This window comes from Garra rufa, chromosome 6, assembly GCF_049309525.1.
Source record: "Garra rufa chromosome 6, GarRuf1.0, whole genome shotgun sequence".
In the NCBI taxonomy this organism is placed as follows: Eukaryota; Metazoa; Chordata; class Actinopteri; order Cypriniformes; family Cyprinidae; genus Garra; species Garra rufa.
In genome coordinates this window covers 39,605,681-39,744,905 of record NC_133366.1, presented here as the reverse complement: position 1 = coordinate 39,744,905, position 139,225 = coordinate 39,605,681, and the positions used below count along the sequence as shown (strand labels likewise).

The window sequence follows — 139,225 nt, the reverse complement described above, 5'->3', positions numbered from 1 at the left end:
TAAAGAACACCAATTGGCTGTATAAACAAAATGTTAGCTTTAGTGTCAGGCACATATACAATATATGCTCCTTGTGGTCAAAGAGTCTTGTCATATTGATTGAAGAATGGAAGAAGAATATTGACCAGCTAAACTGCAGCGATGCTCATTGAGGCAACTGTGAATATCAAATGACTACTGTTGTGGTTTTGGACAGGCTTATAGACTTAATGCATTCTGGAATGTTTTAAATGTTTTGTAATGCAGTTATGATTGGACATGAGTTATGACAGCTGCCTTTATTAATGGAAACATCTTTTTCTATCTAATCTTGATCACTCTTTCTGCTTCACTAATATATAATTCTCCACTCATTTTTTAAAAGTATTTATCATTTTCTGCTCAGTCTACCTTTATTAATTTCATTCTGTCTGTTTTCTGTTTTACTGAACTCTTTCTCTTGACTTCTCAGCCTCACATTTTCTCTTTTTTCTTTCGCCTTCTGTTTTTGCTTTCTTCCCAACACCAATAAGCTTAATGCGATTTAAAGTGCTCTGTAACCCAGTTAATCAGATTCATCGTTTTGATTAGACACTCAGTTTAGCATCTTAACATTTTGTAATCTCCTTGTTTTTCTGCATAATTTTCAGATTGACTCTGTAGCTGTCCGCATTAGAATTCTCACAAATGCGTTAAACATGCATTTCCCGTCATGTCTGTCTATGGCATGTAATTGCCCTCTAAAAGATACCATCAGATTTTGGCGTTTGTTTATTAAATAAGCAAACTTATGCATCACAAGACATTAAGATGTCCAACAGATTGTGAAATTGTATTCTGGAAGAGATGCTGTGAATTAGTGTACACTACAGTATACATCAGGAATGATCAACACTGGCCACTATTTAGCTCCTGCCCAAATCAAAGACACCTTACAGTATATTACGAGTAATCCAGTTGACTTTGATTAGATTTTTTAGAGACTTTAAGGATTGGACTATACTTAGCCTAACCTGCAGGAACAGAGCTGCCCATCACTAATGGACTAATGGAATGACCTTTTGCTTCATTGTAACCTATGTGAGCAAAAATTCACTGTACTCTGTGGCCAAAAAACAAGCACAACAGATGCAAAATGAGAAGCTAAGCATAGCATCAGACCAACTGCAACAATAAGTTATTTTAAACAGTGGTGGGGTCTTGACTAAATGTGAACATGCATTAATTCATCTCGCTCACAAAAACAGATTCAGTATTCATCATCAAAATGAATTAAAACAGTGATATTCAAACTCAGAATATGATGCAAACCTGCAATAATTAAATGTTAAATCACACAAATAACCCATTTTATTAACCAATGTCTTTGGTGCTGACCTTTGATGACTAGTTCAACCATACTAATAAGCAAAAATGACTTCAGATTGTCATGATCTGGGCTGTGGGGCCCCCCTCAGCCACCTGGGGTCGCTGTTTTCCCTTCCCTGCACTGCACTTCCCTGAGTGTTCACCTGTCATGATTATGTCACCTGTGATTCCCAGCTGTTCACAATCACTATTGTCTTTATAATCTCCACACTTCCACTTCCCTGGTGCTTCTGCATTATCTTTATGTTTCGTGTCACCAGCTCTGTGTGTATCCTGCTCTTGCTCAGTTCTTGTCGTGTGTGCCGTGTTGGCCTTTGTTTTGTTTGTTTATTTGTGTTTAATTGTTATTAAATATATACTTACCCTGCTTTTGGACCCAGACCTTTATATTTATGTGACAGAATGCAGAAGCCACAAATGGGTCCAGCAGGGAGGAATATTTTTTTTGAGGAGGCGGCGTTCCCCCGCCTGGGGGCAGCGACCACCCGCTCTGTTCCCGACACGGCGGGGATGTCGTTCGAGGCGGCGTCGGCCAAGAGGTTCGAGTTCCTCTACACCTGTTTGGCGCAGATGGACGCCTGTAGGGCCGAGGCTGCGCAGATGCGCCCCTACTTTGTGGCGGGGGCGGAGACGCTCTTCCGCGGGAGAGCGGTGGCGTCCGCTGCCTTGATCCCCGAAGCAGCAGCGACTATCTCCGTGCCTGACGCGGCGGCGGTGTCCGCTATCTCCGTGCCTAACGCGGCGGTGTCCGCTATCTCCGTGCCTAACGCGGCGGCGTCCGCTATCTCCGTGCCTGACGCGGCGGCGTCCGCTATCTCCGTGCCTGACGCGGCGGCGTCCGCTATCTCCGTGCTTAACGCGGCGGCGTCCGCTATCTCCGTGTCTAACGCGGCGACGTCCGCTATCTCCGTGCCTAACGCGGCGGCGTCCGCTGAGGCTCCGCTGGCGGCGAGGCCAGCTCGCGTGACTCCGTTGCACGGGCCTGGCCCGCCGTCCCTCCCCCTGATTTGCCTTCCCCCGTTCTTCCACCCTCCAGACTCGTGGAACGTCTGGGAGCCGTTCCGTGGGGAGGGGGTAGTGTCATGATCTGGGCTGTGGGGCCCCCCTCAGCCACCTGGGGTCGCTGTTTTCCCTTCCCTGCACTGCACTTCCCTGAGTGTTCACCTGTCATGATTATGTCACCTGTTATTCCCAGCTGTTCACAATCACTATTGTCTTTATAATCTCCACACTTCCACTTCCCTGGTGCTTCTGCATTATCTTTATGTTTCCTGTTTCGTGTCACCAGCTCTGTGTGTATCCTGCTCTTGCTCAGTTCTTGTCGTGTGTGCCGTGTTGGCCTTTGTTTTGTTTGTTTATTTGTGTTTAATTGTTATTAAATATATACTTACCCTGCTTTTGGACTCAGACCTTTATATTTACGTGACACAGATAAACTAACATTTGTGCTTCACTGGTGACCGCATGATTTTACTTTTCTTTCAGCCTGAGGCTTATTTAACTTTATAGTGTGAAAGGCCTTTTACATTATCTAAAAATATAACTTTTAATATTAAAAATAAACATGCAAGCCCTTACCAGATTTAAAAAGTAATGCGAAAGTAACGCAACGCTGTCACGGTGCATGCGGGAATGAGCAACATGACGACAGAGTAAAATACAAAGTCTTTAATAAATCCTTAGACAGGGAAACAAGGAGACTGCAATACACGAGGAACCGTAGGATGAAACATGATGTAACGATGTTGCCGGACAAGGAACTCAAACAAACTTATAAAGGGTGGCTAATTAACTAAGACAGGTGAAGGGGATTATGCAAACGAGCAGGAAAACCAAATATGGGTATGGGAGAAACCCAACAATAGGGGGAGACAAAGGGAAAAAACAAAACATTCCATCCAAAGGGGGGAAGCAATAGGAAAACATGAACAAACAGTCCATAAACCTGACAAACGCATTACTTTCCATAAAAAGTAACTAAGTAATTAGTTATTTTCTTTAGGTAGTAACAGATAATTCAACACTGATTTGAAGACATTTTAAAATGTTGTTTGTTAAGATGGCTAAAAACCATTAATACAATCACTAGTAATATGATTTAATTATTTATTAATTTTGACAATTGGTGGGTGTTACCAATTTGACGTGGCGTCATTGTGAGGTGACAAACAGGTGAAAGCATTAGTTCACTCCTGAATTTCCTGATAATTTACTTACCCCCATGTCATCCAAAATGTTCATGTCTTTCTTTCTTCAGTCGAAAAGAAATAAAGGTTTTTGAGAAAAACGTTCCAGGATTTTTTTCCATAGTGGACTTCAATGGGGATCAGTGGATTGAAGGTTCAAAATGCAGTTTCAAAGGACTCTACATGATCACAGAAGAGGAATGGGTCTTGTTTAGCAAAATTTTCTAAAAAAAAAAAAAAAAATTCTGTACTTTTTAACCACAAATGCTCATCTTGCAGTGATGCTTGGCTACGATTTCATGCAGTCGTAATCGTGTTGGAAAGGTCACGCGTGGTTAGTTCTTCATCTGTGTTTTTCAGTTCAAAAAGGTAGGGTAGAGCATAAAAGTCCATCTCATTTTCTCTCTCAGCTTCAAAATCATTCTTTGCATGTCCGCTTTGTAAACACTGAGTCAGTACTTCTGCCTAGGTCACATGTGACCTTTCCAGTGTGACTATGTAATGCGTGAAACCGGGCTAGTGCAAGACGAGCATTTGTGTGTAGCATTACATTAATTTTGCTATACTTTCGCATTACTTTTTAAATCTGGGAAGGTCTTGCTTGTTTGTTTTTAATATAAAAAGTTTTATTCTAGTTCTATTTTTAGCAAATGTAAAAGGCCTTTCACAAAAAAAAAAAAGTGAAATGAATAAGCCTCAGGCTGAAAGAAAAGTAAATGTATATACATTCAATTTTTTTTTAAATAACTATTCATTTCACTAGATAAGACCCTTATTCCTCGGCTGGGATCATGTAGAGAGCTGCACTGAAACTGCAATTTGGACTTTTAACCCATTGATCCCCATTGAAGTCCACTATATGGAGAAAAATCCTGGAATGTTTTCTTCAAAAACCTTAATTTCTTTTCCTCTGAAGAAAGAAAGACACTGTCCTCTATTTATCTGTCCTTTATCTAATTTCATATCTTTCCAGAAAGCAGTTTTGTGGGCTGCCATAGACTAAAAGCACACGAAGAACAGCGCTAACAGATACAATAGGTGCCTATGCAACAAAAAACTAAATCCATTAGAACAGCTAATGAAACTTTCTTATGTAGTTTAGTCATATGGATTTAGAGCAACATGAGAGTGAATAAAATGACAGAATTTTTACATTTGACTGACCTATCCCTTTATGTCAGGCTCATGTCAGTTTAGGGTATGCACTTATACAATATTAAAATGGACAAAGATAAAATGGTTTACAACAGCAAAGTACTCTCAGTGTATAGGCATACAGCAACACTTAAAAACCACCACAAAACCAACCCCACCACACACCGATTGTACTGTTATGGATTGAAGACCCTAATGGTCACTTGGTCGGCAGATGAGGTTGTCTGCAGGATCAGCAAAAATCTAGTGGACAAACTTCATTAGGTTGGCATCTTAGTCCATTAGACTACTCTCGATTTCAGTCTGCGTTGTTCTAAAAGGCCTTTTTAATACTGATAAATCTTATTCTGGAATGGTGCGCAGTTATCCTACACAACCAATGAATGGCAGTAAAGTATTTGAGCTATCTATCTATCTACACAACCATTGCATAGCAGTAAAGCATTTGAGGTCAGTACTGAAAACAAGAACACAATATTAGGACTCTGTTTCTCTTTAAAATGGCAAAGTGATCGTATGTCCATAAAAGAAGCAATGAGTCACTTCTGAAAAGAAAGACCAGTGAGTCAGCATCTCTATCTCTCTCACAAACAGCCTGCAGATGATGAGTAAGGACCTATCAGTATCAAAAACCTGCTCTGATTCATGAATAATTGATCAAACACAAGGTAGCTACACCGACACAACATACATGCCCCCTGCATAACAAACACATGCCTACAGATCCTAATGAAGTTTTTTCACAATAAAGTGAAAAAACAAAACCACTTGAAGCCTTGAAAGACCAAGATGTCCACCGAGTTTTTTATAATTGTGTTAGAAGAAAAACAATATCAGAAACAGTGTATTGGATGCCTGTTTTCTGTGGGTCATACACAAACACATAAGATGATTCTGATGCAGCAGACAGCACGTCATCATTGAAGACCTGCAACATTTTCAACTCTATTGATTAACGTGTGCATGAGAGGGCAGGCAGAGCAATAAGTTTTAAATTCATGTCAGTAGTCCTTGGCAACACAGAAATGACTAAATGCTGAATTGCAGCAAGAGACGTGACACTGTCCAAAATCCTCCACTTAAGATAATGAATACTGCAAATCGTCCTCCTAACAAGGGCAGTTCTAATGCAAACTCTCTTTGGATTTCTCGTAAGCACGTGTCAGCTGGACTGAGTGATGTCCAGTACCTGTGTACCAAAAACCTTTGATCAAAACAACCTTGATATTGGCAGCTGGGAAACATAGGCAATGTGCGACAGAGTATGGCAAGCCACTTTAACATTATCATCATCTCAATTTTTTTTGTCTTTGAATTCTAAAATCTGTAGAGCAGATATCACTTATTCACTTATGTATTACAAAGTATGTATTACAATTCTTCCTGCCACCTATTCCACCTAGTTAACTAGATAGTGTATTAGACACTTGTATGTATTCCAGTTGTCACTAGAAACATTTTACACCTAATCCCATTGAAGATTTATTTGAACTATGAAATATCAATTTTGATTAGTCATATAAAAAGTGATTACAGTTGGTGATATAATGGTGGTTTCCCGCTGCATGGTATGGCTCGCTTTTTGGGGGGGTTTCCACTGTGTACAGTACCTGGTACTTTTTTTTAGTGATGTGTAAACACTGCAGATCACTGATTGGTCAGAGAGAATCGTTACTACTGGCATCATTGGATTTGTGGCACAAGACACCAAACCAGATTTAAAGGGGTCATGACATGGATTATTTAAATATTTTATTATGTGTCTTGAGGTTTACTTATAATGGTAATACAGTTTTAGCAAAAAAAAAAAAAAATAAAAATAAATAAATAAATATATCAAAAAAAAATTATTATTTTCAACCCTCATTCTGACTCTTTGTCTAAAATGACCTGTTTTAAGAGGCTTGATCTTTCTGATACCTGTACAAAGACACAAACAAGCTGTTTAAACCAAATACATCAAAGCTAACATTCTTTCACTCCATTTGTCATATTAACAACAGACTCAAGCACGTGAACCATGTCAGAAAGAGAATGCGCATCTGTATACTAGGGCTGTGCAATTAATCGAAATTCGGTTTCGATTTCGATTTCTGCTTCAAACGATCATGAAAATGCAGTAATCGAGATGAAACGATTATTGCGCCCCACTCCGCCCCCTTACCAGTGGTGCGCTTTCGCTCCTCCATAAACGCCTAATTTCACACGCAAATCAGCAAAATCATGTAACGTTACTTTCATAAAACAGGACGTGCTTGATTTATTCATGTTTCTTTGATGTTGTGTTTTAAATAGCGCATAAGAAAACTTGTTCCGTGTATGCACTCAGAGACGGAGCATATCACCGACATGTAAAGTTTTCTTTTAGTTCAGGGTGCGCCTAAACGGTCAAATACACGCAAAAATATATCAAAAAGAGGCGCTTGGTGATTATTCATGTAAACTCTTGTCAGTTATGTCTTAAATGATCATAAACAGTTGAGAATGAAAATACGTGTGTAACAGTACAATGGGTCCGTGTGGTCCAAGCGGCAACACATAATATTCCTTCTGCCGTCTCTGTGCTTAATATGAATAAAACGTAAAAATACAAAGAGAAACATCACTCACTGCTCTTGAATGAAGGACGTTTTTAGTTTTAATAAGAAACAAAGCATGTTTAACTATTACAGTGAAGTTTATTTTACATTCAAATAATTACATTCAATTTCTGTAGTATTGTTAGACTACTTTAGACTTGCATAAAAGTATTCAGTATTTTTAAAGCACTGTTTTTTTTTTGTATCTTTTTTGCTGTACTGCTATCTTTAAATTAATCACTATGTAAAGTTTTGGAGCCTGTCATAATCGTTTAAATAATCGTGATTACAATATTGACCAAAATAATCGTGATTATGATTTTTGCCAAAATCGAGCAGCCCTACTGTATACTGTATCCAGTGTAGACAAGATAGCTGCAGCGATTGTAATTTCTAACATGACTCGACACTGGCATTTAGCATAATCAAGTGTTAAGTGTGGGCGGGGCCTATGGTGAAAAGATGACTAGTTTGTTGATGTCTTTCTCTGGAGGCAAAATGCAAATGTTTGTTCCTGGGTGACATCATCTTTCACCTCAGATCCAAATGAGCCATTTTTGGAGCTTAATTAAATAAATGTTTTGTTGATTATAAGGAGAACATTTTAGGCTATGAAACTCGCAGGATGTTTTAATGATACAAAGACCTCATATATGCCAAAGACAAAGGCAAATTACATTTTTCATTACATGATCCCTTTAAATAGTCAGCAACAGCCAACACAGTATCATTTGTTCGCATGACTTTATTAAATGACTTGTTTAAGACGACCATTCACACAACTTGAAATAGGAAATGGCTGTATCGTGGTCAGTAGACAAGGTGGCGGCGCAACTATAACCATAGATATATATACCTAGATGCCTCATTAGTGACTGTTTCTATGGGCCTTTATACGTAAGTCGTCTGCCATTTTGCTGCGGTCCACTTGACGTCATTCACCCATAGATCTATGTAAATCACCATAGTAATCACTGAATATTCAAAATGCCACAGTCCTGAACAGCCGTTGGTCTGCGAACCTACAGTATGGTGAATGACATCAAGTGGACCGTTCCAAAATGGCGGACGCATCTACGTGCTTGGAGCGGTCCAATGGGGTATCTAGGTATACATATCTATGACTATAACGATCAGTCTACAATCGCACCCACTAAACTGCAGTGGAAAAGCAAACTGAGCCAAAGTAAAGCAAGCCGAGTTGTGCCGAGCCGAATTGTAGACGCAGTGAAAAAATGCCATGAGCAGAACTATTAAGTGTGATGTATGGATAATAAATACAAGCAAAACTAAAACTAGTAACTAATGAAAGTTCCTGCTTGTTCTGCAGTGAATACTTATCAGTAAAAATGCAAAAACGAATAGCTACAAAAATAGATGCTACACATTGAAGGCATAAATGTTAACATGGCTTGCCATAGAGAGTGAACTGAGAGAGAGAAAGAGAGAGAGAGCGAGCGAGAGAAAGAGAGAGAGACATGAAGACAGTCAGTTGTGGATCAGTCATACTAATGTACCGACGCACGAACACAGACAGGCGGAATGGGTCACGTTTGGTTTTTACGCACAGTTCTACTTTTATTCGCTGTACCTGGAGGTAAGAACATATTCAATTACTGTATTCATTTTCATTTGTTTATATGTATATATTAAATATGTTGTATTTTTCACCCAATTATGTTAGCTACGCAATCCATATGTGTACTGTTAATTATGAGCGGATGATTAGGCTAATATCCAGAGAATTATCCAATTGTTTTGACGACAGATGCAGATGATGACCGTTAAGAGTTAGGTATTTGTCCATCTGTACTCTCTAAGTATGTCTATTCCATAATTACAGTTACGCGCTGTCAATCAAATACTTGATTTATTACGCCTATCTATACATTTACAGAGCTAGATAGCTATTGATTAATTTGAGTTATTAGAGGTAGTAAGAAAACACACCGCGCGAATCTCATGTGTTGAGTACAATGTCAATAATTAATTAGCGTGTAATTAGAGTCGCTTCAAATAAATCCAGTGGAGGACGAGCAGACAGCTACCTAATAAAGCTACTGTCAATTTAACGACCACAGTAACTATCAGAATACATTACTAACAGTTACAGGCTGTCACAAACTGTTCTTAACTAACGGGCGGTTTGTTGTTACCTGTCGGAGATTATCTGATAGATTGTACAGTAGCTGCAAGCAACAGATGCCGTCCGAGAAGAAAATGGTTCATGTGTAACATTTTATAGGTGAGAACGCGAGTTGTTTCAACTTTTGTAACTAGCAAGCGTGTTTGTGCTGTTACAAGTTTACTAGTTAAAAATAATTTGTAAATTATTTTAATTCAACATAATAAACATATGAGACAGGAAATACTTAAAAACAACAACAACAACAAAACATCCCATTATCACGATTAATGGGATGTTTGTCAGGTGTGATAATGGTTTTGTCATATTTTCTGACCAGCAATAACAGAAATTGTCATTCGGACACTTTGTAAACAGTAATGGAAATGTGTTTTAAAGTACTACTCAAAACATATCTATGAAACATTTATAATTACCTTAAATCCTTAAAATGCCGTGAATGTTATAAGTGTTTGTCAGTTCTACCAGAAAGACTCGGGAGAATTTATACTATACCGATTACATTTATGTAGAAGCTCAGCAAGCAATCCGGTTCTTTGGCGTAGGCCCCGTTCGTAACTCGCATTCCGAGGGTACGGAAACAGCGAGTCCCGCCTGAAGACGAAGGCGGGGGCGCCGCTAACCCCCCCGCGGAGTCAGGAAAGGGGCCAACTGGTGATGGTGAGGATTGAGGAAGACAATCTGAGGTCTTCGTGAAGAAGGTGATAGCCTGATTGATGGATGTGGTAATAGAGGGATGACCCAGCTTGGTAGAATAGAGGAGTTGGAGGAGAGATTCCATCTTGGTGGAGGTGGGGAGGATGGAGGTGCTGGAGCAACAGCATCTGCGAACTCAGACATGGTAAGCGCTACCCCTTAAAGCTACAGTAATGATATGATTGGAAGATGAGGAGGTAATTAGTGACGCGAACGATTGAGTCTTCCTGCCAGAACTTGCGCTAGCTTCATTTCTACCAGAAAGACTCGGGAGAATTTATACTATACCGATTACATTTATGTAGAAGCTCAGCAAGCAATCCGGTTCTTTGGCGTAGGCCCCGTTCGTAACTCGCATTCCGAGGGTACGGAAACAGCGAGTCCCGCCTGAAGACGAAGGCGGGGGCGCCGCTAACCCCCAAAAATAGGTGGACTTAAGGATCCACCAGAACGGGGCCCACCCCCAAAGGACGGTTTTAAAATTACCTTACGGTCGTGAATCCTGGGGTTCCTGGCTTAGATGGAGAAAGAAAGAGAAACAAATTAGATTTAGATGAGTGCCATTCATGGTTAACTTAAATGAACCACTAGCTGTTTTTTTTTTTTTTTTTTTAAAAATGAACATATGCTCCTGGTATCCTTGATTGCGACGTGAAACAGGGCCATCCTTTGATAGAACGCATGGACCCCGCCCGGGCATCTTTTGATAGAACACATGGGCCACAGGCCATCTTTTGATAGAACGCTTGGGCCACAGGCCATCTTTTGATAGAACACGTGGGCCACAGGCCATCTTTTGATAGAACACATGGGCCACAGGCCATCTTTTGATAGAACGCTTGGGCCACAGGCCATCTTTTGATAGAACGCATGGGCCACAGGCCATCTTTTGATAGAACACATGGGCCACAGGCCATCTTTTGATAGAACGCTTGGGCCACAGGCCATCTTTTGATAGAACACATGGGCCACAGGCCATCTTTTGATAGAACACATGGGCCACAGGCCATCTTTTGATAGAACACATGGGCCACAGGCCATCTTTTGATAGAACGCTTGGGCCACAGGCCATCTTTTGATAGAACACATGGGCCACAGGCCATCTTTTGATAGAACACATGGGCCACAGGCCATCTTTTGATAGAACACATGGGCCACAGGCCATCTTTTGATAGAACGCATGATTGAATACACAGCCCTCTTTTGGTAGAACGCATGATTGAATACGCAGGCCGTCTTTTGTTAGAACGCATGAATAAATACACAGGCCGTCTTTGGATAGAACGCATGATTGAATACACAGGCCATCTTTTGGTAGAACGCATGAATAAATACACAGGCCAGCTTTGGATAGAACGCATGATTGAATACACAGGCCATCTTTTGGTAGAACGCATGAATAAATACACAGGCCAGCTTTGGATAGAACGCATGATTGAATACACAGGCCGTCTTCTGATAGAACGCATGGGCCACGGGCCGTCTTGATAGCTTTGGTATTTATAATTACGATAGCGCATGAAGGCAGCATAAGCTGCAGCCACTTGAACCTATAGCGTGTACAGCTGTTTGACAGACGTATAACCCGCAGGCCATCTTGCTTTAGTAGCTAGCCATGCAATTCGTGAAAGTGCCAACCGCTTTGGCAAAACACCACCACCAGTAGAAAAAAATAGGATTTACCTAGATCGAAGCTGGAGAGCTTGCTGGGCTTCGAGGATGGAGGTACGGGAGCGATGGCATCGGTGAGCACCGCGGGTTCGTGTCGGCGCTCGGCCGCTCGGCTCTCTCCGGCTCGGATTGGCGCGTGTAGCGCGAGCGCGCTGGCGATTAGAGCCTCATGCCGCCGCTTGAGCAGCTCGAGCTCACAGATTCACCAGACTGGGCTCTAGCCGCTGCTTCTGTCTACCGCCGCCAGCGAGACGACGGTACATTGTTACGACTCCTGCACCGCAAACACATCCGCAGAGGAGGAGAACCGCACGGTTCGCGTTAAACTATGCCGACAGTCGTTTTTAATGAAGTAACCATGGTGTCCGTGATAAATCCTGTCAGTTTGAGAGAGTTAACAGCTCCGCTCCTTGCAACTGCGGCTGGAATCCAGTTTCACGGCTGTGTGCTGGAGCAACAGCATCTGCGAACTCAGACATGGTAAGCGCTACCCCTTAAAGCTACAGTAATGATATGATTGGAAGATGAGGAGGTAATTAGTGACGCGAACGATTGAGTCTTCCTGCCAGAACTTGCGCTAGCTTCATTTCTACGCTGGTTTTATGGTGTGTAGGCTATTTAGGTGTATGTGTAAAAGTCGCGCCAGTGATTGAACGTTCTAATCTAGCGGGAAAGCTCGGGACCGTTAGGTAAATGGGATCTAGTCTTCGGCTGTCCTGAAAAATTGCCACTAATGCACCCCGTACAAACACTTACTTAACTTGATTCACTTGCTTCGTAACGTTTGATTCATCATCACGGTGAAGTAACAGATTAGTCATAGTGCGGTTAATGGGAGAAGGTAGCACTAACTGTTTAAATTATGAACGCATAATAAAAAAGGAAACAATGTCTGTATGATTATTTCAAAATCTGTAAAGGTCATGTTCAACCCCTAATAAATTAAATTGAATTAAATAGAATTATAAAATTAAATATTTTTGCTTGCCTAAAAGCATATTTTAAACACATACAGTACACACACATATACAGTTGAGGTCAAAAGTTTACATGCACCTTGCAAAATCTAATTATTTTACCAAAATAAGAGGGATCATACAAATGCATGTTATTTTGTATTTAGTACTGACCTGAATAATATATTTCACATAAAAGAAGCTTATATAGTTCAAGAGAAAATAATAGTTACATTTATAAAAATGACTTTACATACAATGAGTTTACATACACTTGATTCTTAATATTGTGTTGTTACCTGAATGATCCACAGCTGTGTTTTTTTGTGTAGTGATAGTTGTTCATGAGTCTCTTGTTTGTCCTGAACAGTTAAACTGCCCATTATTCTGCAGAAAAATCCTTCAGGTCCCACAAATTTTTCAGCATTTTTGTATTTGAACCCTTTCCAACAATGACCATATGATTTTGAGATTCATCTTTTCACACTGAGGACAACTGAGGGACCCATATGCAACTATTACAGGAGGTACAAACTGATGCTCCAGAAGGAAAAACGATGCATTAAGAGCCAGGGTGTAAACTTTTGAACAGTATGAAGATTTTTTTTTATTTTGCCTAAATATCATATTTGTTTAATTTAGTACTGCCCTTCAGAGGATACAAAAGAAACTTACATGTTTCCCAGAAGACTAAATAAGTTAAATTTATGCTGATCTTCAAATTCAAAAAGTTGTGTTTCCATCTGAAGTATCAGTAAGCATTTGAACCTTCTGTAATAGTTGCATCCCTCAGTTGTCCTCAGTGTGAAAAAAATGGATCTCAAAATCATACAGTCATTGTTGGAAAGGGTTCAAATACACAAAAATGCTGAAAAACCAAACTGTGGGACCTGGAGGTTTTTTCTAAAGAACAGTGGGCAGTTTAACTGTTCAGGACAAACGAGGGACTCATGAACAAATACCACAAAAAAACAAAAAAAAAAAAACAAAGCTGTTGATCATTCAGGTAACACAGTATTAAGAATCAAGCAGGTCATTTTTACTTTGTTTACATACTATGGGATCCAGGAGTTTTTTTTATTCTGCTTGTCATAATTAAAAGGTTCAGATTAGAGTATTGCCTTGATAACATCAGCTGCAGGTTATACGCTTTTAAAGATTTATTTGTTGTTGATTAGCCCTGACTTGCACAGAACTGATTTGTGTGTGTTTGTATTCCAGGATGGTTTAAACCTGTTATCACTCCCAATGCCACTCATCTGGTGATACCAAAAGGTGGACAACTGGAGCTCAGTTGTCATGATGATGCAGAGGCGAGCAAGGTGCGATGGATGCGGGAAAAAGGTCGGAAAATTGAAGGAGGGAAAGAGGAAGATGGAGCCAGTATCATCCTCCTCACCTCCACACAGGTACAGCATATGGGCCGGTACATCTGTGAAAACACACAAACACAAGAGAAGAGCTCCATCTACATCTATGTGAAAGGTGGGTTTGAATGTGCATGTTTACACAATTCTCTTTGATTTGAGAGAGTTTGTTTGTCTTTCGCCCTCAGTTCCCACACTTCACTCCTAAACGAATATTAGAAATTGAATAGGTTTTTTGTTAAAGAACAAATGCTTGTCCTTAAGCTGTTTGCTCAAACCACACCTTAGTGTGGATCTGGTTTAATTTCTTTTATTTGTATTATTGTGAACTGTCATTGAATGATACAGGTATTTAAACAGCCGAATTGTTTGATAAACCTTTTGCACACTCTATTTCCTCATACGCAAATCCTTCCAGTGTTTAATGTGACACCCCTTGTCTTACAATCACACTTTTTTTCCTTTCCTTCCTTGTTCTCCTTTGATTTGCATGTCTTTTGTTCCCCGTTCTCGTCAGTCTCCATGTTTTCTGCCTAAAATGTCTCTTTTCTGGCAGATTTGGAGAACCCTTTTGTGCGCACTATGGTGGACGGCCTTTTGGTGAGGGAAGGAGAGGATGGGACTATTTCTTGTTTAGTAACAGATCCAGCCGTCAAAAACCTCTCCCTTCTGACCTGTACTGGTTCTGGTCTACCTGCTGGACTCACCTACATTGCACACCCTCAGAAAGGGATCACCATCAAAAATGTCTCCAGAGCTTTTGAGGGCTGCTACGTTTGTGCAGGAGAGATGGATGAAAAACCTGTGAAATCAAACCCATATAGCTTGAGTGTGCGGCCAGGTGTGTATGTGTTAGAACAGTTCTTAAAGGAACAGTTCACCTCATGTTGTTCCAAACCCGTAGGACATTTGTTCATCTTCAGAACACAAATTAAGACATTTTTGATGATATCTGAGAGCTTTCTGACCCTGCTTAAACAGCAACACAACTACTATGTTTAAGGCCTATAAATGTAGTCAGGACATTGTCAAAATACTCCATGTGACATCAGTGGTTCAACCTTAATTTTATGAAGCTATTTGAATACTTTTTGTGTACAAAGAAATAAAAAATAATGACTTTATTCAACAATCGTTTGTCTTCCATGTCAGTCATAAGAGTACAATGATGCAAGACTGACAATAAAGAGAGGAAATTGTTGAAAAAAGTCAATATTTTTGTTTTCTTTGCACACTAAAAATGTAGCTTCATAAAATCTCAGTTGAACCACTAATGTCACATGGACCCTATGCAGGGTCAGAAAGCTCTTGGATTTCATAAAAAATACCTTCATTTGTGTTCCGAAGATGAACAAAGGTCTTACAGGTTTGGAACAACATGAGGGTAAGTAATTAATCACAGAATTTTCTTATTTGGATGAACTAGCCCTTTAAAAGATATAGTATATCATTATCATATTATGGCTTACATACATATATACAGTATATAAATCAATAATTATTTGCCTGTATGCTTTAATGTGCCTATATGCTGTTTGTAATAGTCCCAGAGACAGTGCCAGTGATCAGCCTTACCCGAATCGAAAATGTGCTTCTGATCCAGGGTGAGGAGTTTTTGCTCAACTGCAGCACCATTAACATCAACCATGATATCCGGCTGAGCTGGAGTATGCCTTCTGAAGCGGTTAGATCAACACGCCTGTTGTATAATCTTAGATTACTTTCTGTGAGCACAGTATCTAACCTGGACTGTTATTGTCAATCATGATTTAGATGGCAAACCAGAGCCGTAAATCAAACATCCTGCCCGGTTCCCGAGAATATCAGCACTCAATAGGACTTCACATCGCATCTGTGACGATGGATGACGCAGGACTCTATCGATGTATTGCGAGGAATGAGAAAGGTGTCTCTATGGCAACTGTCAGTTTGGAGGTTTACGGTAAGAAATTTGAAATGAAGCTGTATCAACCTGTCATTTTCAAATATTATTGACTTCAACCAGAGAGAGTAAGGAGAGCCAGATGGGCCACTTGTAGAAAAATGAATGGGATAAATTGCAACACTTTATGTCATTAATTACTCACCCTCATGTCGGTCCAAACACGTAAGACCATCTTTCATCTTCAGAACACAAATTAAGTTATTTTTAATGAAATCCGAGAGCTTTCTGATCTCAGCTAATTTGCTAATTCAGCTAATTTGTGTTCCAAAGATGAACGAAGGTCTTACAAGATTGGAACGACATTAGGGTTAGTAATTAATGGCAGAATTTTAATTTATGGGTGCACTATCCCTTTAATATGGCGATTGTTTAAATGCAAGTCCTGCCATAGATGCATTGATTTTGTTTTAACCTTTCATTGTTACATGTATGTGTGGCAGAGCATGGTTTCATTAACCTCACGGAGAGAGAGGACAGTGTGATGGAGGTGAAAGAGGGAGAAAGTATGACCCTCAGCGTGGAGATGTCTTCATACCCCACACCCACTGATGTCTACTGGATTTATAACAACCAACAGCTCAAAAACACATCCGAACACGTCATTACACTGCATAATCAGCAGTACAGGTATACACATCTGAACATACACACACAACAATCAATTTTGTGTTAACTTTAACATTGTTTTAAAATGTAAAAATCAAAAGCAGTAATATTGTGAAATATTCTTACTATTTAAAATAACTGCTTTATATTTGAATATATTTTAAAATGTAATTTATTCCTGTGATCAAAACTAAATTTTCAGCATAATTTCTCCACTCTTCAGTGTCACATGATCCTTCAGAAATCATTCTAATATGCTGATTTGTTTTTTCAAGAAATATTTTTTATTATATTTTTTATCAGTATTTTAAACAGTTGAGTAGATTCTTTGATGAATAGAAAGAAAATAAAAAAATAATCATTTATCTGAATTGAAAAGCTTTTGTAACATTATACTCTATACCAGGGGTTTTCAAACCTGTCCTGGAGCCTCCCCTGCCCTGCACATTTTGCTTGTCTCTCTCATCTAATACACCTGATTCAAATCATCAGCTCATTAGTAGAGACTGCAAGACCTGAATTGGGTGTGCCTAATAAGGGAGACATACAAAATGTGCAGGGCAGGGGAGGCTCCAGGACAGGTTTGAAAACCCCTGCTCTATACCATTCAAAAGCTTAGAGTCAGTATTTTTTGGGGGGAAAGAAATGATAAATGATAAATGATAAAGACATGTATACTGTTACAGAAGATTTCTATTTCAGATAATCATTTTACAGCAATATTAACAACTATTTTGTTTAAAACTATTTGGAACTATTTCTATGTACATTTATAAAAGGTTACACTTTAATTTAAGGTGACATTTTAATTATATAAATAAGTACTGAGTCATTTTAATTGTACTTGCTGTAGGGTTAAGGTTAGGGTTAGTTACTTGGAGTTATGCATAATTGAATGTTATTAAATAGTAAGTACTTAAAATAAAGTATTACCTAATACACTTTCCCCTTGCTATGTATTAAAACTATGTATGTTCATTAGGTGTGTTTTCTAACACTGAGACGGAGTATCATTTCTCTGTATGCTGCAGGTACATCAGTGAATTAAGGCTGGTTCGAGTTCATGGATCAGAGGGCGGGATCTATACTTTCTCAGCCAATCACACATATGCATCTGTCAATAAGTCATTCACCGTCCATGTTATATGTGAGTTCAGAAAAAACAGGACTTAACTGAAATAAACTTTATACAATGCATTTGATACAGTCTTTATATAAATACAGTACATTTCTCATTTAGGCAAACCAGTGATAGTTTCCCAGGAGGGGCCGGTTGATGGACAGGTGCGGTGTGTTGCTTCAGGATATCCTGTCCCAAAAATATCTTGGTATTACTGCGAGCTGCCACATACACGGTATGACTCACAGACTAATGTAAGCCACTCACACAACTGTACAATAGCGAACATCTCTAACTTACACTATACAAGTTCCAGAGTAAACAAACTATTACATAGTCATGATCTCATGAGACTCCACAAAGCCATTTAAGTTAAAAACTGTTTCTTAGATGATTAGATGATAGTTTGTCATATTCTTTTGGCTCTAAATACCTTTTATAACCTCTGACAGGTGTTCCCACCTGTTGAATGCAACACAGGCAGATGAAGAGTTTGCTGTGGTAACAGTATCAGGGGCAGAATTTGGACGAAGTGAGGTGGAGAGTCGACTTAATGTCAGCAAAGGAAAATTTCACACTCTTGAGTGTGTGGCAACAACCCAAGGCGAGCAGGCCTACACCCTATTTTCCATCAGCGGTGAGACTCCTTCAAACACACTCATGTTTAGCTTGCTAGCTTAATGAGGGCATTAGACCTTAGATTTCTATTCACAAATACAGCAGTAAACACCAATTATCAGGGTTCTAAAACATAATATGCCATATAATACAATACAGTTGTACAGCATTGTAGGCCAAGGCCATAACCATGCACTGAATCTTTTGGCGTAAACCAGTTTTTTAATAAATCTGAAATAAAAACAAACAAATAGAATGGTGAAGGGTTACAGCCCTGTTGTAACAAGTAAGCCCAGAAAGAAGATTTTTACAGACTTTATCCAAACCCTAATGCTGCTTTCAGCTCCTTTGGGACACTGCTGTTTACAAGTTCAGAAGTCATAATTACTATGTGATGTGTTTTCGAACGATTTTAGTTGGACAAAATGGAAGCAATTTCATGTTTACTTTTCTTTTTTCATTTAGTGATAAGACAGGAAGCTTTTTTCCCACTAATGCAACAAAATGAAAAGCAAAGAATGTGCATTAGGTCCATAATAGATGCTTTATCTTGGCATTTTATTGTGACAGTGAATGATGGGAAATGTAGTTTTGTCACACTTCTTTGACCTCAAAGAAAGAAAGAAACAATTTTACGATACATTAAAGGGGTCATGACAGATTTTTAAAGTATTTTACAGTATTTAGTATTACAGTATGTTCAAATAAATATGTGGAAAAATTATTATTTTCAACCCTCATTCTGACCCTGTTTTAAAGGACAGGTCCTTTAAAGCTTGTCAGAAATCGGCTACTGTTATGATTGGCTAACGTAATTGCACAGGAAACAGTATTAACGCCCCCTTGCTATAGCATGTGAGTGTTTTAACAACATGATAAAAAAACGGCCATTTCGCGACAAAGCATTATGAAACCATTTCCTTACAGTTTGTGATGCAGCTGCTGTCAGATGTAGTACTGCTTCATCTTTCAACAAATGTTTCTTTGTGAACTCTCCATCACACTTCATTTACAAAACAAAATCCTCCAAAGAATCCTCAGACCATTATAAATAAACTATCCACTTGTACATTATTCTGCGATCCTTCTGATATATGTACATTAATGCGAATGAGCCTTTAAACCAAACCATGTTCTTTCATTCCATTTGTCCTATTGATGACAGACTCAAGCACGTGGACTGTGTCAGAAAGCGAACACACTGATCTGTATACTGTATTCAGTGTAGACAAGATAGCGACAGTGATTGTAATTTCTATTTGCTTTTGACGTGACACAACACTTCCATTCAGCGTAATCAAGTGTCAACCGTTAAGCAACTGAATGCCAGTGGGCGGGACCTATGGTGAGAAGATGACTATTTGTTGATGTCTTGCTGTGGAGGCAGTGTTTATGGGTTTTTACATATATGCATTTTTATTGATGATAAGGACATTTTAAGTTATGAAACTTGCAGGATGTATTAAGCATACAAAGACCTCTTCTCTGTCAAAAGATCAATGGGAAATTTGTTTTTTTTTTTATGTCATGACTCCTTTAAATTGATCAAAAATGACAGTAGACATTTTTATATCATATATTTTTTTTAAATAAAAACAACACACCTGAGACTGACACAACTGTTTTCATTATTAATAATAACAAAATTGTTTTTTTGAGCATCAAGTGACACTGAAGACTGGAGTAATGGCTGTTGTAATGAGTGCACATTATTACTGTTTTTAGTATAATTAGGCAGGGTTAAGCATAGGAGATTTCTTTTAAAATGGTACAAAATATGTTACAGTCAACATTTAAAATTAATCTTTATTTACATCATTTATGAATCTGTTTTGTCTAATTTAATCTAGCTTCAATTAGCTAAATTAACTTTAATATAGTTTAGCTGATTAGCTCATAGCTAATTATTAGCTAATATCTCCAGACATGCCAAAACAACTTTTTTTTCTGTTAAGGTGGGCCATTCGTGTCTTACCATGTTATTGAGAGCAGTAGATAAACACAAACCTGTTCACACCCAAACACACACACACACACACACACACACACACACACACACACACACACACACACACACACACACACACACACACACACACACACACACACACACAGAGAGAGCTGGTAACAGATAATCCCTGAATGTTCTCAGACACACACTGAGCTTGTTGACAGATACAAGGGATTATTATTTTGTGCAGCGTGTGCACGTTAGGTTTTGATACTGATGCTAAGCTTATAAAATCCTTTGAACAACAGATTTAAAACACTCACATACACCTCTAGCCTTATTAATATGGCGCAGAGTTAAGAAGTATTACACTTTAACTGTTTTAAACAGATGTGGTGTTTATATATTTTTGAGTGTGTGTATATTGATTGGTGTGTGGGTATGTGTTTCTCTCCCTAGAGAGAACAGTGCCTCATAAACTCTTCACACCTCTGTTGTCTGGTGTCGTGTCCACTAGTGTTCTGCTCAGCTTCTTTTTGGTGGTTCTGCTCTACAAATACATGCAGGTACTAAGTCACAACACTCACACTGCACACTATGAAGTAGCGTACAATTGTTAGCAATAAATTCTGTTTTTATTTCTTTCACTTGTATTTTCTGCCGTAGAAACCCAAATATGAGATCCATTGGAAGGTGATCGACAGTTTTGATGGCAACAATTACACCTATATAGACCCAACCCAGCTGCCTTATGACCCCAAATGGGAGTTTCCACGGGAGAGACTGCGTTTTGGTAAGGACATACACACAAAAATCTAAATCTTTACTGGTAAATAACCATGTCTCTGGGCCAAAAGCAGCTGCAAAAATTGCAAAATAATTACTATTATTTTGAAACTGATGTAGTGAATGGTGCTTTGTGAAAATAATAGCTGCAAACCGGCTTGTCACATAATTCCAAAACCTTACTACATTTAATACATACAGTGGGTAAAATAAGTATTGAACATGTCATCATTTTTCTCAGTAAATATATTTCTAAAGGTGCTGCTGACATGAAATTTTCACCAGATGTCGGTAACAACTCAAGTAATCGATACATACAAAGAAAACAAACAAATAAGTTTAGAAATTAAGTTAGGTGTAATAAAATGGAATGACACAGGGAAAAAGTATTGAACATGCTTACTGAAATGTATTTAATACTTCATACATTAGCCTTTGTTGGTAATGACAGCTTCAAGATGCCTCCTGTATGGAGAAAGTAGTCGCATGCATTGCTCAGGTGTGAATATTGCGAGGAGCACCTGGTTGTAGCCGGTTTATGGTAATGTTTTGCAACAATAATGTTGCAAAGGTATAAAGAGAGCTCTTTGATTTTACCCATCATGAGATATTTCTTGTGTGACACCTTGGTAATGAGACGCCAGGCCATCAGTTGCAACTGAAACAGCTAATATTAATTTCCAATGACAAGAGGTAAGATTGCTTACTAATTACTGATAGATTTCAGCTGGTGTCTTGGCTTTCCATGCTTTTTTGCACCTCCCTTTCTTCATGTGTTCTGTACTTTTACCCTGTGTCATTCCATTTTATCACACATAACTTATTTTCTGAACTTATTTGCTTGGTTTTCTTTGGATGTATCGATTACTCAGGTTGTTACCGACATCTGGTGAAAAATGTTTCAGCAGCATTTTTAGAAAAGGAAAAATGGTGATGTGTTCAATACTTATGTTACACATTTTATATAGTACAGAATTCTTTTTTTTTTAAGAAATTATTACTTTTATTCAGCAAGGATGTATTAAATTAATCAAAATTGATAGTAAAGACTAGATTAATAAATTTATAAGATTTATAATGTTACAAAAGATTTCAATTTCCAATAAATCCTTTTTTGAACATTTTATTCATCAAAGAATTCTGTATTCAATTTCTTGTTTCCTCAAAAATATTAAACGGCACAACCGTTTTCAACTCTAATAATAATAATACATGTTTCTTGAGCAGCAAATAGGCATATTGCTGAAAATTTAGTTTTGCCATCACAGAAACAAATAGCATTTTAAAACAATAAAATAGAAACCAGTTATTTTAAATTAATCATATTCCACAATATTACTGTTTTACCGTATATGTGATCAAAAAATGCGTCTTGGCAAGCAGGACATTTAAGACATTTGAAAAATCTTAACTTTTGAATGGTAAAGTATGTACAACAATTAAAAATCCAAATAATCATATAAAATTATCATTTCATAGATTGCTTATTAAAATGGTATGAATTTGAATTTGAAAATGGTAAATAAGAGCTAAATGTTTGTTATCTGTCATGATAAAGGTAAAATCCTCGGCTCTGGAGCATTTGGTAAAGTGGTGGCAGCTACAGCATATGGACTTTGCTCAGCTGACACTGTCACTACTGTTGCTGTAAAAATGCTAAAACGTAAGTATTTATATATACCTGCATGTACAGTTGAAAAAACAGGTCAAAAGTTTACATCCCCCTTTCAGAAGATGTTTACATATAGTCCACAAGAGAAAATAAAAGTTTAATTTATAAAAATGACCCCTGTCAAAAGTTTACACCCCCTTGATTCTTAATACCTGTGTTCTTATCTGAATGATCCACAGCTGTGTTTTTTTGTTTAGTGATGGTTGTTCATGAGTCCCTTGTTTGTCCTGAACAGTTAAACTGCCTGAAACTATGGATGGAATGCTCACTAATGCTCCAGAAAGAAAAACCAGGGGGAGAAAACTTTTTGAATTTGAGGATCAGTGTAAATTTAACTTAATTTGTCTTCTTGGAAGCAAGAATCTTCTGTCTCTAGGGCAGTACAAAATGAAAAAATATGATATTTAGGCAAAATAAGAAAAATGTACACATCCCCATTCTGTTCAAATGTTTTCAGCCCCCGGCTTTTAATACATCATTTTTTTTTTTCTTCTGGAGTGTTAGTGAGAATTTGAACCTTCTGTAATAGTTGCATATGAGTGCCTCAAGATGGATCTCAAAATCATACAGTCTTTGTTGGAAAGGACTCAAATACACAAAGGATGCATGAGAATGCAGTTTAACTGTTCAGGACAAAGAAGGGATTTACCAAACCAAACCAAAAAAAACAAAAAAAAAACAGCCGTGGGTCATTCAGGTAAGAACACAGTATTAAGAATCAAGAAAATGTTAACTTTTTAATAGGGTGATTTTTATAAATTCAACTATTATTTTTCTTGTGGACTATATGTAAACATCTTTTATGTGAAATATATTATTTAAGTCAGTACTATATAAACAATAACATGCATTTTGTACTATCCCTCTTATTTTGGTAAAATAATTAACATTTTGCAGATTCTGAAAGGTGGATGTAAACCTTCAACCTCAGCTGTACGCTTTAAAAGTTGGGTTTGATGTTGCTTTCATACGGTATGTTTTTAATCTAACAGATTTAATCTAACAAATCAATGTGTATGTCTGTGGATTTTTCCCAAAGCGAGTGCTCACTCCACTGAGAAGGAGGCTCTAATGTCAGAGTTAAAAGTGCTGAGCTACATTGGCAATCATATAAACATTGTGAATTTACTTGGCGCCTGTACAGTAGGAGGTACGTGAATAATACTGAATCATACTGAATTAAACATACTTATGAGCTTATTATTAAATGTCATTTTTGAGAGAATTACCCCTTGAAGATTATTGTGACATTTTCCAACAGGCCCCACTCTGGTGATCACAGAATACTGTTGTTATGGTGACCTTTTGAATTTCCTAAGAAGAAAGCGGGATGCATTTTTCAGTTCCAAAACAGGCGATGGATATTACAAAAATCTGCTCAGCCAAACACAGCCTTCAAGGTAAATACGTGTGTGAGAAATGTGGTGCTGAGATGTATAGATGTCCATTGTTGGGCTGTCGTAATGTAATATGCCTTCTATTATATGCATGTACACACAGAGAGGGCACTGATAATGGATACATGCCCATGAGGTCGTATCAGAAGAGATCGAATCAGACAGGTAGGTGCATCTCAAAAGAACAAAAGCAAAATACAACCAACTTCACTACCAACATTTATTATTTGACATTTTTCAATCTGTATTCTCTCTCAGAATGGTGCGATGATAAAGATGATCTCTCTTTGGATACTGAGGATTTACTCAGCTTCTCATATCAAGTGGCTAAAGGCATGGACTTCCTTACATCCAAAAATGTAAGTGTGTATTAGATTTATACACCTCTCAAGTTTCAGAGTAGGTTGAACATGCAGACCTTGTAATGTTATACTTTCCTGATTCTCATACAGAATTAACACAGTAGTGAATATGTACTTCATAATATGTTTTTTGACTAATAAATTGCTTTTATCTGTATTGCACTGTATTTTTAGTGTATCCACAGAGATCTGGCTGCCAGGAATGTATTACTGACTCAGGGTCGGGTAGCGAAGATTTGTGATTTCGGTTTGGCACGTGACATCACTAGAGATTCCAACTACGTCCTGAGAGGAAATGTAAGGAAGTGCTGTAAATACTTTACCACACTCACACCTACTGCCAAGTTCTATATAAATATCCAACACATCCATGAGCCATGAAATTTCTGTCATTAATTACTCACCCTCATGTCATAAGACCTTCGTTTATCTTTAGAACACAAGATAAATTTGATGAAATCTGAGAGGCCTTGTGACCCTGCATAGACAGCAATGCAATGCTCATGGCCCAGAAAGGTAGTAAGGACATTGTTAAAATAGTCCATGTGACATCAGTGGCCGAACCGTAATGTTATGAAGCTAGAAAAATACTTTTCGTGTGCAAAGAAAACAAAAATAGCGGCTTTATTCAACAATTTCTTGCCTGCTATGTCAATCTTCGAAGCCTGTTTATGAGAGTACCAGTGATGCGCGGGTCAATGTATAAACAACCCAAACCCGACCGACGTTTTCAACTAAGCCGCCCGCAACTCGGACCGCAAAAAAAAGAAGAAGAAAATATTGTACCCGACCCGCTTCCTGACCTGCATTTTTAATATTTGCGACTGACACCAGCGATTATATGCGGCTATATGCGGTGGAGATGTGTTCACTGTCAAACATCATTCGGCATTAATTGGGTAATTTTGTCAAAAGAAATGTTCTTGATTACAAGAAAAATACAGATTGTTCTTGTTGTGATTTATTTTGCTTTCCTTTATACAGATTTAAATAGTTTCGTTTTCAAAGTACTCTAAATTATGTCAGTGATTCTCCGATGTTATATGATCAAGAATTATTTTATTTCGATCTACAGTGTAATAAAAGTTAAGAAAAAGATTAGCCTATAGCCCTAAATATATATAGACTACAAGCTAATTCCTTTTTTCTTAACTTTTAACTTCTAAAAATTATCAAGAATATTAAATATACTTAATAGGCTAGGTTAACAAATTTTCATATACAAACATAACGAATGCACTTCAGAACAAAGTTTTCATAAATAAATTCAGAAATCACGAATATGACAAAATAATATTATTTTATATATATTAATTGTATAGCTATAATAGTTGTATCAAATGAATAAGGAAATTATAGTGCCTTGAATTTATTAAGTAATGTTTAATTTCGTTCATTTCGCTCTCTGGAAATGTAAAGAAAAAAATACAGTTTTTACTTGGATTTCGTTTTATATCCCTGGTTTTAAACAAGCATATACATGAGATAATTTATATATTATTGCTTGAATAAACGTTTACAAATAGTGCTATAAATTTTATAATTAAGGAAATTAAACAGACCTAGGCATTTGAAAAGACAGTGAAATGTGTCTAATAAAGACAAAAAGAAAGAGAAGCATTGGACATAATCAAAATATTCGAGACATTTATTAGGAATACCATTTTCTTAACAATTAAGATGCTGCATGTGTTTATCCAGTCTAATCGAAGTGTGCGTCCCAACAAAAATCCCACCCCCTCTCAGAAAATACATAAAGCTGACATTACTGAGCTATATGCGTTCAAATGTAGCCTATTAAAATGGTACAATGGCATTGCTCAGTTCAACGTGTTGGGAAATCGGGCATTTTGTCCCACGTCAGCATTTATTCAACAGTTAATAACGCTCAACATTCAAAAGGTAAATATTATTGAGCCAATAAAGTGTAGGTCTATGTATTTCATAGAAAATTGTGTCTAGTACTATATAAATTACAAAGGTTTAATTGGCGTCTTTATTTCAAACGACCCGACCGACCGCAACCCGAATATCATTAAAAATATTTTTGGATGACTCGTAACTGCGGGTAACCGCGGGTGACCGCAGGCACCCGCTCATTTTGGATCAACCCACGCATCACTGGAGAGTACCATAGGTTCTATGTCAGAATGCTGTGAGTGTGCGATGAAAACTGACAGGATGAATAAAGTTATTTTTGTTTTCTTTGCACACAAAAAGTGAACGTGTCAGTTGTGTTGCTGTGTATGCAGGGTCAGAAAGCTCTCGGATTTCATCAAAAATGTTGTAATTTGTGTGAAGATGAATGAAGGTCTTCTGGGTTTGAAATGACATGAGGGTGAGTAATTACAGAATTTTCATTTTTGGGTGAACTATCCCTTTAAAGCATTGTTTAGTATCATGGATATTGTGTTTTCTGTCTAGGCACGCTTACCGGTGAAATGGATGTCCCCAGAAAGCCTGTTTGCTTGCGTGTACACTTTTGAGAGCGACGTCTGGTCCTACGGCATCTTATTGTGGGAGATCTTCTCTCTGGGTCTGTATGAGCCAGTATCAGGCATATTAAATATCACATGTACCCAGAATACATTTCAGCACCTGTAAGTGACTCATTATGAGTCTCATTATGAGAGGTGAAAATTTGCCTGCAGGTAACACGCCGTATCCAGGTATTCCAGTTGGATCCACATTCTATAAGATGATACAAGATGGATACAGAATGAGTGAGCCTGAATTTGCCCCAAGTGAAGTGTAAGAGAATTTTACCTGAGTATAAACAGCTAGTGTTCAGTCTTTTATGTTTATGGCAGGCACACTACCATTTAAACGTTTGGGGTTAGTAAGAAATTTCTCACAATTCTGGCTTTTTTCTTAATATAAACGGAATTGTAAAGATAAAAAGTCGCAACTACTTTTTTCATGTTATTCAGTTGCAGAAGAAAGTCAGAATTACAGTGCCTTGCAAAGGTGTCAAGTAACGAAGTACAAATACTTCGTTACCTTACTTAAGTAGAAATTTTGAGTATCTATACTTTACTGGAGTAATTATTTTTCAGACGACTTTTTACTTCTACTCCTTACATTTTCACGCAATTATCTGTACTTTCTACTCCTTACATTTTAAAAATAGACTCGTTACTCCTATTTCTTTTCGGCTAGTTTTCATTCATGTCATCGTTCAAAAAAAAAAAAAACTATCCAGATAAATTGCGCCATCCACATAGAGTGAATTTGGTTGTGGTTGGATGAGAAGTATAAACATATACCATTCCGACACCCTATTGGTTTGTACATGATCCATCACACCTGCACGTGACATGACACAAATCACGTCACACTCCTGGCCATCGGGATGAACCGGGACATTCCCGGTGGGCCGGTGGAGTAGTGGGCCGATCGCCGAAGAGAGGCAGACCTCCCGCACATTATGCGCTATTTTAAATGACATTCGAAACTGCAAATAGTCCAAAAGTGTGACGTGGCGGAATCAGTCACCCGCACAGCGCGATGCAAAGTGATAAATAGCGCTAGTTCAAGTTGCTTGACGCATTTAGATTTAACACAGAATTGTGTTTGGCAGTTTTGTGATATGAGAACATCAGAACAGGTTCTGTAGGTTCTGCTGGGCTGCTGAAAACAGCTGCATGAGGAGGTAAAGTGATAAACGTCAATACATAATTACTGTCATTTTTTTATTAAAAATTTCATAGTTTATTATTATGAAGTATTAAAAAAAACATAACCATTGTAATTTATTCTTGTGACGACATCTTACTAATACTAGTCAGTTAATATCTGGATTTTAAGCAATAATTTCTTTCTTTTTAAATATTAAGTTGTAATTCATTTTAATTGGAGTAAAATGTTAATTCAGTAAGAGCCTGATTAAAGATAAATATCAGTGCCTTATATAAATGAGGTGTTTACTATACATATTAAAGTTCTTAAAGGGACAGTTCACCCAAAAATAAAAATTTTCATTATTTACTCAACATCATGTAATTTCAATCCTGTATGAACTTCTTTCTTCTGTGGAACATAAAGGAAGATACTTTGAGAAATTCAAAAATTGTGTCTATAGAGTAGAAATCAAGGGTAAACAAATATGTTTGGTTACATTCTACAAAATATCTTTTGTGTTCTACAAAAGTAAGTAATTTTTACAGAATTTCTTAGCAATAAAAGTCCTGCATTCTAGCTCAAAATCAATGCTTTACTGCATGCATTTTTATATGACAAAAATGCATTATTAATTTTATTAATTATTAATAAAAGTCGCATTTGAATTCAGTATCTAACATTATTTGATTCTGTCCTGTTTTATTCATTCATTTATTTACTTTAAATAAAGGCCCTGCACTCCAGCAAGGATTTAGCCAGTGTTCGGGTCATTACTCAAAAAAGATGATTTCTTACAAGTTATTATTTCTCGACTACTTGCTTATTTATCAAACGGGTGCTTTCTCTTCATCCTCTGCAAATGAAGCTATAGTAGGTAGTTTGATAGAACGACGTTTGAATAAATAATAGTTTGCGATTGACAACGCGATTGACAATGTTGCGATAACAATACTTATAGGCAGCAACTAATCATCATATCTTCCGCTCCATGAAACACGTTAATGCTCAGTAGCATTTAATGTAATGTAATTTCATTTAATGTAGCCTATTTGCATTGTAATAAAATGCGTTTATTTTCGATGGGCAAATATGCAGCTAAAACAAGTAGCCTAGTGCATTCCAAATTTTTCAACATTAACATTTTAATATAACATAGTCACTATGGCCTTTAGAAATGTTTTTTGGGGAGGTGGGGTAGTGCACAATAGGCCCCTGTGGTGCGGCCTAAGCTTTGGTCCTTAATGGCATTTTTTCCCCTTACATTACTTTTACTTTTTTACTTTAAGTAGTTTTGAAACCAGTACTTTTATACTTTTACTTGAGTAAAAAGCTTGAGTTGATACTTCAACTTCTACAAAAGTCTTTTTAAATCTTAGTATCTATACTTCTACTTGAGTAATGAATGTGAATACTTTTGACACCACTGGTGCCTTGCGAAAGTACTCACATCCCTTCTTTTTTCACACTTTATGTTGCTGCCTTATGTTAAACTGCTTTAAAAGATTTTTTTCCACTTCAATCTACATTCCACACACCATAATGACAATACAAAAACAGAATTGCCACACTATCATAAAATAAAAAACTGAAATAAGAACATAAGTATTCATACCCTTAACTTAGTACTTAGCTGAAGCTCCTTTACAGACTCAAGTCTTTGGGTATGATGTATCAAGCTTTGCACATCTGCATTTGGCAGTTATCTGCCATTCTTCACCTCACCTCTTCACCTCTCAAGCTCCATCAGGTTAGATGGGGGCAGACGTTTTCAGATTTCTCCAGAAATGTTTGATTGGGTTCAAGCCGAGGCTCTGGCTGGGCCACTCAAGGACATTCACAAAGTTGTCTTTTAGCCACTCTTGCTGTGTGCTTAGGGTCATTGCCCTGTTGGAAGATGAACCTTCTGCCTAGTATGAGGTTTTGAATGCTCTGGACTAGGTTTTAATTAAGGCTATTTTTAAATTTTGGTGCATTGAGCTTTTCTTCTACTCTGATGAGTCCTTCGGTCCTTGCTGTTGAAAAACTGTCCCACAGCATGAGGCTGCTACCAGCACACTTTACTTTTGGGATGGTACTCTGCAGGAATGAGCAGTGCCTGCTTTCCTTCAAACATTATGCTTGATTCCAAATGTGTTTTTATGTCTTCACTGAGGAGAAGACTGAGTTTGGCCACACACCACCAGTGTGATATTTTGTCCTTCTGTATATTTCTCCTATCTCCACATATGATCATGGAGCTCAAATAGAAAGTTCTACAAGCAATATGAATGCTCCTGAGCTAAATTTCAACTGTCTCAGATAAGAGTATGAATACTTATGCAATGGAATCATTTAAGTTTTTTATTTTTAATACATTTGCAAAGATGTTAAAAAAATGTTTTTTTTTTTTGCTTTGCCATTATAGTGTATGGAGTGTAGATTGATGTGAGAAAAAAAGTAATTTCAACATAAAATGTGAAAAAATTAAGGGGTATGAATACTTTCGCAAGGCACTGTACCTTTTAGATTTTTTGTGCCAAATTTTTTGTACAAAGCTCAATTTTCAGCAGCCATTACTCCAGTGTTCAGTGTCACATGATACTTCAGAAATCATTCTAATATGCTGATTTGATTTTTGTAACAAATCTGATGCACATGCCAAACAAAGCATTTGTGTGTTTGTTAACAGTTATGAGGTAATGAGATGGTGTTGGAGCGCTGACCCTCTGAAGAGACCAACCTTCAAGAAACTGGTGGAAAGGACTGAACTCCTGCTGTCGGAAACCACCAAACATGTAAGTTTTGACTCAGCTCACCTCAAAATTGCATTGCATTGAACCAGTTCCTTTGGTTACTTTAAGTTTACAATTGTGTCTTGCAGGATTACTTGAATCTCAGCACTAGTGGAAGCTGTGACGCATTTGTTCCTCCAGGCCTGCAGAGGGCACAAAGGCTGAGTTCTGTGGGCAGCTCGACAGCCTCAACTCAACCCCTGCTGCAGGCAACAAATGATGTTTTTCTGGAACATCAGAGCATATAAACAACATCTCGTTCTTTGTTTTGCCTCAAAATCACCTCAATAGGTTTGACCTAAAAGCCTTATCCTCCAGTTAAGTTCTCTAGGTTTAATTGTGGCATTTAAGGGCATATGCTCTCTGTTTGGCTCAATGCAACTCCATTAGCCTTGTCTTCCATTATATTTCAAATTACTCAAGACACAGCACGTCCAGCCATGCAACTGTTAATGTATTTTTCTAAATGTAGCTGGGCTCCATTTTATGGTATTGATCTACAGTATTTTGAGTGCATGAGCAGCAACCGTGGCTAGGCAAGCATTTAGATATAGAACCTAATGTTACCTCATCAGATAAATGACCAGCTCTACTGATGACATCATTGTGTAGTGACTCTGTGATGATGTCGTGTTGTGTATTTTTTTGTCCTTGACCGGGTAAACAACTGCAAGTATGTCTTAACTGAACAGTAAGGAAGGTCAGTGGTAAAGATACTGAACCCAAGGTGAGTCCTGTTTAATGTGTCACTTTCTGAAGCATTTAATACCAACCAGTGGAGGCTCTCGTTCATGCATTTGTACTGTTTTCAGCATGTGATATGCTTATAATGCATTATTCTATCTCTGAGATCCCCATCTCAACTTCAGGTTGTACTTGCTGGTATACTATCATATTTATTAACAATGAAAAGTTTACATTTTTTTTTTGGTTGGACTTTGGAATTGAAAAATTGAGTTGTTGAAAATGTATATATAAAAAAAGTTGTTGCTGTGTAAAACTGAGATAATCATATTTGGATTGTACATTGTTTCTTTTAATAACTGACCAGGTTCCATTCTTCAAAAGTGGCAACATTAGCTAGAATAAGACATTTTTGTTCTCGAAGCATGCTTAAAATATTATAAACACATCAGATATCTGCTTCCTGTGAATTAACAAGCTAATTAAAATCCCAAAGTTATGCAAATGCAAAGTTATTCCAAAATGAATCCAGCTAACGAAACCACATTCGAAGGATGGAATGTTGGTCTCAAAAAGACTGAAATGTTTTTGAATGTTGACTGTGACAAATAACTTCTATGAGATTTGACTCTGTAAATATCTGAGTATCAGCTATTTTTTCAACTTTTAGAGTGTTATGTCAGAAGAAAAAGGCCAGTAGAGAATGATGTAACTGTTTTTATACAGAATAAATTAAAAGTGTAGAGGATGTATTGTATAAATTGTGTATTTTTGAAATTACCAAAATAATTAAGTTAATGGCATATATTTGATGTTAAATTACATTGTTTGTTTCAATATCCTGCTTCTAATTTGTATCATCTGAACTAGCTTAACCTTGGTTTGTCTGACCAACAACATACAACAGCGTTTTAGTGCCATGTTAAAAAAATGTAAAAAAAATAAAAAATAATAATAATAATCTAAGATTTCGAGATTAAAGCAGAAAAATTAAAATTATGAGAATAAAGTCAAAATTACAAGAATTAATTTGTAGCAATTACGAGATTAAAGTTATAATATTTTGAGAGTATTCTAGCCTATTGCAAATAGCCCAAACTGGGAGCACCAGGAGATATACCAAAGTCTCAGCATTTAAAATCTGTCAGTATTACAGCAAAATACAAACAGTATGTCTAATGCAATAATGTGTTTTTCACACTCTTTAATGTGGTGTAATAGATTGCTGTATTCGACATTTGTTTCATTAAATTAGGCGATACTGTTTTTTTCTTCATTTTTTCCTGATGTTCCTTTACATTTATGTTGTGCTATAAAATTTAAGTAAAGAGGAAAAACACATTTATTATTTGTACTATTATTTGTGATAGAACTGACAGAATTTGAAAGCTGAGCTGTGTTAATTTAGAAGCAAAAAAGCACAAAATTATTGCAATTACTGGGTGGCTGGCGCTCTACAAATAATGAATGGAAGACGTTAAGTATTATTCCCAATCATTTGAAATAAAGATGAAAATCACATTTATAATTTGTATTTCATGATAAAACTGACAGATTTTGAAAGCTGGTATTAAAAGTACCAAAAGCACAAAGCTTATTGCTATTATTAGGTGGCTGGCACACTACAAATAGGCCTAATGAATGCAATCAAAGACGTGAAAATATTGTTTCCCAGCATACTGTCCCTGCTAGTATAACACATGGTATGACTTCTACTAATAATCCCACATATATTCAAATAAATTCTGGTGGCCTGGCAACTTCTCCCGGTGCTCCCAATCTGGGCCATTTGCATGCACAGGCTATACTCTTAAAATATCAGAACTTTAATTGCTACGATTTAATTCTCTAAAATTTTCTATTTTATTTTCCTAATTTTAGATTTTATTTTTTAACATGGCACTCAAATGCAATCGTACAACCGGTGTGTTTGCTATCCACCTTTTTCCTGAGTAACCAATGATGCCATGACGCAACTGCCATGATGCACTCTAACTTCCGTTTGGGTGCTCCCGTGTTCCAGTCTCCATAGAAATTAATGTTAGAATTGGGAAAATAAGAGAGACTGAATTAATTAAACTGAAACCTTTTCAATACTGTGTGGTTAAAATATTGTGTGCTGTTTTCATTTTGTCGACAAAATCCTGCGAGCTTCGCCCCATTCGGGAGCTCTCATCTGTTTTCAAAGCAGCTAACTGTGGGTCGCTTCATGTTTTCTACCCAATCATTAAATTATCACAGGTGAGTTACTGCAAAAAGACGGTCACTGCGACACTTAAAAGTGATAAAACTATGGTGTCGTGCTTTTTAAAACCATTTTCATAGATTTAATGTTATATTGGCTCGGAAAAAAATGTTAAATTGACTAGAAACACCAGAGACTGGAAATGTAAAGCATCGTTGCAGTCGGACGAAACTTCCGCGTTCAGGAAAAAAAGGTGGATAGTTATTTTTTAAATTCCATTTAGTACTGCAATTAGCAATATGCGCCATCCATAAAATAACATAAAATAAAATAAAATGCAAATCTTGAAGTAGACATTTTAGTAGAGAATGTGAATAACATTGTTTGCTTTATTTCAAGAATGAATATTGTGGAGGGAAAATTAACGTTTTTTGGTAAACAGACAAAGGACAGTTCTTACAAATTCACACTGAAGGTAATATGACTGCAAGCAATTATTTGTGGTAACATAGTTTTGTACTGAAGCGCACAGCAATTCAGTATGAACAAAATTAACACATTTTATGGTTAAACACCATAGGACTTTAACTTCTTTGAAGACTCATTTTATTACTACTCAACTGATTTTCATCAGGCCAAACACTGAACAAATGTCTGGGGCTACAACCAAATAACCATCATATTCAAAAAGTGCACAATCTTTTGGTTGTATACAAAAAATGAAACAAAATAAAAAAAGGATACAGAAGGTTGAAACGTTCAGGAACAATTAAAGTCCAAATCAGTTCTTTCTTCAACCTGTCATTAGCTTTCTTTGGGGAAGGGGTACATTAAGTAATTTTTGATTGTACACACTATGAGAAACATTGGTTCCAACAGTAACAGCTACCACAAATGAGGGTTTCAGTGCACAATAAAATCTTGTGAAACTCACAACACAACACTATGAAAGAGAACTGGACAGTTAAGGGAAGTTGGGCATCTACTTTATGGGCATATCCACTTTTGGAATTCCAAAAGTCAATGTCAAAATCTATTCAGTTTCCATATACCTTCTATCTTTAACTCTTCTTTTAACAGTGCTACCGGTCTACACACAGCAATACTGCTTAACACGGAAGTCTTTTGCCATATGAAAATAAAATTGCTTTGAATACTTCTTGTATAAAACCATTTCTGAGGTATATAGCCAACAAGCCAACGGGGAAACATCTAGAATGCGGAGATACTGCAACGCAAGAACTGATTGGTCATCACTGGGGTTAATACACACTGTATTAACCAACACAGCGATATTGGAAGAGTCACAAACGGTTATTGATATAATAGTCTGCACTTAAAATTCCCTTTCTTTCTCTCTCTCCCTCTCTCTCTCTCAGACACACACACACTCACTCACACATACAGACACACACAAACAGTTAATAGGAAGATCACTCTTAAATTTAAGACTCTATAGCTGCATGATAACCCTGCTCTGGTTTGAATTACATCTTTGGGAAAAAAAAATAAATAAATAGGAAGAGACATAATCATTCTTTTCCTGAAAATGGGATTTAAAGGAACAGTTTACCCAAAAATGAAAATTACCCCATGATTTAGTCACCCTCAGGCCATCCTAGGTCTGTTTGTCTTTATTTTTTCAGGTGAGTGCATTCGGAGTTATATTAAAAAATGTCCTGGCTCTTCCAAACTTTGTAAAGTCAGTGAATGGTGGTTGAGATTTTGAAACACAAAAAAGTGCATCCATCAATCATAAAAAAAGTAAAGGCCATATGAAGCAAAACAATGCATCTGTGTAAGAAGAATATCCATATTTAAAACTTTATTAACTAGGGTAAACTCTGGTGAGAATATGCTAGTCTCGCGAGAACAAACTTTTGTTTACAGCAAAGGAAAACCTCTTGGCTTATATCAAAATCCTACATTTTTCTTTACAAATCCCTGTTTTGTACTTTTAATTCATGACTTCAGAAAGCCTTTCTTACTCCCCCGGAGACGTGTAGAGTATTTTTATGATGGATGGATGCACTTCCTTGTGCTTCAAAATTTCGTCAACCATTCACTGCCATTACAATGCTTGGAAGAGCCAGGATATTCTTTTATATAACTCTGATTGTATTCGTCTGAAAGAAGAAAGTCATATACACCTAGGATGGTTTGAAGGTGAGAAAATCATGGGATCATCTTTATTTTTGGGTGAACTATCCCTTTAAAAGCTCCACGGTATTCCTCAGTCACACGTATAGAAATGCTGTGCCCTGGATGTGGCTTCTTGCATAGCTCGCAAAACCATGAGGGAGAACAAAGCAGTTATGAATGAGGATTTGAAAGCTTATTTATGGCGTGTCATTCTCATCTGACAAACGTATTGTTCACACATACGCAAACTTAAAGACCATTAGGTCACAATTACTAGAAGGATGGACTATTTTAGTGTGTATGAACACAATAAGTGCTATTTAAGTCAGGGGGAAAGGTGCACAAAAACTTTTTAGTGGACTACTATGACTCAGCTAAAAAGCAAATTAACATTCAACAAAAACATGGAAGTAGAGTTTTGCTTGTTTTTTTTTTTTTTTTTTTAACAAAGTAGCTCAATTTTGGCACTTAAAAGCTATCAAATTTGATTCTTCTGGACCAAATGTTTGTGATAATTAGAAATAAACATAAACTGGATTTTTTTAAATAAGTCAGAGACAAGGGGGAATAATAATTCCCAAAAAATAAAAAACAAAAATAAAACCTAACTATATGTGAAAAGACCATTGTCAGGGAAGGGTTAAAAGTAGAAAGCATCACTATATGCATAATATAAAAACATTAAAATTAACACGATACTAAAAATGAAAATCATAAAACTGGAATTACAAATGAAAGTTTACACTTTTCATGCAGCATATAAAATATTCAGTATCTTGCTTTGTTCCTTTACGGTTGTGTATTTACACGGTATGTTACACGAGAATGTACAGACAAACTCAGTTCTTTGGGCTGTTTACAGTGAAACACTGAGAACAGGGTTTTCTGTTTGGCAAAGACCATGCAAAGGCTAGCAATCCTACGCTTTCTGTTGTTGAAATAAATAATGAGTTTGGCAACCACCTGTTGGTTTGGGGGAAACACTCTGCATGGTTGCCTTAGTGTCCATCTGGGGGTGTTATGTTCCACACAGCTGCCATGTTGAGAGAGTTCCTTGTCTTAAAATCTTCTAAGGTGCTTCCAGGAAGAAACGTTTTAGCATAGAGCTTTCAAATGATATACAGCACCAGTAAACTCCAAGAAGAGACTATGTTAGATGGCTCCTCCATCTGATTGGTTGTTGCGTTGTGTTACTGAGACTGCGCACTAGTGCTGTCAGTCTGATGAGAAGGGGTTGTTTTCTGCTGTTTTTGAGTCTGTGGTTTCAGTTGCTGTTGCTGCTGTTGTTGTTGTTGTTGCTGTTGTTGTGATGGAGGAAATGTACCTTGTTGCTGAATAGGAAAAGCCTGCAGGATCAGTTGTGTAGGCTGGTTACCATGAATAAGGCGTGTGCTCTGATAAATACATAGCAGAAAATTAGATACAAGACATACACAGTCCTTGTAAAGCAAATGTTAAAAAGCAGCTCATATAGGTTTTCGAAAGATATCTTTTTTGCAGTTTGTAACATTGCTATCCTTCAGTGTAAACAGTCTGCAAAGTTAAGCAAAAAAGTGCATTATGCATAAAGCTACCGTCTCTCTCTCAAAAAAAAAGAAGTCAACTCAGAATGTCACAATTGGTACCATCTATTTGCATTAGTTTATGTCTAGCTGGTTACTTTAATGCATTTGTTAGCAAATTTGTTCAGCCGACAGAAATCTTGCCGCGCTACAGAGCGCCACTCACATAGTTTTCAATTAAATTACATTATATTTGTTCCAAATCATCATTAAATGTACATTATGACTTCATCCTAGGCTGGAAGACTGTGTACTGTGCATTTTTCAGCGACATGTTTTTTTTTATGCCTGTAATAAAGTCTGTATGCATTATATAGAGAGCTATAATATAGATTGCACTTCCGTTTTGGTCTGTTATGTCAAGTCCCGATGTTCAAACTCATTGAAGCCACATCGTTCATTCTTGTGGTCAAATTTTGTCTGTTTGGTAAATATATAAACTGTTTTAGACCACTGCTTGAATTGAACACATCTGGGGCCTCATGTATCAACGCTGCGTACGCACGAAAACTTTGCGTACGCCAGACTTCACGCTCACGTTTGGATTTACTAACGATGAAATTAACGTGAGAATGTGCGTTGATCCACGCCAACTCCATGTCTGGTGTACGTGTATTTTTTGTGCGTGTGTTTGTTTTATTTCCCTTGGCGACTCTTAGAGGCAATTATTTTAAATTGCACACTACAAAGTATCGCACCAACACATGTGGAAAACATTGCTATTAATTTATAATTGATAAAATGGGTTAATTGAGACAATATTTTTCTACCAATTATGTGATTTAGAACATATAAAAGCATTTGCAAATGTATACATCCCTTAGTCTATGGCAATGGCAGTGTTGGCCTTATTGGAGGACATTGTCAATGGCCAAATCCAAAGGGAACGCGTTTTTAGGGATCACAGTGATTTTCTGGCCCACGATGATGACTGGCTTATAAGCTGTTTCAGATTTCCAAGAGCTATCCTCTTGGAGCTCTTTGCTGAGTTGGGTCCAAATTTGGAGACAGCGAGGAGCCACGCATTACCCGTTCCCTTACAGGTGCTGATAACGCTTGGTTTCCTGGCAAATTGTTCTTTCCAAAGGGAACTGGCAGATCGCTTGGGGTTAAGCCAGTCGTCTTTGAGCCGTGCAATGCCAGCTTTATGGGACGGGATCATCCGCATGTCTAGCAGGTATATAAGATTTCCATACCATGCAGTTGACCAGCCAAACAAAGCGCAATTTGCAGCGATCACCGGTTATCCTAATGTAAGCGCAAGCGATCGACTGCACGGACATTGCTATAAAGGCGCCATCTGAAGAACAATTTGGATACGTGAATCGGAAACAGCTAAGTTTTACTTTATTTTATTTTATTGAGCGTAATTATTTAACTGCATATCAGGAGACCGCGGTTATCCATTAAAGACGTGGCTGTTAACCCCCCTCAACAACCCACAAACTGACCAAGAGCGCAGATACAATGCCCATTCTCGCACTTGTAGAGCGGGCGATTGGGCAGCTGAAATGCCGGTGGCACCAGAGCCGTGCACAGACCTTTTGAGGGGCATGTGCTGAAACTGAAAAAAGGGCACCCACCCCCCCAACCCCTCCACCACCAAAAAAAATAACACACAATAATATTCTTATTTGATATTTAATTAGTATTAATAACTTTTATACAGATAATATACATATAGAGGTTATGTAAATATCTTATGTGTGTATATATATATATATATATATATATATATATATATATCTTATGTAAACTAATTCAAACAACACTGCGATCCACTGGGATGTCCCTCTCAATGGCTATATAGGCTATATAATATGATGAAATGTTAATAAATTACATCATGTAATTTACAAGCATCAGCAAATTCAGCAGATAACCATAAAATCAAAATAGAAATTTCTTATAAAATATTTTACCTAGCTGACAAGGATCACTCGGTTGCTTTGTGTCAAACTAAATCACATTATGTCAACATCACACCGTGTGGTGAGGCATTATATGAACCTTTATAGACATAGGCCTACTATTGTTTATTTCATAAAGACAACGTTGCACTTATTCAAACAAGATATTTTACCGTTACAAGACAACGATGTTCATCTGCTTGCGCTCTATGACTCTGACTGATGCGCTGAAACGTAGGCTAAGTCGCCGCTGTTCTCCACCTGCACCTTTACATCGGACCATTTCTTTTTTAATTCGTTCACAGTGCGATGTTCAAACCCCACTGCGTTAACCGCGTCAGCTAAACTCTCCCACTTTATTTTATTTTTTATTTTTTATTTTTTTTACAAACTTGCAAATAACAGTTTTTCTCCGGTCTACCGGTGAGGAGCACCTTCAAATCACATTCTGTTAAGTTTCTCTTGCTTGCTTTTTCGTTTGGTTTTGCCAAAGTGGAGTCATTACCATATTAATACGGGGGAGGAGGCAGGGAGGGGTTTTGCGCTCGTGCATGTGCGCTCAATTTCACGTTAATTCAGATGTACAAAGAGATATGCGTGGAATTCCGCGTACGCAGTGTTTCATACATCTGATTTTTTTACTGCGTACGCACATTTACAGCTTTGTCCGTACGCAATGTTTTAGGATTAATTCAACGCAAGTCTTTGTACATGAGGCCCCTGGTGTTTTAGTTTGCATTCAGTATCTACTTTAAAAACTATTGATGGAGTTATCAGCCAGTGTTGTCCAACCTAGCTATCAGTATCGGTTAAAACTACTATCGGTCGACATTTTCTATTTTAATACATTTTAAAGTGTTTCTGTGATGGCAAATCATATTTTCATCAGTTATTACTTCATCTTTCAGAAATCATTCTAATTTGCTGATTTGGTGCTCATATAAATGTATATTAAAAATAAACAAGTACAACGTTAAATTATTTGTTTGCATAATTTATATACACAAAAAACAAACAAACAACTTTGCAATTTTATTAGAAATAAAAAACTGAAAAGATCCCGTTGCATAAGTATTCACACCCTTTTCTGGGACACTCGAAATTTAGCTCAGGAGCATTCATATTGCTTCTAGATGTTACTACACATCGAGTAGAGTTAAACTGTGGCAAATTCATTTGAATGAGTATGATTTAGAAAGGCACACACCTCTCAGAAAAGGTCTAACAGCTGAAAATGCATATCAGAGCAAAAACCAAGTCCTGAGGTCAAGATAACTGCCTGTAGAGCTCAGTGACAGACTTGCGTTAAGGCAATGGTCTAGGGCAGTGTTTTTCAACCTTTTTTGAGCCAAGGTACATTTTTTAACTGAAAAAAAATCACAAGGCACACCAACAATCGAAACTGTAAAAAAAATGTAACTCTGTAGCCTATATTAACAATATACAGCCATTCTTATCGAAGTGTCTTGAACAGGAATCAAATAAACACAAATAAAAAAGTATTTTATGATCTTTCATATTCAGGGCTCAAAATTAACTTTTTTACTTGGTAGCACTCAAAAAGTTAGGCGCACCAAAAAAAATTTAGGAGCACCCACTGAATATTAAGGAGCACCACAACTGCCAATTGAGCAGATCAGCCAGCACTCATCCTGGCATTTCTTTTTAGTAATGCACCAAACTTAATTCTTCATGGCTGATTCTGATTGCTGATGCTTTACAAGCAAATGGGCTGACTCTAGATTCTAAAAGGCTTTTTAACAAATATTTATTTTAAACCTTAAGCAAGGGACAAAAATATATTAAAATATGAGTACATGAACAAGATGTTTATTTTCTCTATTATAGGTAGAGCCATTTAAATTAGAGGCAACCACTGCATTTTTAAACAATCTATGGTAGAAAAAAAACAAAAAATAAACTACACAATTCTTTATTAATCCTATTAAGTGCAAACAATAAATGCAGCCATTATCAAAGTAGGCTACTCTCTCAATTTCAAAGTGCAAATAGGGACCAATTTTTTTCAAGCACAGAGCTATTGACAAATACACAACCTATGAACCTATTATAACTCACATATACTAATAACAGCCTAGATATGTTATGTAGCCTAATTTGCGTACATTGGGGAGTCGCTCTCTAAACCCGATGTATCAAAATTGCCTTTGAATGCGCGTGCGTGTTTTGCTTTCGGTTTCGTTTTGACGATCGCACGAAACTCTCGGCGGTGCTGAGCATGCATTAACGCATTAATTTAACAAAATAATTTGAAAGTTAGGGACCACAAACGGGATTTCGAAAAGTCTGATGTGAATGTATGCCTTGTACATTATATACTGAGGCAGAGGCGCCAGAATTGCATCTGAGAGAATGTGCACGATACTATATTTCTTCATAAGCATATTGTGAAGAGATTTTAATGGTCCACAATCAAAAATCACAATCAAGTCACATCACACACCCTTAATTGCAATGCAGTTTGCGCAAATCCGAAACGGAGGTTGAGAGAGAGAGAGAGAGAGAGAGAGAGAGAGAGAGAGAGAGAGAGAGAGAGAAACATTGAGCAAAAAAAAACGTTCGGTTTCAGCGGAGCGGAGCGCAGTGTCAGTGACGGAGTGATTGACAGCTAATATCTCAAATCTGAATTTAAGATAAGAATTAAAAGATTACGTTTAATTGGTTATGTAATATTGAAGAGAGAACAGAGAGGCTGTCACTGCATCAGCTCACAGCAGTCTGTGAAATAGTTAGGCTAGCGAAAGTTTTGTAAAGAAATGGAAACAAGTCGCACCACAACAATTTCTCGCACTCGCACAAATGCTCCCAAATATATTTAGAGGTCGCGCAGATTAAATTTTGTGAGCATATGCGACCAAAATGGTCGCAATTTCAAGCCCTGATATTCCTTCTTCTGTCAAATAAAAAGTGCAATTAACAATATATAGTCATTCTTATCAAAGTGTCTTGAATAGGAATCAAACAAACACAATGAAAACAGTCTTTTTTGATGTTTCATATTTCTACCTACTCAGTGTGAAACCTGGGCCTGTTTAGGTGATATTGAATAATTTCCCACGGCACACCTGACGATCTCTCACGGCACACTAGTGTACCGCGGCACAGTGGTTGAAAAACACTGGTCTAGGGAAGAGTTCAGAAAAAAATCTGCTGCATTGAAGGTTCACAGACGCATTATCCATAATGGAAGATGATTGGAACAACTAGAAAATGTCTGCCAGCCCCCATCCAAGCTGACAGATCTTACGAGGTGAAAAGGTGAGGCAAAGAATGGCAGATAATTGCCAAATGCAGATGTGCAAAGCTCGTCACATCATACCCAAAAAGACTTGAGGCTGTAAAGGTGCTTCAACTATGTACTGAGTTAAGGGTATGAATACTTATGCCATGTACTTATTTCAGTGTTTTATTTTTAATACATTTGTAAAATTTGCAAATCTGGTTTTTGCTTTGTCATTATTATGGTGTATGGAGTGTAAATTGATTTAAAAACTAATTTAAAGCAGTTTAACATAATGCTGCAACAAAATGTGAAAAAAATGAAGGGGTATGAATACTTTTGCAAGGCACTGTAACATATTTTTGAGATTAATAGACTCAAATTGAAACTATGTGCATGCTTTGTTACCTGTAAAAACGGTTGCTGCTGTTTTGATGGTTGCGGTGTCGCCCCCTGCTGTTGATTTGTTTGTAATGTAGCAGCTTGAGCCTGTTGTTCTGCAGATGCTGTTGGCTGAGTCTGCAGTGCTATGGTTTGTGTCTGACCTTGTTGCTGTGCAAACGGGCTATAAGCTGTCACCACCTGACCCATAAACATTGTTGTGGGTACCATGACAGCACCACATGCCATTGGAGTCGTCACAATCTTAGTGACCAACTGCTGCCCGGCAGGAAACCTGAGAGTGACAATTATAAGAGAGTGATAATTCCGTAATTAATTAAATCCTACTAATCATTTTTTTGTAGAAGGTGCCATGGGAAAGACAGATGAGGAAAAAGACAAGTACCTATTGATTGTATTGCCCTGATTGATTTTTGGTGCTAGACTTGTGGGTATCTGCACCACATTGGCATTGGCAGGCTGGCTCATCATAATGGTATTATACACAGGAGCATGCTGCGAAAAAGAATGAGAGGGAGAGAAAGAAAGAGACAAAAAAATGATGTCATCCATTTAGGTGATGTCACCATGTGAAGTGGAGAACAAGAGATCATGTCATTGTTAATGAGCTATTTTTAAAGCTACTTTTAGGCAATACACAACTAAAGGTTCTGGTTATCACAGTGAATTCTGTAGTGTTAAAGGGGTCATCGGATGCAAAATTCACTTTTACATGTTGTTTGAACATTAAAATGTGTTGGCAGTTTGTGTACACAACCACCCTACAATGCTAAAAATCCACCCAGTGGTATTTTTTTTATCTTCAAAAGTAATATCCCCTTTTTAAAATCAGGTCATTCTCAGCTTCTTAAATCCACTCTCATGATAGTTGATTGACATGAGTGCCTTATCTTAGACCCGCCCTCACCGAGCTGAAACAGTCTGACTCCGATCGCCATTGTGTCGACTCAGGTGCAGGGGAAGACAAGAATGTCTTCGACTGAGCGATTGAGGTATTCTATTGTTGGATGTAATAATAAACGTAGAAGTCATCATTTACTCCCGACATCTGAGCCGTTGAAGATGCATTATCGCTACTTTCGTTTTTGAAAGGAAAGCACCTATGTTCATGTGAATCATTCGTGATACAGCTTCAACCACAGCAGAAGTGAGTATAAGGGTTTGTTATGCATCTTTGCAAATGACCTTTCTTATTAATGTGCTAGTTAGCAATTTTCACAGCTAAACACGGCCTCCGATGACCCCTTTAACAACTGTCAATTAAGCTTTTCTAGATCTAACTAGTAATTGTCAGAGCAAATATTCACAACCCTAACTGCAAAATGACAAAGTCACCTGCGTAACAGAAGAGCCTTGTACATTCTGCTGCAGGGAACGAGGAGCCTGTTGCTGTGGAAGTGCTTGTTGCTGTGGAACAGTCCCACTCTGTGCAGTACTTGTCACATTTTGGCCCTGTATAGTTACGACCCCAGTTTGTGCTCCAACCCCTAAAATATTAGTCTGTGCTCCTCCAACTTGTGGCAATTGTACGGTCAGTCCACCACCTGACTGCTGCAGTATCATCTGAAATACACCATTTTGATCACATACTTTGCTTTCATGACAACAAAGTTGTCAATACCAATATTCACATAGTTACGTGTGTACCTGAGTGCCCTGTCCCTGCACCCTTTGGAGCTGCTCATGAATCTGTCTCAGTTCCTCCTGCTGTTTCTGAATGTTAGCTTCGATCATGCGTGTCCTCTGCTCCAATTGCTCCTTCAGATGCTGCATTGCATTCAACTGCGCAGAGAACTACATTCAGAAAGTACAGAAAAATAAATATTATGGTGCCATTGAGAAAACATAAAACAAAAAGATGATTCTTACCAAGGCATTAGGTTGAACCTGCTGTGGTTGGGGTTGTTGTTGGCTGATTTGGACTGGAGATTCGGTCTGATTGGTGTTTTGAGAACTCATGGACTATCAAAACAAGACCACAGTAATTACTCAGCTGAGGCACAAGCATAAGTTAGGAGTGCTTTATAAGATACTTAAAGTCATAGTTCACTCCCCCCCCCAAAAAATCTGTCACGCTCATATCTTCTCTTCCTTGTCAGTCTTTGATGCTTGTTCACGAGAGTACCATGACGAATGTGGGTCAAAAAGCTTTTGGATTTCATCAAAAATACCTTAATTTGTGTTCAGAAGATGAACAAAGCTCTTAAAGGTTTTGAATGACATGAGGGTGGGTAATTAATGACAATTTTCATTTTTGGGTGAACTAACCCTTTAAAGGCAACTGTTGACATTGACGAATATACATGTCTCACCTGGGTGCTGACTGAGGAACGACGTTGGGATGCCATGTCAACAGTGGCGGGCCGGGGTGGAGTGCTCACGTCCATCTGTAGCTTAGACGGAGTTGCTGAAGAAACAGATACAAGAGTTTTAAATGGGCACAAAATCAGGAGAAATACAACAGAAGAGAACACTTTTCGTTCTCTTTTTTATGCTTACAGGTGCAGGTATTGTCAGAGACGGCGGTGTGCGAAGACTTGCGAGAGCTCCTTGAGGAGGTGGAGGGTGTGCGACTGTTACTGAAACGCTCCAGAACCTCCTTCAGTCTGGAGGAGTTTAATTGTGATTCAGAGTCAGAAATCTGAGACTGCTGAAAAGAGAGAGGGAGAAAAATTAAGAAATATCCATAGTGTAGCTGTTGATCAATGTCTTTTGTTTTGCAATGAATGGTATACAGAGAGCAATTGTGACATTTTATTTAATAATTATGTTTTTTTATATTTATGCATATTATACAGTCAAACCAAAAATTAATCAGAAACTAGATTTTTTTTTTTTTTACTAGCGGGGGCACTATAGCTCATTTATGTAAGTGAGGATAGCAAAATTATAGCAAAAGTAAACTGTGACATATTATACTTACATAAAATTTATACAGTGGACTACCAGAAAAATGTATAAAAATTTGGGACCAAAATTTTAATTTGACCTGACCATGTTTATTTTATTTTTTTATTTTTTTTATACATACCTTTCTATCAAATTTATCTGACATTATCAAGATGAATTTGTTCTGGTACAATTTAACTCGAGTCCTTCTTCTAAACTATAGCTAACAAACTGTGATAATATGAGAAATTTGGAAGGTGTCTGGTTTGACTGTAATTTATTTGTGATTATCCACATAAATTTGTTCTGACACAGTTTAACACTTGAATTCTTGTCATATTTTATTACCATTTTCAAGACTATAGCAAATAAACTGTGATAATGTGAGAAATGTTGAAGGTATCTGAATAAATTTTGGTTTGACTGTAATTCATTTGTGATTATCAAGATACATTTGTTCTGACAGTTTAACTCTTGAGTTCTCGTCGTATTTTATTACCATTTTCAAAACTACAGCAAATAAACTGTGATAATGTGAGAAATGTTTAAGGTGACTAAATAAATTTTGTTTTGACTAATTTATGAATATCAAGATAAATTTGTTCTGTCACAGTTAGAATAAACTTTGGTTTGACTGTATATTGTGACGAGTGTCTGAGGGCTCATCAGCGTCGCCCTGGCAACAAACAATCTGCACCTGCACGTCCTCATCACGGCAGATCGGCCACCGCTGCTTCCCAATCAACAGCCGGCTTTATAAGCCGGCACTCCACTCAGCCAAGCAGAGTTGGATCTCATGCTGGAAAGAAACGGCTCTAACCTGTGTTCTCTTCTCTTTAGAAAGCAGCGAGTGACCGATCTCCCTCACTGGAGCACCCCCCCGGCCACCCACTTTCAAGGATCCGAAGAGCACCTCACAGACAAGCTGCACCAGCCTCACGCCACGTTTCACCTTCACTTTTCAAAGTATTTTGGCAATAAATCCACCCTCCGGGGTTGTTCACTCAGCTTTCCTTGTCGTGTGATTCTTCACCCGTGACAATATACACATACATGCATATAAAATAATTAAACTACTTTATAAATAATATTTGTTTTCTCTCAATAGATATTATTATTATTATTATTAGAACAGTTGTTGCTTAATCTTTTTGTGTGAAGCGTGATTCATTTTTTTGAAATGGAAATCTTTAGTAAATGTCTTACTGACATTTTTGATTCATTTAATACATTCTTGCCGAATAAAAGTATTAATTTTCCTTCTAAAAACAAATCTTACTGACTCCAGTCAGTAAGTATATGATAAAGATGTTTTTATAATATAAATTTAATTTACCGCAAATGAGACACATGAATCAGTCAATCATTCAGTCATAGTTAACCACCAAAACTGATAACCTCACAATGATAAATGGACATTTTCACAACTGTAGTGCATAAACTTAAATCAGAGACTCTCTTAGATAAGCCATTTAACAGCATGTTCACAAAACCACATTAAAGGACTATTTCTGAGAGGTTAGCATCTCACCTTGTCTCCGGGCAGCTCAGGGGGAGATTCCTCTATACCCATTTCTCTCCTCCGCTCTGCCCGCACCTCAGCATAACTACAGAAATAAAGACATAAGTAACAATCCTGGTTTGTGTAGTCATCTGTGTATATCTGCATACCTCACAACTGTGTGCGTGCACACAATAAACTCTGGTCGTGAGTTCCACTGGTGATAGGTGATGTAGTAATTAGTCTGAAGCCAAATCCACTGCTGCCCTTTAGTTAAAAAACGATAATAGCACGATTTCCCTTTTCCAAACTGCATTACTGCAACAGACAGAGAATAAAAGACACATATGAAGAATATGGCGCCAAATGAAAGTTTCCAATACATGTTTGTTTTAAACTCACAATGTTCATGGCACTTGGCTAGTGAATGCAAGTCGTCTACATGATAATAGTCATAGCCTGACGTTCCCAACACCTCAAAGGGCATATAGCCAATGATAGGTGGTGCTCTGTAACATAAGAACACACAGACATCTCATTGAAGGAAGGAAAAACTGGACTTTACAAACATGAACAAAGTGATACTGTGACTAAGTGTAAAAACCTGTGATCTAATAAGAGGAACTTCCACTCCAGACTGTGTCGAGACGTGAATTCTTCGTTGGGCTCCTCAACCGTGCACATCTCCTGCACACAATCAATAACAACAAACGAGTCAATACTAGAATATTTATGCTAGTAATGCTTTGTTTTTATGCATGCCTATGGTTTCTGCTTTTAGGGAGAGTATTTGTAATGGAGATCTATTTTTGCTCTGGATTTTCTGATTGATTATCAGCATACTTTGATGAACTGGGGTTTGGCGAGCCTCACAGTCGCAATAAAACACACTTTATCATCGAAGGCTGGCTGCAACGAGTGCTGCAAAATTCCCTCAAGGCCATTTCGGGTTGCAAGAGGCACTGGGAGAGCATTCAAAGTGGAGATTTGTGTTAAAAGACAAAGGCAGTCTATACATAGACATATTAACAAATGCAGTTAACTTATGGTTGAGTATTCAGTCAGTTTAAATCAAGAGGAAAAATAAACACTCACTGTTGATAAGTGACTTAAAGTTGCCAATAAACTTGACATATTCATACACATGCGGTTTCTTGGGATCCACAGAACCTCTGAGCATGTGACAACAAAACTCCATCTGGTTCTTGGCTAAGACAAACAAACAACAAAGAAAAAAAAACATTAGGTGCGTTATTACAAATTAAAATCTACATAACTGAAAATATGCTGAGGAAGCAGACATTGGCACAAAGTAATATTTTACCATCTCAGTGGGAAGCAGGACAATTAAGTGATGAAGCTTTCACTCTAATAACGATATTCGCAATATATCGTCTATATATCTATATATCATTGATTTGCTCAAAAATAACTTAAAGGGTGATTTTTTTCCAATTAAATGAACCATAATTTCAACCAAACAGCAATTGCTGGCAAGTAGGATTTAAATAATTAAATTAAAGTAAAATACAAAATAAGTACAAAGTAAAAACCTACATAAATATACATAAACACAAGGAAGAATGTTTTTAAATATTTTTTTAATATACACCAATAAGTTAATTAACTAAAACTGAAATGTTTTCAAATTGAAAATATTTTTCATGATACAAATATATGAAAGACTTTAACTAATTTAATTAGAAATGTTATCTTTCCAACTAGCTGAAAAAAGCTAAATTGAACAACTGAAATTACTAAAACTAAATGTAAAATAATTAAAACAAATACAAATAAAGAAAAATACAATTGACAAAAAAACATAAAATTACTAAAACTTAAAGTACCAAAAAAGTATATTAAAAATATGAACGCGAAAACTGAAACAAATGATACAGTGACACAAATTATAAAACAGCAATATTTCTAAATACATACACACACAAAAGGTCTACCTTTCTACACTTAAAAAAAATACATACCTTTTTTTATATATATAGATGAGAAAGCTCTTATACATTCAAGTCAAGAAAGGATCACACAACTAGTCTAAGACAATTTAGCAACCAAATAAACAATTGATAGCCTAATAAAGAGTGTAATACTTACAATGTTGCTTAGTTTTCTTCATCAATAATTTGTATATTGCCCAGCCCTATTGAGCAGGGAAAAATAGCACAGCAGAAGAGATATCTGGTAGCGAGTTTGGTGTTGGATACTCACATTTGAGGTAATCGGAGTTGAGGTTTTCGATGTCTGGGTGTGAGGACAGCGATTTATACACATCTTCATGCTCCCCTACTGGAAGAAAGTTCAAAAGGTTCTGATCGACCAGGTCCGACTGAAACAAACAAGATTACATATGAACATATGACAGATATAAAATGTGGCAATTCCAAGACCAAAAGAAATCTTTAAATAGACTAAAAACAATCTACCAACTAATCACACACATCCTCTCTCACTTACAGGCAAGTGTTCAAGTAGAGAAGTTACGCTTTCTGAGGCGTAAATGATGTTGCCGTCTGTCAGCATCACTATGAAGAATCCATCCAGAGCCTCAAAAACAAACAAACAAAAAGAAGCATTACTAACACAGCTCCAATCTATGAACTAAAACATTATGAATGAGGATTTTATCAGTGGAGATATTTCACAACAGGAAGAAACTGAAAGAGAAAAACAAATACAAACACACATGTTGCCCAAAGCAGGGTCATACCTCTAGCATCAGCTGTGTAAACTCCTCATTGCTAAGAAACGGGGGTTTCCAATCTTGCTTGATCTCACTCGACTCAGACTGAGCAGCAATTTCTGCATATGAACACAAACAATTCCTTGGAAAAAAATTCTCTAGGATCTGCATGTAGCAGTTGCTTAGAGACTATACTACCTTTAAAAGATTTTGGGTCAGTATAAAGTTAGCTTTAAAGGAATAGTTCACCCAAAAATGAAAATTCTGTCATTAATTACTTGTTGAATAAATTAATAATAAAGAATAGAATTTTGTTTTTTTTGCGCACAAAAAGTATTCTTGTAGCTTCATAAAATTACGGTTGAACCACTAATGTCACATGGACTATTTTGTCTGTGTTCTTGGTACCTTTCTGGGCCTTGAACATGGTAGTTGCATTGCGGTCTATGGAGGGTAAGAAAGCTCTTGGATTTCATCAAAAACATACTGAAGATGAATGAAGGTCTTACGGGTTTGGAACAACATGAGGGGAAGTAATTAATGACACAATATTCATTTTTGGGTGAACTGTCCCTTTAAGTATTTTCTTTTGCTCACCAAGGCACATTGATTTAAATGAAAAATACAATAAAAACAGAATATTACAATTCAAAATAATTGTTTTCTGTATCTTAAAATATACAGTCTTGCAAAAGTATAATGTTTTTCACATTTTATGTTGCAGCCTCATTAAACTGCTTTATAAAAAAAAAAAAAAAAAAAATCAATCTACACTTCTTACACCATAAAGACAAAACAAAATAAAACACAAACAACAGATTTTTGATAACTGCAAATTTAGACATGATTCAGTAAAAATGGAATGCTTCTAAAATCATTTACAAGTCTCACTAAAAGGGTATGAATACTTATGCAATGTAATTATTTGAGTTTTTCCTTTTTTAAATAATTTGCTAAGTTATCACAAATCTGTTTTTTGAGTTTTTCCTTTTTTAAATAATTTGCTAAGTTATCACAAATCTGTTTTTGCTTGTCATTAAGGTGAATGAAGTGTGGAGTAATGCGGTAAAATGTTATTTAAATAAAAATAAAAATAAAGAGATATGAATACTTTTGCAATGCATAATCTATACCTACAATAGAAGCTGAATTTTTAGCAGCCACAGCCATCTTTTGTACCATTTTAAAAGTTTTTACTTTCCATCATAATTAATTTATGCATTCTTGCTGAAAAAAAGTATGTTTTTTAAAATAAATAAATAAATAAAATAATTAATGAAAAAAAAATTTAACAGTAGATTATCTATTCTATAGCATACAACATTACACTTCTGAATGGAATAGTGCTATAGTAAAATAGCTTCAGCTAATTAAATATTACATATAAAATAACAATAAACAAGAATACAGTTCTTTCTACGTTATTTTTTTTAAATGGCTTGCATGAAATATTTCCTGTGGTGCAGAAAATACTGCAGTAGTATGCATCTTTGTTGTCACTTGACCACATTATACTCCATACTTAATTCAAGGAGGAAGTCCAGTTATAAAACCATATTTATATATTTAAAGCTGCAGTCCGTAACTTTTTTAGTGTTCAAAATTTACAAAATTTATATAGTAAGTGAGTACATCATGAATCCATTTTCTGTGTTTTTGGCTTATCCTGAATCACTACGGTACACCTATAATATGTTTTTATATTCAGACTATTCTAGTAGGAACCGATGCAAAGTATCCCAGTATCTGCGTGATTTGTGATAGACATAATCAGATCTTCCACAAGACATATGCAGTTTGGTCTATTAACCACTAGAGCACCAAAAGTTATGGACAGCAGCTTTAACTTATATTTTAACTTCCAAACATTTTACTTAAAATAAAATGTCTGGAAGATATTAAAAATCAGTGGTGATATAACTGTATATCTGGAGTGGGAGGGTTAACTATATTGCATTGTGGGATTCTGTGCAGTATGATGTGATTTATACTGTACCCTTTTGGCATTTTTGTAGGTCATTCATGTACACAATGCATACAGAAAATTAGCATACGTCTCACAACAGACATACTGCAGAAACTGCATCAGCAGCATGATAGAAGCAGCATAATTAATCAAAATGACAACTTTTGCCATAATAAATTAATTGTGAAAAGTGATGATTGCAGCTTTTCTACTTAGATGTAAATCACATGCCAACAGTTTTCTATGTAAGTCTTCTTCCTATTTATTTATTTAAGCAGTTGTGCTGTTATGCGTATGTATGAAATGGAAAAACAATAACACAGATCTGTAATTATTTTGCCTCACCTTTGTGCTTACGCAGGTAGTCTATGCTGTTTTGCAATATTGTAGACTTGTCCATCTTCCGCGTGTTTCCAGGCAACATGGTGCCAAGTTCTTTAATGAGGACATTGAACTGGTCTCGCCTTTTCTTCTCTGACTTATTTCTGGAAACTCTGTGATTGAAGACAATAAAGACATGAAAACAAAGCATTAAAAAAGGCTGGAAAATGCCTGTTCATGATAAATACAACATTTACTTCAGACCTGCCTGAAGAAAACTACTACTGTAAACATTAACCTTTAGACCAATAGCAGACGCATGCAAGCATAACCCGGAAAAATTGTGCTTTTAATCAAGTCAGCGTGTTTTATGGTGCGTTTATAATGCTGACATTTTCCGATTTTCTTTTTATGGCTCATGAGAAAAGCTAACCACACAAGCCATATCAAAGGATAACTGTTGCCAAAATGCAACCTGGGCTGTTTTTTTTTTTTACTGTAAACGAGACAAACTTATATCTAAAAGCATAATTACGACAAACGAGCCGTTTTTGAGATTGACCGTGATTCAGTTTTGTGGTCAGTGGCCGGTGAATGGGTGTACTAGGGGCATACATTTGAGCGCATCAAAATCGATATTTTTACAACACTAAGAAGGCTCGACACACCATGACACTTTGCTCGAAGTATCGCCTGGGTCTCTACACATGAACTCCAGCATTGAGAACATTGTTTGTGTACACACAGTTTACTAAAAAGAAAGGTTTTGAACAACTCACTCACACTCTGAGTTTCCGCTCGCGGCCGTCTTGCCAGTCAAGAGGTGTCGATCTCCGAATGCGAGGATGGATAGCTCCTAAAGCACATTTCCATATAAATGCACGGCTAATTCATTGTTTTGTCGCAAGTGAAAAACAATATTAAACTTCTAGTTGTAAAAAGAGCCTCATATAAGCCTAATATTTCGTCCTATGGAGTCCATTCATTCGCATTCTGAGATCGACACCTCTTGACTGGCAAGATGGCTGCGAGCGGAAACCCAAACAGTGTAAGTGAGTTGTTCAAAAACTTTCTTTTTAGTAAACTCTGTGTACACAAACAATGTTCTCAATGCTGGAGTTCATGTGTAGAGACCCAGGCGATACTTCGAGCAAAGTGTCATGGTGTGTCGAGCCTTCTTAGTGTTGTAAAAATATCGATTTTGATGCGCTCAAATGTATGCCCCTAGTATTCCCATTCACCGGCCACTGACCACAAAACTAAATCACGGTCAATCTCAAAAACGGCTCGTTTGTCGTAATTATGCTTTTAGATATAAGTTTGTCTCATTTACAGTAAAAAAAAAAACAGCCCAGGTTGCATTTTGGCAACAGTTATCCTTTAAGATACCTTGTTTAGATTTCGAAAAACTGTCAACTGCTTGAAAAAAATGCTTGTGCTTATGCTTAGCACTGGTATGCAATACTCTATGATGCAAGAACCCCATCACATACAAATACTCGTTACAGTCTACGAGTAAAACAAACATGCTTGTCCTATTCTATAAGTTGGGACCATTTCATTAAGACAACTATGTCTATGATCTGTTATCCAACAGAACGACCAAAAACAGCAATTTAACTCACCGTTTTGCCTTATCTTTCTCATCTTCCTCCATCAGCCCATCAAAAACACTACCATCGTCCCTAAAATAGGACATACGTTTATTCTCTTTGCTATGGAAAACCTTTTTATTTTCTGTAATACAATCACGTCTATGTGATTTAGAATTCTTTGTTTTTGTTTTTCGCACATAACTACAGAGAGAGAGAGAGAAACAGAGAAGCCTATCCTTCTAAAAATAAACTAAGGCCAAAGACAAACTACCTACTGTACTCTCTTTAATATGCAAATGCAAAATGTGGGCTACTGAAAATGCATGGATGAATATAAAATTGTAATTACATTTTTATAAGCAGGATGTTGACATATGCATGCATGAATTCATACACTGCTGTTCAAAAGTTTGGCATCAGTATGTTTTTGAATGTTTTTTAAAGTCTTTCCTGCTCATCAATTTGATTAAAAATACATAAAAACTGTAATATTATGAAATATTATTGCAATTTAAAATAGTGAATTTCTATTTTAATATACTTTAGAATAGAATTTATTCCTGTGATGCACAGCTGAATTTTTAGAATCAGAAATCATTGTAATATGTTGATATTGTTATCAATGTTGGAAACAGCTGTGCAGCTTAATATTTTTTTTTTTTTGGAACCTGTGATACTTTTTTCTAGGTACTTTGATGAATAAAACATTAAAAATAACAGCATTCATTTAAAATAGATATATTTTGTAACAATACAAGTTTGGGGTCAGTTCCTTTTTTTCATTACTTTTATTCAGCAAGGATTAAGAAGTGATAGTAAATGCATATATTGTTAGTTAAGATTTCTATTTTGTATAAATAAAAAATAGAAAAGGAATTGCAGGTTCCAAAAAAAAAAAGCAGCACAAGTGTTTCCATTTTCCAACATTGATAATAAATCAGCATATCAGAATGATTTCTAAAAACTATGACGAGCATAAGAAACTACAAATCTACAAAAAAAAAAAACACACATTTTCTATCGAGTTTGCTACCATTTAATAGTCTGGGGTCAGTAAGACTATTTTAAAATAAATTAATACTATAATTCAACAATGAATTAGATCATAATAATCTATATAAATTAAAGATTTTTTTCAATTTAAATGCTTACATTCTTTGAATGTAATTTTTTTCAAACTAATAATTTTATTCACTTAATTAAAAGGGAATACAGTAAATATTTTTAAACTTTCATTTCAAATGAATATTGTTCTTTTGAACTTTCTATTCATCAAAGAATCCTGGTATCACATTATGCAGCAAAATCATTTTTAGAAAATGTTTTTCTAAAACGCTTTTTAGAAAAAAAGAAAAAAAAAAGTTTCTTGTGTGCTCATTCAGCGTTTTAGACTGATTTCCGAAGGATCATGTGACACTAAAAACTGGAGTAATGGCTGACAATTCAGCTTTTCCATCACAGGAATAAATTACATTTTAAAATATATTAAAATAGCAAACTGTTATTTTAAACTCTAATAATATTTCACAATGTTACTATTTTTACTGTACTTTAATCACAAAATTTTGCCTTGCTAAGTATGATTTGAGTCTTTTTTTTAACATTACAAATCTTACCAAATCCAGTCTTTTGAACGATAGTGTATATTAATACTGTTTCAGCTCTACCTGTCTCTGGAGCTCATGATAGGGCCGTCTCATGGATCAGTCTGGTGTTAAAAACGTGACGCATTGGGAAGACATTGGTGAAGAGGACCAGCCAACGTGAAAGCCTGTAGACACAAAACAGTAGATAACAAACTGGTGAATCAACAGTGCAGTTTAATATAGTTTCTGTGAATCAGTTAGACCCCTCTTGCTACAGTCAGAGGTAAAAGGTTAATTGACGGACACAGAACTTGGGGCCCCAAGACCGCTTACTCAACATAAAGTCTTCTTTATAAAAATTATAAGATATATTCAAACTTCTAGTACATTTTCTATTAGTTGTGGTTCAAAAAGTCAGTTTTCTGCACCAAACCAAACAGTCATTACGGAATTTAAAAGCCTCTAATGAAGTGCATTTCAAAGCATGGAAGTTAAAAAGGCATCTCAATCCTCAAAAATTATGCTCATGATTCCAGTTCAACCCAATAATTACATGTAAATTGTAACCACAACAGCTGTTACAATAAACATACCGATCATTCATTTACATCAGTCAAAGCCTCCTAACAAGGACACTGACGATATGGGAAAACATCCTAACTAAACCAAACGAATATGACGTTAGGGAAAATCAAATGTCACCTCAGTGCATAAACAGTTATATCTAATTTTAAAGCGATAGTACAACTTTTCAATACTTCTTAACAAAATTGTAACACTCTCTTTGGGTTTTCTTGCATGTATTGCGGAACTACCGCCTTTATCAACATAAACATATTTGGTACCTACCGAAAAACACACTCATACATCCACACAGGTTCCCTTGCAGATATAAGCTCCTTCGGCACAGATATCACAATGCAGCGCTGCGATGAATAATCGGTGCAATAATGAGAAATGCAACGCTGAATTTCATGCGCGCACTTCCTCGAGCGGTCTCCCGAATGTGGGTCAGCGGGCCTAGTGACACGCGAGGCGTAACGGAAGCTCCTCCTGACCGCCGCAAAACCGGCAGACTTTTAATTTGCGTGTTCTCTTGGTGGTCGTAACGCTATATACATTAGCAACTTATTAGACTTCTCGTCTTCTTTTACCTTCAATCGGCCGCTGTTCGAGCACAATTTCGGTTTCGAACAGGATGAAAACATTTAGGCCAGGCCTACTTCACACGAGCAGTCAGTCATGCGCAGTAGCCTCCGCCATAAGGACACACGGGCACATTTACAAAATAGTGTGCAAAGAATAAACGCACTTCTTGCCAATGTTAAAAACTGGCGCAAGTGGTCTCTGCGCTCTATGCCTATTCTTTGTGGACTATTTGCATTTGTACATTATTTAATTTCAGTGCTACCTTTGATAGCTTTTTGTCTTTTGTAATTAAACGATATTAGTTTACAAACTCAAGTTGAGAATAATAATATGCATAAGAAAATAATTTAGTGCTTTCAAACGATTAATCGCATTCAATATATATATATATATATATATATATATATATAAACATTTTTCTTAAATATAAACATGCATGCGTGTGTATTTATATATACATAATAAATATACACAGTACGCACACATATGTCAACAAAAACTCTTATTTTAGATGCGATTAATCACGATAAATCATTTGACAACACTAAACTTTTCCCATAATTATACACATAAATCTATATGTGTGTAAAAATATATCTAACAATAAACAACCAACAAAAATATTCTTTAAACTTTTCAAAGGGGTTGCAAGGAGGGGGTACAATTTATACCTTTTGTCAGCAATTGAGCATCCTTTTACAGTTTATGGTGTGTTTAAACGGAAAATTAATGAACAATTAAATTAATTGCAAAAATTTTATTTATGAAATTTTTTTTTTAAATGACTTAACTTTAAAAGAAAACAAACTAGTACCCAGCTTGTACTACAGGAAAAGAGGTTGTTTAGTGAAGTGATCTAAGTTTTTGCTAATTTTTATTTAAAATGTAAACACAGTATTCCAATAGAGTGAATAGACTATTCAATTCTATTGTTTTATTTATTGTTTTAAATTTGTTTTTTTTTTGGTCATAAATATACAATGACCACAAATGTCCTGTTTGATCATTTAAGATTAAAATATGTAAAAGTTAGAAGTTTATTACTTTCTTTAAAGTTTTATAATATGAGTTAATGCAACATACAATTGTTGTTAATGTTAAATAGAAATAAGTTTGGTTGAATTTAATTAAATATAAGATTGTCTTATCTGTACACAGATGTTTTGTTTTTAATTATTTATCATTTAGCGAGGAAAAAGCGGTTCCCAAGTCCCTCGGACTTTTATTTTGGAATAAAATGTCGTCTTTTGTTTACGTCAGTATGTGCGCCTATGTGTGATTTTCAACCTTCTAATGTCACGTGTAAAGCTTTCAAAGAATTATCCTCTGAATCACAGTTGAGTCTGTTTTATAAATTTAGGGACAATGTGGATACCATTCAGAAGGGTGTTGCTTACTGCAATCCGAAAACACAATTCTAGACTTTTTTCGGACTGTACAAGAAAAGTAAGTTTTATGCTTCGGCTATCAGCTAAATATCTGTCTGTGCATACAGGTCAATAACAACAAGCTAAGTTATTTGTTTTGTGTTGTTGTTATGTCTGAATGGGTGTGTTTAGGGTTTAGTTCTTGGCGTGTATGAGAAACAGTCAGACAACGAAGGAATACGTTTTACGGAGGCTGCAGCGGCATTTGACAGGTCGATCTCAGGAAAACTGTCAGAAGTGCTGTCAATGTAAGTCACTGATTTGTCTTTTGCATCTTGGACCTGGACGTTTTTTTTTTTTTTTTTTGCATCATCCGCTCTTTTATTCCTCTGTTCTGTAGATCTGGACCTCCCCTGAAAAAAGGCAAGAGCAGGATCTTCTATGGTTTGCATCAGGTAAGAATACATATTGGCCTTATGGCAATCATTTATATTGTTAATAGTCATTTATATATCAATCAATTCTTACAAAAGTCTTTTTCTTGTGAAGGATTTCCCTAGTGTAGTTGTAGTTGGTCTTGGTAAGAGCGGCACAGGTGTGTGTGGAAAAGAAAACTGGGACAACTGTAAGGAAAACATCCGTGCAGCTGTGTCAGGTAAATCTGATGAAAACTTAACAAGAACATGTCATAGTATTATTTCACCCCAAAATCAAAAGAAATGAGATTTTACTTAAAAAGAAGAATGAATGACTTTTGTAGGTTGTTTACAAAAAAATAAAAACAATACTGTAATGCATAGCGTAATTGTGTGGAAACCCGTTTCTGACACTGAAGAAAAATAAAAAAAAGGTAGTTGTGACTTTTTATCTCACAATTCTGTCTTTCATTTTTCACACAATTGCGTGATGCAAATGTTTTTTTTTCTTTTCAGAATTGTGAGACGTAAATTCACAATTGCGAGATATAAACTCACAATTGTGACTTTTTTTTTTTTAATAAACGGCAAGTTTATCTAACATATCAGTCTTTTTTTCCACCCAAAACTGGATTTTATAACTTGCAACTGCGAATGTATATCTCTCAGTTTAAAATAAAAAAAAGTTAGGATTGTGAAATATAAACTTTTGCGAGAAAAAAGTCAACATTGTAAGTTTTTGTCTCCACAATTCTGACTTTATTTCTTGCAGTTGCAAGTTTATATATTGCAATTCTGACTTTCACGCAATTCTGAGAAAAAAGTGAGAATTATGAGTTGATATCTTGTAATTCTGACTTTATAACTGCCTATTGTCAGTTTGTATCATGCAATTCTGAGAAAAAAGTCAGAATTACCTTTTTTTTATTCAGTGGCTTCTATTTTATTCAGGGGCTTCTATTTAATTGTAATCTTGCAGAACTCAGAAAAGGTACATATACACTACCAATCAAAAGTTTTTAAACAGTAATATTTTTAATGTTTCTTATTTGATCCAAAATACAGCAAAAGCAGTAATAGTGTGAAATATTTTGCTATTTAATAGAACTGCTTTCCATTTTAATATATTTTAAAATGTAATTTATTCCTGTGATCAAAGTAAAATTTTCAGCATCATTCAGTGTCACATGATCCTTCAGAAATCATTCTTATATGCTGATTTGCTCTTCAAAAACATTTTAATTATTATCAATATTTTAAAAAGTTGAGTACATTTTGTTTCAGGATTCTTTGATGAATAGAAGGATGTAAAGACCAGCTTTTATCTGAAATAAAAAGGTTTTGCAAAATTATACACTATACTATTCAAAAGCTTGCAGTCAATTTAGTTTTTTTTATTTTTAGGGAAAGAAATTATAGAAATAAATACTTTCATTTAACAAGGACACTTTAAACTGATTAAAAGTGACATTTATAATGTTACAAAAGATTTCTATTTCAGATATATGCTTTTCTTCTAAACTTTCTATTCATCAGATAAACCTGAACAATTATACTCCGCTGTTTTCAACATAATAATAATAATAAATGTGTTTTTTGAGCAGCAAATCAAAATATTAGAATGATTTCTGAAGGATCATGTGACTGGAGTATAAATTAAACTTTTAAATCACAGGAATAAATTACATTTTAAAATATATTCAAATAGAAAATGGTTATTTTATAAATGCAGGCTTGGTGAGCAGAACAGACTTCTTTAAAAAGCATAAAAAATCTTACTGTTCAAAAACTTTTGACTGGTAGTGTATATGTGTTGAGTTTCATTCAAGTAGTTTGTGTTTTTTTTTACAATACATGTGTTGGAAATGGAAAACAATTGATCCCCCCCCCCCCCCCCCTATGTTCATACAGTGGGCTGCAGGCAGCTTCAGGATCTGGAGGTTGCTCATGTCCAGGTGGACCCTTGTGGAGATGGGCAGTCAGCAGCAGAGGGCGCTGTGCTTGGGCTTTTTGAGTATGATGAGCTCAAAACCAAGAAGAAGGTCCGTGCCACGACTCAACCATATGGGAGGTATATAAAACACAGATGTTAAAATATTAATGTATTATTAGGACATTTATTACATGATTTGTAATAAACCCACACACATGGCACACCTAACACTAATCCTAAGAATTCTATCTCGTTATTGTCTTCATCCTTGTTTTTTTGCAGTGTGGATTCAGCAGCATGGCAGAAAGGTGTTCTGTACGGGGATGGGCAGAACCTGGCCAGACAACTAATGGAAGCTCCAGCCAATCACATCACTCCTACAGTGTTTGCAAACACTATAGAGCAGAAACTCTCACCCTTTGCTCACAAAGTGGCTGTTCACAAGAGGTAGTGTCAAAGTTCATTAAACTCAGTCATCCGTTTTGTTAATGATAAAGCAAAACAACGCTTTTCTGTTTGTTTCTCATTTTTAAGGCCTCAGTCTTGGATTGAAAGTGAGCAAATGGGGGCTTTTCTAAGTGTGTCTAAAGGCTCAGAGGAGCCCCCTATCTTTCTTGAGCTGCATTACAAAGGCAGTGTTGACTCCGCACAGCCGCCTCTTGTGTTAGTGGGAAAAGGAATCACGTTTGACAGGTAACTACATCTGGAGACAACCTAAAAACATCTGTAGTTGTCAGTGTGAGTCAAATAACTAGTTTGTCTGTCTCATTCCAGTGGTGGAATCTCTCTGAAGCCATCTTCAGGCATGGATGCCATGAGAGCAGATATGGGTGGAGCAGCCACGGTGTGTTCCGCTGTCGTGACAGCAGCCGCTCTGAAACTGCCAATCAATATCATCGGTATGTCCATCGCACTAGACACTGTCCTCTGCAACTGTTAGTACACAAATTCACCTCATGTTTCTTGTTTCAGGTTTGGCACCACTCTGTGAAAACATGCCTAGTGGAAAAGCAAACAAGCCGGGTGATGTTGTCCGTGCCAAAAATGGCAAAACCATTCAGGTATTCTCTTCTACATACCATACCGATATGTTCACAGAGACAGTGCGTTACAGTTTGACATCTGCATCAAATGTTATCACTACAAAACAAATTGAGTTTTACAGTGGTCTATAAAAGGGTCAAAATACATTTATTATGTACTAATACAAATCTATATTAAATAACATTTTGGCATAAATCCAAAATCATGCAAAATATGCTGCTGGGGTGTGAAATCTTTGAATCGGTGCTCTTGATTACTGGATTCTTTTATGTCTTCAGAAAACTCATCAAACCAAGGCACTCAAAAATCTTGTAGGAAAACATAAAAAGCCTTTTTTCACATGGGCTTTACAATTAAAAACAGCAAAGGTACACCAACGCATTGCAGATAATTTGACTTCATCGGGGTGTGCATTTAGGTTAACCTAAATATATATATTTTTTAATTTCATAAACTTTATCAAATTAAATGCCATCAGAGAGCAGTTCTGCAAAATGAATGAATATTAAAGGCACAATATGTAAGATTTTTTATTTTATTTTAAAATATTCAAAAACAACTAGAACAGTGATTGTATATACATTTTGTTGACTTGTGTACTTACACTATCCTAGATGTTTCCAGATGTTTCTTTCCCTTGTCATACACCCCTTTGATTTTTGTAGAAAACATAGAATCACTAGAAGGCACTTTAATATGTTTTATTAGACAGGCGACAGACACAGAGTAGCATTATAACAGAACTTTCAACATGCTCAAATGTATCTAGTATGATAGAACAGCACTGCTTTACCCCACATACGCACAGAAGTGGGTATAAACAAAGTACATTTACTCTGTTACATTTACTTAAGTACATTTTTTGAAAATTTGTACTTTTAAGAGTAGATTTAAAGATGGGCACTTTAACTCGAGTACATTTCTAACGAAAAAACAGTACTTTTACTTCGCTACACTGGTCAGCGTTTCTCTTGTTACTTAATTTTTATATAATACATGTTAAGAAATGTGTAGTTTATTCCAAGAGCTCTGTCTCTTTTATCTAGGGCATGAATGATGCCCCATTTGCAAATTAATCACTCTTTTGAGGCGATTCTGTTCAAGGCTTTGAACAAACAAGCCTGCAAACGATCTGAATTGGTTCGCACATCATAATTTTGTTCAGTTCCCTGCATGTATTGATTCGTCTGAAGCATGAATCGTTTCTCATTTGCACCAGGTAATGTAAGAACACAGAGAACATAAATATCTATACAGTCAATTGAAGCAAAAGCTGTTGACCTGCAATGAGGATCTTTATTAGTTGAACACGATGTATGCTGTCTGTGAACGATTCCACAAGTATACATTCAAGTTCATTTAAGTAATATTGTAGTAGAGGTAAGCTAGATTGACTCGCCTAAAACTGAAAGTAAAGTGAAATGACCACGTTATCAAACCACGCCTTTGTTTCTTTGTCTGATTTGAAAATGCATAATAGATGCTCAGCAAGAACAAAAAATTTGAGAGAACTTTGTTTTTTCTTTGGTAGGTTGACAATACTGATGCGGAAGGCAGACTGATTTTGGCTGATGCTCTGTGTTATGCTCACAGTTTCAAGCCCAGAGCATTAATCAATGCGGCTACGCTTACAGGTACCAACACACAAGCTGCATCGATGCTTTCAAGTAAACATAAGACTACCAGTAGATATGAATCATTTCTGTCTTCGTTCCTCTGCCAGGTGCCATGGATGTGGCCTTAGGTTCTGCTGCTACAGGTGTGTTTACTAACTCTGATTGGCTGTGGGAGCGGCTGCATAAGGTAATTAGCAGCGTCACTTTCATCTTGATTGTCAAAATTACTTGAATGCCATTCTATATTGACATTGTTTTTCATATAAGTCTTTGTGTGAGATAATGTCTTCATATGTGATTTGCGTATCCTCCTAGGCAAGCATTGTTACTGGTGACAGGGTGTGGAGGATGCCACTGTTTCAGCACTACACTAAACAAGTAACAGAGAGCGCACTGGCAGATCTGAACAACGTTGGAAAATACAGTCGGTACGTATACATACTCGCACATGCTATTTCACACATTGTTTCATATGTTTCTTTCCTCTAGTTCAACTGGCGACTTACAAATAATAGCAAGTAGCAGGTCATGGTTTTGCTGGGGTGTTATGTCCAGATTTTATTCATACTTCATATAGTTTATAGTGCATATATACACTGCCACTCAAAAGTTTGGGATCAGTAAGACTTGTAATGTTTTTTAAAGAAGCCTCTCATGCTCACCAAGGCTGCATTTATTTTATTTATTTTAATATACATTAAAATATAATTTACTCCTCTGATGCAAATCTGAATTTTCATTAGCTGTTACTCCAGTCTGAAGTGTCAAATGATCCTTCAGAAATCATTCTGATATGCGGATTTATTATTAGAATTATCAATGTTGGAACAGTTGTGCTGCCAAATATTTTTTTGGAACCTGTGATTTTTTTTTTTCAGGATTTTCGATGAATAACCAGTTAAAAAGAACAGCTTTTATTCAAAAATAGAAATCTGTTCTAACAATGTAAATATATGCTATCACGTTTTATTAATTTAACACATCCTTGGTGAATAAAAGTATTAATTTCTTTCAAAAAAAAGAAAGAACAAAAATGTACTGACCCCAAACTTTTGAACAGTAGTGTATATTGTTAGAAAGCCTTTATATTTTAAATAAAGGCTGTTCTTTTTAACCTTCTATTGATCAAAGAATTCTGAAAAAAAGTATCACTGCTTCCAAAAAAAAATATTATGCAGCACTACTTTTTTTCAACATTGATAATAAATCAGCATATTAGAATGATTTCTAAAAGATCATGTGACACTGAAGACTGGAGTAATGATGCTGAAAATGTAGCTTTGTATCACAGGAATAAATTGCATTTTAAAATATATTCACATAGAAAACAGTTGTTTTAAATTGAAATAATATTTTACAATATTACAGTTTTTTTCTGTATTTTTGATCTAATGAATGCAGCCTTGATGAGCATAAGAAACGTCTTTTAAAAACCATTAAAAATCTTACTGATCCCAAACTTTTGAGTGGCAGTTCACAATTTCTAAAGGATCATGTGACACTGAAGACTCGAGTAATGGCTAATTAAATTTAAATTATTTTAAAGTATATTAAAATATAAAACTCTCATTTTAAATTTAAATAAAGCTTTATAATATTCAGGTTTTGGCATTTTTGATCAAATAAATGCAGCCTTGGTGATCATATGAGACTTTTTTTCAAAAACATTTGAAAATTCTTGCTGACTCCATGATGGCAGTGTATTTATTCTGTAATCGTTAGTAATTACTTTGCTTGTTTTTGGTTGCAATAAACCGAACCCGTCTTTGACCTCACAGTTCTGGTGGCGCCTGCACTGCCGCAGCCTTTCTGAAAGAGTTTGTGACAGCTGATCATTGGGCTCATCTCGACATTGCCGGGGTCATGAGCAATAAGGATGAAGTCCCATACCTGAGAAAAGGAATGTCTGGAAGACCTACACGTACGTTGGTGGAATTCGCTGCTGGGTTGGCCTCTGAACCCTAACATGACGATTGTGACCTTTGACCTGGCTTCCTCAGATGTATATCCATGATAATCAGTGCTCAGAATGATAGTCTGTGGTTATAAATACAGTTGCTGATAAAATTAGCAAACATGTATCATGTATCACTTCAAATAATTGTTGAAGTGTTTAAGGCACAACTTTTAGTGCCACGAACAGAAAACAATAGCTAATGGAAACTGCTGACAAGCACTGCTAGAACCTGCCACACTGTTGTTAAAATCTAGTAACTTTGTAATAAGCAACAACTGAAACTAGAGAATGAAAGACCAGTTTGCTGGGCTGCTTTTTAAAACGGTATTGTAGGAAAAGTGGCACAGGGTTGACTTTTTAAATTCTGCATATTTGTGTATTAAGATTGCATGGTAACAGTATTATACCATGTACAAATGCACAAAATACAAGGTCAATAAAATCATGTGACAATGAAGAGTGTGATAAATGTCAGTGAAACACTGGTGTGTTGGTATTGAGTCCAGATCTAGATTTTTTTTTTTGCCTTGAAAACATAATACGACTTATCTAAACAAATGACAAATATTTTTTATCAATTTGATCTTTGATTTATGCTCTAAAATTAAAGGGTAAGTTTATTAAAAAATGTAAATTCTGTCATTAATTATTCACCCTCATGTAGTTCCAAACCTGTAAGACCTTTGTTCATAACATTATGCTTGAACCTCAGATGTCACATGGAGATTTTTAGTGATGTCCTTACTACCTTTTTAGGCCTTAAATGTGTCAGTAGCTCTCGGATTTCATCAAAAATATCTTAATTTGTGTTCTGAAGATAAACGAAGGTCTTGGGGTTTGCAACAACATGAGGGCATAATTAATGACATAATTTGCATTTCTTAGGCAAACTTTCCCTTTAATGTGGCACCTTGCTTTGTCATATTAATACTGAAATTAACTTAAAAGTATAATTACTCCATGATTTGCTAATGTTAGTAATTTCATTCCAATGACTGACTTCTGTGAAATATGAAATAAGAAATTTAAAAGAATGTTGGTTACCAAACTGTTTTGGTTACCATTGACTTCCATTTTATGGATTAAAAAACATTTCTCAAAATATATTTTTAGAAGTAAGAAAGTCAAACTGGTTTAGAAAGACTTCAAGAGGATGTGTAAATGATAACAGAGTTTACACTTTGTAGTGAACAATCTTTTTAAATGGTGCTTACTAGTATATTCACCACCATGTTTAGACAGTCAAGATTGACTGTACAGTATGTGTCCTATGCAGAGGAAATGTTTGAGAAGAAAAACATCTGTACAAAGACTATTCATGTGATTTAGGTCCTTATGGAGCAACTTTTGACCTCAATAACTGGAAGTTGAAAAGTATGGAAAGTGAGTAGCTCTCTACGCCACTAGATGGCTTTGTGAAAGTGAATGGAGGAAGAAGAGAAGGCTTGTTATCTCAGAATGTTCAGTGTTGTGTCAGCTGGGCCTACGCACTCATTTACACACAAAACAGGACAATTTACTGGAATGAAACCATCTCACACCATGCCTTCTTTAGGAACATTCTAACAATCCTCGGGGGACACAGTTGCTAAAAGATGTCTCTGAGAGTTTGCAAAATCTCACAAAAGCTAATTGCATCACTTCCAAAAAGATAAAAAGTAAATGTGTCAAAATTAATGTAAAGTGGAGTTAAGAATAAAATTAAAATGGTTTTGTTTTAGAATTTTGGTTTGGATTTGTTTAGTAATTCTAATTTGTTTCAAAGACGTTAGATCGGACGTCGTGCTGTAAGCTGATGTGGAATTTGTGCAATAAACTTAATCTGAAAAGCGGGTCGAGATGGAGAGGAGAACGATTGTTCTAACAGCGCAGAGGTTTAAGCATGTGTACCCTGCTTTCATCTCACAATCCCCCTACACACGCACAACCCAAATATCCACCTTTACACACATACATCCTCCTAACCTACGTATTCTAATGAACAGTGCTGCATTAGTTGCCTTATTTCCTCCATGATAGAATTTTAAGTAACTTCATTTTTAAGACACAGTATTGTCTGTTTTCCCACAAGTTTACTTGTAAGGTGACATTTTAGATTTACATTTTATTGCCAGTTACATTAAAATAGGGTATATTCAACAAAACAGACTGAAATTGTATTGACAATTACATCTATTGTATTGTTTTATTGTCTTGTTGATTAAGTTACAAGTTGACTTGTAAGTTTGCTTTAGATGCAGTATTGCAGTGGATGCTACGTTTATTTTTACTACAAGTTTACTTGTAAGTTTATTTTTTAAGATGCAGTATTGGGGATGATGTTACATCTATATTTTACTACAAATTCACTTATAAATGTATTGCTGATATATTACAAGTTTACATGTAGGATTATTTTTTAGATGCAGTATTTCAGATGAAGTTACTTTTTTAACTACAAGTTCACTTATACTGTAAATTTACTTTTTAAACGCAGTATTGTAGAGTATGTTACATGTGTTTTACTACAAATTTACTTGTAAAGTAACATTTTGGACACAGTATTGCAGATAACGTTAATGTTTACTTGAAAGTTTACTTTTTAAATGCAGTATTGCGGGGGATGTAAGATCTATTTTACTACAAGTTTACTTGTAAGGTTTCTTTTTAGATGCGGTATTGGAGATGATGTTACATATATTTTACAACAATTTTACTTGTAAATTTACTTTTTAGATGCAGTATTGCAGATTATGTTACAATTTTATTGGTAAGTTTGCTTTAGATGCAGTATTGTAGATTATGTTACATTTATTTTATTACAAGTTTACTTGTAAGATTACTTTTTAGATGCAGTATTGCATATGTTAAATCTATTTTACTACAAGTTGTAAGTTTACTTTTTAGATTCAATATTGCAGATGATGTTACAAGTTTACTTGTAAATTTACTTTCTAGATGCAGTATTGCAGATATAAGTTGTCTTGTAAGTTTGCTTTAGATGCAGTATTGCAGTAGCTGCTGTCTATTTTACTACAAGTTTACTCGTAAGTTTACTTTTTAGACAGTATTGCAGATGATGTTACAAGTGTACTTGTAAGTTTGCTTTAAATGCAGTATTGCAGTAAATGTTACTTCTATTTACAATTTTAGTTGTAAGTTTACTTTTTAGATGCAGTGTTGCAGATGATGTTACATCTATATTTTGTAACAAGTTTACTTATAAATTTACTTTTTAGACACTGTATTGAAGATATATTACAAGTTTATATGTAAGTTTACTTTTTAGATGCAGTATTGCAGATGATGTTACATTTATATTTTGCCACAAGTTCATTTGTAAATTTACTTTTTAGACAGAGTATTGCGTTAGTTTACTTGTAAGTTTGCTTTAAATGCAGTATTGCAGATGGTACGTCTATTTTACAAGTTCACTTATAAATGTACTTTTTAGATGCAGTATTGCAGATGATGTTACATCTATTTTACTACAAGTTTACTTTTAAGTTTTATTTTTAGATGCGGTATTGTAGTACATGTTTACTTCTAAGTTTACTTTTTAAATGCAGTATTGCAGTGGATATTATACATCTATTTTACAAGTTTGCATGAAAGTTTACCTTTTAGATGCAGTATTATGGATGATGTTACATCTATTTTCCTACAAGTTTACTTGTAAGTTAACTTTTTAGATGCAGTCTTGCAGATTACATACTGTAACACATTTACTGGTAAGTTTGCTTTAGATGCAGTACTGCAGGGGATGTTAGATCTATTTTACTACAAGTTTACTTGTAAGTTTACGGTTTGGATGCACTATTGCAAATTGCGTTAAAAGTTTACTTTTAAGTTTAGTTTTTAGACACAGTATTGCTGATTAGATTGCATGTTTACTTCTAAGTTTACTTTTTAAATGCAGTATTGCAGTGGATGTTACATCTATTTTACAAGTTTGCATGTAAGTTTACCTTTTAGATGCAGTATTATGGATGATGTTACATCTATGTTACTATAAGTTTACTTGTAAGGTTACTTTTTAGATGCATTATTGCAGATGATGATACATATATTTTCCTACAAGTTTACTTGTAAGTTTACTTTTTAGATGCAGTCTTGTAGTAGATTACGTACTGTAACACGTTTACTTGTAAGTTTGCTTTAGATGCAGTATTGCAGTGAATGTTACATCTATTTTACTACAAGTTCACTTGTAAAATTACTTTCTAGATGCAGTATTGCAGATATGTTATAAGTTGACTTGTAAGTTTGCTTCATATGCAGTATTGCAGCATGTCTATTTTACTACAACTTTACTTGTAAGTTTACCTTATAGACACAGTATTGCAGATTACGTTACAAGCTTTCTTGTAAGTTTGCTTTAGATTCAGTGTTGCAAATGATGTTACATCTACTTAACTACAAGTTTACTTGTAGGTTTACTTTTCAGAGGGTACTGCTTATCATTTATGTCCCCATTGGTGACACACAACAGCTGTTAGCCTTAATTAAAACTATTGTCATTGTTGGAGAAAAGTAGACAGAGACAAGTAGAGCGATCCAAACAATGAAAGTCCCATTAGTGCTGTTGGACCACCACTCGGCCAATCAAATTCAAGAACCTGTACTAACGGTTGTGTATTTTGTTATGTGAATGATATAAAATGTCTACTGTGTGTGTGTGATTTTTTTTTTTTTAGTTCGGTGGACAAAATCAGACATAAAGTCAGAGAGGTGTGAAACTTAGTTTGTAGATGGGGTGGAACCTTTATTAGGTGACTTGTGAAGATGTCATAGTTTTTTGGTTAAGAATTGAGACACTCTGTGATGAGCCCGTCGCGGGATTTGAGAGTATAGAGTTATATGTATGAGATTTGTGTAAGGCTGAGACAAAGAGGGAGAACAGCTTTGATAACAGTATTCTTCAGAAGTGCAGCCAAAGGACAAGGTCACCCTCATACAGTCAAAATATACTCTTTGCTACTTTGTTCATCTTTTGTTAAAGTGTTAAAGTTTGTGGTAAATGTAAAACTGATATCCACATCACAAATCTTTGGCAATATGTTAAACTGTTTTAATAGTGTGCATTTGGAGCAATGATGAGGACTGAGGAACTTTATCTAATATACACTTTATCTAATATTTCTAAAAGTATTAGTAGCTTTTTTCTAAACAGCAATGTTAAGAAACCTTTGCTAAAATCTCCTGATTTTTGATTATTTAAAAAAATAAATAAAAGAAACACCCTAGTAATTTCACTTGAGGTTTCTGCAATGTCATAAATTTGCTTAGTTGTGCCAAGATAACAATTTCTGCAATCAAAAGTTAGAGATTTCAGTTTGAACTTAAGTATCACAAAATTCTCAAATGTACGTAAAGAAATGAAACTAAAATAAAATAAAATAAAAATGACTAATAATAATAATTTTAGGAGTTTTTCAAAAACATTGCTTACTGACCAAAACTATGAATGGGAGAGTAAATGAAACTTAAATGGAAACTCCATTAAGGTTGAGCTATAAAGCACAACCTCTGAGCAATAAATATTTCTTCTGGGTGTGTGTATTTATGTTTTGGGCCTGCAAATGACCTATTGTGTGTATGTTTTTGGTCTGATTGTTAATGAATGTGTGTGTGTGGGAGAAAGTGTGTGATTGTACTCCCCCTCTTCAGGCAGGAGTGTGATTGGCTTTAAACAGATTAACATTCTAACGGTCAGAGTCTCAAATCCACCCCGTAACACCAAACAAAAACTGCTCATTAAAACATACTGACTCCACCACATGTTCTCTCTCTCTTTTTTACTTTTAATATTTCATTTCTTTTCTCTCCACCTGTCTTTCTCTACAGCTGATTTTCTGTTCAGAAATAGTTCTATGAATTCAGTAAAGTATATTATAAGTTTGGCATCACGCCTGCACACCCCCCTTCAGATAACCGTTTGATTGCATTTATTCGTTTTTGTAATGCAACTTCTTTGCAAAAAACTTCCATAACATGTGATTTGTTTACTGGGATGTATGGAAGCCTGTTTCTGCCTTAAAGTGTAAATTTAATGCTCCTGGTCTGTTTTGGGTAGATTTTGCTGTGTCACTGCAGTGCACAGTGACTGTGCAACCAGAGATAAGGAATGTAATTTTGTCCACTCCTACTGCTTTTGCCTATGTGAAATTCACCTGCAAGCCTTTGTCATGTCCAACATTGAGGAGGAAGTGTTTCCGATCTCTCTCTCTGTCTCTTGTTTTCTCTCTGCATTGTCTGTCTATTGAGAGAGAAGAAGGTGTGTTGAATGCATTGATTGTATGAAAGGCGTTTCTGTGTGTGAGAATAAATAGAACTCTTCTCAGAGACTTGTATTTCACACGTGGGGGTTGGTTCATTTATTTTTGTTTCCAGTCAAGAAATCAATGGTTTAGTGAACCGTACTAATCAGTGACTAGTTATGAACTGTTTGTTTGCCTTGACAATGGCTCATATTAGGGAATGATATTAAAGGAAGTTTACCCATAAATGAAAATTCGGTAACACTTTACAATAAGGTTCATTAGTTAAACATTAACTAATGTACTAACTAACATGAACTAACCATGAGCAATACATTTGTTACTGTATTTACTAATCTTCATTAATGTTAGTTAACGAAAATGTTAACTAATGTGGCTAACTAATGTTAACTAAGGAACCTTATTGTAAAGTGTTACCGAAAATTCTCATGTCGTTACAATCCTGTACACTAAAAAAAGAAATAGCTAGTAAATTTCACAAATAATTACAAAGAAACACGTTGAACTATATGAAATCCCGTTGCCTTCTAATGTCACAATTCTGCCTTTTTTTTCTCAGAATTGTGAGATATAAACTAGCAATTGCAAGTTATAAAGTCAAAAATTGCAATACTGAGAAATAAAGTCAAAATTGCGATACAAAGTTGCAGTTCTGAGAAATAGTCACAATTCTGAGAAATAAAGTCAGAACTGCAAAATATAAACTCACAATTCATACTTGTTTTCTCAGAATTGCGAGTTTGTCAAAATTGTGACTTTTTATCTCAGGATTGCAAATTTACATCTCTTAAATCTGACTTTATAACACACAATTTTAAGTTATTATATTGTGAAATATAAACTCACAGTTCTGAGAGCATATCATATCTTTTTTCTCCCTCAAAATTAGACTTTATTATTTGCAATTGCGAGTTTATATCTCACAATTTTGAGAAAAAGTCAGAATGGCAAGATACAAACTTGCATTTGCAATTGTTTCTCACAATTGTGAGTTTACATCGAGCAATTCTGACTGTATAATGCACAATTGCAAGTTTATATTACGCAATTCTGAGAAAAAAAGTCAGAATTGTGAGTTTATATCTCGCAAGTCTGAATTTATAACTCGCAATTGTGAGTTTATATCATGCAATTCTGAGAAAAAAGCCAGAATTGTGAGTTTATTTCATGCAATTCTGACGTTATAACTTGAAATTTCAAGTTTGTCATGCAATTTTGAGAAAAAACTGCATTTTTATATCTCGCAATTCTTAATTTATCTGAATTATAAGTTTATATTTTGCAGTTCTGACTTTATAACTCACAATTGTAAGTTTATATCATGCAATTCTGAGAAAAGTCATACATCTCGCATAGTCTCTCAGCCTCAGACGTCACGTCCACGGAACGTTGGCTAAACGTCTGATGCATATGGTACGCTTAACTGGAAACACTCCAGGAATGTCGAAGTCGTGATCTGATTAGTTGAATTTGACCGGATTTCCGGGAGACGCAAGTGTCGCGTTTATTTTCGGTACGCCGGGAAACAAAGCGCAGACCGATTTACTCAGTGTTTTGCTAAAAGGTGCATATGCAGACGCCATTGTTGTTGCATATACACATATGCGACGTTCGCGAACAAATTACTGACTTACTGCTTGTTCTCCCTCTTCTTCGTTATCTTTCAATGCTGGTTATTTCAATGACTGACTTGTTGCACGCCAGTCTGTTGTTGTGGGGGCATTTCCACGCACAGAAACGTGACGCTGAACGAAACAAACTGTGATTGGTTGTTTGACATGTCGATCAAATGGTCTTATGGGCGGGACTTGGCCAATGAAAGCTGCCATGAGTTCCAGACCTTCAGCTGTCAGTCTGAAGGTCTGGCTACACGAGACTACATCTCGCAATTCTGACTTTATAACTTGCAATTGCAAGTTTATCTCACAATTTTGAGAAAAAAAAGTCAGAATTGCAAGTTTGTATCACACAAATCTGTGAAAAATATAGCCACAATAATTTTTATTTGTTTTGTTCAGTGATGCAAACAGGATTGCATAGAACAGTGAACATGACATTTTTAAAGATACTCGAATCGTATTTTCTTGTTAAAACCCAATATTTATTCATTTATTTTAATTTACAACTTAAAAATATTTTCAATTTATACTTAAGTTTAATATTTAACATTTTAAGTTTTTCACAATGTTTCACACTTTTAAAATGTTTTTGTATGGACAAAAACCATTTTTATTATCTTTTTATGTTCATGTGAGTTGGTTACACTTTATTTTAAAGTTACACTAGTAAGTACTGAGTAATATTAAGTTTAGGGGTTTAGGGTTTGGTTTTTTCATTGCGTTCATTTTAATTTAATGTTATTACTATAGTAAGTACATGTAACTGTCACGGTAAAGTGTGAATTTAATTTAAAACACACACACACAAGCTAGAAGTCAGTGAACTGGGTGAAATGGTTATTTTTGAGATGTAATGTTTTTTTTTCATTCCCCAGTTTCATTCAAACATTCCCAGAGGTGTGCTCATCTTTGTGTCGCTTTAAGGCCTTTTTCTGCTTAAATCAGAGAAACCAAATGGGAGGGTGAGCTCTGATATTTGTAAGGTGTGTGTGTGTGTGTGTGTGTGTGTGTGTGTGTGTGTGTGTGTGTACCTGGTATTCATCACGTTGTGGGGACCAAATGTCCCCACAAGGATAGGAATACCAGTAGATTTTGACCTTGTGGGGACATTTCTTAGGTCCCCATGAGGAAACAGGCTTATAAATCATGCACAATGAGTTTTTTTAAGGAAGTAAAAGTGTGCACAATCTCCTGTGAGGGCTAAGTTTAGGTGTAGGGTAGGTTTAGGGCGATAGAAAGTACGGTTTGTACAGTATAAAAACCATTACGCCTATGGAATGTCCCCATAAAACATGTAAACCCAACATGTGTGTGTGTGTGTGTGTGTGTGTGTGTGTGTGTGTGTGTGTGTGTGTGTGTGTGTGTGTGTGTGTGTGGAATGCTGCTCTGGCCTGTCTCCAGGTTGAAGGAGGATAGCGTTTCCAATCTGAGAGGCTGGAAGCATTCTGGTTTGGTGAGTTTCTGAGGCACAGAGAGAGAGAGAGAAAGGAACAGGTTGCTCGGACCAGTCCGGTGAGAAAGATGTGAGACTAAACATTTCCTAGTACTAACTGCTGTAGACACAGACCGACACGCACACACACACACACACACACACACACACACACAAGCTCTTTCTTTTTATCAGTTTCTTAAGATTTCATATTCCTTGTGAAAAGTTTGTTTTTGACCTTTGGCATTACAGACTGATTCAGTATTCCTACAGCTTTTTTGTTCGTTTTTTTTTCTTCCTCACAGCAGAGGAATGTGAAGATTATGTCAGTGAGAGGCAGGTACAGAGACTAGCGCTAATTACTCTCTCTCTCTTTCTCTCTCTCTCTTTTTCTTTCTCCGCCCGGTCTCCCTCGTTTACCCTCCTCCTCCTCCTCCTCCTTGACAGTGAAGGAGACAAGCAGGGGAACGAACAGCGCGGCTGGGGAAGTGAAACAGTTTGGAGACAGAAACTAAAAGAGAAAAAGAAGAGAAACTTCAAGTTTTTTCATCACTCTGGACTGTCAAGACCTGTGAGAACAGACACGATAACAAGTGAAATACAGAGAAACAGGGATGAATGTGGCTGATCTGCTGTGCCTTTGATTAATGCAACACATTGATTCTCTTTGACAGCTACTAGAAGCGCAGGTAAGTTCCTACATTCTCCGGCACGGCTTTTTTGTGATTCTCTCCTTCAGTGTCTCATGTTTTGTCTGTTTTCCTTCCTTGTTCTCTGTGTGTCATCTTCTCACAGATGGTCCAGCGATCAAGTTCTCCCCTCTGACCTTATTTATTTTCATAGAGTTAAATTGACATCTCTCTCTCTCTCTCTTTTCACCTCCCTCCCTTTTTCTTTCTCTTTTCCATCTTACAGTTGTAAGGTTAGAATGTCCTTGTGTTGCGAAAACTGTGTTGAAAGTTGCTCTGCGGGTCTTTTGTGTGTGTATGTGTGTTGTGTAACTACACTCAGGGGGTGTGCTATAATTTGGTGTGTCAGGTTTCTGACAATGAGATGGCTCAATATAAGAAAAAACAAGAAATGAAAAAGAGTAAAAGACGTTAAGGCCTAATGTGATAGTTTGCATGCTTAGTGTAATGAGTGAAGACGTGTACTTTTTTTCACAGGGGAATGGCACAACATGAACGGACAAGACACACTTCACTTTAAAGATTAATCACAGTTTCATAAGTAAATAATTGTTTCTAGAGCTGTAGAATCTTGTTTTGCTACCAACAATGTATAGAAATGTAATAGGGAAGTGTTTCAGCTTTAATATGATGTTAAGCTGACTCCAAAAAGTAGCTCTTTAGGGATGTCCAAGAGGTGAAAATGACTCATACTGTATTGTATGTCATATACAAATGTATCTTTTAGAGCTAGGGTTAGTTTGTCGCAATTATAATTACCTTCATGTAAGAAGAATAGCTAGATAACTAGGTAAACTTGTGTGTGGGTGGGTGTGTTTACTTAGCTATGCTTGAGGTATAATTTTGTCTGCAGAAGTGAGCTAAATTGCTCAAAACCTCCCTTTGGGGGAGAACAGGGACTTTTTCAATTGGAAATATGATTCATAAATAAACCATAAAATATTTGATATTATTTGTAGTAGTCTGTAGCAGTAGTAATTATAATATGTGACCCTGGACCACAAAACCAGTCATAAGGGTCAATTTTTTGATATTGAGATTTATACATTATCTGAAACTATTTGAAAGTCTGGAATCTGAGGGTACAAAAAATCGAACAATTGGCCAAATGAACTTCTTAGCAATACATATTACTAATCAAAAATTAAGTTTTGATATATTTATGATAGGAAATTTACAAAATATCTTCATGGAACATTATCTTTACTTCATATCCTAATGATTTTTGGCATAAAAGAAAAAATGTATAATTTTGACCCATACGGTGTATGTTAGGCAATTGCTACAAATATATCTGTGTGACTTGCAACTAGTTTTGTGGTTCAGGGTCACATATCTTTATACAAAAGTGTGTGAGTGCCTATGAATGAGTTATTTCATGTAGGGGGTAAAGAGGTCAGGGGTCTTGAGAGCCGACACGCTGTGGCTTTGCATTGTGGGGTATGTAGTTTAAAAGAAATGAAATGAACAGCTAGAGAAGAATTAACATAGGTGAGGTACAACCTGTCTCTGTGTGTGCGTGTTTCAGTAAGTCATGTGACTCTTTGTTGTTACTCTAAATACTGCATCTGTTAAATGTGTAGGCATGTTTATTTGGTGACAGACCTTTAGGGGCCCAGTAGTGCATACGCTTGTGTGTGTGTGTGTGTGTGCGTGTGTGTGTGTGTGTGTGTGTGTGTGTGTGTGTGCGTTTAAAATCTGATTGGCTGTGGTTCTTACTTGAACCAGTTCTTTCTGCCTCCATTCAGCTGCTTATCTGATTCTCAGAAGGAAGCGTATTTTTAGAAATTATGTGCATTTAACTTTCAATAATTGTGTAAATATTGAAATGATTTCAGTTTTCTTTTTATTTGGCTATTACATTTTTAAACTTAAGAAACAGAAGTCAGAGTCGCTGAGTTCAGTTAGTTTCTGTGAATCAGTTCAAACTTTTTGTTTTTTTGAACTTATTCAACATTCAATTTTGAAGCAAAAATCCATTTAAAGTTGCTACATTTGGTATCTGTGAATCTGTTTGTTTCAACAAATTGATTCACAACTTAGTGTTATAATGTGTCATAATTAAATGTCTCTATATAGCATTTTCATGAAATATTTAAATGTAATATTCACGTATTCATGCAAATAGTGCAATAATCATGCAAATATTTTAATGAAATATTTAAAATATACACTTTTGTTACTGTTTTTTGTTGTATTGGTGCATAAAATTGACAATTCCTAAAATTCTTCTTTCTCTTTAATGACAAAAATTTTAAATTTAATTATAAAAATACAAAATGTAATAAATGATGGCTTTTTACAGTATATATATATATATACAGTATATATATATACAGTATATATATATATATATATTGTGGCGGGAGGGGCAAACGACAGACACAGTGGGTGTGGCGTCAGGCCTCGGAGAGGCTTTTATTAAACAGAAAATAAGGGAAAGTGAGTCCATAAAGTAAAACAGTGTCCAAAAATAAAAGGGGAGTCTGGTGTCCTCGGGTGCTGGGGCAGCGTGACGGAACGGTAGTGTTCAGAGGGGAAGGGTCCAGGAGAGGGGCGGAGTCCGGCGGCCGCGGGCGCTTTCCATACTAGCGCCGGGGTGCTAGGGCGGCGGCATCTCCGGCAGGCTCATCCCTCTCGAGCTGTCCGGCGCTGGGGCGGCGGCTTCTGGCGGCCTCAACCGGACCGCGGGTCCGGCGGCTCTCCAAACTCTTGTGGCGCGGGATTCCCTCTTCACCCCCTCCTGGACCCGCGAGGACACCAGCGTGCATGCACGGGGGAAAGAGACCGGTCTCCCGAGGAGAGGCGCGCTCGGGATTTAAACAGCGGCGGTGATGAGGCTTCATTTACATCAGGTGTCCCCATCACACGCCGCCAGCCCGAGCCGATTACACGCCCCTCCTCTCCCCTACACACCCACTCCCGTCGGGAGCCTGGAGAAGGGCGGCGAATACGGGACGGGGTGGTGATGAAAATTAGGGGGGCGGGCAGACGCCTCGCCACATTCCCCCCCCCAAGCGACATCCCCGTCCTAAGGTCGCCGCCCACGCAGGAGTGCTACCTTCCTCATCCAGGCTCCAGCGGTCGGAGTGGGCGGGGATTCCTCTCCAAGGCAACGCTCCCTCTCGCCGCGTACCGGAACAGGGACAGAAAAACCGGTATTAGTCGACAGCCTCAACCAACCGCAGGATAAGTGACTAACTGAAACATCACTTACCCTTCTTGCGGCTGGGAGGCCGTCTCCGTCGTTCCTCCGTCCCTGTCCGGGTTTTCACGAACTTTTGCGAGCGAGAGGGGATGACGTCATCAGGTGTTGCCCACTGCGCTGTCTAAGCCCCGCCTTGCCCGCATTCTCCACCACTGTGGCGGGAGGGGCAAACGACAGACACAGTGGGTGTGGCGTCAGGCCTCGGAGAGGCTTTTATTAAACAGAAAATAAGGGAAAGTGAGTCCATAAAGTAAAACAGTGTCCAAAAATAAAAGGGGAGTCTGGTGTCCTCGGGTGCTGGGGCAGCGTGACGGAACGGTAGTGTTCAGAGGGGAAGGGTCCAGGAGAGGGGCGGAGTCCGGCGGCCGCGGGCGCTTTCCATACTAGCGCCGGGGTGCTAGGGCGGCGGCATCTCCGGCAGGCTCATCCCTCTCGAGCTGTCCGGCGCTGGGGCGGCGGCTTCTGGCGGCCTCAACCGGACCGCGGGTCCGGCGGCTCTCCAAACTCTTGTGGCGCGGGATTCCCTCTTCACCCCCTCCTGGACCCGCGAGGACACCAGCGTGCATGCACGGGGGAAAGAGACCGGTCTCCCGAGGAGAGGCGCGCTCGGGATTTAAACAGCGGCGGTGATGAGGCTTCATTTACATCAGGTGTCCCCATCACACGCCGCCAGCCCGAGCCGATTACACGCCCCTCCTCTCCCCTACACACCCACTCCCGTCGGGAGCCTGGAGAAGGGCGGCGAATACGGGACGGGGTGGTGATGAAAATTAGGGGGGCGGGCAGACGCCTCGCCACAATATATATATATATATATATAAAAAAAACCTTAATGTCACGGTAAAACATATAAATAGAAATATTTTACTGTTGTTTCTTTTCTATATCATCCAGTCCTCTTCTTCAAATGTCTTTCTTTTTTTTTTATAAAAAACAATCTTGATCCCCACAAACTCAAAATCGAATAGAATTGTAATGTATAGGGGCATTTCTGCGAATCTGTTCAAACTGTTTGTTTTAACAAAGTGATTCACTACTGTTATAATGTGTCATCATTATACATGTCTCTATATAGCATTTTCATGAAATATTTGAATGTAATATTCAAATATTCATGCAAATATTGCAATAATAATGCAAATATTTTAATGTAATATTCAAAATATGTTTTTGTTACTGTTTTTGTTGTGTTGGTACATAAAAATGACAATTCCTAAAATTATTCCTTACATTTAATGACAAAAAAGTACTTATAAAAATTCTAAGTGCAATGAACCATGGCTTTTTACAGTATATTTATGGAAAAATCACCACTTAATGTTTGGGTAAAAACATAAAAATAGAGATGTTTTACTGTCATTTTTTCTTTTCTATATCATGCAGTCCTGTTTTCGAAATGCCTGTCTTTATTTCCAAAAAAAGGTTCTTGATCTTCACAAACTCTAATTTGAATAGAATTGTAAGCTTTAGGGGCATTTTTCAATTCTACATCCTTTATTGACTCAGTAGTTTTGTTTCCTCTTTGTGGGAAATGCACATTTCTTATTCATCCACCTTCAGCACTTCAGTCAGCCTTTCTTGACTTCTTGTAGACATACTATTCAATATAAAGAAGGAAACAGAGAGAGAGAGAGCAAGACAGGTCACCTCTCTTTCTGTGTTTTTAAAGTCATATGACTGATCATGTGACCTCCTCAGCATGACTTTAACCCTGACAGACATCTGGACAAGTGTGCGTGCGTGTGTGTGTGTGTGTGTGTGTGTGTGTGTGTGTGTGTGTGTGTGTGTGTGAGTAAGTGAAACAGGATCTCCTCTCTCTCCCTTCTGCTTTTCTTCCCATCTCTCTCCCTAACACACACCAAATACCTGCACTTCACAATGAATGCATTCTTACACTGTCTCTATAGACAGACTAGAAGAGCCGTGTGTGTGTGTGTGTGTGTGTGTGTGTGTGTGTGTGTGTGTGTGTGTGTGTGTGTGTGTGTGTGTGTGTGTTCAGCATGGTTCCCGTCCAGGTACTTTGATTAATAGTGACTTCTGAGGGGTGGAGCTCTTTTAGACCAAAGACTTAATTTGGGATACCCCACCGTGTGCCACACACACACACACACACACACACACACACACACACACTAGTCTCCTTAGTGACACAAGTTCTGCTTGTCTGAATCAAGTCGCTCAATTTCTCTCTGTCTTGCTAATGCTTTTATGCCGCTTCATTACACACTTCTCTCTCTCCCCTTTCTTCTTTTCTTTGTTACAGTGAGTAATAATAGGCCTCGTTCATTGAACCCAACAAATAGGACCAAATCAGCACTGTTATATAGTATGTACAATTTAATTGCATTATGAAAAATCTGCTATAGTGTGTGTAATGTGTGGAACAAAGGAGTGAGAGAACGCAATGATCCCTTACAGTTTGTCTTCTTTTATATGTAACTATTTAAAACATCTCTTGCGCTGATACTGAAGACACACACTTACAAGTGTTTCCAAGTACACCCTGTCCTTCCGCTAAGACCTTCAACATTGGTTTTTCAACCAGAAAAACAAAGTATAGTACAAAAATCAACCAGTTTTCTCTTAAAGGGATAGTTCACCCAAAAATGAAAATTCTTTCATTAATTACTCACCTTTATCATTCCAAACCCGTAAGACCTTCATTCATCTTCAGCACACAAATTAAGAAATCCAAGAGCTTTCTGGCCCTGCGTAGACTGCAAGATGGAAGACGGTAAATCTGGGAGAAGAATTGTTGAATAAAGTTGTTATTTTCGCAGACAAAAAGTAGCTTGTAGCTTTATAAAATTACAGTTGAACCACTGATGTCACATGGACTATTTTGTCAATGTTCTTGGTACCTTTCTGGGCCTTGAATGTGGTTGGACCATGCTCTCTATGAAGGGTCAGAAAGCTCTCGGATTTCATCAAAAATATCTTAATTTGTGTTAGGAAGATGAAGAAAGGTCTTATGTGTTTGGAAAGACATGAGGGTGGGTAATTAATGAGTGATTTTTCTTTTTTTTGGTGAACTATCCCTTTAATGTTGAAAAATAATACATTTCATTATTGTTTTACATGAGGTGTTTTAGTTGTGTGTGACTTTTTAATCAGTGTGGAATGGGAAAAACAGCCATTCAAGTCATTCATTTTTAGAGTTGGTGATTTGAGGCAACATTAGTGACAAAGACTGTCTGCAGTAGTTAAGGAAATAGAAAATTCTGTCAATATTTATACACCTTCAGAGCTCCAAACCCATAAGATGTAAATTCAACCTTGAAACTCAAATAAGAACATTTTGATAAAAACTTAGGTGTCTTTTACACCTAAACTTTGATGCTAATGTTCATAAATCCATTGTAAATGTAAGCCATATGTATCATGCTTTAATCCAAGTCTTTTGAAGAGACATGGTTGCATTATATGATTAACAGATTTAGGTTTTATTCACATATAAACATTGATCAATTCATAGAGTACATCAATGGATGCTCAAACTTGCTTGATGCAATGGTTTGTTGTTGTCAAGTGAGTATGGCTAAGCTTCTGTTTCTCATGTTTGATGTGTTCTATATGTATTGATCAATGTTCAAATGTAAACAAATGCCTGTATTATATCTGTTCATCATATAAAGTTATCTCTTGTTAGATGTTTCTTTGAAAAACTTGGAATAAACCACTTGATTCATTTTGATTACTTTTAGGATATCTATACATTTTTTAAGAGTCAAATTTTGGTATGGACTTTAAATGGAAGTGCAGAAATCTCACAGGTTTCATTAAAAAATATCTATATTCTCTAATATATAATATAAAATATAATATTATTTTTTGTTGCAAACATGAAAGTCAGTCATAGATTCAACACCTTAAGTTGAACTCTTTGAGTATGTGAAATGTCTTGGACATCGCAACAAATGAGATGATATTCCTAGGGCTTCTGTGTTTTTTTTTTTTAATTAAATTACAAACTGCAACTATATAGTTATTTTAAAATGTGGAAATATACAATTTTCTCTACTTAGTAGACGTAATCAGTGTTGGGAAAGGTTACTTTTAAAAGGAATGCATTACTCAATGAAAAAGTAACTAACTGAATTACTTAGTTACTTTTTACGTAAAGTAATGCATTATGTTACTTTTGCATTATGTTTTGTCACCTGGGCTGGGCTTGGTTATTTGTTTTTCAATAAAAAACTCCAAAAGTTACATTTTTGGCAACTGTAAGGGCCCTTTCACACCAAAAGTGAAATTAATAAACCTCAGGCTGAAGAAAGTCCCTTCCATTACATAATCGAAAAAGTAACTGTTTTGGGTAACACGTTATTTTAAGGTGTCCTTGTTACACATTACATGTACTTACTATTATAATAACAATTAATGATGCATAATTAAATAGTTTTTGTCAGGTAACCATAAGACAAACCCTAATCCTAGCCCTAACCATATAGCAAGCACATGCAGTTAATTCATTTTACTCAGCACGTAAATGTATAATTACATTGTAACAATGACACCTTAAAATAAAGTTCAATCCTGTATTATTGTAAATTTGAAAGTAGTATGTTACTTTACTAGTTACTTAGGTCGCACTTTATATTAGGTCAAATAATAAGTCAAATGTAGTTATTGTGTTCATATTGTATTGCATAACTCTTGCTACTATGGAGATGGGATAAAAGAAAGGTTTAGGACAGCTTTGGTGGTATGGATAGGTTTAAGGGTGGATTAAGGTGTAAGAAATGGGTCAACAGTGTAACTATAAATGTAATTACAGAAATTAATTACAGATGTATTTACATAGAGAATTTATTCAAGATATAAGTACAATGTAAAAACATGTATGTATATAATAAGTGCATTGTATGAAATGATTAATTTAAACTACATAGTAGTTAAGGCCACTTCATGTGAAGAGGAACTATTACTTGAAAAAGTAATCTGATTACATAACTCGGGTTACTTGTTACTTGGCTGTAATACTTGTAGCACTGAAATGTATTCTTTCTGTTCTTCAAATCTTAGTACTATGCTAATACACAAATCAAAGATACTAAACTTTTCTCTTCTCCTGCCTACATTGAAATCTCATTAGTTTAAAATCACCCTGTGTATTTCACTTCTATATGGCTCTTCCGTGTCTGAAGTTATTTAAAGCTCTTAAAGCAGTTGAGCCACCATGCAGTCACCATCAGATGACCTTGACTAAGACATCTACTGTAGGTCAGACGTATTACTAGCATAGACAGTCAGAGTGCATGTCTGTTTGTGTGTCCGTGTGTGTGTCTTTAGTCTATTCATATATTCCGACAGTGTTGGAGTTTGAGTTAAACCTGATTTTCCGGTTACCTTTACTGGCAATATGTGACGCAAAACGTGCAAAACTAAAACACACTTTCACAGTCTATCTTTATCCTCTCAATACATACACACACGTCTTCTACCCACTGTCCCTTGAGGACAGTTTTATTAAGATTCATTTATATTAATCTAATATCATTTGTTTAGTGTCCCTCTTTTTCTAAATTAAACACTCTTGCCACTTCATCCTGAGAAGGAAACGAAAAAAAAAAAAATTGAACTGAAGGACAAGGCTCTAGATACATAAAGTGGGTACTGATAAAGCCTGTAAATGCAGACTTTGCACCCTCTCAAGGCATGTTGACTCTCTACACAGCCTCACCCTGCTTTATGGCCTACCCACAATGCATCATGTGCCCAGGTTTTATAATGTTGCTAATGATTTAAAAGATAATATCCTATGGTGCTGTTTTACATCTCAAGGTTGCATTTTGAGCAAGTAAGGATAAACTTCAGAAATGTTTCCTTGTGTGTACACTAGCATTTTGAGCACAGGACTATTGTAGACAGTTGAGGGATCCATCCAACTGGTTTGCCACCCCTTCGTTTGTGTGTGTGTGTGTGTGTGTGTGTGTGTGTGTGTGTGTGTGTGTGTGTGTGTGTGTGTGTGTGTGTGTGTTTATTTTGTGTGGCTACTAAGGATTCTTCTGATCAGCCAACCGCCTAAAACAAAAATGGTTTTGCCTCTTAAACTCACCACCATTTCCTGTTTGTCCACGTCCTCCGTTGCACTCCTTGCATTGCCCTCCCTCATTCCACCCCCATGTTTAGTAGTTACAGCTGAATGTGTAATAAGTGACCATCATCATATGACAACTTACTGACTCTGCAGAAAAACTATAATCGGGTAGTTGATAAATAACATGTCCATGAACTTTGTTTTTTAAACCAATATGTGGGCTATAAAGGAAAGTGTTGCTATTTAACTTTTTAGTTTTTTATGTTTACCAAGGCTGCATTTATTTGACCAAAAATAAAGTAATATTAATACAATAAAGCTGAATTTTCAGTAGCCATTACTCCAGTCTTCAGGGTCATATGGTCTTTCAGAAATCCAATTTGGTGCTCAAGAAACACACTGTATTATTATTTAAAGTTGAACAGTTGTGCTGCCTAATATTTCTAATATTTTGGAAAATTGATTGATTGAATGATTCCATTTTTCAGGGTTCTTCGATGAATTGCAACATTAATTTGAAATAGAAAATACATTATAAATGTCTTTACTGACATTTTTGATTGGTTTAATGCATCCTTGTGGAATAAAAGTTTTAGTTTATTTAAAAAAATAAACAAACTTATAGGCCCTCAAACTTTTCCCAGCAAGCACACAACATCATAAGACACATTTGGTTAAATTTTGGTTGCCATGTTGGGAGAGCAAAATTTAGTGTCAATTCAAAGTCTAATGCCAACATTAATTTGATGTCCAATACTGAAGTCAACTGATGTTGATATTTTGTTTTTAGGTTGTGTAACAAAAATCCAACATTAAGTCAATGTCAAATTTACGTCAAATACGGACGTCAACCTGAATTTCATTCTCAACCAAAATGGGTTGAATGGCGGTGTACAAATTAGACATATTTCTGTTTGTTACACAGACCATTATGGCAGTCAAAAAAGTGGTCAGTGTAACAATAAATGACTAAATTCTGACTAAAAATAATGTTTTTATGAATACAAATAAATACAACCTGATATCATGACGAAAACGTACCTGTGGGAACTTTGTCACAAGGTGCGAAATACATACCGGCATGTATGTTTCGTGACATATTCGATGTGAAATGTTCACTGAGTGGCCCTTAAAGAGTGTTTGAGTCTTGTAGCGCCTCTAGCCAATCAGTGTTTCCAGGCTGTAATTGTCATGTGACCTCAAAATGGTGGCCCCAATAGAGGACATGCTTCCTATAAAATGTTATTAGGCTTCTAATATTACTAGATTTATCTAATATCATATGAACATTTTTTAAAGTAATAATTACAGTTAAGGTCAAATGTTTACATATACAGTGCCTTGTGAAATTATTCATGCCCCTTCATTTTTTTTCACATTTTGTTATGTTGCTGCCTTATGTTAAACTACTTTGATGTGGGGAAAAAAGTAATTCAATCTACACTCCCTACTCCATAATGGCAAAGCAAAAAAATAGGTTTTTAACATTTGTGCAAATTTATTAAAAATAAAAAAACTGAAAAGATCCCGTTGCATAAGTATTCATACCCTTTTCTGGGACACTCGAAATTTAGCTCAGGAGCATTCATATTGCTTCTAGTTGTTACTACACTTCGAGTGGAGTTAAACTGTGGCAAATTCATTTGAATGAGTATGATTTAGTAAGGCACACACAGATAAGGTCTAACAGCTGAAAATGCATATCAGAGCAAAAATTCCTGAGGTCAAGATAACTGCCTGTAGAGCTCAGTGACAGACTTGCGTTAAGGCAATGATCTAGGGAAGAGTTCAGAAAAAAATCTGCTGCATTGAAGGTTCACAGAAGCATTATCCATAATAGAAGACGATTGGAACAACTAGGACTCTAGAAAATGTCTGCCAGCTGACAGAGCTTGAGAGGTGAAAAGGTGAGGCAAAGAATGGCAGATAATTGCCAAATGCAGATGTGCAAAGCTTGTCACATCATACCCAAAAAGACTTGAGGCTGTAAAAGTGCTTCAACTATGTACTGAGTTAAGGGTATGAATACTTATGCAATGTACTTATTTCAGTGTTTTATTTTTAATACATTTGTAAAATTTGCAAATCTGGTTTTTGCTTTGTCATTATTATGGTGTATGGAGTGTAAATTGATGTGGGGAAAAACTAATTTAAAGCAGTTTAACATAATGCTGCAACAAAACAAAATGTGAAAAAAATGAAGGGGTATGAATACTTTTGCAAGGCACTGTACCTTGCAGAATGTGCAAAATGTTAATTATTTTAACAACATGTTATTTTTTATTCAGTACTGACCTGAATAAGATTTTTCACAAAAAAAGATGTTTACATATAGTCCGCAGGAGAAAATAATAGATGAATTTATAAAAATAACCCGTTCAAAAGTTTGATTCTTAATACTGCGTTGTTACCTGAATGATCCATGGTTCTTCATGAGTCCCTTGTTTGTCCTGAACAGTTAAACTGCCTGCTGTTCTCTAGAACAATCCTTCAGGTCCCACAAATTCTTTGATTTTCAGCATTTTTGTGTATGAACACTTTTTAATGACTGTAAGATTTTGAGATCCATCTTTTCACACTGAGGACAAGTGATGGACTCATATGCAACTATTACAGAAGGTTCAAAAGCTCATTGATGTTTCAGAAGGAAAAAAGAAGCATTAAGCCATGGGGTGAAAACTTTTGAATAGAATGAAGATGTGTATTTTTTATTTTTATTTTTTACCTAAAGATCATATTTTTTTTTCATTTAGTAGTGCCCTTCAACAGCTACAGAAGATACTTACATGTTTCCCAGAAGACAAAATAAGATAAATTTACCCTGATCCTCAAATTCAAAAAGGGACTCATGAACAACTATCACTAAACAAAAAAACACAGCTGTGTATCACAGGTAACAACAAAGTATTAAGAATCAAGCATATATAAACTTTTGAACTGGGTCATTTTTATAAATTCAACTATTTTTTTTTTTTTTTTTTGTGGACTATAGGTAAACATATTTCATTTGAAATATCGTATTCAGGTCAACACTAAATAAAAAATAACATCCATTTTTTATGATCCCTCTTATTTTGGTAGCAAAAATGAACATTTTGCAGATTCTGCAAGATATACTCTTTAATTGCTTTTTATTGAGGATTAAACATTGAGTGTGCCTGCAAATAAATCGTTTTAGATGAAGTAAAGCATGCAACTTAGGCAAGTGTTTTTATTTTACATTTTGTTTGCAGTGCACAATGGCTTTTTTTATTTTCATATATGACCAGTTTTGCACTTAAGCACACACGCAAACACACCCATCTCCGAATCAATGATTTCCACCTTATCAAAGTAACTAAAGCAACATAAAACACTAACATGTAAGTACCTGCTTCTTAGGAACAGGAATGAAAAGATTTCAGAGACCTTTCCAGGTTTGAATGTGCACGAAGGCCACTGAGCTTTAAACTGTTCATCTTGAAATGTTTTTGAATGCAGGAATTCAGGAAATTGATTTCAGGTTAGACTGAATAGTTTTGAGTCATTTGCCACTTCTAATGAACTTTTGCTCAGTCAATGGACAACCTCATTCACAGCTCACCGCACACAGTCACGCTCGTGTCGTTTGCTCCCAGAAAAACTGGAGAGAAGGGTTGGGTGTGACAAGGAAAAGCAAGAGAGGAAGAAAGAAATATAGGAGAGAGGTGTAGGAGGGGGCAGTTTTGCTCTGCCCCACCCCTCACATGCACTGAGTAAACACTCTTTTACCAACAGCACCTCCAATCACACACTCTGCTTCTCTACCCCACAGACTGTGTGTGAGAGCGAGAGGTTGACCGTGAGACAGAAGAGGGTAACCGCTGACGCCAGACGGTCAGAAGGCCTGAGTGTGTGTGTGACTGTCTGAGTGAAACATCAGAGAACACATACCAGCTATACTGCCACTCGGACACAGTCATTCACCTGAAAAGGCAGGTAACGTTTGTTTTTTGTCACTGGGATTCTGAAAAAGTGGGTTTTTTCGGCTTGTGGGGTCTTGTTTAGTTCTGTCTGAGATCTTATTTAAATATTGTTCGTCCTTTTTGAGTGGCAACATTGTAATGACCTTTTATGACCTTCAGGGGAAGTTTAAAAATGAAAACGATGCATTTGTTTGCTGTATGGTAAAGATAACAAACAGTAATTATAATAGAAAAAGAAAATACTGTTGAAATGTAAATAGCATCTTATGTCATTTGACTAGCAGCTTTGTGTGTTTATGCAAGTGAGCGTAAAATAGAGTAAAATGTAATTGTGCGTCACAGTGCGCTGTGTTGGTTGTTGGTCTTTGGACTCGACTTCTTCAGCCTTATGTTTGCTGTTAGGGTGGGCCCAGACCTGCGCATGTTACTGTTATCACAAAGCTTTCCGTATTTTTTTTTCTTTCGGTCAGTGACAGATATCTTGATTCTCCATGTGGAGATTTCTCACAGAAAAATCATCAAGAGAAAGTGATGAGACATCAGTGATGTGCTTACTTGAGGCATTTTTGAGCAGATCATCAGCTGTGTTTGTCTGTATCAGTGGATTGTGTTTGATCAGGCCTCGTCATATTGTGTTGCAGTAAGTAGATTAACTTGAAGAGTGAAGAGTTCAGAGTGTGAGATAAGAAACCTCAAGATTTCATCAGCTTTTGTGGTTTATCCCAGTGCTTCTGTGGTAAAAAGAACCTAAGTGCTTTAGGTTATGATCAGGTGTATGTGCATTTGTGATTTGGCCACTCGATATGTGTGTGTATGCAAAATGATTAATATGTGAGGTTGTGTTTGAGTGTGTTTATTCACTTAACCTTAATCATTTTTTGTTTTCTACTTCCTTTTTCCTGATTTGTTATTGATTGTTAGCAGTGTTAACTAAAACTAAAACTATTGAAATTAAAATAACAATAAAATATAAAGATTAGATAAAAAACTGGCGTTTGTAACTGGCGTTGAAAAGTTTGGGATTAGTACGATTTTTTATGTTTTTTAAAAGGAGTCTTTTATCCTCATCAAGGCTGATTTTATTTGATTAATAATACAGAAAAAAACTGTAATATTGTGAAATATTATTGTAATTTAAAATTGTGGTTTTCTATTTTAATATACTTTAAAATAGAATATATTCCTGTGATGCAAAGCTGAATTTTTAGCATCATTACTCCAGTCTTCAGTGTCACATGATCCTTTAGAAATTATAATAATATGCTGATTTATTATCAATGTTGGAAACAGTTGTGCTGCTTGAATTTTTTTTTGGAACCTGTGAAATTTTTTCAGGATTCGTTGATGAATAAAAAGAAGAGCATTTATTCAAAATAGTTTTTTTCTAACAATATAAGTATTTAGTATCACTTTTTATTAGTTTAACAAATCCTTGATGAATAAAAGTATACATTTTTTTCAAAAAAAAAAAAATAAAATAAAATTACTGACCCCAAACTTTGAACAGTAGTTGTATATTGTTACAAAATATTTATTTTTAAAATAAATGTTGCTCTTTTTAACATTTTATTTAAAAAAATTAATTGTGTGACACTTAAGACTGGAGTAATGACTGAAGAAAATTCAGCTTGGCATCACAGAAATACATTATATTTTAAAGTATATTAAAATAGAAATCTGTTATTTAAATTGCAATAATATTTCATAATATTACTTTTTTCTGAGACTTTTGAAAGGCTGTGTACGTTTAGCAGTGTTAACTAAAACTATTTAAATCGTTTTATAATAATTTAAATGAAGTGGAAATAAAAGAAAACATAAATATTAGGTAAAAAACTTTTAACTTTTAAAAATAAAAAATAGAAAAGTTGCCTTTGTAACCTATTAAAATAAAATAAGTTTAAGTAGAAGTACTAAAATTACTAAAACTATAAAATTAACAAAAAATTAATAACAGGTCAAATGATTAAAACTCATTCAAAACAATAATGAATATTATAAGAGTATATAAATAATACTAAAACAACACTGATTGTTTGGGTTATATAACGCTTATTTTTGTCTAGTTTCTAAATCATGAGAACAAAATTATTGTGTGTGTTTAATATGAATGACTGGATAAATGTTTTACTGCAGCCTGTTTTCAAAGAGAATTGAAACTGAGGATTACAGGAATTGAGAATGGTGTTGTGGGTATGATGGCCACCATGTCCACACGTCTCTCGCTCTGTCTGACATGTTTTGAAGCCAGTGTTTTTTTTTAAGCAACCGTTATGTGTTTTTTATGTAATATTGTAAAGTCATGTCTTGTGATCTAGGACTATAGCATATGTATAGGACCATATACAGACCTTTCAATATCAAGTTTTCTTAAGGTAATTCGAGATCATTGTCAGTGCTGATTCTTATTAGATTCTTTCTTATCAGTAAATACAAAGATTTTCTTACATCACAGTCATGAAAACGTAATATGATAAAAAGATTCACTCATATATTTTTACATTTTTGTCACTTTCATTTGTCACAATGACAAATGACGGCATTAGCTGTTCGGATCATGTTTTGAAGTACACAAAGTTCCAGTGAACAGCTAGTAAGTATAAGACTGATCTGCTAAAGTAAGTCCACGCTCACATATTTGCTTTGGGTGACATTTGGCCACTTTGGCCTATAACTATAACTGCTTGGCTGATTAACAGAAGTGGTAGTTCCCTCTTGTGTCACTTTCAAAATCAACCAGCAGATTTTCACTGGATAATCTGTATAAAATGAAAGTTACATTTACTGAACTTTAAGTAAATGATGCATTTAATTTCTGCAGTTGTTTCTTTTGCAGTCATTAAATCATATCGCCATTCTCTAAAGTTAAACCAAAAAATGTTATATAGAGTATAGAGAGTGTGTTAAATTAAAGACAATGTGTGGATACATGTTTAAAGCGACTTAATGTTAATGATCTGCGCAGTGATTATGAAGTGTCACAAAGGTCAACGTTTGTCAGAGATGAGGTTTAATAATTATAGGACACCATTATACAGGCTTTTGCTTAGTCACTGAGAAGAACACAAGGTTCTGCACTTTTCGGTTCATCATGTGAGTCTCTTCAGCAATAAACATTAACTCAACGGATTATCTGTTGGCATGGGAACAAACTTTGACTCTTAACGCATTGGTCACTTCGTATGGATGTTGAGTGTAAATGTTAATCTAAACCTTGCTGACAGCCAAACATACAGACACATAAAAAACACAAACGCTCTCTCATCCATGTCTTTCAGCCACCTTTTACCCCTGAGAGTCCTGAATGACACTCAGACCAGCAGGGCTTTTGTGTATGTGAGGGCTTTTCTTTGCTCTCTTGGTTGCTCTATAGAGTGTATATTGTTTAAAGAGCCCTTGACATTACTAAAGAGCTGCACAGTATCAACCGAAAGACAGACACAAATGGGTCAATGAAGTGATGTGTTTATCTGAGTCATCTAATTTATTCAAAAGTACATAAATGCATCTTCGATGATAAACATGTTTTTAATTCCTTTAGGATTAGTTCACTTCCAGAATGAGCATTTCCTGATAATTCACCCCCATGTCATCCAAGATATTCATGTCTTTCTTTCTATAGTCGAAAAGAAAAGGTTTTTGAGGAAAGCATTCCAGGTTTTTTCTTCATATAGTAGACTTCATTGGTGACAAATGGGTTGAAGGTCCAAGTTGCAGTTTCAATGGAGCTTCAAAGGGGTCTACACAATCCCAGCCGAGGAATAAGGGTCTTATCTAGTAAGGGGGCAGCCGTGGCCTAATGGTTAGAGAGTCGGACTTGTAACCCAAAGGTTGCAGGTTCGAGTCTCAGGTCCGGCAGGGATTGTAAGTGGGGGGAGTGAATGTACAGCACTCTCTCCACCCTCAATACCACGACTGAGGTGAGTCCCTTGAGCAAGGCACCGATCCCCCAACTGCTCCCCGGGCGCCGCAGCAATGGCTGCCCACTGCTCCGGGTGTGTGTTCACGGTGTGTGTGTTCACGGTGTGTGTGTTCACTACTGTGTGTGTGCACTTGGATGGGTTAAATGCAGAGCACAAATTCCTAGTATGGGTCACCATACTTGGCCTCACTTCACCTCCTTTCCTTTCCTTTCCTTTCCTTTCCTTAAAACGATTGGTAATTTTTTATTTAGCTCAACCTCATGCATTACGTAATCACGCATACCTGACATAGGCAGAAGTAACAAGCGAATGTGCAAAGAAAGTCAAACACCCGTTTACAAAAAGATTTTGAAGGAGATTTTGAAGGAGAAAATTAGATTTCGCCCAACTCTACCTTTTTTAACCAAAGTACACAGACAAACAAATTAATCGTGCGTTACTTTTTCTACATGATTATGCAATGCATGGAGATGCGTATGCACATTGCAGAGGTAGTGCAAGCATTTGTGGTTAAAAAGTATATGCATTTTTATTTTTTAAGAAAATGACGACCATTTCGCTAGATAAGAGCCTTATTCCTCGGCTGGGATCATATAGAGCCCTTTGAAGCTACAATTTGGACCTTTAGCCCCATTGAAGTCCACTATATGGAGAAAAATCCTGGAATGTTTTCCTCAAAAACCTTAATGACTGACGAAAGACATGAACATCATTTAGAAAATGTTATTTCTGGAAGTTAACTTCTCCTTCAACTTAAAATATTTTTAATATGTTTGTGGGCATAAATAAAAAATGTCAGGGTGAAACAGCTGTCCAGACAGCATTATAGAGAAAAAAAATATTTTATTAAAATCATATTACAAAATCTGCTACACTGCTTATTAATATTTGAAAAAACTTTTGTGACCAACACTTAAAAACATGCAGGAAACATAAAACAGAAATTATATATATTTGTTTATTTCGTAGCTAAAAATACTTTTATATTTTGGGAGGCATAAAGTCAAAAATTCCAGAGTGATGCAACTGTTCTGGTAACATTATATAAAAAAAAAAAAAACATAATTAAAAGAATTAAATTCTTTACCTAATATATATAAAACAGCAAATTAAATATAATTTCTGAATTATAGGTAAGAACACTGCACATATTTTTTATAAAGGCAAGGTTTCTTTCAGGTTGTAAAATGTGATGTAGTGTGATTTCCCAAAAATACATAATATTTATGAATATGTAAAGTTATTTTTTAGCTTGAAGAGCATATTTTAAAACTTTTTAAGAAGTAATTACCACAAGGTAAAGGTCATAAGGGTCAATTTTTTTAAATGGTTAAAATTGTTGAAATCACCTGAAAGCTGGAAAAATAAGCTTTCCATTGATGTATGGTTTGTTAGGATAGGAAAATATTATTTGGCCATGACACAGCTATTTGAAAATCTGGAATCTGAGGGTGCAAAAAATCTAAATACTGAGAAAATCGTCTTTAAAGTTGTCCAAATGAAGTTCTTAACAATTCATATCACTAGTCAAAATAGCGTTTTGATATATTTACGGTAGGAAACCTACAAAATATCTTCATAGACCATGATCTTTACTTAATATCCTAATGATTTTTGGCATAAAAGAAAAATCTATAATTTTGACCCATGCAATGTATATTTGGCCATTGCTACAAATATACCCGTGCTACTTAAGACTAGTTTTTTGGTCCAGGGTCACAGTTACATATGTACACTCACGTGTATTTAAGATATTAGAAAAATGTTACTCTGCACTTGGTAGCTGCATGAGTTTTTTAAACTTCTTTAAAAAGATAAAAAGGTAAATGCATTTTGAACTACATTTTTTCTTCATCGTGGAAACTCTTATTTGTCATTGACCCTTGTCAATGAAATGCCTTTTCATTATCTGTTGTGGGAGAGTGTATATTTGCACTTTTAAGGACGTATTCTTGCAACCAAGCAAAAATCACAACATTGCTATGTGCCGCCATAGCCACATAACCACAATATTATCTACAATCTTTTTAAACTGGAGTACAAACACATGCACGATTACATGTCAGCACAAAAAAGTACAACTTTACAATATTAGTTAACATGAACTATAAATGAACAATACTTCTACAGCATTTATTGGTCTTAATTAATGTTAATTTCAGAATGCATTATTAAAAATCACAAGTTGCGTTTGATAACATTAGTTAATGCACTGTGAACTAACATGAACAAACAATGAGCATCTGTATTTCATTAACAAACGTTAATAAATAGTATAATAAATGTTTGTTCAGTCAATACATTAACTAATGTTAACTAATGGCACCTTGTTGTAAAGTGTTACCAAAAAAAGAAAGGAAATCTCAATCATTTCATCCAAACTGTTTCCCATCATGCAAAATGTCAGCGCTGATCCATTTTCCAAGCCACAGTGACCCAGCTCTGTACAGCAGGTGTGTGTATGTGTGTGTGTGTGTGTATGTGTGTGTGTGTGTTTGCTGTCAGTACAGTACTCTAGGAGGCCAGCATGTGTATTGTTCTACCCTTCTACATTTCACTCTTTTTGAGATTGAAGGAGTTTCACCCAAGAGATACTAATTGATCTGTGTGCACACAAAAGCCTTGTGTGTGTCTCTGTGTATCTGTGTGTATGAGTTTATATGCAGCTTGTCAAATATTGTCCTGTGTGTTAAAGAAGTCAAAGATCAGATACTTCTGTCAATCAGTATATTAGATAACAAAAAAACATTATCTTGTGATCGGACTCACAAAACCTCACACTCACACACGCTCACACACTTCATTCCATCATTTATTTCTATCACTTGTTATTTAGTAACAAGCCGTTTATTTAACAACTTGAGTCAAAATTTACACACACTTTGAAGAAAGTATGGAATATATGAAATCAACTATATTTTATATCATTGGCTCATTCTCAAATGTAGAATTAGTTAATGCATTAACTAACATTAAAAACAAGAAGCAATGCATTCTTTACAGAATTGATTTTTGTGAATAGTTATTACAAATGCAACTTTTGATTTTAATAATGTATTAGTACAAAAAAACTCTAATGTGAAGTCTCAATTGTCTTATTTAATTATTACTTAAGATTTTTATTAATCTTACACAAGGTTTAATAGTAAGATTATTAATTGAATTCAACAGCGTTATATTTTGATCTTAAATACTATTATTCTCAAGATGGGTTTAATCTTTCATTTTAATCTATGGAGACTCCATATTTTCCACATTTTCGTCAAGTAAAGTTAATATACTTTCAGTAGTACATTCACTCGTATGAAAGGCACTTAACACAAGTATGAAATTCTCAAATGTTGAAATTAACATTAACCAAGATTATATGTTTTAGAAATGTAGTTAACTAATGTAAAAAACTGCAATGTTTACTGTTACTGTTTGTGTTTTGCATTGGTGTTTTGTTTTGAAAAAGTTCAGATTTAATGCTTTTGAAAAGAGTTTATGTGAGAATTTGTCTATTTTGTTAAATGAGTTGCACTCTCAGTGTGTGTGTGTGTGTAGCTAGTGATTTGTGTTGGTTAATCATCCACCTGCTGCTGCCTCAGGTTTCCTTGCACCAAGTACACACGCACACACAGTCTTATAAAGGTCAACCATTTGCCAGGCAGGTACAATGAGATATGGAACCTGATGTTGGCTGGAAAATGAATAATCTTTTTCCACCCTCTCGATCGCTCATTTTCTCTGTCTTGCCACTAATTTTCACTTCCTGGAGTTTTCTGTATAATTGTACGGAACAAGGAAACTTCCAAAATATCTCACTTCCAGAAACAAATGAGGGCCTAAAAATGCTTTTAATGTCCCCAGTGATTTAGCTTAAAGATTTACTCACTTTCAAGACATCCTAGGTGTATACGACTTTCTTCTTTCAGATGAATACTATCGAAGTTATATTAAAAAAGGTCCTGGCTCTGCCATGTTTTATAATGGCAGTGAATGGCTGTTGAGATTTTGAACCCCAAAAAAGTGCATCCATTTATCATAAAAAGTACTCCAAATGGCTCTTGAGGGTTAATAAAAGCCTTCTGAAGCGAAGGGATGAGTTTATGTAAGAAAAGTGTCCATATTTAAACATTTTTATAAACCATAATCTCAAGCTTCCGCTAAGTGGCATTTTAGCAGATGACGCAGGAAGTGACGAACGCGAAGCGCAGAGGAGAGAGCAAAACAAAACACTAGTCATGAAATAGAAGCACAAAATTTGTATTTTAGAGTGTAAACAAAGCTTGGTTCTCACGAGATTAGCATATTCTCACCAAAGCTTGCACTACACCTCACCTTACTCTGGAACGCCACTTTCTCGTGAACGTGCGGAAGATTGTGGTTTATAACGTTTTAAAATTGACATTTTTCTTACACACACGCATTGCTTTGCTTTAGAAGGCCTTTTTTAAACCCACTAGAGCTGTGTTGAGCACTTTTTATGATGGATAGATGAACTTTATTGGACTATAAAAATCTCAACAGCCGTTCACTGCCATTATAAAGCTTGGAAGAGCCAGGGCATTTTTTAATATAACTCCGACTGTATTCAACTGAAAGACGAATGTTGTTTACACCTAGGATGGCTTGAGGGTGAGTAAATCATGGGGTAATTTTCATTTTTGGGTGGACTATCACTTTAATATTAACTAACTGTCAATCAATATTTTAACTGCATTAATTACATCATATTGTGAATAATGAATTAACAAACAGGAAGGCTGTTACGATGATTAGGCTAATAATTTTAGGGTACACAGAAAATGACTAAAGTAGGCTGTTAGCTGGGTAAAAAGTGTGACAACTTGCCCGATATCAAATGAAAAACCTATCACTGCAGTCAACAGCACTTCATTTTGCAGTCGAGCTGATGCGTGTGAGCTCTGCGTTTTTAAACGTGGCAAGGTAAGCACAGTCAAGAAAAAACGTAACGACCGTGCGTTCTGTAAAATTTAGATGCTGAGCGTAAAAACGCGTCGCGTGTGAACTTCTGTTGGAGAAGCATACAATTTTGCACTCTGCTTCGGTGCTTTTTTTTTTTTGTCCTGTGTGAATATGCGCCAGACTGACTTGGCGTCTTTAGAAACTTGCGCTTGTGTCTTTTGTTGCGTCTCGCACATGAACGGCGTAATTTTAGAACGCGAGGTAAACTTTTGAAAACACGGCTTGAGATCTTGCGTTTTTGTCTTTCTTTTCATTCCACATCAATGCGTCTAACGTTTTTGTATGGCCTCTCTAATTAGCTGTGCTTGAAGCCGTGCTCTTTACTTATACAGGAGGCATTACTAATTGCGTTCATTTTTTTTTTATCGCGCTAGCCTATATTTTTGTCATAGTCTGATTAATCGTATTATTCCTCCTCTTCCTGAGTCACATTTTTAATGTCTCTTTCTCTCTTTACTTGTTCAGTTTCTGGCAGAGATCCATAATTTCTTCTCTCTCCTGACCTTTCCTTCCTCCCGAATTCTGCTGAATCGTCTTTCATTGCCATTCAAACACTTCCATTGACCCCCACTTCCACCTAGAGTCTATCCCCAATTTATTTAAATGACAACTAGTAGTTTATTTAGAGGAAGTACGTTTTAAGAAAAAAAGTTGGTCTGTCCTTCAGAATATGCATTTTATTTGTGCAGTTAATGTCCATTATTTAAATTCTTGGCCTGTTTTATAAAATTAACCCTTAGCTGTTGTTGCCACAGTCACCCTTTTTAAACATTTGCATAAGTGATTATAGAAACGCTACATCCACAAATGTATTATTCAAATATCTCTTACTGGTTTGTTTGCCTGGTCCTCATGGCTTTTGATTAGTCAGTCTGCTTTTCTTCCTGTTTCAGCTTGGCCTTGAGCCTCACATGTACTGATTTTTAGTATATGTGTGTGTAAGCGTGTGAATGAGGAAGTGTTTGTGGATGTGTGTGAGAGAGCTTTGGTTTAGTACTGCTGAGTTGCCTGTTATTTCAACCTCACAGTCACAGTCACATGCTCCTTCAGCGAGCCTCTTAGAACTCATCATGAAAACACCAGGTACCTTAACTTAAGCATGGTGCGTGTTGTTCATTTGTTTGAATTTTATTCTTGGAGTATATTATTAATTAACAACCTTTACTTTTTTACTTGTTGTCCTTTTAGTTGTGTTTGCATGCATTTTTGTATCTGTGTGAGTTATGTGAACTTAGTTGTGTGTTTCAGGATAAGCTGTGTGTGGGTCAGCATGCTCTGCATGTGTAACCATGGTTTTATTACTAAGCAACCTAACTGCTTTACCCTCTAAGCAGGCATCAAGGTCCGGCTAACTGCTAAATTACTGAGTAGAGCTACTACTAACTGCAAAACAGTGTAATTGAATATATACTGTATAATGTTTTATTAGTCAAACATTACTAATAAACACAGTAATTTCCTACAAAAGCCGAAAAAACATGATTTATTTGTCAAAGTTTTTGTAGTTTGCTTCATGCGTCTATGTTCTGCTTACTGAAAGTTCTAAACTGTAGGATTTAGGCATTTTAGAGATTTTTTCCATGCTGAAGAATGTAGATGCGGCTTAGTGAGGTTTATTAGGCAGTTTTAGGTGTAGAAGAGGATTTACATTTTGTGTGTTTTTGTGTGTGTGTGTGTGTGTGTGTGTGTGTGTGTGTGTACCTGGTATTCATCACGTTGTGGGGACCAAATGTCCCCACAAGGATAGGAATACCAGTAGATTTTGTCCTTGTGGGGACATTTCTCAGGTCCCCATGAGGAAACAGGCTTATAAATCATGCACAATGAGTTTTTTTGATGAAGTAAAAGTATGCACAATCTCCTGTGAGGGCTAGGTTTAGGTGTAGGGTAGGTGTAGGGCGATAGAAAGTACGGTTTGTACAGTATAAAAACCATTACGCCTATGGAATGTCCCCATAAAACATGTAAACCCAACATGAGTGTGTGTGTGTGTATGTGTGTGTGTGTGTGTGTGTGTGTGTGTGTGTGTTAGAGAAAATACTAAATCTACATACTACTGCCTACATTTTTACATTTAGATTACCTTTACTGTCGTCGAATGCTCACTTAAAGTTAATCTTTAAAAACACTAAGAATTGAATAACACTTAATTATAATCTTTAGCAAATCTCAAAAAATAATGTCCTTTTGTCATACTGTACTTAATAATGTTGATTAACTAAACCAACTAAATCCACTAGTAGCATTAAAAATCATTTATTTTATTTTTTAGTAATTATTTTTTATTAATTTAGATAAAGTTGTATATACTTTTAATACTTGCCACTTAATTATGAGATGAAAACAATAATAATTATTGGCTAAAGTTTTAATATTCAATCAATGAATTACATTCCTAATTAATGGAGAAGTTTACTTCCAGAACAAAAACGTACAGATAATTTACTCACACCCTTGTCATCCAAGATGTTCATGTCTTTCTTTCTTCAGTCGTAAAGAAATTATGTTTTTTGATGAAAACGTTTCAGGAATGTTTTCCATATAGTGGACTCCTATGGTGCCTGCAAGTTTGAACTTCCAAAATGCAGTTTAAATGCAGCTTCAAAGGGCTCTAAACGATCCCAGTCGGGGAAAAAGGGTCTTATCTATCTATCTTATCTGAAACGATTGGTTAATTTCTAAAGCAATGTACAATTCATATACTTTTCAACCTCAAACACTCGTCTTGTCTAGCTCTGCGTGAACTCTGTGTATTCCAGTTCAAGATAGATAGGGTGTGTCGAAAAACTCCCATTTCTCCTCCAACTTCAAAATCGTACTACACTGCTGTTTAACCCTCCTTGTGCGTTTACTTTGTAAACACTGGGTCAGTACTTCTACAGCGATGAATTTTGAAGTTGGAGGAAAAAATGAGATGGGCGTTTTTCAACCTACCCTAACTGTATTGACCCAGAGTTCACACAGAGCTAGACAAGATGAGCATTTGAGGTTAAAATGATATAAATTGTACCTTTTAAAAAAATAACCAAACGTTTGGCTAGATAAGAACCTTCTTTCTTGGCTGGGATAATTTAGGCCTTTTGAAGCTGCATTTAAACTGCATTTTGGACGTTCAAACTCACAGGCACCATTGTCCACTGTATGGAAAAAAATCCTGAAATGTTTGCCTCAAAAAACATAATTTCTTTACGACTGAAGAAAGAAAGACATGAACATCTTGGATGACAAGGGGGTGAGTAAAATATCTGTAAATTTTTTGTTCCGGTAGTGAACTTCTCCTTTAATATCAGAAACTGGGTTAGAAGTGAGTGAAATGCTATTGTTTATTAATTGATTGTGATGCTCATCGTTTGTTTTCAATTATTATAATATATACATACTGACCAGATTATTTTTTTCTCTTTTTTTAGACTCCAATCCTGATTGGATGCTTATTTCAGAATGACAGCAGAAGACTCCGCCTCTGCCGTTGCTATGAGTAACCCTAGCCCTTCCTCCTCTTCTGGGCATCCGCAGCATCATAGCGCCATCCTAGAGGGAGTGGCTGGTGCCCCCAATGAAGCTGCCCTTGTGGCCTTGATGGAGCGGTCAGGCTATGGTATGGTGCAAGAAAATGGACAGCGCAAATATGGCCCGCCACCTGGCTGGCAGGGCACCTCCCCTCCACGTGGCTGTGAAATTTTTGTGGGTAAAATCCCACGTGATGTTTACGAGGACGAGCTGGTGCCAGTATTTGAGACTGTTGGACGGATCTACGAGATGCGCCTAATGATGGATTTTGACGGGAAGAACCGCGGTTACGCATTCGTCATGTACACGCAGAAGCATGAGGCTAAGCGAGCAGTTCGTGAACTCAATAACTTCGAAATCCGTCCAGGAAGGTTGCTAGGTGTCTGCTGTAGTGTAGATAACTGCCGCCTCTTCATTGGCGGAATCCCAAAAACCAAGAAACGTGAGGAGATCCTGGAAGAAGTTTCCAAGGTGACGGAGGGGGTGCTGGATGTGATTGTGTACGCGAGTGCTGCGGATAAGATGAAGAATCGTGGCTTCGCCTTTGTAGAATATGAGTCTCACCGTGCTGCTGCTATGGCCAGAAGAAAACTCATGCCAGGACGAATTCAGGTTAACACCATTTTACACTGAAATCAAAGAAAGTGCAAAAGGAGAATTTTTTGAAGACTCTTAACATACAAAAAAAGCTCAAAAAACACTATAAAAAGGGACAAAAAACACTTTAAAAGCAGCATAAATATATTCTATAAGACTCATTTGCTAAAGGGATAGTTCACCCAAAAATAAAAAATTGTATGACTTTCTTCTTTCAGACGAATACAATCAGAGTTACATTAAAAATGTCTCTGCTCTACCAAACTTTATAATGACAGTAAATGAGTGTTGAGATATTTATAGTCCAATAAAGTGTATCAATCTATCATAAAAAGTGCTCCACACAGGTCCAATAGGTTACTAAAGGCCTTCTAAAGCAAAACGATGTGTTACAAATACCCATATGTAAAACTTCGCAAATTTAACTTTAGCTGTGTTCCAGCAGATGACATAAGCTCCGGTGAGAATATGCTAGTCTCTCAAGAACCAAATTTTGTTTACAGCAAAGGAAAAGCAGTCTTCTCTTGGCTTATATCGAAATCCTCAGACAAATTTTCTTTACAAATCCTCGTTTCATACTTTGTGACCAGTGTTTTTTTTTTTTTTCTCAGTTTCTACATTTGTCACTTCTGCCTTAATGACCGTATTCACCTATGTCATCCGCTGGAGGGCCATTCTTTTCGTAAACGCACATACGACAGCGAAAGTATTAAAAATCAAGTGTGAACTTTTGAACAGGGTTATTTTTTTTAATTGATGGATGCACTTTATTGAACTATAAAAATCTCAACACCCATTCACTACCATTATACAAGTCAGAAGAGTTAGAGCATTTTTTTTTAAATAACTCTGGTTGTATTCGTCTCAAAGAGGAAAGTCATATACACCTATGATGGCTTGAGGGTGAGTAAATCATGGGGTAATTTTCATTTTTGGGTGAACTATCCCTTTAAGACTGGATCAATGAGTCAGTGAGTTGAAACTGCAGAACTGGATCAGTCAGATTCAAAAACAAATAATTCTTTCCACATGATTGTTGTTGCAAGCCAGGCTGACAGATTAAATAATAAATGGGAACGATCTGATTCCTAGTTCAATGACTCACTGCTTCATTACTTGACTTACTAATTCAGTGAGTCATTGAGTTGAGACTAGAGAACTGAATCAGTCAGATTCATGAACAAATCATTCTTTCAAGACGATTCTTCTTCAAGAAAATTAAACTGACTAATTTTATAACAAATAGGACTGATCCAATTCTGAGTTCTATGACTCAATCCCTCATTGATTGACTGGTTCAACGATCTCATCACAGCAGTTAACAACTTGCTTAATGGGAAGGTTTTGTTAGTGGCTTAAGTTTCACCCTGTTCATCACACAAAACTATTGAATGGCTTAGAAGAGTCTTAGAAGTTGTATTGACTGCCTTTATGGTTCATTTTTATTTGTGCTTTTTGAAGCATTACAGACAACAATGAAGTATTGTTTTGCTGAAAAATAGCTGTGTGAAGATTCTTATAGAAAAAATAACAGCCTCAAGGTTTAGAATGACATGAGGTTAAATAAAGACTAGGAATTGTCATTTTTAGCTGAACTATTCTTTCTATGACATTTACTAAATACACCTACCTTATTTTAAACCGCTTGTGTGTATATCTCTTTCTCTGTGTATGTGTACAGCTCTGGGGTCACCAGATTGCAGTTGACTGGGCAGAACCTGAGATTGACGTCGACGAAGACGTCATGGAAACAGTGAAGATTCTGTATGTTCGGAACCTGATGATAGAGACCAGTGAGGATACTCTACGCCAAACCTTCAGCCAATTCAACCCTGGCTGCGTAGAACGTGTCAAAAAAATCCGAGACTACGCCTTTGTTCACTTCGCCAGTCGAGATGATGCCGTGGTTGCAATGGACAACCTGAATGGCACAGAGATCGAAGGTTCCCGTATCGAAGTGACCCTAGCCAAGCCTGTGGATAAGGAGCAGTACACCCGCTATCAGAAAGCATCGAAAGGAACAGCGGCTGCAGCAACAACTACTGACAACACCCAACAAAGTTACGTGTATCAGTGTGACCCGTATACACTTGCCTATTATGGGTATCCCTACAGCACACTCATTGGACCCAACCGAGACTACTTCATCAAAGGTTGGACTTCTAATTTTTTTCTTCTCACTATCTCAGATCAGATTGATCAGTGGAAAAAGTGTGATCCTATATGTATATGTACAGTTGAAGTTAAAAGTTTACATACACAGTGCAGAATATACCAAAATAAGGAGGATCATATACAAAATACATGTTATTTTTTATTTAGTACTGACCTGAAAAAGATATTTCATATTAAAGATGTTTGCATATAGTCCACCAGAGAAAGTAATAGTTGAATTTATTAAAATGACCCTGGTTAAAAGTTTACATAGACTTGATTCCTAATATTGTGTTGTTACCTGAATGATCCACAGCTGTGTTTTTTTGTTTAGTGATAGTTGTTCATGGGACCCTTGTTTGTCCTGAACAGTTAAACTGCCCGCTGTTCTTCAGAAAAATCATTCAGGTCCCACACATTTTTTGGTTTTTCAGCATCTTTGTGTATTTGTAAGAAAAAACAATGCATTAAGAGCTGGGGGGTGAAAACTTTTGAACAGAATGAAGATTTTGTAGATTTTTCTTATTTTGCCTAAATATCTATACAATGTAAATATCTAAATACATGCACCCCAGAAGACAGTTAAATGTACCCTGATCTTCAAATTCAAAAAGTTTTTACCCCCTGGCTCTAAATACATTGTTTTTCCTTCTGAAGCATCAGTGAGCATTTAAACCTTCTGTAATAGTTGCATATGAGTCCCTCAGTTGTCCTCAGTGTGAAAAGATGGATCTCAAAATCATACAGTCATTGTTGGAAAGGGTTCAAATACATAAAAATGCTGAAAAACCAAAGAATCTGTGGGACCTGAAGGACTTTTCTGAAGAATAGCAGGCAGTTTAACTGTTCAGGACAAATAAGAGACTCATGAACAACTATCACTAAACAAAAACACAGCTGTGGATCATTCAGGTAACAACACAGTATTAAGAATCAAGTGTATGTAAACTTTTGAACAGGGTTATTTTTTTTAATTTAACAATTATTTTCTCTTGTGGACTATATGCAAACATCTTTTATGTGAAATATCTTATTCAGATCAGAACTAAATAAAAAAATAACATGCATTTTGGTAAAATAATTCATATTTTACAGATTCTTCAAGGGGTATGTAAACTTATGACTTCAACTGTATGTACTCAAGAAATGCAATAGCATTTGATAAAATCAGAATTACCTGAAAACGTTAGTAAAAACTGATTTTTCTTGGTGACCTTGAGTATCATGCAGTGAAATATAGTTGGTGAACTAGATTGTTTTCCAACTCTCTCTTGCATAAAAGTCCATATTCACACAAGTAATCAGACTTGATCTGTGCAAACAAATGTAAAGGGACGAATTACAATTATTGTTATAATTATGTCCCCATTAACCCAAAACTTTCATGTGGCTACCTCCTTCAAAACAGTGGTTCTCAAATGTTGGAAAAACAGTGCTAAAATCCTGGATATCTTCTTCAGGGTTTGTTAGGGGTGGTGTAATTGAATTTCATTACCAGTTACACTGAAGCCAAGCCAAATTTTGAACCACTTTTGAATCCACTTATGTACAATTAAAGTGGAAAATTGTACTTTCATCAAGTAAGTTTTGTCTCAATAGAGTACTCATACTTTAACTTTATAATATAATAAAGATAATGGTTCGGTTAGACAAAAATGAATAGAAAGAAATTTCAAAAGACATTTAGAAAACAATCACTTTTCCTCTTCAGCCTTGTCATGTTAATAATTTTGCATATTAGTTAATGGTAGTTTTAATGCATTTTAAGGAACTTTGCTTACTTTTCCACACTAATGGCTGCTACTTGGTATCTATTGTTAAATTCAGAAACAAAACCATTTGAGAACAGCTGTTTTAAAAGATGCATCCCAAAACAAGAAGCTCTGCCTTGTTTGTTGCTAATAATCACATTTATAGTATGGCCACTAGATGGCATGCACTTTGAGATTCTTTTGGGCTGAGGAGGTGAGATCCCCAAAACGTATGATACTGAAACTAATAATATGAATCTGGTGTTTACATTTCCTAACCCATAATCATCAATTACAAATGCTTGTGGTTTTGGGTTGGATTTGTAGCAACTGAGATCATTTTTCCCTTTCAAATTAAACAAAGAATTGTGATTGCGTATTCAATCTTGAGACATATTTGGTCATCTCCTGTCTGATTAAAACAGAACTTTATCTTTACTTTTAATTTCAACTTTGCTCAAACACCACGCGCACCACTCCCATCTCAAAGAATGGAGGCAAATTACAAATATCTCAAGAGGCGTTCACACTGACAGCAATTTGAATTAGAATGCTGAAGAGTGATACTGCCACACCCCTCGATCTTAAACCTTTAAGCAAGTATATTCAAGCGGAATAGAAAGCTGACAGTAAAAACTATAATGACTTTGCTCAACCTCAAGCATGGGGTTACCAGTACTTATATATATAGGTATGTATAGGCCTCCTTGTGCTTCTGTACCTGAACAGCACCTCCTTTTATTTGTATCTCAAGCAGGTACTGTGAGAGGCCGTGGCCGTGCTGGGGCCACTAATAGGGGCCCAGGGCCCCGCGGCTCATACCTTGGTGGCTATTCAGCTGGCCGAGGCATTTACAGCCGCTACCATGAAGGAAAGGCCAAAATGCCAGACAAACCTTACGAGATCATGTCCAATCTAGAGCTGGCAGCTGTGAACCAAATGGGCATCAAGCCTGGCACAAGTCAGTGTGAAATTAAATCACATATATAAAAAATTTAACTCAGTTGTGCTCTACTCCATCCAGTGGAGGCAGAATCTTGAAACAGAATCTCGAAACTGCGTTATTTGGAAATTTAAGTTTTTGAACAATTAAAGTAGTTCACTTTCAGAACAAAAATTTACAGATAATGTACTCACCCCCTTGTCATGCAAGATGTTCATGTCTTCCTTTCTTCAGTCATAAAGAAACTGTTTTTTGAGTAAAACATTTCAAGATTTCCCTCCACATAATGGACTTCTATGGTGCCCCCGAGTTTGAACTTCCAAAATGCAGGTTCGAAGGGCTCTAATCGATCACAGCCGAGGAAAGAAGGGTCTCATTAGGGGTGTGAACCGACAGTGGTCTTACGGTTCGGTTCGATTAAGATTATCATGTCATCGATTCGGTTCAATACAATATCTCGATGCATCACGATGCATTGACGATGCGCTGCATACTCATTTTTCAATTTTACTTCAAATATATACAATTGTGTTAATAAACACAAACAGTTAGATATATGAGCTGAAACTTTAATCTTACCTTCTCAAAGAAAAACACTTCTTGAATGTATCAAACAAAACTAAAGTCTGTGCACAGAAGACAACAGCAACATTTAGAACAAATACACAAAAGTAAATACCTGGGCTTTGGTTTTGTTGCAGAGTTCCTAATCTTTTCTGAAAAGTGTCAGCGTGAGGGAATTCCCTCTGACACTTTTCAGAAAAGATTAGGAACTCACGGCTCCATTATATTTAATAGTGGCTAAATATATCTTTTGCTATAAAAGCTGCCGCTATAGTCCTTTTAAATGTGAAAAACTAAACCGAATACGATTTCAACCAAGATCTTATACCGCTCAGATCTTATTTAATTGAAACGAGGGAACGAATAAAGTCCCGCACGAGCCCAGCCTGAGACTCTCAGACCCGAGCCCTATCTTTGTCCCACAGAACAGAGTTCGTGTTGCAGCCATTAACAGAGTTCAGTTTAGATTCTAATGGCAAAGTGGCTAGATTTCGTTTTGTTCCCTTTTTAAGTTAATTTAGAAATATGTTTGGAACATTTTCTGTTTGTTAAATTCAAGCTTTTTATTTTTAAAGTAACGACCTGACGACCAAGCGGTCAGCGGCAATGAGTTGAGCATGTTTGATCAATTTAGCCTTCTCAAATCAACACGACTTGCATTAAATAAAATCTATAGACATAAAACACTAGATGCATTTCAGAATATTAATTTAAACATTTAACCTAGATAAATGTGGGTGGTTAGACGCATATCCAATCGTTTGCACGGAGAGTGAAAGCGAAAGCGGGCTTTAAAGCTGCACATTAAAAGCCAGAGCAATCACTTTCATTTTTTTTCTTAATAACAGTGGAAACCTAAAATACACCATTTTTGTTGATAAAGGTAAGAATAATACATCATTCAAAACTGCAAAAGGTCTACTACTATTATTAAGTGCACTCACAATATCAACAACTCGTTGGCCCAACCCCCTTCCCAGGAAATCATACAAGCCCCCCCGATCGCTTGTTCTGGCACTGGGACTGAGTAACCGGTTATGGTCTATTACTGAACCGATACCGAATCGTCCTTGTCTGCATCGCGATGCATCGTAAAAACTATTAATTTTGACACCCCTAGGTCTCATCTTCTTCCTCGTCTGGGATTGTTTAGAACCCTCTGAAGCTGCATTTAAACTGCATTTTGGAAGTTCAAACTCGGGGCACCATAGAGAGAAATCCTTAAATGTTTTCCTCAAAAACCACCATTTCTTTACGACTGAAGAAAGAAAGACATGAACATCTTGGATGACAAGGGGGTGAATACATTATCTGCACATTTTTGTTCTGAAAGTGAACTACTCCTTTAACTGATGTTTCTGAAACGGAACAACCAGTTCGTTTTACACTCAACTCTTACGTCTAAAATGCAATCAAGTAATAGGGGTTATTAAAGATAAATTTGTAAAACTCTACTGCCCCTACTGGCCTGGAGTGGAACACTAACTTCCTTTCTTATTGACAGCTGTATAGCTGTCACTGCTTACCCTAGTAAGCAGGCTTTTGATTTTTATCTTACTGCTTAAATGCTTTCTTTCAATTGTTCATACAATGTTCAAACAATTCTCAAAAAGCTCTCAAGCCTCCAGATTAAATATTACAATGTACAGTCTGAATCTAAATAGACTGTGATTAAGGACATTAACAGACAAGAAGACAGGAACTAAACCACTAATATAAATGCTTTGAGAGTGTTTGAGTTTGTTTGGGCATTGAGTTCAAGGTTCTTAATGACTTTGTTTTCTTACTAATCGGCTGCTCTGTGTTGAAACTGACTGATCTTGCTGAATTCTGATCTGAGATCTGCAAAATCCTGACTGGAGTTTTCTGACGTCACTTAAACCTACTGATCTTAAGTCTGAATTAACATGGGGAATGAAAAGAGTCTTTGTACATAGAGACAATGTGTGTGTGTTAAAGACAATGTGTACGTGGCTGTGTGTGGGTGTGTTTTGTTGTCGCTAATCTTAAGCTGAGTCATACACTCGTTGTAAATGAGGACAGGTTGTGTAAGTCTCAGTCTTTCCCTTTTTCCTGCATTTACCCTCTATAATTCTTGCACTTTCTGACTTATCTTTCACTTTCCTGCATTTCTATACTGCTTTAAATGTTATTTTTCCTCATGTATAGTACATAGCTTACATAGCAATATACAAAATGTAATGTACACTATATAGTCTACATTTTTTACCATTGTTCTAATTGTACGTATATGTTTAGTGGCTCTTCCAGGCCTTGGTGCTCAGTACCCTGCTGTGTTTTCTGCTGCCCCTGCAACTAAGTTAATGGAGGAAGGGAAGATGCACCCAGTGGAGCACCTGATAAATCCTTTGGCCCTCCAGCATGACCCCACAGCTGCGTCGGCCACTGCTGCTGTCATACCTGCGGTCTCCACACCACCGCCTTTCCAGGTACTCACCTGCACCTGAACAGATAGGAAAATTTACAGTTATTATAACACTCAGATAATTCTAACACCACAAGATGAATTGTGTGTCCACACTGAAAGTGAAAATGCTAGATGGCACTTTAACAGCCAATGAAAACATTATTGTACAACTGTGTGGAAGTTGATCAAGCCTGGAGCGTTAGTGTTTTCTTACACTTTAAGATCCAAGTGATACTGCATCCAAGAGATTTGAATTGCAGAAGCAAATATTTGAGTTGAAGGAAGTATATTTGGAACTCAAATTCAAAGACATTCTTGTAACTGCAGTGTAATTTTTAACTAGAAAAGGAAGTGGATAAATTTCTCTAAAAGTTTAAATAGCATTTAATTTTGAAGGTTTTATAGGCCCTACAGAAACACAAAAGTATATCTGTGTGCCAGTATTTTAAATTTCTTTGAATTGTCATTCAGTAAATTCCACTTCCTGTAATTCCAGTTCAAATTCCAGTTCAAAATTCCAACTCATGAACTGAAAGGAGGCCAATTCTAAAAACGAATCTCGACGAGAATAAAATGTTACAGCCTGTAATGAAGAATTTACTACATTAAACGATGTTAACAGCCAGAAATAAAGAGAAATGGAATTTGTCAAATATTATCAGACATACAATACCAATACTGATCAAAAATGCATAACGTCTAGTCAAAATGGAATATATATCGCCTTCACAACTGTATAGGAAATATATGGAATTCTGTATAGATCATGTTCATATGTTCATGATAAGTAAAAAAATAATAATGCAAAATTAAAAGTAGTGCTGTCAAACCAATTAATCACAATTATATGCTTCCAAAATAAAAGTTTGTGTTTACATAATACATGTGTATGTATATATAAATATACACACATACATGTATATATTCATGAAATATATGTCATATATATTAATATATAAGTCAGTTCTTAGAATTGCGTAATACAATCTCGCAATCCTGATTTTTTTCCCAGAATTATGAGATATAAACTCGCAATTCTGATTTTTCTCTTAGAATTGTAATATAAACTCAATTCCAATGTTTTTCCAGAATTGTGATAAGCAGAATTTTGATAAACTCACAATTCTGACTTTTTTTCCAGAATTGTGAGATATAAACTCGCAACGCTGACTTTTTTTTTAGAATTGTAAGATATAAACTCTCAATTCTGATTTGTTTTTTCAGAATTGTGAGATACAAATCACAATTCTGACTTTTTTCTCAGATTTGCGTAATACAAACTTGCAACTCAGATTTTTTTCAGACTTGTGAGATATAAACTCGCAATTCTGACTTTTTTTTAAGACTTTTGAGATATAAACTCGCAATTCTGACTTTTTTTTCTCAGAATTGTTAGATATAAACTCGCAATTCTGACTTTTTTTAAGACTTGTGAGATATAAACTTGCAGTTCTGATTTGTTTTTTCAGAATTGTGAGATACAAATTACAATTCTGACTTTTTCTCAGATTTGCATAATACAAACTTGCAACTCATATTTTTTCAGAATTGTGAGATATAAACTCGCTATTCTGACCTTTTTTTAAGACTTGTGAGATATAAACTCGCAATTCTGACCTTTTTTAAGACTTGTGAGATATAAACTCGCAAAAAAAAATAGAATTGTTAGATATAAACTCGCAATTCTGACTTTTTTTCTCAGAATTGTTAGATATAAACTCGCAATTCTGACTTTTTTAGAATTGTGAGATACAAACTCGCAATTCTGACTTTTTTTAAAAGAATTGTAAGATATAAACAAGCAATTCAGATTTTTCTTTCCAGAATTGTGAGATTTAATTTGTAATTCTGACTTTTTTTCTAAATTGTGAGAGACAAACTCACAATTCTTTTTTTTTCTTAGAATTTTATGATATAAACTTACAATTGTGAGAAATAAAGTCAGAATGGCGAAATAAAATCTCGCAAGTCTTGCAATGCTGACTTAACTCGTAAACTCGTAAAGTTCGTATTACACAATTCTGAGATAAAAAGTCATAATTGTGAGATGTTAACTTGCAATTGCGAGAAAAAAAATGAGAATTGTGAGATAAAAGTCACAATTACTTGTTTAATTTCTTATTTTGTGATGAAAATGGGCTTCTATAGTACACACGCATTTATCATGTAAACACAAACTTTCACGGTACTAATTTAAAGACATTTAGTGGACTGTAAAAGGGATAATTCACCACTGGCAAGATGGGGTTTTAATAAAAGTTGGCTGTCTGCAGTTAAAACAATGTAGTTTTTTAATGCTAAATGCTAAAAATGTGTTAATATGATCTGTATTTTTTACAAAAGCCCTGTCAGCACAACAGCGTAGAAATAAAAACCAAGCAACCCGCTATCATGGTCATTGTGAAAAACACTTTACTAATTGTTGCTTTTTCGTGTCTAGTTAGTATACAGTGTAACAACTTATTTCTTTATCCCACAGGGTCGTCCTATAACTCCCATCTACGCTATGGCTCACAATGTCCAGAGGATCCCGGCCGCAGCTGCCAGTCTGTATGGAGCTGGTTACATGCCTATCGCCGCCCACGCCAACAACGCCACGCTGGCAGCGCTCCAGAAGAACGCTGCTGTGGCAGCCGCCGCAACCTACGGAGGGTACGCAGGGTACATGCCCCAGGCCTTCCCTGCCGCCGCCACCTTCCAGATGCCCATTCATGATGTATACCAGACCTACTGAGATACTCACAGCATCAATCACAATGACTTACAAGCACACACAGCACATCGCCACAGGCCATCAGACATTTACGCTACATCTATGAGGTCTGCTGGTTAATTGAACCACGCAGAGTGAAACTGACATACAACAAAACTAACCCCTTCTGACTCGTGTGAAGCTCCCTGGAAGCCTTTAGATTAGATACTGGCAGCAAGGATGTAGATTTCTGCTAAATTTATTCACAACTTCATCAGCCCCTCTAGCCCACATTTATTAATCCAGACGTATGACCTAGACCAAAACCACTTTTATATGCTACTGATTAACTTACAAAGACAGGTAGACTTTGGTGTTATAAGTTATGGACTCAAACCCTGCAATGTGACCAGAACCTCACCTATGTTCCCCTTAGATCAATAGGAAGCAGTCTGTCAGTTCGACTTCCTAAAGGAATTGACAACACTTGCTGATTTCCAAAGCCATCACACGACTGAATGAATGACAAATCCTGTTCTCGCATATTTTATCAGAGGTCTTGTATATTAGCTGAATACCAGTACAGCTGTGGACTGACTCGAGTGATATGTTCATATGAAGTAATCTAAAATAAGACTAGCAGAAGCACACCTACTGACATATCACCGTCTTCCCCACACGCTCCAGCTGAGAATCGTGAGCCAGAGCGTTCCTGTCGCCGCACACTCCTCTGCATTCATGGCCACAAGAATACTGAAGGAACGATGTAGTATTTGTCAACTTTAAAAAGAACATATTTAATATACTTTAGTGCATTTACTTTTGTTTTATGAAGAACAAAAAAAACTGCTGAGCAGGAACTTCAACAACCACAGAAGTAGAAGACTTAAAGTGTTTCGTGAAAATGCCGTATTTTAAGTTTATAACACATACTTGCAAAATGTGTTGAAGACGTCGGAATCTTCCGTCCACTGGGTTTCCTGCACACGAGTCTATATGCAAATACCTGCATTCTGTTTTCTCGCCTTAACTGTTTATTGCTTATGCGTTTTTATATTTAGATTATTTTGAGATTGTACTGTTTAGTTGGTTTGAAGATGTTGTTGTTGTCTAGAGGATATTGTTCATCTCTAAACTGGAAGATAGACAAACACTGTTTTTATTCACATTCTCAGAGGCAAAATAAGTGTTCAAGAAAAACTGGAAAAAGTTTTTTTCAGTGAGTGGGATACATGCTGGATAACATTTGTTCCCTGTTAAAGGGATAGTTCACCCAAAAATGAAATTACATGTCATTCCAAACCTGTATAACATGCTTTCTTCAATGGAACATATACAATACAATGGAGGTCAATGGTAACCAAAACTTTTAGGTTACCAACGTTCTCCAAAATATCTTTTTTTGTTGTGTTCTACAGAAGAAAGACAGTCATACATATGGAAGCCTGTTTCCGCCACTGAATAAAAAATAAAAAAAGGTTATTGCGACTTGTTATCCCACAGTTCTGACTTTTTTTCTCTGAATTGCGTGATACAAACTCACAATTCTGACTTTTTTTCTTGCAATTGCGAGATATAAACTCACAATTCTGAGAAATAAAGTCAGAATTGCGTCATATAAACTCACAATTATGAGAAAAAAGTCACAATTGCGTGATATAAACTCCCAATTGCGAGTTATAAAGTCAGACTTCCGAGATAAAAACTCGCAATTCTAAAAAAATGAGGTCAGAATTCCGAGATACACACTCGCAATTCTGTGAACATATCAGTCTTTTTTTTCTCTTCAGAAATGGACTTAATAATTACTGGACTAAAATAATTCGCCATTGCAAGTTTATATTTAACAATTTCGAGAAAAAAGTCAGAATTGCAAGATACAAAGTTGTAATTATGAGGGAAAAAAATTGTGAGATGTAAACTCAAAATTGCAAGAAGTCAGTTTATATCTGACTTTTTTTCTTGCAATTGTGCTTTTATATCTGTTTTATATTGTGAGATGTAAACTCGAAATTGGAAGAAATCAGAATTGTAAGATAAAAGTCGCAATTACCTTTTTTTTATTTTTTATTCAGTGGCGGAAATGGGCTTCCATACATACAGGTTTCCAATGATTTTCAGAACTTGAATTTTTGTGTTGAAATATCCCTTTAATATGCTTTAAAAGCACAAACTGGACTGACAAAAAAGTAGCTGGGTTGAAGATACAGCATTATTTATGATGGCTTAGTTCTGCTTACTTGTACTGGTTGTGTTAGTTGATGACCAACCCTTATTTTTCCAAACCACTACTGTGATTCCCAGCATCCAGTCCTGTGAAGTCTTATGTGCATCATTAGGAGAACACGGGCTCCCTCATATCCGCTTTTGTGCCATTAATACAAATTACACCTGAAGTACTGTCCCATTTACCACTGAACCAATTATGTTCGTGTTGTTTATTAACGGTCTTGAGTTGCAGACCTTGAGTTGCAGAATAAAATCAGGTTAATGGCGCGATCCTCTCACCCCCCCCCCCCCCCTATAGATATTCCATTGAGTTATGTAGTTTGTTTCTTTTGTAGTTCTAACCCTGCGTTTTTGTAGATCACACTCCATGGAGCTACTGTAGTATGGTATGTGTTAGCAATGACGACTGTTCTGAGGTGCACTTAAACATTTTAGGGTGTTAGAAGTTCTTGTGTATGTATATGCTTCACAATATGTGTGTGAGCAGGCACTTTTGTCTTTTTAGGGGTATTTTGATACTCCTAGATATGAACTGGACCAAACTGAAACCAGGGAGCTCAGAGAACCTGTTAATATCCTCATTGTCTTTTCCATGACTGCTGTATATCACATTAATGTCCTTTTGAAGACTGCTGTACGCCACCACTATGCCTTCTCTAGGACTGCCACATGTCACATGTGCCTTTATTCAGACTGCTGTCTGTCAAGTGACCTCTTAAACACTGTTTTTGATACCACAGTGCCTCTTCTGTCCTATTTTCTTTCAGAAAGTCAAGTTTTTTTCTGTTTCTATGGGGGCTCTGAGTGTTAGAGTGCTGCTTTATGTTGTATTATGCTTTCATGTGTTTCATGTTCTAACAGAGTTGATGTTTTATTAAGTATAGCCTGTTTTTTAGAAGAGACTGAGTGAAAGTTTGGGGAAAACTTCACAATGTACCAAACAAAGAATGACACATCACGTAAGCTAGAGACGCGTTTTTTACACACTGAGGACAATCTCTCTCTCTCGGATATGGCATATCTGTGTGTTTTTGAAAAAAGTGAACCATCCCCAGTAGTTTTTCCTCTGTCTGTTATCTAATCTTTTATTATGAGCGAAGCAGTCAGGATATATTTAATATATACAGTACAATGTTTTTGTGTATGAAGTAAGAGGAAATGCTATAATATATTTTAAGAAGATTTTCCATCTCATTATATGTGCTTTAGAGAGTTTAACAAACAAAAACGACTTTTTATTTTTTTGCCAAAGTGTTCAACTAATGCGAATGTGTGTATGTATGGAGATATAAATGTGGCTTTAAGTTGCCAGTGTGGAGCAATACTGACCCAAATTGATCATGCATTCATTGGCAAAGCATTCTTTCTTTTGCGATCATTTCATAAACACTACATGTGTAGCGTTTTTTTTTTTCTCCTCCATTTTTAGACTTGTTTCTTGTTACTAAAAGACAAATGAACAAGACAAGTTGACCTCGCCAGAGGACATTTAGATAATGTAGAATGTTATTGCCAAAATATTCTTATCTTTTCCTTTTTTTTAGGTCTACTTAGAGCTGTTTTCTATTTCGCATTGTTTGTTTAAAGCTTTTTTGGCATTGTTGTATTTATAGAGGTAGTTTAATAAAGCATTTTCAAAAAGAAATGTAAGATTTGTGCTTGTCCTTTTTTCTTTATTATTTGCTTACCGTTTACACACAGCAATTTGACTATTTTTAATTAAAATACTTTAATTTTACAATATTTTGATTTTAATCTGCAGACAGAAACACTGTTTTTTCATGTACCTGTCAAGTTTGAGATTTTGGGCCTTTTGGTTTTTCATAAAGTGTGAGACTAGTGGAAAGAGAACATCCTACACACTGCTAAGTGTTTCTTTTATAGCACTTTATCTATTTGTGTTAATAGATTTCAATTACAATGCATATTTTTAAAGGCCGTTTTCTCAAAATGAGTTTTTTCTCCTAGACTGAGTCATAAATATCCAATTCAGTAGCACTTACACACCCCAGACTTCACATTTTTATTCCTGACTATATCCTGAAGGTTTTTACAGAGGGATTTGTTCATATTTAATTTGCTTGATTTGCAACATTTTATTCCCCCAAAAACTGTAAAAAAAAAAAATATATTTTCTGAATTATTGAGTGACAAAATGAGATACCCCAAATTCCTTCTGTAAAATCATTTGACTCTATATGTCAAAAAAATGAAACAAGAATTCTGAAACTCACTTCATCCAGTGTTTAGATTTTTGTATTAGAAATGTATGCAAATTACCGCATATTTCAGTTATATTGCAGTGTCTCGCCTTATTATATCTTGCTCTTTTTGCTTTTAGAATTTGTGCTGCTAATGATCAGATAATGTAAAGTTAATTTTTAGTTGAATTTTCACAAGCAATGAGGGTTGAAGATCACTTTTGGTGATGGATAAAGTGTCTCAAATCATTTCAAACAGGGGCTCAATCCAGATTCTAGAGATTTGTCCTGCAAAATTCAGTTCCAACTCTGTTGCAATACACTTTTCTGTAATTACTATGTGTGCTTAAAGATCTGTAGCTGATTCAGGTTTGAAACTGAACTTTGTGAGATGGGAGATTTCCTGGAATAGGACTGAGCACTTCTAAATGAAAATGTAAGATTTAAACATGCAGTTCTTTTTTAGTCAGCTGCAAATATGGCTTGACCCCAAAATATTCTAACAAAAGTTTTCTCAGTGGTTTACAGTAGTATCAGATGTACTTAAAAACATACTAAAAGTTCACCAAAGTTTGACTCCAAGAAAGGCCCCATTTGCAAAATGGCGGCCGTCAGGTCCTTAAAATGGCCATTACTCCTTTGTATTCCTCCTAGACCAGGAATACTGGTGCCTGATACATGTTTTGGCCATGTAACAATTTAATCAGCATATTTGCATGATAGATACAGGTAAATTATAAAATTAAAATATAAATATACAAATTAAAATGTCGTGGAAAAGTTAATTTATTTCAGTAATTCAACTCAAATTGTGAAGCTTGTGTATTAAACGGGTCATCGGATGCCCATTTTCCACAAGTTCATATGATTCTTTAGGGTCTTAATGAAAAGTCTGTAATATACTTTGGTTAAAAATTCTCAATAGTAGTGTAAAAAAACACCCTTTTACCTTGTCAAAATCAGCTCTGCAAAATATCAGCTCATTTAATCGCATGGGCCCTTTAAATGCAAATGAGCTCTGCTCGCCCCGCCCCTCTCTGCTGAGGGAATAGGAGCTGTAATGTTTACTTTAGCCGCGTTTAGCTGCATTTAGCCATGTTTATTGGCAAAACTTGCCAACGAGCACATTATTAAGATTCACACGAACAGAGACGCATATGTAGATCGGGATCGGCGCTTTCCTTTTAAAAACTAAAGTAACGTTGTCCTCTACCTCTTAAGCAGCTTAGATGTCGGGAGCAAATGACGACTGCTATGTTCATTATTACATCCAACAACAGAACACCTCAATCACTCAATTAGAGTCTTCCTCTGCACCTGAGTCGACACAATGGCGATCAGAGTCTGACTGTTTCAGCTCGGTGAGGGCGGATCTAAGGTAAGACATTCATGTCAATCTACCTCTATATCGTGGGAGTGCCCTCTGTTGGCGTTCCGTCACGACAAGAAGCTGCGAATGACCCGATTTTAAAAAGGGGATATTACTTTTAAAGATTAAAAAAATACCACTGGGTGGATTTTTATCATTGTAGGGTGGTTGTGTACACAAACTGCCAACACACATTAATATTCAACATGTAAAAGTTAGTTTTGTGTCCGATGACCCCTTTAAATAAATTAATTGCACACAGACTGAAGTAGAATAAGTTTTTGGTTCTTTTAATTGTAATGATTTGGTTAACATTTAACAAAAACCCACCAATTCACTATCTCAACAAATTAGAATACACTGACTTGCAAATCAGCTAATCAACTTAAAACACCTGCAAAGGATTTCTGAGTCTTCAAAATGGTCTCTTTCATTGAGACAATCATTGACACCCTTCACAAGGAGGGTAAGCCACAAACATTCATTGCCAAAGAAGCTGGCTGTTCACAGAGTGCTGTATCCAAGCATGTTAACAGAAAGTTAAGTGGAAGGAAAAAGTGTGGAAGAAAAAGATGCACAACCAACCGAGAGAACCGCAGCCTTGAGAGGCTTGTGAAGCAAAATCGATTCAAGAATTTGGGTGAACTTCACAAGGAATAGACTAGACTTGCGTCAAGGCATCAAGAGCCACTACACACACAGATGTGTCAGGAATTTGGCTACAGTTGTCATATTCCTCTTGTTAAGCCACTCCTAAACCACAGACAACATCAGAGGCGTCTTACCTGAACTAAGGAGAAGAAGAAATGGACTGTCGCTCAGTGGTCCAAAGTCCTCTTTTCGGATGAGAGCAAGGTCCTAGAGTCTGGAGGAAGAGAGAAGCTCATAGCCCAAGTAGCTTGAAGTCCAGTGTTAAGTTTCCACAATCTGTGATGATTTGGGGTGCAATGTCATCTGCTGGTGTTGGTCCACTGTGTTTTTTGAAAACCAAAGTCACTGTACCCGTTTACCAAGAAATTTTAGAGTACTTCATGCTTCTTTCTGCTGACCAGCTTTTTAAAGATGCTGATTTCAATTTTCAGCAGGATTTGGCACCTGCCCACACTGTCAAAAGCACCAAATGTTGGTTAAATGATCATGGTGTTGGTGTGCTTGACTGCAGCAAACTCACCAGACCTGAACTCCATAGAGAATCTATGAGGTATTGTCAAGAGGAAAATGAGAAACAAGAGACCAGAAAATGCAGATCAGCTCAAGGCCACTGTCAATGAAACCTGGGCTTCCATACCACCTCAGCAGTGCCACAGACTGATCACCTCCATGCCACGCTGAATTGAGGCAGTAATTAAAGCAAAACAAGTATTGAGTACATATACAGTAAATGGACATACTTTCCAGAAGGCCAACAATTCACTAAAAAGTTTTTTTTTTTTTTATTGGTCTTATAATTTGTTGAGAATTGGTGGGTTTTTGTTAAATGTGAGCCAAATCATCACAATTAAAAGAACCAAAGACTTAAAACTACTTCAGTCTGTGTGTAATGAATTTATTTAATGCACAAGTTTCACAATTTAAGTTGAATTACTGAATTAACTTTTCCACAACATTCTAATTTATTGAGATGCACCTGAAAGTGATTACAAGTGCAATTATATATTAAAGCAATTTGAAATAAGTGACCATTTAGAGGGTTCACACACAGGCCTCTGTTAGGGCTAATTCAGAGTTGTTTATGATCAAAGTTATACAACTTCAATTTAAGGAACTTTTGGGTGCAATAACTTTTAAATTGAACGTCAAGTCTGTGTTTTAGAAAAAAAAAGCTGTATGTGTCCAAAAACACGTACTGAGTAGGAGTTACATGACATAGGCTAAATCGTTTACATCTCTGGTTCACCCTAAACAAAGATAAAACCTTACAGTAATCTCACAACATCATGTATTCCATAAGTAAGTAATCATGTCAGTGCAATTTAGACAAGTCCAACGGATTCATAGACCCAGAAGACATTGGGTTAGACACCAAGATTACTTGGCTAGGTCAAATAATGAAGGAGTTAGGATATTTTAAGGGTTTTCTGCCCATCTTGGACGCCATCTTGAAAATGACACCTTTCTAGTGGTCAAAATTTGGTAAACTTTTAGTATGTTATTAAGGACACCTAATACTACAAAAAACAGCTGAGAAACCTTTTGTTAGAATTTTTTTAGGGTTAGGTGTTTTTTTTTTCATATATGCAGCCGCCTATTTGTACCACTAGGGGGCAGCAATGCAGAGAGACCAGATGAAGGTTTAAAATGATGGGATGGGTTCTGAAAACCTTTGTTACTGTAATATGAAACTGCCAGGTTTTTCCTCATTGTACCCATAAAGTGCAGTGAAGTTCTTCCGTTTATTTGCTTTGTCTCAGGAAGTGACTATAAGCAGCAGTGGCATGCATGGCATGATATGGCTTGCTGAATTGGTCATTATTGCCACTCCTTAGTGATGTAAAAATCTGAGAGGTCAGCTAAGAGGAAATAGACTTTATTTTATGCATTTTATGATTTGTAAATAGGGTGACATAGGGTGAAGTGGGACGAATATGTTTTACGATTGATTGCCCTTTAAATATCAGTAGAAGATCAAATGTTAATAGTTGCCACAAGGGTAGTTGTCATTCCAAATGTTTTCATTTAGATCACAATCATGCATAACAGTGGATATGATCATGCTTTAACATCCAATCAATCTGAAAATGCACCACTTAAACCTAGACTCTATACGCAATACAAATCACTTGCACAAAAACTAATTTAAATGATGTACTCTTCCAGAATCTGTGGTCTCACTTTATTTTACCATACAATATTTTATTCTGGACACCAGCAGTTTTGTTCTGATGTATTTTGATTACTAATCATAACACAATTATAAACACAAACTGTGTCATATAATAGTTTGAGCCTGTGTTTGAGATATGGAGACTATCAGGGATGTTATTTTCCGTTTATGGTAACAAGTAGTATTATAAAAATAATTTAGTACACCATACATGAAATGTATGAAATTCATGTTAACACTCTTTATTGCAGTTGTTGCTGAATCGTCTGTATGGACGGTTAAATAAAATTGAAAGTACAGTACACAAAAATCAAACTTGAATTTTAAAACTTTTTTATATCAGAGTAATATAAAATAGGACACTGTACAATAAACTTAAGTTATGTGTACATATGACATTCATAAGCAGTGCATAAACCCGAAATTACATTAAATGATTTTTATAGGAACATATGACTTTATTCTGATGATAAATAGTCATAAATTAAGCCCCATGTGTCAACAAAACTTTAACAATGCTTTTGAATACTAATAATTCATAATTCAGACTTATTTAGTACAGTGTGGGTGCACAGTGCAACAAAATAAAGATGTTTAAGTTGTGTTTTTTTTTTTTGGAGTTTCTCAATCACACCACAGACTGAGAAGCATGCCGCTCATCCTCGGAGTAACGCCTGAACTGTTCCCCTAGCAGCGGCTCCAAGCCCTCAGCTGAGCGGTAGGAACGTGCCCGAACAGCACACCCGATGACTCCGCCCACCACAGCCACAACAAGCACCACAGCAACAATCGCTATGGTGATGATCTCTGAAACAGTGTATGCCCGAGCTTGTGAGGAAGAAAGAAAGAGATTTTGTGTTTATATGCATCAAACCACATATCTATAAAGGTCAACAGTATTTCTTGTTTGTATACTAAAATTGTGGTGGCCAACATTGCTTTCCTGTGTGCACGTGACACTCCAGTCCAGTAGGTGGCAGAAATGCATCTTTGACATTGGTTTGCTAACCTCAAAAACCTACTGAAACCCTTTCCACCACTGAATGAAAAATGAAGGTAATTGCAATTTTTTAATCTCACAATTCTGATTTTTTTTCTCGCAACTGCAAGTTTACATCTTGCAATTCTGACTTTTTCTCTCAGAACTGATATATTTCACAACAAGAACAAAGAAACAAAGTCAGAACTGCGTGATATAAACTCGCAATTGTGAGTTATAGTCAGAATTGCGAATTTTAAAAGCTCAGTTCATTTTTTCTCAGAATTGTGAGTTTATCACAATTGTGAGTTTTAAAGTCAGAATTGCGAAATTTAAAAACTCAGTTCTTTTTTTCTCAGAAAACCTACAGTTTATATCATGTAATTGTGACTTTTTTCTAAGAATTGCGAGTTTATATCACGCAATTGTGATTTTTTTCTCAGAATTGCAAGTTTATATTTTACAATTCTGAGGAAAAAGTCAAAATCGCAAGATATAAACTTACATTTCTGAGAAATAAAGTCAGAATTGCAAAACTGAAAAACTCACAATTCTTTTTTTTTTTCAGAATTCTTGAGTTTAGGCCTCGTAATTGTGACTTTTTTCTCAGAATTGTGAGTTTATATCTCGTAATTGTGACTTTTTTTCTCAGAATTGCGAGTTTATATCACTCAATTCTGACTTTATAATATGCAATTGCGAGTTTATATCTCACAATTGTCTGAGAAAAGTCAGAATTGCAAATTATTTCACAACTTTTACATTATTTCTCGCAATTGTAAGTTTATATTACCCAATTCTGAGATAAAAAGTTGCAATATTAATTAAAAAAACTTTTGGCCACTTCTTTTAGCATGATTCCTTCGAAATCCAACCCAATCTCATGAGAAAACATAAGTATTTTAAGAGGTGATAATTTATTATGAAACCGTATGATCTGAATTCCTATTTCATACAAAAATGTATGATTTTTTTTTTTTTTTTAAGTAAGCATGAAGGTCCAACCTAAATCCCATTAGTCACCAGTTCTTCCACTTACTGAACTGCACACAGCAGATCAATGGCCTCTGCAACAACTGTACTCTTAAAATGGATTAAAACCGAACAGACTATTAGAAAAATGATCAGTGAGACACATGGACTTTTCTGTTTGCACTTTTAGGTACTTCATCAAGTGTTAAAGTGAGTCATAATGTACTGTCATTATACTCAGTTCACACAGCTGGATATTAATTAAATGATCTACTTTTGTGTTGTGCAGAGAAAAAAATAATTTTTAGAGAGAACACTAAAAGGGGAGACACTGCGGGCAAAAACGCTATTTTTCATGCACCTGTCAAGTTTGAGATTTTGGCCTTTTTGTTTTTTTATTGTGTTTTTCAGACTAGTGGAAGAAAACATTCAAAATACATTGTTAAGTGTTTCTTTTATAGCACTTTATCTATTTGTGTCAATAGATTTCAATTACAATCCATATTTTTTAAGGCTGTTTTCTCAAAATGAGTTTTTTCTCTTACACTGAGCCTTAAAGGTTGTATCAGCGATTTCAAGCCTGAAACATAAAGTGTCAAATTCAGCTGACTTTTCTTCATGATTCGCTTGCTGCCTGCCCCATAAATTGGCTGTAAAAAAAACACGTCTCTGTGGTCAGCCTAGGGTCCGAGATATGCCAAAAAAACAATCAGTGCTACCAACCATTCCACAGAAAAACAAACAATGTTCCAACCAATCACCGTCAGGGGGTTGGTGTTGTGGACTTTCGCTCTGCCTCACTCACATCCCTGCACCAGTACGAAAGTCCACAACACCAACCCCCTGACAGTGATTGATTTTTCAGCCTAGAATCGCTGATACAACCTTTAAATCTACACTTTAGTAGCACTCACATATTTTTTTTTTTTTCTTAATTATGGAGTGATACAATGATATACACAAAATTCCCTCTTTAAAAACATTTGACTCTAATATGTAAAAAAAAAAACAAGAATTTTGAAACTGAAATTTGAATTCATGCAAATTTGTGCATATTTGTCTCATTTACATATTTAAACATAACATTTTAGAAAACTTGTAATACAAAAAATGTTTGCAATTATCAGTGTAATCAATCAACTGGGTAAGTAAGGTCATAACTATTAGGTAATTTTTTTACCCTATTCACCTGCAGTGTCTAGCCTTAATAGGTAACAATGGAGGAAGTAATGCACTAGTACTACATTAACACTCCAGCTACTACTATAAACTATTATGGAAAGAGATTAACTAATCAGTAAGTAGTAAATTTAGGACTGAATACTTCCTTATTAGGTAAGCAGTAATTACTGATACTGAATGAGACTGGCCTCATTATGAACTAATAATTAACTATGCCAAATGATAGAGAATTAGTTAATTACTAATCAAAACATCAACGTGTCTGAAACATGGGTATAACATGTATTATTAATTACTTACGTGTTACCTAGTCACTCTTCAGAAACTACTAATGATTACTCACTTGGCCACTGAACCTCATAGGTGTAGCCCAGGTTTTGTGGGGCAGTGACAAACATTTCAGCATTTCTGACTGGTGGCCAGAAAGGAACCATGTTGAACTCTCTGTTGTGCCCAATTGGAGCATTTTCCTCAGGATATGCCACTGTTCCTGCTGGATAAGTATAGAGAACACTAATTAGAAAACAGCTGAAAAGTGAAACTCCTTTTGGTTATGTATGTAGGTATATTATGTGTGTGTGTGTGTTTACCAGCAGTGTGTCTCTGAAGCCATTCATCAAAGATGGCATCAGTGAATGTGTGAAGCAGGACAAAGATGGGGTCGTTTGGTGACAGGTGAGTCTGTCCACCTGTGCCATTGAGAAATAAATGAGCCAGGTTGTGCAGACTCCTCACTACTGGGTCATAGTTTCCCTGGGGAGCGCTGTAACCTAGTGACACACAAGCACACCAATTAAAAATCTCCTCGCTTTTAAGATTTTATGCAGGTGCTTGTTTGGTGTGCTAGTTGCTTCGTCTGTGGCTCCAAACATTTTTCAAAAAACTTTTTAAAAAAGCAGTGTTCATGAGCGTGTCATACCCTCAATAGTGTTCCTGAAGCTCTGAGAAGAAGTCGAGTAATATGGTGGCGTGTCGAAAGTGTTCAGCTCTAGACAGTCAATGATATCCTGTGGTTCAGGTAATCTTTGAACCATGGGTCGAGCCACATTACCAGCAGGGTTTCTTCTGATTGGACTCGTCTCTGTATCTGAATACACACCAGACAGAGAAGATCAATTTTGATAACTTTTGATTATTAAAGACTTAAAGGCTATCAAGACTGTTTGCATGATGTAAACCTGCATGATATATACTTACAATGTCAGAATTGTGAGATATAAATGTACAATTCTGACTGTTTTTGACTGTTTATATCTTGCAATTCTGACTTTTTTCTCGCAATTGCGAGTTTATAACATGTAATTGCAAGAAAAAAGTCAGAATTACGAGATAAACTTGCAGTTGCACGTAATGAAGTCAGAATTGCAAGATATAAACTCACAATTCTGACTTTTTTTCTCAGAATTGTAAGGTTGCGAGATATAAACTTACAAATCTGACTTTTTTCTCGCAATTGTGAGTTTATATCTCACAATTCAGACTTTATAACATGCAACATGAGAGTTTATATCTTACTATTCTGAGAAAAAAGTTAGAATTGAGATATAAACTCGCAACTGCGAGAAAAAAAAGTCAGAATTGTGAGATAAAAGCTTGCATTTGTGACAAAAAAAGCAGAATTGCAAGATACAAGCTTGCGTTTGCGAGAAAAAAGTCTAAATTGCGAGACACAAGCTGGGGTTTGTGAGATATAGACTTTTTTTCAATTCTTACTTCATAACATGCAACTGCGAGTTTATATCTCACAGTTCTGAGAAAAAAGTCAGAATTGCGAGATATAAGGTTGCAATTGCGAGAAAAAAGTCAGAAGTGCAAGATACAACAGTAATTCTGAGAAATAAAGTCATAATTGTGAGATACAAACTCACAAAGCTTGCAATTGCAAGAAAAAAGTCAGAATTGCGAGATATAAACTCACAATTCTGACTTTTTTCTCCGAATTTTAAGATTGCGAGATATAAACTTACAAATCTGAGTTTTTTTTCTTGCAATTGCGAGCAATTTCAGACATTATAACATGCAACATGAGAGTTTATATCTTACAATTCGGAGAAAAAAAGTCAGAATTGCAAGATATAAACTCCCAACTGCGAGAAAAAAAAAAGAATTGCGAGATAAAAGCTTGCATTTGTGAAACAAAAAGCAGAATTGCAAGATACAAGCTTGCGTTTGCGAGAAAAAAAGCAGAATTGCAAGATACAAGCTCTCAGTTGTAAGAAAAAAGACAGAATTGCAAGATACAAGCTTGCGTTTGCGTTAAAAAAAGTCTGAATTGCGAGACACAAGCTGGGGTTTGTGAGATATAAACTCACAATTCTGACTTTTTTTTCAATTCTTACTTCATAACATGCAACTGCGAGTTTACATCTCACAATTCTGAGAAAAAAGTCAGAATTGCGAGATATAAAGTTGCAATTCTGAGAAATAAAGTCAGAATTGCGAGATATAAACTCACAATTGACTTTTTACTCAGAATTGTAAGATTGTGAGTTATAAAGTCAGAATTGTGAGATATAAACTCACTTTTTTTCTCACAATTGCAAGTTTATATCACACAGTTCTGACTTTATAACATGCAACTTAGAGTTTATATCTCACAAAACTTCAGAATTGCGAGATATAAACTCGCAACTGCAAGAAAAAAGTCAGAATTGCGAAAGACAAGCTCGCAATTGTGAGAAAAAAGTCAGAACTGTGAGACACAAGCTCGCGCTTGCTAGAAGAAAAGTCAGAATTGCAAGATACAACATCACATTTGTGAGAAAAAAAGTCAGAATTATCATTGTGTCAAGGACAATATGTATGCTAAAATATCACATAACCTTTGTTGTACAATTATGTGTCATGTGGTGCAACTTCCCCAAAACGTGATGTTTAGAATTTATTAATTCATAATATTTGTAAAAATTACTTTTATTTTGAAAAATGTTTCAAAAGGGTTAATATAGTTAACTAAAACTGAGAAAAAAACACGGCATTACCTAAAATAAAATAACTGAAAAATTTAAATAAATAAAATAATAAAATAAAATAGAGAAAAATATTTTTTTTTTAACTAGCTGCCAAGGCAAAACTTCTAGTTTTAAATTAGTTTAATTTGATGTACTAAAGTAATTAAACCTGAAACTGAGATGAAAATGATATAGTACTGATTAAAAACTTGTAAAACTTTAACTGAAACAGAAAAATTAAAACTGGTTCAAATTAATAATAAAAACTATAATAGTATTTCATTGATAAAAATACTACTGATGTACACTCACTTGAATTCATGTTGTAAGGAAAATGTTATAACTTTTTACTCAATAGTCGCACTACATTACATTTTTAGAGTCATTCATTTTAAAGTTTTCTTAAAATTGTTGCAAAAGTTTTTCGTAACCATATTTAAACTAAAAAAAATGTAAATCACAATTTGTCATTTATTTTTGACCAATAAACCAAATCTCTTTATGAGGTCCCGCAGACAGAAAGAAGCATCATAAGATTGAACATTATACTATTCACTTAGTCTGCAATCCTGAGTCACTTGCAAATACAATCACATGATCCTAATCGTTTTGCCCATATAAGGTTTGATCTTTCTTCTGAGCTCTCGAAATGCCTCAAAGGATTAGTTCAAACAGCATGTGAGCAGTCTTAGGTCTTGGAATGCATGTGTGTGTGTGTCTTACTGTTGCAGATGGTCTCCAATGTCTCACACTCCCCCACACTCTCACAGATCTCCCACCAGGGAGAGGACACAAAATTAGACGTGTGTTTTTGCAGTATTCGGTGTATACGTGTTTGCGTGATGTATAGAGAGGCAGTGTGTGTTATTGGTATGTTGTGTGAGTGTGTCGTACTGTTGCAGATGGTCCCCAGTGTCTCATACTCCTCCACACTCTCACAGATGACTCTCCACTGAGAGAACACAGAGTTGGAACTGATGCCATTGGTGTCAAAGCTGCTTCTGGCTCCCAGCAGGTCATCAGTGCAGATATCACACTCGCTGCCTCCTATTGCAAAGTTCCAGTACGGCAGGGCAAACGATGGGTCCCCCAGCATGTCCTGTGCACACACACACATGCAAATCCCAACATGTCCCATTAGCTGATCCGTCTATCATTGGGGAATAGTTGGTATTTCTGCTCACTGCACAAGATAATAAGACTTGCCAAATTGATTTTTCCAGAATAAAGCATGAATTTAGCAAAACTTTAGAGGGTTATGCTTAAAACAATGCAAAAGGAAAAACAAAAAGACCTCATTTAATTTAATTCATGATGCATTAAAAAAGTAGTTCAGTTTCAAAACAGAAATTTACAGATAATGTACCCACCCCCTTGTAATCCAAGATGTTCATGTCTTTCTTTGGTAGAACAGGTAGCAATAAAAATACATTGTATGGGTCAAATTATCTACTTTTCTTTTATAAAATTTAGAAAATAACAGATTGTTTTGCTAGTTCCCTAGACCCTTTTTCCTCGGCTGTGATCGTTTAGAGCCATTTGAAGCTGCATTTTGGAAGTTCAAACTCGGGGGCACCATAGAAGTCCATTATATGGAGAGAAATCCTGAAATGTTTTCCTCAAAACAACATAATTTTCTTATGACTGAAGAAAGAAAGACATGAACATCTCGGATGAAAAGGGCGTGAGTACATTATCTGTAAATTTTTGTTCTGAAAGTGAACTACTCATTTAACTGAAAAAGTTTACCTTAGTTCTCAAGTAAATTTGTTCTTAATATATTTAGACTTCATCATTTTGATCAATTTAAAGCACCCTTGGTAAATACAAATTAAATTTTAATTTCTATAAACCCCCTTCCCAGCTGTCTCAACTGTTTTAAATATTGATAATAACAATAATAAAATAATAATAGATAATAAAAATGTTTCTTGAATAGCAAATCGATTAGAATGATTTCTGAAAGGATCATGTGACACTGAAGACTGGAGTAATGATGTTTAAAATTTAGCTTTGATCACAGGAATAAATTACATTTTACAATATATTCAGATAGAAAGCATTTATTTTAAATAGTAAAACATATTTCACAATATTAGTGCTTTTGCTGTATTTTGGATCAAATAAATGCAGGCTTGGTAAACAGAAGAGGCTAAAACATTAAAAATCTTACTGTTCAAAAACTGGTAGCATATATAGCTATAGTTTGTACTTCTCTACTAAAACTTTAAAGCTTTAAAAAGAATGTCAAAGCATCGTAATATTGACCCTGAGTTTGATTGACAGGCGATCTGACAAATCACATCGCCGAAGCTGCCATTTTTCCAATTTTGTCCATTTTGTCGGACAAACAAACCACTACGCCGGCCATTGACCACAAAACTAAATCACGGTCAGTCTCAAAAACGGCTCGTTTGTCGTAATTATGCTTTTAGATATAAGTTTGTCCCGTTTATAGTAAAAAAAAAAAAAAAACAGCCCAGGTTGCATTTTGGCAACAGTTATCCTTTAACAGGTTTTGTATTTCTATTCCCTGCTGTATAAATATTATTATCTGCTTTAAGTCACCTGCATGTCTCTCTCCAGGTGCAACAGGTGGTACCGGTGCCAAGTGACAAATCCTGGTCCTTCGTGAGAGAAATCCACACCTCCGAAGCTCTGCTGGCCTGGACCCATGTACGTCTTACTGACTGAAAAATAGTGGGTCCAGACAAAGAAATTATAAATGGTGATGTTCTCACACTGTACACTTGCTCCATCAGGACTGAAAATCTCCTGATAGCGACGAGTACAGATGACCAGGTCAGGATGGACGGTTCTTTTAGCCTGGTCCAGGGCATTCACAAAGGCTCTTTTTTCATCGGCAGACATCTGCATGACATTACGTCGCACTGAGAACACAAACACAACCAGGTGAGAAAGAAATTAAAACAAACGAGCATCACACACTGTAATGTGACCCTGGAACACAAAACCAGTCTTAAGTAGAACAGGTAGCAATAAAAATACATTGTATGGGTCAAATTATCTATTTTTCTTTAAAAAAAAAAAATCATTAGGACATTAAGTAAAGTATTAAGTATTTTTCTTTTCATCAAAAATCATTAGGACATTAAGTAAAGATCATGTTCCATGAAGATATTTTGTATATTTTCTATCATAAATATATCAAAACTTAATTTTTGATTAGTAATATGCATTGCTAAGAACTTCATTAGGACAACTTTAAAGGTGATTTTCTCAATATTTCAGTATCTCAGTATTATAACCTTAGATCAATGGAAAGCTTATTTATTCAGCTTTCAGATTATGTATAAATCTCAATTTCAGAAAATTGACCCTTATGACTGGTTTTGGTCCAGGGTCGCGTATGTATTTACAGATCATATCTGTATATACTTGTTTATAATGTGTATTTGAGCGTGTGGATGTCTGTCCTCACCCACAGTGATTCTTTGATCACAGTTTGGCCCTGTCAGGCCATGTCGGCATCGCCCACAGTTAAATCCACTAAAGTTTCCGTTACATTGGCAGGTCCTGTTGAAGAACCTCAACGGCCATCGTTCTCTATCATCCCGCCCATCGTGAGGATACTGAGGGCCGTGTGGGCGGCGGTCAGCAGTGATTGACACACATTGACCTCTCCCAGTACTGGATCCACACTCATCATTGGGCAGTCCGGTAGGTGATGGGCAGCAGGTGCCACTCCGCAGACCTTCTGGTGTCACACACTGACGTGGGAACTGAGCGTGCGTCAGCACAACGCACATTAGCACTAAACACACACTCTTCCACATCCTGGAAAGACATATATAGGCCCACATGCATTAAAATATGCTTAAAAAGGGTTAGTTCATCCAAAAATTCTGTGATTAATTACTTACCCTCATGTTGTTCCAAACTGGTAAGACCTTCGTTCATCTTCGGAACACAAATGAAGATATTTTTGATGAAATCCAAGAGCTTTCTGATCCTGCATAGACAACAATGAAACTAAAACGGCCCAGAAAGGTAGTAAGGTAATTGTTAAAATAGTCCAATAGTATATCAGTGGTTCAACCTTAATTATATGAAGCTATGAGAATACTTTTTGTGCACAAAGAAAACAAAAATAACGACTCCTTTTCTTCTGCGTCAGTCTCCGCCAATCGTTCATGAGAATACCTGGATTACGGTTGAACCCTAATGTCACATGGTCTACTTTAACTATGTTCTTACTACCTTTCAGGGCAATTTCAGTTGCACTGCTGTCTATGCAGGGTCAGAAATTTCCCAGATTTCATCAAAATTATCTTAATTTGTGTTCCGAAGATGAACGAAAGTCTTACGGGTTTGAAACGACATGAGCGTAAGTTATTAATGACAGAATTTTCATTTTTGGCTGAACTATAAGGAGAAAGAATAGGACAGAAAGAAAATATATGGCGCAATATATTGGAGTAGCATAAGATTGCGTCAAATATTTTGGGAGGTGAAAATATCCCTTTAAAAGTGCATAGAATGTGAAACTTAAGTTAACACGGCCAATATCTTTAAATGAATAAAACAGTATCTATATCTAAAAATCAGCTTTTCAGTTTTCTATGCAATTTATACTTGTAATATTAACAAACTATTCAATTACAATACTAAGGAAAAACTTTTTATATCATCTTTCCAAGAGAAGATACATTGTATATAAACATCAGGTTGAAAGATAAATCCAAAAGCTAAATTTTATAACATATTAAGAATCATTTTCATAAAATGTAACTTGAATTAATAATTAAAAAATTTGAATTCATTACATTTCTTGTTGGAAAACTTAGATTTAAAAAAAATTATATTACTATTATCTTCTTTACATATATTCTATATTTTGCAGTTAAACTGGAAAAATTTGGCCTGAATTGAGAAGATTCTTTCACTATTAAGTGTTATGGTTTGCTTCAGGAACTTGAGTAACCCACTCTGGTTCTAACTGTTAGACCACACACACACACACACACACACACACACACACACACACACACACACACAAAATCATTATTTGAGATGAGTGAAAAAATGTGCCCAGTAAGATCCATTCCTACTGAAAAAATGGGAGAAATGTATTACCCTGTCAAACTGAAACAATGGAAAGCAACAGATGACCCCCCCCCCTTTAATATTGTATTTTTATTTTTATTTTTTTTAAGTACTATAGGCTTGCAATTGTATAGCAGCCTTCTAGAAGCATCTAAGAAAATAGACTGTTCCAACTTAACAACCTCAAACTGTCTAACTTGCTGACTCCTCAGAGAAAACCCACACATATGGATTGTGTTAATGGTTCTTACAAAATGAAATAAATTATTTCCTTTATCAATTTGTCATCTTGACTCTTATGATGACAAAAATATCCTGACAGAAAAAAATCATATGCACTTTATCTATGCTCATCATAATAAATTCCGAACTGATTTATTAAACAACAGTTTATCCATGTCATACTAGAGACCACAATGTCAGTCTTCAACCAATGCAATAAAATTAAAAATTAAAAATAAAAGTAAAGAAAGATTAAAAGTGTACCTTATATCATCCGTTCTTTCTTTTCTGCCCCACTCTTTCTCTCTCACACTTTCTCTTTCTCCTGTACTGTAGTGCCCCCCTGTGCTGCCCCCTGGCCAACTCTTTTATACTTACACCCCTCCTGACTGCACTCATCTCTCTGATTCCTCCATCCCGTGATCAGCAGGCAGTAGAGAGAGGGAGAGGAGAGAGAGAGATGAAAAGGGTAAAACATAGCCTACAACTTTCTTTCCTCTTCAATGAATGTGGTTCTTCATTTACGTCTCTTGGGTTGACCTTTTCAAAGGTCTGACAGATCAGTGGTCTTTGTTTTCATAACAGGCAAAATAGTGGACAGAAACAAACCATTCATTAAAGAAAATGGGTCTCGTGTCTGTTACGAAAGGCTTATTCAGGAAACATAGAAAGACATAACATTTGTATCGTTTTTAATTCTGAACTCTTTAGATTTCAGTTAGTACATATGCCAAACTTAAACAAGTTTTTAAAACATACTTCTATGAAATTGGATGTACATTTACAAATAAATGGAAATTGTTTAATGCAATAATTTTATGTGAATGGTAACTAGTGTTCTGCGTTATCAATACAAAACAGTAGAAATACAAAATCCAAAATTGATTTAAGCAGAAGTTCAGTTCCAGAACAGAAATGTACAGATAACGTACTCACCCCTTATCATCCAAGATGTTCATATCTTTCTTTATTTAAGAAATTATGTTTTTTGAGGGAAGCATTTCAGGAATTTCTATCAGTTTGAACTTGGGGCACCATAGACGAGCATTTGAGGTTAAAAAGTATATTAAGTGTAATTGTTAAAAAAAAAAAAAAAGATCGTTTCACTAGTTAAGACCCTTCTTCCTCGTCTAGGATCATTTACAACAACATTTCGGATCGTTTGAAGCCGCATTTAAACTGCATTTTGGAAGTTCAAACTCGGGGCACCATAGAAGTCCACTATATGGAGAAACATCCTGAAATGTTTTCCTCAAAAAGCATAATTTCTTTACAACTGAAGAAAGAAAGACATGAAGATCTTGGATGACAAGGGGGTGAGTACATTATCTGTAAATCTTTGTTCTCCTTTAAGGACTAAATTTAAGATGTATATATTTGGATTGCTAATAAACAAATACTAAAACAAACTAATAAACTTAATGTGATGCTTATTTGCCAGTCATACATTTATGAAATATGAAACAAAAGATTATTGTAATAGTGCAGATAAACTGAATGTGTTTTACATACACAATAAGCAGGTTTATATATTTATCTTCAATTAATTCAATTTGTTTCAACCTGATACATTTTAACAATAACTGAATATTGATTGTTCCACATATTTAACCATGTTAAATTTTTAACTGAATAAATAGTGTTTTCAGAATTAACAGATTTATGCTGGTCCTAAGAAGTTTGAATAAAGACAGTTTAATGACTTTTATGATTTTAATAAAATATATTTGAAAGTATTTAAAAATAAACTTTATAAATTAATTGTTAATTATGTGTGACTGACAAATATGCATCAGATTAAGTTTATTAGGTTTTTGTTGTTGAAACTGTAAAATCCAAATAGATGGACTTTTTTATATTCAACTCAAATACATAAATCTTAAAAAGACGGCAGGACAGTACATATTAATCAAAAGTATTTTGTCTTCTTTTTCAGTCAAAATATCTAAAAATATCTTAAAGCAAGATAAATAAACGTGTGAAGCAAAACTGTTTAATATAATAAAACTTGTTTTTCTCAAAATAAATTGAGTCAAGTTTATTTCTCTTACCCCATGGGCAAATAGTTTGTTTGTTTATTTATTTTAAGCAAAAACCATATTAAATGTTAGATGTTTTAAACAAGAAAACGCAATAAAACTAAATTCTAAATATATTCTCTGAAAACAAGCCTTAATATTTCATGCAGATTTGGTTTTCAAGTACATTTATTTTTTTCCCCCAGATATTTAGATATTTTCAATGAGAAACCAGCCTGCTTTTTCCACAAATAACAGGTCGTTTTAGTGTTCGAAGAATAACACAGGAATGACATTTAACCAGATTGTTCAATAGACACAAACGATCACACAGAGACTCATTTACACACACACACACACACACACACACACACACACACACACACACTTGCACATAGAGTCATACTCCTTAAGGTCAGCAATGCTAAACAACAGAGGTTCTGGGGTCATAGGACGAATTCTTCTCTGTAGAATCCAGTGGGATAGTTGTCATAGCAACGTCCTCTTGCTGGACCTCTGAATACTCTGGAAGGTCGTCTATAGCCGTTCTGTAAGCACAAACAATCAGTCACAATGCATGTGTGTGTGTGTGTGTGTGTGTGTGTGTTTATGTTCCTCATAATCATGTTGAATATGTGTGTCATATACTCACTGTTCGTCAATTGGAATGGTGGTATCTGTGTTGTTTGCATCACATTCTGTACTTCTATTTCCTCCAGCACACAGCTTCTTTGAGGCCACACTGCTGGTTACAAATATATGGAAATATTAACTTTAAAGTAGTTTTTAGATCTTTCAGTATACAGAATCTATCATTAGCCAGAGGCAGGTGGTATTGGGATGAGGACCGTTCTCATTCAATCATTATAATTTTTAGAAATCTCTAAATTCAACCCATTCTCCCACACACTCACCCGCAGTGCAAACTTTATATCATCATAAAATATTCATGAGTCACAATAAGGCTCATAATGTGTCCCCCATTTTTCAGATAGCATTGTTTCGATGCATTTTGTGGGAAAAACTTGGGCTACATTGGATAGATATTTTTCTCCCAGAAGACAACTGGTTAATTTAAACTATTTATTTGCTAAAAGTATGTTGTAAAAGTAATAGAAATGTACATAACATTTTGGGCACAAATATACACTACTGTTCATAAGTTTCAAAAATTCATTAAACTCCAATGTTCCTGTTTGAGTTAGGGATCTTGTTCTGTTGAATGGTGTGTGTGAGTGTGTGTAAAGTGTACCTCTTAACACTCTGTATAGACATACACTGCCGCTCAAAAGTTTTGGATCAGTAAGATTTTTAATGTTTTTTAAAGAATTCTTATATGCTCATCAAGGCTGCATTGATCAAAAATACAGAAAATATTATTACAGTTTAAAATAATGGTGTTCTATATTAATATATTTAAAAATATAATTTATTCCTTGATGCAAAGCTGAATTTGTATCAGCTAATACTTCAGTTTTCAGTGTCACATAATTCTTCAAAAATCATTCTAATATGCTGATTAATTACTGTTATTATCAATGTTGGAAACAGTTGTGCTGCTTAATAATTTTTTTCTGGGACGTGATTCTTTTTTCAGGATTCTTGATGAATTTTGTTTAAATATAAATCTTTTCTAACACGATCTATCACTTTTTAAAATCAATTTAACACATCCTTGGTGAATAAAAGTATTCATTTCTTTCAAAAAAATAAAAATTAGCTGATCCCAAACTTTTAGATGGTAGTTTATATTGTTACAAAAGATTTCTATTTTAAATAAACACTGTTCTTTTCAACTTTTTATTTGTTAAAGAATCCTGGAGAAAATTAACAGGTTCCAACAAATTATTACACAGCAATATTTTCAACATTGATAATAAATCGTCATATTAGAATGATTTCTGAAGGATCACGTGAGACTGAAGAGTGAAGACTAGAGTAATGATGCTGAAAATTCAGCTTTGTATCACAGGAATAAATAACATTTTAAAATATATTCACAAATAACATTTCACAACATAATTTTTTAATGCATTTTTGATCAAATAAATGCAGCCTTGATGAGCATAAGACATGTCTAAAAACCATTTAAAATCGTACTGATCCCAAACTTTTGAGCAGCAGTGTATGTCTATATTGTACATTTATTATATATCTCTCCAGTTACTGTAGTGATGTTCCAATAACCACTTCTGCTTTCAAAGATGCTTACAGTCTTCCAAAGCACACACACAAACCTATTTGGTTTTCTCCTGCACTTCAGAATGTAGACAATGGTGACAGCAGTTTGCAGAATGAGAAAGAAAGCTGCTGCTATGGCTCCTATCTTCCATGCTTCCTGCCCTATGGCTTTGGTCTCTGAAGCGTGAAAGAGAGATAGTACTGGCAAATATAGAAAGTTAAATAAATCAAAAAAGAGAAATGAGCAGGTGTGCCTCTCTATACAGACCACCATCTGGCACTTCCAGAGTGTAAAATAGTGAAACTCTTCAAAAATATATATATTTTTAAACAAATGGTCAGTGACAGGTGCTCGACCTTCAGAAAATACTGACTGGCAACATCTAAATAGTATGCTGTTTTATTTTCTAGTTATTTTTATCCACCTTATTTTTCCCTTAAAGTGTGCATGGGCATTTGTAAATTGTATGGGTCTGGCTTTCAGTCTCATCCATGTCCAGCTATTTTTTGCTGTACAAAACAGTATGTTTTGCAGTTTGATGTTACAAATTGTTATGTCTTACCATATTATTTTTATTTTTATTTGATCATAATACCTTAATTATGAACCGCTGGTTTATAGCGCAAACAGTTTTACTGTTTACTGCATGTTGTTACTCTTCTCCAGCTATAGAAGTGAAAGTCTCCACGTGGAAGAATAAGGTGGACACTGATGAGAGGTTGTACGTCTTTTCAAAAATAGTTTATGCGAGTTTCATTTTAATTGTAACATTTTACTTTGTGTGTTAATGTAGATGTCATACGTGTAGAGTCAGCATGTTCCTCCACTGGTGCGTCAGTATCTCCAAGCCTGAGTTTGAGAACTGGTGTTGGTGGGAGCTCCTCAACAGTGTTCATCAACACCGGTACACCCTGATTGTTCTTGTTCGGATCCCTGGAGGTGATAATCTCATTTACATCACTGGCTTCGTGTGTTTTACCTGTAAAATCTGCAGAAGTTTCCACACATTCATTGTGTTACATTTATAGACAGCAGGCGGCTGAAGGTTTGACAGAGGATTTGTGTCATTAAAAGCCTCACCGCCTGTTGCTTTAGACTTTGTAATAACAGGCTCCTGCAACTTAATTGGTCCCTTAGTATCCACGGCGACCTCTGTTGTGAAATAGGGGAGACATTTAACAGAGTGGTGAAAATTGCAGCAGAAAGATGAGAGGAGAGCTGGAGGATACGTATGGAATTTAAAATGACGCTCTCACAGTATATACTTACGTGTGTGAGATACAAGTTCAATATATGAAGATACCAAAAAACCTTTACTAAGAGATGTGTGTTTGCCAGTCAAACAAATTACGTTAATTCCTTATATACAGGTGAGGTCAAAGGCTTACTATTTTACCAAGATAAGAGGGATCATACAAAATGCAGGTATTTTTTTTTTATTTAGTACTGACCTGAATAAGATATTTCACATAAAAGCCATTTACTTATAGAACACAAGAGAAAATAATAGTTGAATTTATAAGAATTACTTTGTTCAAATGTTTACATTCACTTAATTTTTAATACTGTGTTGTTACCTGTGCTGTCACAGCTGTGTTTTTTTTGTTTACTGATAGTAGTTCATGAGTTTCTTGTTTGTCCTGACCAGTTAAACTGCCCGTTGTTCTTCAAAAAAATCCTTCTTTGGTTTTTCAGCATTTTTGTGTATTTGAACCCTTTCCAACAACGACTGTATGATTTTGAGATCCATCTTGTCACACTGAGGGCAACTGAGGGACTCATATGCAACTATTGCAGAAGGTTCAAACGCTCACTGATGCTTCAGAAGGAAATACAATGCATTAAGAACTTTTTGAATTTGAAGATCAGGGTAAATTTGACTTATTTTCCTTTCCTTTTCCTTTATTTTGTCTTCTGGACAATGTGTAAGTATCTTCTGTAGCTTTTGAAGAGCAGTACTAAATGAATATAATATGATATTTAGGCAAAATAAGAAAAATGTACACATCCTTATTCTGTTCAAAAGTTTTCACCCCCGGCTCTTAATGCTTTATTTTTTCTTCTAAAGCATCAGTAAGTGTTTGAACCTTCTGTTATAGTTGCATGAGTTGGAAAGAGTTCAAATACACAAAATTGCTGAAAAAATAAAGAATCTGGGGGACCTGAAGGACTTTTTTTTTTAAGAAAAGCAGGCAGAACAAACAAGGGACTAAACAAAAAAAAAAAACACAGCTGTGGATCATTCAGGTAACAACACGGTATTAAGCATCAAGTGTATGTAAACTTTTGAACAGGTACTAATTTTCTCTTGTGGACTATATGTAAATGTCTTTTATATGAAATGTCTTATTCAGGCCAGTACTAAATAACTGGCCAAAAAACATGTATTTTGTATGATCCCTCTTATTTTGGTAAAATAATTAACATTTTGTTAATTCACCTTGCACCTTGAATGCAAGGTGTATGTAAACTTTTGACTAACTAATGAACTAACTAATGAAGTCTAGGGTGAGATTCTTACTCTTATTATTATTATTATTATTATTATCACAAAACACCCTCAAATCACTAAATCAATCATATCAGATGCACATTTGATACACAAATTTATCCCATGCACAGAAATGAAGAAAGTCTGCTTTATCTGACTACAACCAACTGTGACAGACGCCATTTGACTCAGTGGAGCATGTAGTGCTTTTAGGAGGATTGGAGGGTAAAGTCCATGTTGTGTGGGAATTAAGGTTTAGGGGTATCTTAGTTTCAGCAGGATGAATGTGTTTCTGTATGTAGGTCACAGGAGCAGCAGGAGCAGAAACATATAGGACAGTGGTTCATTAGAAATTAGGCTCTGGAGCTTTGGACAGACACCAAAACAGACCACACTCTCACTCGTTTAAACAGATGTTTAAATGAAACATGATCTCATAAGTACTTAAAATAGTGGTGGATATTTGTTCATTGAATGTAAATAATATTTATCATATGGTAACTAACTAAAACCATTTTTGTTGGCAAAAAAGACTTTTGCACAGTAGCGTATGTGCACATACATATGAATAGTAATGACGTCCAGCTATAAAACGACACTGACAATAGACTATATTTTGTTTACTGTTTTGTTTATTTTAGTTACCTTTTCCTCATGTAGAGGGAGATGTCATTAGTGTTTGCAGGTGTTTGTGTGGGCT

General features: G+C 35.9%; 5 protein-coding genes across 11 annotated transcripts; 3 read left to right on the top strand and 2 right to left on the bottom strand.

Moving 5' to 3' along the window:
* Nucleotides 1–8,738: 8,738 nt before the first annotated feature.
* LOC141336621 (mast/stem cell growth factor receptor kita-like) lies at nucleotides 8,739–32,485 on the top strand. Its single transcript, XM_073842323.1, has 21 exons — nucleotides 8,739–8,864; nucleotides 13,958–14,221; nucleotides 14,660–14,944; nucleotides 15,648–15,787; nucleotides 15,877–16,045; nucleotides 16,489–16,675; nucleotides 17,686–17,801; nucleotides 17,895–18,009; nucleotides 18,227–18,411; nucleotides 20,803–20,909; nucleotides 21,010–21,136; nucleotides 22,688–22,792; nucleotides 23,841–23,951; nucleotides 24,063–24,201; nucleotides 24,302–24,363; nucleotides 24,457–24,557; nucleotides 24,735–24,857; nucleotides 26,985–27,096; nucleotides 27,212–27,311; nucleotides 30,850–30,955; nucleotides 31,042–32,485. The coding sequence occupies exons 1-21, from the start codon at nucleotides 8,810–8,812 to the stop codon at nucleotides 31,198–31,200; spliced, it is 2,868 nt and encodes a 955-aa protein (XP_073698424.1). The 5' UTR covers nucleotides 8,739–8,809; the 3' UTR covers nucleotides 31,201–32,485.
* A 1,692-nt stretch (nucleotides 32,486–34,177) lies between these two features.
* LOC141335974 (circadian locomoter output cycles protein kaput-like) lies at nucleotides 34,178–56,848 on the bottom strand. Of its 4 annotated transcripts, none has more exons than XM_073841475.1 (21): nucleotides 56,481–56,848; nucleotides 55,713–55,816; nucleotides 54,076–54,135; nucleotides 52,475–52,623; nucleotides 50,191–50,282; nucleotides 49,938–50,027; nucleotides 49,692–49,809; nucleotides 48,564–48,677; nucleotides 48,312–48,430; nucleotides 48,073–48,155; nucleotides 47,871–47,977; nucleotides 47,639–47,786; nucleotides 47,499–47,574; nucleotides 45,578–45,728; nucleotides 45,391–45,485; nucleotides 44,948–45,040; nucleotides 44,726–44,872; nucleotides 44,414–44,641; nucleotides 43,464–43,573; nucleotides 43,085–43,352; nucleotides 34,178–37,357 (listed from the first exon to the last, which is right to left on the bottom strand). In XM_073841475.1, the coding sequence occupies exons 2-21, from the start codon at nucleotides 55,727–55,729 to the stop codon at nucleotides 37,154–37,156; spliced, it is 2,469 nt and encodes an 822-aa protein (XP_073697576.1). In that variant the 5' UTR covers nucleotides 55,730–55,816; nucleotides 56,481–56,848; the 3' UTR covers nucleotides 34,178–37,153. The 4 variants fall into 4 exon arrangements, with proteins under 4 accessions (XP_073697576.1, XP_073697579.1, XP_073697577.1 ...); XM_073841478.1 differs by having other exon boundaries at nucleotides 44,726–44,860; XM_073841476.1 differs by having other exon boundaries at nucleotides 45,578–45,725.
* Nucleotides 56,849–58,061: 1,213 nt separating this feature from the next.
* Nucleotides 58,062–65,570, top strand: lap3 (leucine aminopeptidase 3). Its single transcript, XM_073842886.1, has 13 exons — nucleotides 58,062–58,226; nucleotides 58,340–58,455; nucleotides 58,548–58,602; nucleotides 58,697–58,802; nucleotides 60,475–60,634; nucleotides 60,779–60,943; nucleotides 61,031–61,189; nucleotides 61,271–61,395; nucleotides 61,469–61,557; nucleotides 63,072–63,174; nucleotides 63,264–63,343; nucleotides 63,472–63,584; nucleotides 64,935–65,570. Exons 1-13 carry the CDS (start codon nucleotides 58,146–58,148, stop codon nucleotides 65,119–65,121), a joined length of 1,539 nt encoding a protein of 512 aa, XP_073698987.1. The 5' UTR covers nucleotides 58,062–58,145; the 3' UTR covers nucleotides 65,122–65,570.
* A 9,313-nt stretch (nucleotides 65,571–74,883) lies between these two features.
* rbm47 (RNA binding motif protein 47) lies at nucleotides 74,884–115,717 on the top strand. Of its 4 annotated transcripts, none has more exons than XM_073842343.1 (7): nucleotides 74,884–75,113; nucleotides 88,155–88,314; nucleotides 100,610–101,321; nucleotides 102,988–103,459; nucleotides 105,969–106,172; nucleotides 108,978–109,168; nucleotides 111,626–115,717. In XM_073842343.1, exons 3-7 carry the CDS (start codon nucleotides 100,641–100,643, stop codon nucleotides 111,878–111,880), a joined length of 1,803 nt encoding a protein of 600 aa, XP_073698444.1. In that variant the 5' UTR covers nucleotides 74,884–75,113; nucleotides 88,155–88,314; nucleotides 100,610–100,640; the 3' UTR covers nucleotides 111,881–115,717. The 4 variants fall into 4 exon arrangements, with proteins under 4 accessions (XP_073698444.1, XP_073698442.1, XP_073698443.1 ...); XM_073842341.1 differs by having other exon boundaries at nucleotides 105,966–106,172; XM_073842342.1 differs by having other exon boundaries at nucleotides 88,155–88,318; nucleotides 105,966–106,172.
* Nucleotides 115,718–120,687: 4,970 nt separating this feature from the next.
* Nucleotides 120,688–132,211, bottom strand: tyrp1b (tyrosinase-related protein 1b). The gene is made up of 8 exons (XM_073842966.1): nucleotides 132,099–132,211; nucleotides 129,988–130,343; nucleotides 129,114–129,436; nucleotides 127,440–127,644; nucleotides 124,514–124,681; nucleotides 124,185–124,364; nucleotides 123,938–124,087; nucleotides 120,688–121,289 (listed from the first exon to the last, which is right to left on the bottom strand). Exons 2-8 carry the CDS (start codon nucleotides 130,340–130,342, stop codon nucleotides 121,090–121,092), a joined length of 1,581 nt encoding a protein of 526 aa, XP_073699067.1. The 5' UTR covers nucleotide 130,343; nucleotides 132,099–132,211; the 3' UTR covers nucleotides 120,688–121,089.
* Nucleotides 132,212–139,225: the final 7,014 nt, after the last annotated feature.

What these genes read in the sequence shown, in the direction of transcription:
- LOC141335974 (XM_073841475.1), bottom strand. An exon ending in CTGAGCTGCCCGGAGACAAG is followed by an intron (nt 45,729 to 47,498) that starts GTGAGATGCTAA and finishes CTCTCTTTTCAG; the next exon opens with CAGTCTCAGATTTCTGACTC. An exon ending in GTTCCTCAGTCAGCACCCAG is followed by an intron (nt 45,041 to 45,390) that starts GTGAGACATGTA and finishes TTGTTTTGATAG; the next exon opens with TCCATGAGTTCTCAAAACAC.
- LOC141336621 (XM_073842323.1), top strand. Translation starts at nt 8,810, where the DNA reads ATGGGTCACGTTTGGTTTTTACGCACAGTTCTACTTTTATTCGCTGTA. An exon ending in ATTCACCGTCCATGTTATAT is followed by an intron (nt 17,802 to 17,894) that starts GTGAGTTCAGAA and finishes TTTCTCATTTAG; the next exon opens with GCAAACCAGTGATAGTTTCC. An exon ending in TGCGAGCTGCCACATACACG is followed by an intron (nt 18,010 to 18,226) that starts GTATGACTCACA and finishes AACCTCTGACAG; the next exon opens with GTGTTCCCACCTGTTGAATG.
- rbm47 (XM_073842341.1), top strand. Translation starts at nt 100,641, where the DNA reads ATGACAGCAGAAGACTCCGCCTCTGCCGTTGCTATGAGTAACCCTAGC. An exon ending in GGGCATCAAGCCTGGCACAA is followed by an intron (nt 106,173 to 108,977) that starts GTCAGTGTGAAA and finishes GTATATGTTTAG; the next exon opens with TGGCTCTTCCAGGCCTTGGT. An exon ending in CCACACCACCGCCTTTCCAG is followed by an intron (nt 109,169 to 111,625) that starts GTACTCACCTGC and finishes TTTATCCCACAG; the next exon opens with GGTCGTCCTATAACTCCCAT.
- lap3 (XM_073842886.1), top strand. Translation starts at nt 58,146, where the DNA reads ATGTGGATACCATTCAGAAGGGTGTTGCTTACTGCAATCCGAAAACAC. An exon ending in AAAGTGGCTGTTCACAAGAG is followed by an intron (nt 60,944 to 61,030) that starts GTAGTGTCAAAG and finishes CTCATTTTTAAG; the next exon opens with GCCTCAGTCTTGGATTGAAA. An exon ending in AACGTTGGAAAATACAGTCG is followed by an intron (nt 63,585 to 64,934) that starts GTACGTATACAT and finishes TTGACCTCACAG; the next exon opens with TTCTGGTGGCGCCTGCACTG.
- tyrp1b (XM_073842966.1), bottom strand. Translation starts at nt 130,342, where the DNA reads ATGTGGAAGAGTGTGTGTTTAGTGCTAATGTGCGTTGTGCTGACGCAC. An exon ending in TGATCAAAGAATCACTGTGG is followed by an intron (nt 129,437 to 129,987) that starts GTGAGGACAGAC and finishes TTGTGTTCTCAG; the next exon opens with TGCGACGTAATGTCATGCAG. An exon ending in GCTTCAGAGACACACTGCTG is followed by an intron (nt 124,088 to 124,184) that starts GTAAACACACAC and finishes ATACTTATCCAG; the next exon opens with CAGGAACAGTGGCATATCCT.